A 114,606-nucleotide genomic window follows, 5' to 3' on the forward strand; every position below is an offset into this window, starting at 1 on the left:
ACAGCTCATGAAAATATAAAATAATTCTCATGGGATCATTATGTGATTCTTGTGCACTTTAAATTGTTTGTATCTGTCCAAGTCCACAGCTTGGGGGCTCTTGCTGTTTTATTAGCATTTGCGTTTTCCCAGCACACCATAGCTACAGGCTACATAACCCTCTTTTTGATTTTTGTGGACCTGAAGATAATAAGAGGGAACCTTATTCAGTTATTTTCTGGCAGTTCTCTGACACTTCTCTAGTATTTTTCAAAGCTAGCATAAATAAATAAATAAATAAAGCAAGAAAATTTGTATCGAGCCTTCATCGCTACACCACTACGCCAGCAGTAACAGGTACTGACCCTCCTGTCACCCTTGTTGAACCTTGCTGGTCAACGTTCCCCAGCAACAGTGATGACACTGTTAGAATTAGTGAAACAATGGTGCACCAGGGGTTGGCACTGGAGCAGAAAGCACTAGACGTATGGCCACTGTCATTGTATGTCTCAAGTCACAAAGACATACAAAGACTCAGGGCCGAAGGCATCACTACAACTCCATTTCAGCCGGCTGCAAGTAATTTTACATCAGAATCTGAAAAACGAAGGGTTTTGGCAGACAATCTGCACTCTCTGGTGACGCATTTCTACCATAACTGTGAAAGAAGTGTAAGAAGACATTGTGTTACAAGCCTTCCCCAGTGCTCTCACACCAGAAATGTTGCTGTTAGTAATTATTGCAGCTCTTGTCACACTGAGGCAGGCATTAGCCAAAGTAACTAGAAACTGTTTTTGTCCTGATGGAGCACTTCGGAGGAGGAAACAGGGAAGGTGTGCTCAAAGATAATTGCAACATCTAAGATGGACTGCAAAGTGCTGAAAGGGTTGAGAATTTGTGTCATTAATCATTAATCATTAGTGGGGGATTTGCACCACAAGCACAAGTTCTGGTTTTCTAAAATCCAAGTCTTGTACATTGTGGATATAAATCTCCTGTCATTAATACGAGCAGGAGTTTGCTCTGTTAGGGCAGTTGCCAGTCACCCTATTCAGCAATTCAATAAGACAAGTGCAATGAGTCAAAAGACCCAGCAAAACCACAGCATCAACCAGTCTTCTAGCATCCTGAGGGCAGCATCAGTGGTTTTAGTCAAAAAGTAAGATTGGTATTTATTTTTCTGCATGGATTTGTGCCACCGGTCACAAAACAGATTCGTAACTTTTTGGTGCCCTTCACTTACACAGCAACTAGTGGCAAGTGGTGTTAGTTCCCCAGCCTGTTCCCCTTAGGCACAGACTATGGCAGTTGAAGGTTGGACTCTATAATGCCGTTACCACCTTCGACTGACTAATAGAGAAAGTGATCAATATAGCCAGTGTTAAGTATAATTTGACGGCCTAGAAGTACACATGTCCAACTTCGATGAAGCAGCTTGGTATGTGACTGGCCCATGATGCAGACCATAGGGGAGCTACAGAGGGGCTTGTTTTCCACTTCTGTTACATTGTGAAAAACCTTGATGTGTAATTCTTTGACTTGGTTCTGCAGTGCTATTTTATTTGCTAGTTTTCATCTTCCCAGCAGCTTCTAACTAGAGACTGCTTTACTCTTTAGCAGGGAAAATTAGTCTACTCCTCTCAGGTTTTATTTTTTTATGTCACGCCTCAGTCACCAATCAGTCAACCATCCACCAATGATCATCCATGTTCCCTTACCTGATCAAAATCACCCGATTATTAGCTATTCCCTTTACTTGTTTTAAGTTTCGTTTACAAAATTAAGTCCCACAAGTGCCTCATTCCAATGCTTCGTATTCAAGCTTGTGAGTTGTCTGCCAAGCCTGTTATTCAAGTACCCTATTTTTTGCTTACTCTTCTTAATGATACTTTGAGTTTTTTTGGATTATCCTTATTAAAATCTGTTCCTTTTTTTGAACACTCACTCTGTGTCTATCAAAATGTCACAATTTATTTGGGTCTGCCAGCTCTACAGCTTTTTAAAATTGTACACGTTTTGATGGTTAGCATACTATATTTCTCTTATTAGCCATTATGTATTAGCCATCAATTTACTGATTTATTTACTGCACTTAAAAACAAAAACTTATTGCTTCATAAAAACACCAGCTAAATCTGTTGTGTCTTAGTTATTTATTACATGTTATGGGTTAATGAAACTCAATCAAGAAAAGCATTCTAATTTTGGTTAACACCAGTTGACTATAATTATAGATAATTAACTTGTATGTATAATATTATAATGTACCTATGAAATAAAAGCAAAGCACAAGTTTAAAACTAGGCAGGTTTTTGCTTCAACATTATTTTACCCTAAATACCCTAAAATTGCTCAGTAAAAGGTCTATTTCCTATTCACAGAAATGGACAAAAGCACACCAGAGATGAGGGATTGGTAACATTATCAACTATCACATCTATGAAGAATTTGCCTTCTCATTTATAAACCTACTGAAGTACATTTTATTGTATTGTTTCCCACTCAGGGGAAACGCCCAATGAGTCTGGTGTATTCAGTGGGTCTGGCTCACTCTCATTATTTCCACTCTGACAGAAACAAATCTACACTGTGGTTGTGTGTGTGTGTGTGTGTGTGTGTGTGTGTGTGTGTGTGAGAGAGAGAGAGAGAGAGAGAGAGAGAGAGAGAGAGCGAGAGAGAGAGCGAGAGAGAGAGATGCATAGATTGGAAATCTCATGAGAAGGCTACTGCAGATAAGTTCATTTCTGACATCACCTTTCTGGTACACGTCGTGTTTTTGTCTGAATATTCCCTTATTAGTTTTGTGAACATCTTAGTCATAGTCTTAGCAGCTGTCACAGAACTTTACTTATTTGTATTATGTCTCCTGGTGTTTTCTTTCGTGATATCAAAAGTGAAGAAGAATGTTTGAGCTAGCATATCAGCAATTTCTACTCCAAACACAGTTTACACTATGATCAAGTTCCTCATAAGTTCCTCCCTGTGAAAGCAAGTGTTATAAACACAAATATCAGTAAATCAAAACACAGCCATTTAAAATCATAAAGTAGTATGCTGTACCATTTTAGCATGCAGCTTAACTAACATATTTCGTACCAAGTCTCTGCCACTTTCGTCTTTCTATGGCTGCTGATGTCACTGTGTTGTGAACTGTGGCTTTAAATATATTGTATTATATTAAAAAAAAGTCATTGTGAATGTCTGTATTATAACTAAGTTCCTGCGTGTGTGTATGTCAGTGTATTTCAGCGAGTGCGTAGCCGACAAAAGCAATTTAACGTCTGTGGAGATACCTAACAAGGAAACTATGTGAGAAATGTGCAGTTGGTGCCCAGAATGAATGCTTTGTGATTTTTGGGTTGCTTGAAACAAACAAACAAACAAACAAACAAAAAACAATAAATAATAAAAAACAGGATGACTTAGTGCCCTGCCCCATTTTATAGAGATCGTCAGTTTGTAAACAGTATATGTTCATTTAATTATTTTGTCATGGTTAAACTCAGAACATCTGGGTCTTTTTTCATCAGAGTACTACTAGTTGCACTGCAACTCCACCAAATACAATCTTACAGGCTTGTGGGTTTTCAGATTTCAGTATGTATTTCATGTAAATCAGCAACCATAACATATTTGCAATGTTCTTAGTAGGCGTGGATTAATATGTAAACAATCAGTTACTGGTTACTGGTTACTGTATAATTCAAAATAAACAGTATCTGGTGATGTATAACGTTTATCATAATCTTATATCAGTTCATTGTTTAAATTATTATACCGTGTAGTGTATACCTTTATGAGTAGAACATGGGTCAAAGTCATAGTCAAAGTCAAAGTCAGCTTTATTGTCATTCAAACTATACAACAAGTAGTGCACAGCTGACCGAGATTGCGTTTCTCCAAACTCCGATGTGCAAATATACACTATACATAAAGGTAAGTGGACAAGACATTAGTCAGCATAGACAAGACACAGTATAAATACACAAGAAATATATAAAAAATATATAATAGTACATATATATATATATATATATATATATATATATATATATATATATATATATATATATATATATATATATATATATATATTGCACATAGGAATAAAATACTGCACATTGTATATAGAAACTATTGATTATTGCACAGTGTAACCGGTATTGTAAACTTAGCACTGGAAAATGTTGATAAGGTGCTCACAGAAAGAACATTAAAATTATTCCCTTATGTTTCTAGGTATAAAGTAAAATAAAATAAATGTGGTGTGTATTGTTAAAGAGAGTTGGGTAGTCTAATGGCCTGTGGGAAGAAGCTCTTGTTGAGTCTGGCAGTCTTGCACTGCATGCAGCGGTAACGTTTACCTGAGGGCAGAAGGCTGAACAGTCCATGGTCAGGATGGGTGCGATCCCTGACCATCTTGGAGGATCTACTGAGGCAGCGTGACAGGTATAGACCTTGTATGGATGGAAGTGAGGTTCTGATGATTTTCTCTGCTGTCCTCACCACTCTCTGGAGAGATTTCTGGTCTGAGACAGTGCAGCTGCCATACCAGACTGGGAGGCTGCTGGTCAGAACGCTCTCTATGGTGCTTCTATAGAACATCGTGAGGATAGGAGATGGAAGGTTTGCTCTCCTCATCCTTCGCAGGAAGTGAAGGCGCTGCTGTGCCTTTTTCATAAGGGAATATGTGTCAAAGTCAGGAGCAAATAATTTTTTTAACCTTCTTGAGGTGAGACCAATAGATTCTTTCACATATCCCTTCCGATTAAAGGGCAAATGTTCCAAAAATTTTTAAAATGGTATGCAGAATTAAACAATGCCACTCTAAGATAAACGTGGAGCGACCTCTGTTGGCAAAATTAAGAAATATAAATGACGGTGAAACGTTTTGTACTTCACAAATTTCGATAAAACGCGTGCCATTTCGGAGCTTTATTCCATATAGGCTGGGTTTGAACAACAATGGCACTACAGAAAATATTTGAGTGCAAAGCTTTCTTTTTCATATTATAAACATAATTAGACCTATTACATTGCTTGCAAGAGAGATATTGGTTGGCCTTACGCTGTTGCGGTGGTGCCGCACCTGCAAAAACCTACTCCAAAGAGGATGTGTAGGCCACGTGTTAGCGAGTGGGCTGGAAGTAATGAAAGACAGAAATAGTGCAGGAGACAAGACAAGTGATGTGCAAACCCGGTGGAGTAAAGACCGGCAAGGATATATAATCAGAACAGCTGAAGAATGGACACAGACAACCACGGTAAATTGAAATATTTTAAAAGCATAATTTCGGCAACAACCCCGTGCATTGTTCGAGAAGTGTGGATTAGTTTGAGACAGAAACGTAGCACTTCCTATCCTTTGTGACTGTATTAATTGAATGTAACCTATACCCTGTTTGTCATGCCGTACAGTATCGTTTAGTGTATTCTATATGTCGATACTATGTGAACATGACATTAACGGAGCTGATGAATTCTAACATGTCAATCAGTAGTCAAAGATAAATATGTTTTACAAGAACTATATCTTACTAACTTGTGTTAAATTATACTTCACAGACAACAAAACCTTAAAATAGTGACAGTAGTGCTACAGTAGTAGGCTATATTATAATGTGTTGAATCATTGGAATTTAAGAACAACAATATATTTATTTATTACGGGAATAATGATAAACTGTGTATGCTGCTATAAAAATTAGTGTGATATCATGTCATGTGATGTTAGTGCCATCCGAACCTGCCCCCATTCTATCCATCTTTTTGGATCAAAGTGTACCGATTACATTCTAAAATGCAGTTTATGTTCTGTCTATAAATTCATTAGCTACTTATGAGTAAAGTGTGTAATCTGTAACTGTATGGCCAGTTGAAATTTATTAGGAAGGCCTTCTCAGTTGTTGTTGTTGTTGTTGTTGTGTGTGTGACGGAGAGTACTATCTCTGTCTGTTTTCTCCTCAACATAAATGTAAACATAAATCATAAAAATAACCATAAGCAGTAGTGAAATTTTATTTGTAAATGTTATCTAGTGTGACCTATTTCTTGTGTGTTATGTGGTGCCTTCATAAAGTGTCAGACAAGCATAAATGGTGTAACAGGATTTCCTGTCTGAGGCCTTAACAGACGTGGCACCTCCCTCTCTCTCTCTCTCTCTCTCTCTCTCTCTCTTTGATTGTGTGTGTGGAAAAGATGGTTTTTATCTATGCCACCTGTGTCAGAGTGGATAAAAATATTTATTAGTTACATTAGTTTTAATAAAATTTACATGAACCAGATAGACAAGGAAAATCATTTTAATCAGCAAAAAGGAACTTGAAGTACTTGGCCTCCTTCCAATTCACATACCAGTAACTCCTCATCACCTTGCTGCTGCAGTAAGTGTAGTTATTTACCAAGTACCTGCCAAATTTGTATTACAGACCACAGCATAGTATTTTACATCTTTGTAACTCTGATTTGACAATGTATGTTCAAATTTCCACCATTCATGAGTTCTAGTTTTCATTTTTTTGTCTCAGATCAGTTGCTGGTAGTAACACACGCCAACACACTTATGGATGGCTTTGTTCCACAGAAAAACCTTCAACATAATTAAATAATTTTAAAAATGCACATTTTATACTGCAAAAAAAGTTAAAAAGTTAATAAAATACTTAGTGTTTATAAGTCTTAAAGCTGAACTTCAGCCAACATCTGATTGCTATGAATCAGCTGTTCAGCTAATAGAGTACAGTGAAAATTACAGTGTTTGACAGTTTAATGTTCTTTTGGGTAATATGAATGGATTTGAAGCTGCAATCCTGCAGTTATGGTGGAACAGTAGCCCTGATGCAGCTCTTATCATAGCTTAGAGAAGTTCTGCTGTTGTAACTAGTTTGGCCTGAGTGTTTATAAACATAACAAATTTTAGCTAGTGTTGGAATGTCTTTCATCTTTAAATAGTCATGTCCAAAATGACAACAAAGAAGCTTTAGGTACCCTGCTGTTGAGTGTTTGAGTGTTTATGCATATGCACACAAAGGTGACCTGAGATCGCTTACCACTGCCATGGCTGCAGCTGCAGACGTGGCAGTGTGTTGGCTTCAGGAAAGAACGAGGCTGTACAGGAAACCTCTGAGCCTGTCCTTGTTTCACCTCATTCAACTGATCAGCCACTCACTTCACTCCTCCCGCTCATGCTTGTGAATGGCAGTGTTATTTGCATGTGTTCTTTCCAAAAACTGAGTTTCAAAAAACATTTTTTCTTATATAGTTTATTGTTGCATTATTTTGTTTAGACAATAATATATGGGAATACTTGCACGTACTGCTGAAGTCTTTGTTACATTTACATTTATGGCATTTAGCAGACACTCTTATCCAGAGCAATTTACAAAAGTGCTTTGTCATCTTCTCATAGAATATGACATTGTTGACAGATATTTTGGTTTACCTCACTGTGGCTAGCAAGTCACACCAACCCCCTCAGCTAATTTTTGAACAAATCTGACCTGAGTAACTGACTAGGACTGTTCACATTCTAAGAAACATTTTTTCCAGAGTACATTTTTATTCCCACAAAATTACATATGAATCGTTTGTGAGGGTTTGGGTATTTTTCACAAATCCTGTTCTTACTCAGAAAGTACAGTAGGGGGTGACATACACTACAACACTGTAATTGAGTGGCCCTGTTGGTAAATGTATTGAAATGTTGTGAGCAATCATTGCAATTCATACTGTACTAATTGGGGTATCACATAAACATACTTGTAGTATATGGAAGGATGGATGAGGGATAAACAGAAAAACAGACAAAAGAGAAAATGGACAGACGAAATGATTGCCAGACTTATCAGATTTGACTGGTTGGCATGGAGACTGGGAATAGGTGTGAGGGTGTGTGGCTCTCACAAGTCCTCCTCATTCTCTGAGAGGCTCTCATAGTGCACACAGCTGGAATACTGTTCACACTATTTTACTGTGTTCACAATGACTCGGAGGTAGGAGGTGGAAGAGGCAAAAGAAACAGAGAAACCCATGTGCTATTCATTTCATGACATATTGGGTTTCCAGGACATTTGTAAGTGAGGGCTTTTCGCTGAAGAATCATTACTGGCAGGTTGCCAGAATGTTATCCTCATTTTATGAGGTGAATGAGCAATTGGGTTGCTGTCCCTCCTCTAAGTAACCTCATTTATTCACACAGCAGGGAGAGATGAGCGGTAAAAAACTGACTGGGACACTTCTGCCTCCAGTCTTCTAAGACAAATCTCTGGATTTCAGTATGTGTGTGCATTTAATAAGTCTTTAGGGAAAAGGGTGTGCATATTGTATTGTGGCTACTTATCTGTACGTCTAAAAAACCCTGATATAAGCTTTTTGGCCCACCCAAGATTACTAAAAAATCTTGGTGTACTAGTGTACTGAATATGTGAAACCTCAGGTCAAGTACCTTGGTGTGGTGTTTGATCCTGACCTTAAGTTTGACAGGCAAATCAATTCTCTCATCAAAAGTAGTTTCTACTAAATCTGATCAATTGCTGAAATTAAACCATTTTTTACTCCTCTGGATTTTATAAATTGGAGGTAATAAATGCACTTGTTGGCATCAGTAAGTCTTCATAGGCACATTTACTGCAAAATGCTGCTGCCAGATTGCTCATGAGTGCTAAGAAAAGAGGACATATCACTCCAATGGCTCCCTGTTCATTACCTGGTTCAGTACAAGGTTTTTTAATTTGTTTTTAAAGCCCTAAATGAATATAAACCTCATTATAGCTCAGAATTACTAATACTCCATAACTCTTCCAGGTTCCTGAGGTTTTTAGATCACTTGCTCTTGGCTGTTCCACATTCTCGACTAAAGCTTAAGGGTGACCAAACTTTCAGGTGCAGCACCAAGACTCTGTAACAGTATAACATTAGGTTGTCCCCTTCTGCCTCAGTTTTTAAAGCAATATTGAAAACTTATTTTTATCAGTTAGCTGTTTGAATTATATTGATTTTTGTGATTATTTGTGAATTGGTTTACATGTTGTGCGTTTATGTATTTGTTTATTTGATCATATGTGTACAGCACTTTGGTTTTAAATGTACTCTATAATTTATTACTTAACAACCAATTCCTAGAATAAATGAGAACAAACAAAGTCTCTGGGCATTAATGTCCTCTAAAAGATATTCATCTTTCACCTTATAGAGAAAAGAAAACAAAGTGGGATATAACATGGACAGAGGTTTGCTGACTCAGTGGTACTGCAATATCAATTCTCATTAAACTCCTGACACGGCATCTCTTTCTACTTTAACAATACTTTTCATTTTTCAGAAAGGACAATTATTAAAATATATTCTTAATTGATTTTTATGGTATATGCTATAATTACATAAAATATTAGGACATGCATAGGATTAACCTATGTTCGGCAAATATATCTGCAATATAGTGAGGTGATATGTGAGTTAGATTCATGGACTCATTTTTGACAACATTTTAATCAATTGTAAATTAAGCCTTTGAGGTTAAATTAGGCATAAGACTGTTGTATTGTCTTATATAGCAAATGTTGTATAGCCGTTTTATATCATTTTATTGAAGTTCATATGTGAAAGTTTCAAATGAACGTTGCTGGAGTATCAAAACACAATAACCTCAGAGCATTTGCCCATTGAGTAGTAAAATATTGTCCAGTATTTTCAGACCGCCAAACTGGGAACACAAATCTTTATGAAAAGCTGGTCCTGCTAGATAACATTTACATTCAAATTTAATTTACTTTTCCTGCATTTTTCTCTTTTTGTAGGTATAAATATAGTGTACCATTAGAAAAGTAAGAGAATATTCTTATAGGAGTGTTGGATAATATAACTTTATTTAATAGTCACTTGAGTAAAAGTAGGTACTTTTAAGGACAATGAGCCTTGGGTAATGTTAGATCTGTTAAATACAGTGACACTGTATGTACTCAAGTATCAAAAGTACAAGTAAATTGTATAAGTAATAAAAAGAAAGACGTAAGAACTTTTCCAGGCTGGGCTAGCTAAGATAGCTAAGCTAGCTAACCTGGCTACTAAAACACTGCAAATCAGCGTGGGTAGGTGTGGCTGTAGGGTTTTATAGTCAAAGCAATAGAAAGTGAGGGTCCGAGAACATGTATTTCAGTAGAAATATGAGATTTTCTTTTCAGAATGTAGTGAGAGTTCAAAGGATTGTGAACTAAAGTTAACAGAGTTAATTGTGAAGGAAAGTCAACAAAAACATAGAACAGAGCAGAAATATTCCAAAAATATTCTAGTAGTGCTATTTTTTTTGTTATTCTAGTAGTGCTATCTTTTTTTCAAGATTAAGAAGTATAGGTGTCAATTTGTCTCAAGCTGTCAATACATTTGTTTAAATTTGTGCTTAGGTAATTCTATACGATATTGAAACATTTATTAGAAACAGTTTGTATAGTTACACCTGGAGACTATAGCCTTGATCGTATTATCTGTCTAACTTAATAAGTGGTCAGGCCACTCAACCTAGCAGTGATATTGACAAGTTAAAAAACACCAGCATCACTGGTGTGTCTGAGGGCTGGGGTTAGACATCTACCACTACATTCATATGTTTAGCAGGCACTCTTATCCAGAGCGATTTATAATTTCAATCTAATATGTCAATATCACTGCTATGTTGAGAACTGTCTGCCACCCTAAATAGTACCTAATCATTCATTAACAGGGTAACACACTGTTGTATTGCCACCAGTTTCCTTGGCTAACTACAATTCCCAGCATTACGATGATGAAGAACATCCAGCCAATCACCAACCATACACATGTTCATCATACCTGGAGTATTAATATTACCTGCTACTCATTTGCACTCCCTATTTATACCTGACATTACCAGACACACTCTGCAAAGTATTGCCACTTGAACTGTCATTGCATACCGAGCGTTATTTCTGATAGTCTTACGGTATTTCTGTTCTTTGTCTTATTACTCTTCTGTTTATGCCTGCCTCTGGCTCTGTTACCTCTATGATTCTGGTTCTGACCCTTGCCTGTAGTTTGACAACCATGATGGATTATCCCTTACTGATTAAAACCACACCTCATTTTATATGTGAGCGTCTGGCTTTATCTGAGTCATTACAGAATACTTTGCCTCTGATGCAGACGGCAGATTCAGAGGCGTTGAAGAAGACAGTGTCCGCTCAAGGATGTTTACTTGGACAACACCCACAGCTACATGCTCAATGAATGGAATTGCCAAACAGCAGGCTGAACAACAGACTCAAATGGTGGAACTTGGGAGATACATGTGAGATCTCACCTCCCAACTACAAGCCTTGGCTTTATCTTCTCTGAGAGATCTTCTCTCAACTACTGTTGCACTTCCCATCGGTAATTATCCCATTTTTCATGTTAGTAAATCAGATGAGTATGACAGTTCCCAAGATAAATGTCGAGGTTCTCTGCTGCAATGTTCCTTGTATTGTAGTAGCTATCCTTCTTGTTCTCATCAAGCTGAAATAGCTTTTCTCACCTCTCGACTTACAGACAAAGCTCTTGATTGCGTTACTGCTCTATGGAACGACATAAAAACATCACCCTATGAGACCTTTTTTTTAAATGCAATTCAAAGCAGTCTTTGACCATCCACATGAGAGTAGAGCAAGTGGTGAGATGCTATCAAAACTCTGCCAAGGCAACTGCTTGGTTTGAGACTATGCCCTTGAGTTTTTCACTATTGGTGCCGGGATTGGATGGAACGAAGCTGCCCTGCTGGTCACGTTTTGTAATGGTCTCAACACAGAAGTACTACTTGAATTGGCTGGCAGAGATTATGATTTAAACCTTGACCAACTCATCACTCTGGCCAGTCGTCTAGATCACTTTCTCCAGGGGCAGAAACCACGAGGAACAAGCAGTATTCATCCCTCCTACTCAGCTACTAGGATCTGAGTGGAGACCTGGTAGGAGACACAAATGGAACCCAAGTAATGTGATTCACCTTACTGCTGAAGAAAGGAGATGACGCATACAGGAGGTCATGTCCTGAGACAATGTCGTGTCAGACCTAAAAGATGCTCCACATCCATTCCACATGCTAATGTAGTGAGGATTCCCACAAAAGGGTTGGTGTCTTAATCTTTTATGATCCTGGTTTTGGTTGGCTCTCAGTCCTCTCCTGTTAGGTTTACAGCCTTGATTGGCTCAGGAGCAGAGGGAAACTTCTTGCACACTCACATGATCAAGGAACTGGGCATTCCCATAGAGCCTCTACGACAAACCCTTCATCTGGCTGCCCTTGATGGTGCCCCAGTAGGGGCTGGATCCATCAAACATCGTGCTAACGCCATAAGACTATCTACCAGCACACTTCATTCAGAGCTCATGTCCTTCCTGGTGATCAAAGCCTCCTTGTTCCTGATTATTCTTGGCCTACCATGGTTGGAACAACATGACCCCGTCATATTATGGTCCCAAAAGGAAATCCTTCACTGGTCACCTCATTGCTTCAAGGACTGAATAAAACCTCCTGCCTTAAGTTTGTGTTCCACTACTATTGAAAGTCCAGCAGTAGTCCAGGTCTGTTCCATCCCCAATAAATATCAGGACCTCTCAAGACCTCTTTTTAGTTAAGTCAGGGTCACCCAACTGCCGCCTCATAGCCCTTATGATTGTGCCATAGAACTATTATAAGGAGCCACAGTACTTGACCTTCTCCATGGAGAATACTACCGTTTTAACTGTTGTAGACTGTTTCTCACAAGGGCTAAGTTTCATACCATTTTCTGATCTACCTACAGCCTTCCAAACACCAGAAGCACTATTGAATCACGTATTCTGTATCTTCGGTATACCTGAAGATCAATTGTCAAACAGAGGATGTCAGTTTACTTCCAAAGTTTGGTCAGCCTTTTTTGAAGCATATAGGAGTCGCTGTGAATTTGGCTGCTGGATACCACCCACAATCCAATGGCCAGTGTGAACATGCCAACTAAGAATTAAGCAAATTCCTAAGGTGTTTCTGTTTTAACAATCCATCTGGCTGGTCCAGGTTCCTGCCATAGGCATTGACGGCACAAAACTCATTAACCAATTCCACAACTGGTATCACACCATTTGAATGTGTTTTAGGTTATCAACTTCCCACGGCCCCATGGACTACAATTGTGAACAACATCCCTGTGGTGAATGAATGGATGAGGAACAGCGAGAAATTGTGAGAGGAGACTTGCAAATGCAACCGAACAAGTTTTAAAACACTACAAGGAGCTGGCCGATCGGCGCAGGAATGAGACTCTGGTATATCATTCCTGGGATCGAGTTTGGCTGTCTACAAGGAATTTTCACTCCCCAGGATCCTGCCACAAGATGAGCCCCAAATTTATTGGTCCATTCAAAATTCTCAAGCGTATAAACAATGTCACCGACCAGTTGGGTCTACCACCTCCATACTGGATATCTCGCTCTTTCCATGCATCTTTGCTCAAGGCTGTGGTTTCAGGTCCGTTGGATGAGGTTTGCCTTGTGACACCTTGCCTCCACCGAACGAGTATGATGGGGCCCCAGTGTATGCAGTATGACACATCCTGCACTGTTGAAGAAGAGGGTGATCTCTCCAATATCTGGTAGATTGGGAGAGGTTTGGCCATGAGAAGTAGAGCTGGGTTCCCCACAATGACATACTGAATTCCAGTCTGCTGTCTGATTTCCACACCTGTTTCCTGGACAAACCTGCTCCCCATCCTAGGGGTCGTCCACACCACACGTCGTCTAGGGGATCCTGTAATGGTGCAACGGTTTCTAGCTACAGAGGTGGTCATCCCAGACTCCTTGGGGGGGGTACCCATTTATACCTGACATTACCAGACACACACTGCGAAGTATTGAACTGTTAGTGCATACCGAGTCCTGTTCTTTATCCTATTACTCTCCTGTTTTTGCCTGCCCCATTTGGATTTGTCTTCTGCCTGATTATATTGTCTTTCTGGATTTCGAACTAGGACTGTGTATACCCTGTTTGTGATGCACTCTGTCTCTGTTACCTCTATGATTCTGGTTCATGCCTGTATTTTGTTTACCGTGTTGGATTATTCCTTACTGATTAAAACCACACCTAATTTTATCTGTGAGTGTCTGGCTTTTATCTGAATCGTTACAACTATACATGGATTGACAGACTGGCATGTTATGTATGATAACGGATGGGCTTCAGACTGTAAGTTAACATTTGTAAAATGTACCTATAAGAAAGGTATAGCAACCTAATAGGTACAGTTATAGAGTAAACATGGTATAGCAACCTAATAGGTACAGTTATAGAGTAAACATGGTATAGCAACCTAATAAGTACAGTTATAGAGTAAACATGGTATAGCATACGTAAACATGGTATAGCAACCTAATAGGTACAGTTATAGAGTAGAAGTTCTTAATAAGTGATTACTCAGAGTGTGTGTGTGTGTGTGTGATGGTGATTACTCAGTGTGTGTATAATGCCACACAGATGTTGATGCAAAGGGTGTGATAGATTAGTAAGACTGTAGGATGAAAGAGGAGGAAGGGAGTGAGCTAGAGTATGACTAGATTGCTGGGTAGGGATCTGGAAAGTTCTGGGTGGGCTTTCCTGCAGGATCTCCGATATCTGTCTCTTAACAGTTTCCTGACTGGAGACTACTAGTAATGCTGTTTTGAGTGCTTCTCTGAACCAATTATGCTTTCCACAAACAATATATAAATGAACACAGGTATAATGCAAACTTTGGAATGAGTTCCAGTATTAAATATGAGATATTATTTTAATTATTCTTAGACTAGAGTCTATTAGAGGATAGCTTTTATTAAATTTGAATAAATATGCAAAACAAACCTTGACAGTCCCTGGCATACACACACACACACACACACACACACACACACAGTTTATTTTTGTTCATTTTCAGATCATTCATTTATGTATATGTAAACACCTTTACGTAATAGGATATGTAGTATGTCTACGTATTATTAATAAAATCTATACAGTAAAATTAAACCTATGCTTTTTCTCTTGAGGCCTAAAAACCATACATGATACAATGTTTTGTGTACTTCTTGACATATAGATATTAAAAAGGAAATGTAGCATAAAGCCTAACTTGACCTAACCACACTAATCACAAATAGTAGTGATCTAATTATGTTTCATGATAAACTGTTATTGCACACATCATTGCTCATGACTAACTGTTTGTGTGTGTGTATATATATATATATATATATATATATATATATATATATATATATATAAATATAAAAATATAAAGCCTATCTATAGTCAAGCATGACTTAGTTTTGTTGTATACTGACTAACCTGGCCTCTGTGCTCATATGTGGGTGTAAGTGAGGAGGTGTGGTGAGAAGTGGTAATGAGCTCAATGCGTATTTGCATGACACTTATCTGCTCCAAGATTATTTCAAGGCAAGACTGCAGAATAACAATACAGCTTAGTACAAATGTAAACGTAGCGCTTGAAGAGCAAAAAGACGGACAAAGAGTGAGGCATTTGCTGAGGGGAAGCTCTGTGAAATGAATGAAGAGAGAAAGTGTCAGGAGCAGAAAGAAGGAGATGTAGTTATTGAGAGGGGAGAAAGGAGGCAGAAGGAAGGCGTGATGGTGAGTGTGAGAGAGGGCTGGCAGACACCACTGTGGAGGGGATCTGGGGGACACATCACTGCTTGGCTCCTCTGCTGCTCTCTGAGTGCTTTCGTTTGGACTCACTGACTCCAGCTGAATGGAAAACTGACAGTTAACAAAAACAACAAAAACTACTACCATCGGAATTGAATCTGCACAAGTTTCATTTTCTGCTGCGAGGACAAATAAGAGGAAACAAGGGGAGGCTCTTGCGTCTTTCTCGCTGGTTGTGTGTGAAGGCAGATTTTCCCGTCTCTCACTCCCATCCCCTGACGCGGTCAATGAAGTGGAATCGGGGTCTGTAGTGAGTCATAGGGCTCTAAGCGTGTAGCTCTGAGATGGGAACGGTGAGCGAACTTTGCTCTTCCAGCTTCCAGGCGTTCCTGTGTCCCACTGTGTGTACATCTGCACCAGCAGGTGGGTCCTTCCGCACTCAACATATGTGTGTGCGTGTGTGTGCGCACGCGTGTGTGTGTGTGTGTGTGTGTTTGTGTGTGTGTGTGTTTCACTGTGTCTGTGATATTCTAAAATATACTTTCATTTGATATTTCTGACTTTGTTTTTGATAAATAAACATTTGTTATAAAAACAAAATTGCACTTGGACCTTTATGAGAAAAGGAGATATTTGCTGCCCCTCTGGCTTCACAGTTGAATCATTCTTTCTGACAGAATGTTATATCAGCCTTGTGTTGTTGCCGTGGTGATGAACAGAGTCTATAGATTGTGGAAGTATTGTAGGTTTAAAAAAGGGAAAAATAGTGGTCATTAGCGTGTATGTGAAAATAATGTGTTACAGAGTAAAAAAAGGCACAGCTTTTATGGTCACTACTCTCCACTTAAATAAAAGGATTCATGTAGACAAAATATATATGCATATTGTGTTACCTGTTACTTGTTATTGTGCATTAGAAAGTCACAGTGAATTAAGTCTTAGTAGTAGCACCTAAGATAAATCTAACAGTGAGGATGAGGTTGACAGTAGGTGTCAGAGAAAGAGAAAAAAACATTTTTTTCAAATGATTTGTTTTTTAAAATTCAGCTCTTTAAGGAGGTTGTAAGTAACCTGCTGTTGCTGACATTCTGTACAAGTTCATTCATTAGCTGTGTCTACATTGTGATTTGATGTGCGTGGTATGAATGCATCCCATGCTGGTTTGGATCCTGTGCTATAATTCTGTGTCAGGGACACACCAGACTCAACCTTTAAGATGTTTTATTTATGTGCTCCAAATATCTGTGCCCTGCAGCTCACGCGTCCATCGTCGCTTCTGTCTGCCACCTGCATTATCTCTGCATTACATCCACAAGGTCGAGCAGGTGCCTAGGGTTTCTAGGGTTCCAACATTGTGTTATAGTTTTGATGGGAGTATAGTTTGTCTGTTCTACTGTCCACTGTTCTGAGATACATAAATATGTAGTTTCTAAGCTAGCATACTAAAAGCTTTCTTGAGAGAGTCATCTGTGTACAGGCCTTAATTAATTAATATTGTCTGTTTGGATTATTGTATCCATTTAAGTTGTCTAAATGTGCAGCAGAACAGGAAGCCTGCTGCATCCATGCCAATAAAAGTGAAACCTTTTTACATAAGTAATGTTACTTTTGAAGCTTTCCTTATAATAATCAATAAACGACAATGCAAAATGCAAATATAAGCAATATTGGACTGTTGGGCTTACTTCTAGGGATAAGTGCAGTGACTTATCTAAAGTCATATGACCTGTGTGGGGTTTTGAGTAAGCATATGTTTTCTGTTCTCGTTTTGTCATGAATTCTGCTTACTGTCTTATTCTGCTTAGTTTAAAGGGAAATGATACAGTAGAGCATTGTCAACATGCTCTGCTATAAGCTTTTTTTGTTGTAACTAGAATTTAAGGATAGGAACCTTTTTAAATTACAGGGTTTTATGTTGGATTCTGCTTACTGTTGCATTTTGCTTAAAAACAAGGAAGTGAAAAGCTAGAGGTTTTTTTTTGCTGAAGCTCAAACTGACCAAATCTTTTCATAAGTGTTCTCCTATTGATGCCATCTGGGACGGAGGCCACCATCCATGAAGGTTAGGTGAGCTTCACAGTACCCAGCTCTACTAGGAAGCTCCTCTGTGGCACTTTCACTGACAGGTGTAACCATGCAGGGGACAGGAAGTGTGCTCAGGTGTCCTGTCGAGGGAGCTTGAGAGATTCTGTTCTTCCTTCTTAGGAGAAAAGGTTACTTCTGGGTAGGCCATGTCTGACTACTGTGTGATTACATGAGATTAAAACTATTCATTGTGGTCATCAGTATAGGAAAAGTACATTAATTGCATATTTTGCAAAAGGCATGGTTACAGAAGTCCATAAAAAGTGAGAATAAAAGAAGGTGAAAGGGACATGACCCTAGAGACACAGGAGTAGATAAAAGGTACAACATGTGAAAGGTGAAAAGTGTAGGACGTAGAAGCCTCTACACTCACACAAACATGCATGCAAGCGGATTGTGATTCAGAGGCGGTGGGACTAGCTGTTGATAGAGCCGAAGACTGGTAATGGTAATGATGATGAGTCAATTAACAATCTCAATCAGCCTTTTTCTGTGCATGTGGCATTTAACATCCTCCTCCTCCTTCCTGACAAGTGTGTGTGTGTGTGTGTGTGGTGTGTGTGTGTGTGTGTGCGCGCAGCGCGCTGTGAATCCATTTGACTGGTTCCACTGGTACGACGTTTGTCCTTACCTAAAATACAGTTTTTTTTGGGAAAGATTTAATTGTTTACTTTTTGGCTATAGAAGTTAAGGTTAAGTTGGGGTAGAGTCATAATAGCTATTGTAATGCACAAGTCAATAGAAATACTCACAGTGTGGGGGGGAGACAGTGTAATGCCATGATATTGTGTCGACACGCTGATGCCAAAAAATGGATATTTAGAGAATAACAAGCAACATATGTGTCCAGTTGATGGTGTAGAGAACACTTCCTTTTGTATTCTGTAATAATTTTTCCACAAGATCATTTGTATATATTATTTAGTATTACTATCATACACTAAAATTATTTAGGTGGGATGAATTTGCTAAACTCTTTTACTAGGTACAATATACATTTATTTGTAACAATGTATAACTTTCTATAGGTGTATAACATTTTATTCCATCCATGTGCAATGTCAGCAAACACCAACTTGCATTTCCTAAAAGTCTATATACATGGCCAATAAAAGAAAAATTGTCATTCTGATTCACATTCTGATGGGACACTTAACACCTCCCTTTGACCTCATTTGAATAATCCCTAACACGCATGCACAAACACAATTAAAAATAATAAGACTTACACTATTATCTTGGCAATGACTAGTAGAGAACCTTGTCCTTTTAGTCTTATGCTAATTGAAAAATGATTTATTACATCTGTTCACATAATTACCACCTTGAAACTTAAGCAGCTTTTTTCCTGCTTTCTCGGCATGGAGGATGTTTGATGATGATCTTACCTTGCCTGTCTCTTACTCTGAAGCTGTATTTTTGTGCCTGATTTGCACATAGGGAGCATAAAGGTTGCCTGGTTATTCATAGATTTCAGCATTCATTGCCAGACTCTCCGTGTTGTTTTCCACAAACCACCCTCTACGTGTCAGTGGGTGCTGCTGTCCCCTTTCTGCATGCTAATTGCATGCCAGTGCAAAGCCATGTCTTCCACTCCACTACCACTCTCCATGCTCTTCCACCTCACAAACTGGAAGCATACACAACAATGTTCACCAGAAGAACCAGTAGGCATTATGGTATATAAGATGAATACTTCAAACAGTTTGATTGGTCTTCGTAGCCTCTTGAAGCATACTCATGCAAGGACACTGAAATTTGGGAGAACAAATTTGTAAAACAAATTCAAGCATTACTTTCTATTCTTCTTTCTGTTGGAAGACATAGCTTATTTCCCATAGTTATCATGCATTACCAGATACAAATGGCAAGTTGATATTTAAACATGTACCCATCAGCATAGTGTGGGCTTCTGGTGGCACATTCAGGCCATTTTAGCTTTCCACACAAAAGGTTAGCTTTTTCATGTTTGTACAGTACATATATTAGTTTAAGAGGACAGATGAGTTGTAGAGAGAGTAAATTGTCAAGCTGGAGGGATGAGTGTTTGAGAAGGTGGAGGTGTGATGTGACTGGAGTGACACTTTGTTTGCTGCAAGCTTCTGTAGCCTCTAGTCATCCATGCTGCCCACTGATGGATCTCCCATGAGGCCTCTGTAGAGGCCCACTGAGTCACACATCCATATGAGGCAGTTACTGTCTGTGACAAGAAACAGTAAAGACAGATTGCACCATCAAAAATAGCCTTATTCTTACATTCCCCTGTTTATCTCTTGCTTCTCTATGTTTCTCATGTTCCTGTGTACAGCTCTTGCTCTGCCACACTTTACCGCATACACTGTAATATCTGTGATCTTTGTGATCTTGTATTGGTGTTTTTTGTTAAACTTTTTTGGTACTTTCTTTTATCTTATATTCTTCATTGCTTGCTGTGTCATGTGTCAAACTTTGCGTTGCACTATTCCCTAGGGTTGGCACCTCCCTTTTGAAGACTGACTATCTAGTAGCAGCTGACACCATGTTCTATGTGCAGTTTCTGTGAGCCTTGCTGTGTAAGTAGGTATAAGTAGTGTACACCTGGATCAAATAAATGAGAGCTTGCCTGAAATTGAGGGCTACTATTGGGGCCACTTAATAGTGAATTGGTCTCATGTTGAGTGTTTACTGCCTTTGCACCACCAATGGACTGTAATATACACTGCAAGCTTGGACGGAACTGAGTTCCTCTGCTGCTTTGCTTTCCCTTGGCTCTCATCTCCATCTATTTCTTGTTTGTTCTGTGTGCTTGAATCAGCGATTAATACCAGCCTCTTCTCATACCTTTCCTCTCCTGCACGTAGTGCACACTGCTGTTGTTCATCTGTAGTGTTATTATAAAGAAAGGGCCAATCGTATCATTTTGTGCAGAATAGTTAGTGAAGGCCTGTGACTGCACCTGACAGCAGACAGAGCGATGAGGTCGTAAACACACCAGCAGCTGCAGGGATTCTGTTGCTTTGCTCCAAACATACCCTTTATTGGAGAAAGTTGTCAGTATCCCAGCCCTGCTCCATCTACTGATGCATTTGAAATGAGTGACAACGCTCATTTTCTTCATCCTGTTTTCTATGAAGCAACCCCTATCTGTGTGCAAACCACACAGACACACAGATGTTCTGTTACTTGCGGTAGATGTTTTTTTCAGCTCACTAAAGTTCAAGGAAATGCAGTGTGGGATGATTTGTTACCATAGTACCGCAGGATCTATGGTTCCCAGGAGCGATTTGCAATCCCTCCGTCTCATAAGAAGTCCGTCTTTTCCACAGCCAGCAGCATGTTGGTGTTGGGCAGATTATTTTGGTGTGTGGCAGACATTAAGCAGGATTCAAGGTTGTCCATATCAGGCACATTTATGAGTGAGCCTTAATAGCATATTCTCAGCTTCCAGTATGAGTGAACTATTATGTTTCACATTTACCTCCACATCTGAGACTAGGAGGACTGTATATTCGCAGTTCTACTTGTCCATGTAACTTAAACATGGTAACAGGACTTCACAAAATGTTTTTTTTCTCCATTACTGAAAGGCAAGATTTCAGATGAACCAATTTTTACACTTTTTGATGCAGAGCATATTATTTGCTTTACATTTATTTTAACCTCTACTTAAAAATGCAACAAATTGAAACAAAATTAAAAATGTCAGGGTGGTGAAAATGTCTTCAGAGAACCGTAGAGACTAATAATTAATGATAGCATTTGTACAGTTGTGCTGCCTCTTTGACATCAGATGTTTTTATGCTGAAATGAGCAATGAACAGAGTTTCACTGTTTGACTAGGCCACTCACTGAGTGATACTTTCCACTTCACACTTCCCAGCCACATCATTTTTATCTTGCATTTAGATACCTGAATGGATCTGAGCCTTGATCAAATATGCTACTCATTTGACAGCTGGAAGGCAGAGTTACTTCAAGGGTTGTTTATTTGTCTTCAGGGTACACTGAGTAACTGCGTAGTGAGTTTAAAGAAAGACTTTACTAATCAAGGCAGCATTACTTCAACAAGACAAGATGTGGTTACACTCGTGCATTCAACTGTGGTGAGTGATTTTTGATGTTGATAGATTATAGTATTCCAAGCAACATATGCAACAATGAAAGATATATTTTAACATTTTGGCCACTGACTACTTAACCAATATTAAACAAAATTTTATAGCACTTTGTTCTCTGTATGCAAAGAGTGCGAGAAGAGGTGCTGAATTACATTTGTTCTGGTTTTAATTTTATGTGGATTTTTATAAAACTGTCACACATTGAATGAAAATATTATTAATAGTAGTCTTCACTGTTTTTTTCTTTTAAATTCTCACTTTGTCAGCAGTGTGAACAGGAAGTGGATGTTTAAATGAAGGCCAAGTCCCTGCACTATAATCTATAATCAGTATGGAAGTGATATAGGCATGAAAGAGTGGTATGACTCCTGCATGCAATTAGAGAGCTGGCTAACACTGATATTTAAAGGTATTCAGAGAGTGCTGCTAGTGCTTTTGATGAAGGCACACATCTGTTTTGCTAGGGAGAACTAAAACAAAAAACTCAGTGTGTTGAGGTTTGGCATAGCCCATTACCCCAGACACAGAGTTTTATAAACACACACACACACACACACACACACACACACACCACACACACACACACGCACCCCCCCCCCCCCCAAAAAAAACCAAAAAAACCCAAACACACACGTGTTCCCCTTAGCAATGGAAAAGCTGTGAATTTGTGAATTCTGTGCAAGGCGTCTAGAGTCAATATCTTACAGAAAATAATTAATTACTTTTTGCTCCTTGTCTGATATGCAGATAAAATGATTTACTTTAAATTTACTGGTGTGGGTGTAGCTTATTTTCACCAAAAACACTCCTAATACGGTCATTCCTCATTGTACTATGCATTATTATATGTGACGATTGGTTTATCATTTTGCTCTGATTGTTTGGGGCATATTCTAAAATAAGTAACAAATAAACATTTCTAGATATGGGATAATGTTAAGTGTTGTAAGATGAGAAGATAATACATTTTACAAGGAAAATATTTTTTTAGTATTACATTTTTTTTCTTCGTATATTGCAGTGTCGTTATGCTGCAATATACCAGGTTACAAAGTCTTTGCTCCTGCCTTAGACATCTTAGTCTCCTTCAGGAGGTCACTCCGATGGGTATTAATTATGGACTGCTTGTCTTAATTATGGATAATCCATTAATAATGCCACAGCTCTGAAGTTTGAGGTTCTAATCACTCAGCAGCAGAAACTCTCAAACACTCTTAGATAAATGGAACAGCAGCTGAGAAGAGTCTCTCATAAAAGGTATGAAGTGGCACAAAATTGCTAGAAAAATAGGTCTTTGAAAATTGCATAGGGCAAGCTAAAGATGCTCCCTTGTGGTCACTTATCATGCTATTTTTGTATTTACAAGGTTGTATTCCATCCAGTTTGGCTGGATTAATGAAAATTGTTTTGGTGTTTTTCCCTGCTGATCTGACTCTAAATCAGTATTCTGGACCTGAGCGAACGACTGTGGCTTTAGATTTACTTAGGCATTTATATTTTCTTAGAGACAGGCTAACTTACTCTGCTCTGGGATTGGTTAATGTTATCTAAACACATATGTATAAACACACGACTCACAAATATGTACAAATTCTTTTTGAGGTACTCAAATTTTGATTTGTGCATTCTTGTTAGATTTAGTTTTCCTCAGCCAGTATTCCCTCCAGTTTTGTACTTTGTGTCTTTGGTGTATGAATGCCACTTTCAGTGTGTCATTCAAGCTTAATGTCATCATGGTGCTATAAATGGATAAATGGCAGAACATTCAAGTGTAGCTTGCTGAAGACTTTTAACCCAACTCCTATTATCATGACATAAGGGCACATTATTATAGAAGATTATGTTGCATTTGTGGCGTACAGAATGCAATTTTCATAACATTTATTTAGAAGTTTCTGATAGAGGTTCATTTCAGGTCTAGTGAGGACCATGGTAACAAAGCTGTTTGATGTAACATTTCTGCCGTTTATATATTTTTGCTTTGTAATATATGTGTGAAGCACTTAGCTTGCACAGCTGATGAAGGACCTCTGTCCAAAATGTCCTGGTTTTCTGGAAACTCTGTACTTTACTACAATTTACATCTCTGCAGTACCCTACAGTTACTCACCTGGAATATGAAAAAAAAAATACATTAAAAAAAAAAATAAAAAAAAAAAAAAAATATATATATATATATATATATATATATATATATATATATATATATATATATATATATATATATATATATATGGTGGTGTTTGTTTGGGGTGGATGTGTATGCACATGTAGTTGTTTTTTGGTCAACACAAACTATTCGTCTTAAATTGTAGTTTCAGGAAAAGAGAGCAATTATTGCCATGACAACAAAGTACCTCATATAATTGTTGAGGAAACCACAGTCTTTTTTTAATCAAAGTTGGATCCTGCATAAAGTGTATCCAGCATATCCAGCCTTTGTATAATTAACTCTTGGCTCTCTCAACTGAGCACTAGCTAGGGACTAGCTGCTGGGCATTGCTTAGAAAGAACATGATTTGTAATACCAAATTAATCCACTAGAGGTCAATGTAGATCCAATGTTCTTATTTCACTTGTTGAAAATACAGTGTTGTGTACTGTCTTTTAGTGTTTTTTTTCTTCTCTTTTTTAGCTTCTCTGAATACATATCAATATGTCACTAATTTGACTGACAGTACAAAAACCGGACATACACTTTGTTTACAAAATGCTCTAATTAACACAATTATACCACACAGAATAGCAATGGTTTTTATATATACATACTAGAAATGCAAATGATCTCATACTATTAAAATCAAGGCATTACACAAAGGAGTAGCACATCTAGTGAACCTTTCGGATGCTGCATATTTCTAGAAATCTAATTACCTTTTTGTGTAGCATTATTTTTCCTGCTGCTGTTTGTGGTGATACATTTGTTTCCTGAAAGCTCTGGAATGTTCTTTGACATTAAGCTCTGTAAGTAGCAGTTCTCATTCCACTAAGACTGTGATCTGCATTTTGTCACCAGTACCTCCTTTGCCCAGTACCTCCTTTGTTTCAGGTTTACTGGACATTTCTATTTCTAGGTCCAGCTAGGCCACAGTGTATATCTACTTCACTTTTAGAAGGTGTTCTACTGCATTACTGTGGTACTTTTTCTCAGACTTGTCCCAGATGTTTCTCATTGGTCTTAAGTAACAGAGAATTTGTTACAGGATAATCAGATGCTGGTCATGGATTAGATCTAATAACCTACTTAAGAGAAGAGAAAGAAAATGAGAATTTATATCTGTAGCTGAAGGGTAATCTTTTTATCCTCTATTATGTCCTTAAGGTGTGAGAGTTCCGTACAGCTTTCTGTATAACTTACTCTTGTGGAAAGGTTCTCCCATAAAGAGTTCTATCTTTTGTGGTTAATTCAAACTCAAACCAATCATTTTTGGTCACATAAGACTTTCTTTTAAGTGCAGAATTGTTTATTTCCAGCTGTTTTGTACTGTAATTACACCATAGTGCTCCTTGTTAATTATATGTATGACATTGTATTTTACTGATTTTACCATGTGATGGACTGTAACTCAGTAGAGATTTATATGACCTCGTCCCCACAGACCACTTAGCTAGCTTCTTTAGATGAGGTTTTGATTAATTTGTCTACATGCTTATGTTTGGTGACATAGGCAAGGACCATGCCCTACACAAATATGTATAGTCTGGTTAGTTAGTGAAGTTCATTTGTGAAAAAAAAGTAATTTGTGCCTTTTGCAGTTAAATCTAGACTGAAGTTCATGTTTTATCATATGCAGCAGTCTTTCTTCTATTGGAAAAAAAGTTAGTCAAAAACATTTTGCCCATGGTTATAGCCCAGTCAGCATGTCCATGTGGGCTCCACAAGGGTTTGAAATGGGCTGGCATTGGGGCCCATTTAGGGCAGCCAGTTGGGACCCACAAAAATCCATCAGTTCCATATGGACCCCAAATGTGTTAGCCCCTGTGGGCCGATAATGGGGTCAAGGTGGGCTTCAGTTGGGCCTGTATGAGCAATGATCCACTGGCCCCTTGTTATCCCTTTATGTGGGATAATGATGGAGCCAAGGTGGGCAACAATGGAGCCCTATTGGGCAGTAATCCCATATGGACCCATATGGGTCCCATATGAAGCCAATGGACAAATATTTATAGGTCCCATATGGGTTGTGCAGAGGGGGCTCAAATATCAGCACAGCACTATCCCACATGAGGCTCACATGTATATGACAACTTGCATCACACTTCTGGGGCACACTTAAAATGATGCTATTTGTGTTATGCCAAGTGGGCCACCAAGGTGGGTTTCAGGTGAGGTCTATTGAGAACAATTGGTCTCTTCCAGCTGCTGCATTTAGTACTTAAAACAGTTTCAGGGTTGTGTTTCTTACTTTGCAAAACTGTTGGATAAGAGCATAGCACTCAAGGACATATTATCATAAGTACACTATGATAATGTAGTACACTACAAATCATTTAGTAGTGTAAAAATCCAACCATGTACTGCAGTAATTACACCATGGCTATGGTTGTTCTAGCTAGGTTTGTTAGAAATTAAGATAACACCAAACATCAAATTTTTAGAAAATAATTATCTTTTACATAGATATAGCAAAAGGAGAGAAATTGGATGAAATGTTGCTTTCTTTCCTCAGCAATTGTCTCTGGCTGTTGTGAAAAAAATCCACAGCAATTTAGGAGGGTGGGGGCGGTAGTGGGGGAGTGGATGTATTACTCCACAAATCAGAGAATGGTTCATTAGCTTTGCCCACGTTTTAACATTCTGAACAAATGAACCAGTTCTTAAAATTGGTTCACGAGTTATACTGAAATGGCATGCGGACCAACCCTATTCCTTTATGTTTGTGTGCCAGAGAAAGTCCCACTTCTGCCATTCTTTTGCATGAGCTGTGGCACAAACTTATGTATTATAAATATATCACCTTTGTAGTAGCTTATTAAATAAGGCTATATGGGCTATATGTTTAAAAAGAAAATGCAAACATGGCCCAAATAGGGCCCATATGGATCTCACTGGGGCCTGCAACTATAATCCAATTGGTCCTGTAAATAACCCAAACGGGGTCCGAATGCGACCCATCAGAATGTTCACTCTATGCCCATGCCCAGATAAAATATTAAATTCCCACTCTAAGACCATGCCCAGATAAAGCTCACGTTGCCCAGTTAAAACCCATGTGGAGCCCATGTGGACATGTTGGCTGGGAAGCATTTTGATTTTTCCCGGTGCTTACATTAATATTTTACGTTTACATATTGGTGGGAGTAAGGGGCTGGCAGGGTTATATTGCGTACCCTACGTGCGGAGTACAAGCTTGCACCCAAAGGGGGAGTCTAATTGGAGTGAAGGAAGGGATTGGCTGCTAGAAATTAATGCGTGGTAACTCCCAGTTTGCAAAGCATGGCATGTTAGCACCCATGTATGTTTTACCGCAGCAACCGAAAGTTTTTAGAGTGGTATTTTGAAGCAAGTTTCTTCTTTCCACTTTGCTATTAGGGTGAGAGAATCTAGCTAGCTAAATTATAAACGTTTCTAGTTGTTAAGTAAACATAATCCAGCTAGTTTTACCAATACCCAAGCAAAGGTTATAAGTTTGCTCGGGTATACAGAGCACCCAAAGCGCTGTCAACGATGGTGCTGAACTCGGAAGATGGAGTCGGTGAGTAAATCGAGACTTTGTTGGCTAGCAAGCTAGTTAACGTTACTGGTCCCTTATAGCTAGCGCTTGTTTGTTCGCTACTTTAAAAAATTAATTCAGTTTTCAAATGCCACTTGTTTTTTAGCTACATTTTCTTGATGTCTAATGACTGTCGATTGCTCACGGAAGTGTAACAGGTCCATGCCTCTTTTTAAACGCGAATGAACAAAATATCCATGTTTAATAATGTTCGTGTTAAGCTATCGCTAACTAAGGATAGTTTTGTGCCAACGGAATGTGCACTGTTGATATCTGACAATCATTCGTCATGTAACTTTTTTATACTGTATAACATAGTAAAGGTGCAGATAAGGTTCTGCTAAAACTGGAATAAAAACCTATGGTACGTTGTGTGTATTTTCAAACTGAGTTTGCTAGGTTAGCTAGCGTTAGATAGCTAGCTGAGTATATTGAGCCCACTAGCCAACAGAGTAACCTTCGACTGTCCTCTGGCATATTCGCTATTGTGTTTTATTTTTTATAAGTTACGTGAACTCGTATGATACTATTGAGACAGAAGCAGGTAATCTAGTTTGAGAGACACGATCGCTTATTTTTGCTTTTCTTGCCATCTCGCTGAGATGGTTTGAATGACGTTTTATTAATAACTAAATTCGAATTGTTAATTTAAGTTAGTTGTGTTTTACCATCTGCTGGCCTTCTGGAATAGATGAAATATACATTAAAATGCTATTTAGTCCAGTGCTTGCTATAAATTGTGTGCTTATCATGCCTTATCTACTACTCACAACGCCAGCTTGTTTCTACATTTTGTTTTTGCTTTGCACTTTTACTTTTCCACTCCATTCACGCCATTCTGTTCAGGCCTGTGAGGGTGTTAACAGTACCAGTTTAATATCACAAAAACAGGACATTCTATTGTAAAATGGTCAACAGTTAAGATAGCACTGGTGTTGGATCTTTGTAATGTTTAATACATGAAAACAAACAAAATGTTTGAAAGGGTTTTTTCCTACCCATATATTATTTATTTATGGTTAACAGTAGTAGTGTTGGTGTTTTTATATTTTATGAAAGGATGTTAGAAAATAATGTCCAGACCAAAATGGGCTTCAGATCATATATTTTGTTGTGATCAAATTCAGTTTGGTTACGTATTCAGTTCAAATTCAATTAGTTCCTTAATCCATAACTGAGAAAATGTCCTGAAGCAGCATTCTGTAAATCTTATTCTAAAAGGGCCACAGCACTAAACAGCTTGTGTTCTAATTATTGCTCCCTTGGTAAGATGATTCATGTTTGAGGCTAGGGACACACTGACCTTACTGTTGGCCATCAGATGGTGTCAGTGCCCAACAATCACCTGGGCAGTGTGTTCTGCACCATTAGCTTGTAGTTGGTTCTTGTCAGCTCTCTGTTGGCTGCTTGTGCATGTTGAATCGGTGTCAGCGGTCATTCACAAGGGAGTGTTATGAGTGGCTGTTCAGTCTAATTTTGATTTAAAATGAGATGTTATAGACATAAACTGTTTTGTTTTTGTTTGTTTTTTGTCATATTGTGGTTTGATCTACCAAGGCAGTGTGCTTGGCTAACATCATAGTATGCTATACTGAAAGTAATTTTGTTGTGTTGACTATGTAGAGAACAGAGAGAACATTTGTCTTTACTGTGACATTACTATATGTGATTTTATGGAAGGAATTGGAGCTCCAGAAGAAGTGGGAGTCATTCAGAAGTCAGTACACTCATTATAAAAGCGAACACTTCGGGAAGCAGTGGTTTCCATTCCATTTATTTTCTTTTGTGCAGGTGCACATATGTGTGTTGTTCATCATCTAGTCTGGTGTGTTTGAGGATAAACACACAGGTAACAGAGCTGAGGGAAGATCATCAGTCGCTTATACTTGGCATTAGATTTTTGCTGTCACTTTGGTGTGTCCCTAGCCTGATAGAACAAAAAAAACACATACACTGCTCAAAAGAAATTAAGGGAACACTTAAATCACACATGGGATCTCAGTGAACAAAAGTTGAAAATCTTTACTGATATAAATTGTGTACTTCGTTGAGAACAAAATGACTAACAACTGTTAATGGAAACCAGAATTATCAACCCACTGAAGGTTGGATTTAATATCGCACCAAAGATCAAAAGTATTAAAATTGAAATCACAGACTGATCCAATTTGTGTGAATTTCATCATGGCAACTCATAATGTGACCCAGTAGTGTGTATGGCCTCCATGTACCTGTATGCACTCCTGACAACCTCTGGGCATTCCCCAGATGACACGGTGGATGGTGTCTTGGGGATCTCCTCCCAGACCTAGATCAGGGCATCGGTGAGCTCCTGGACAGTCTGTGGTGTTGGATGCACTGTTGTATAATGTCCCAGAGGTTCCCAGAGTTGGATTTAGTTCTGGGTAACATGAGGGCCAGTCAATGGCATCAGTGTCTGTGGCATCCAGGAATAGCCTTGAAACTCTGGCCACATGAAGCCAGGCATTGTCCTGCCCCAGGTGGAACTCGGGGTGCACTGCAGTAGTGTAAGGTCTGACAATGGCTCTGAGGATTTCATCCAAGTACCTAAGAGTAGTAAGGGTACCATTGGTTATCACTTGGAGGTTTGTGTGACTCTCCAAGGATATGCCTCCCCAAGCCTTCACTGACACCGCGAAGCCGGTAATGCTGGATGATGTTGCAGGCAGCGTAACTTTCACCATAGCACCTCGAGACTCTTTCACCTCTGTCACATGTGCTCAGTGTGAACCTACAATCATCTGTGAAGCGAACAGGTTGCCAGTGCGGCCCTGCCGATTCTAGTGTTCTCTGGCAAATCGCAGTTGAGCTGCAAGATGCTGGGCTGAGAGCACAGGTCCCACCCACTAGAGGACGTTGTGCCCTCATGCCACCCTCATGGATTTTGTTTCTGACAGTTTCTTCAGAAACATGCACACAAGTAGAATGGTGGATGTAATTGTATAGGACACTGGCAGTGCTCCTCCTGTTCCTCCTTACACAAAGGAGAAGAGATCAGTACTGCTGCTGGGATGATGCCTTTCTATGGCCATGTCCAGCACTCTTCATGTAATGGGCTATATCCTCGTATCACTTCCATGCTCTTGAGTCTGTGCCCATGTCCTGGTATGTCCTCCACGTTCTTGAGACTGTGCTGGGACATCCAGCAAACCCTCATGTGATGGCATGTATGGATGTGCCATTGTGGAGGAGCTGGACTACCTGCGCAACCTGAGTGGGCTGCAGGTACCGCCTCACTACCAATATTGACAAGGACACAACAAAACGCAGTACTGTAGAGAACAATCAGTCAGGAAGTATAAGGAGAGAGCAATTTTCTGTGGCTACCACCTGTAAAACCATTTCCTGTTTTTTTTTGGGGGGGGGGGGTCTTGTTGTTGCCTCTCCAGTGCACCTGCTGTCACTTTAATTTGTACCAAAGCAGGTGATAATAACAGTTCAAAGGCATTTTCTTCACTGAGGTGTAAAATGTCAAATGAACTTGTGAGTTGGAGCCTGTTGGTGGCAGAGTATACTGAAGAGTATTGGTTATAGTGACAGATGTTGAGTGACCAGTAAAATACTGCTCTCACACTTCACACTGATCTGGCTAGCCTTATTCACTGCCTTTGTGATCCTGCTGAGCATAGCCCAATTTCCTAGAGGACCTGTCTGTCTACCCAGTGTCTGCAGATACCAGCTGTTCGTTTGTTTAGTTACAGAAATGCTTTTCAGTTGTATGTTTGCATTAGAGTCAAGAGTTCATTTCCATGCATGGAGAGAAAGAAATGACAACACACAGTACACCTATCTGAACATGAACACATTTAAGAGGGACATGTTTAGTAACTCTCTACTTACTTGGAGAAAGATGGTACAAAGTGGATGTGAAACATGGTGAATAGCTATTGTGTAGTGACTTTTGTCCTACTTCTGTGTTTACCATCATACCTCTTTTTCCTTTTTCTCTTGTTCTCTTTTGTCTGCATCACTTACTCTGTTTTTAGTGTCCCCTCACTGAATAATTTCAGGGATAGTGCACAGAATAACCACAGGGTGGCGCTGAGCCTACTAATGCCTGTGGTTGTGCTGGAGGAGAGGGGGGAGGAGAGTGGTGGTAGGTTTGCACTGATTGGTGGGCATACGGAGGGGGGAGGCGGTTATAGGGAGAGCAACTGTACTGGCTTTAATGCCAGTAGTGCTAGTTTCCTGTGCTTGTCCTGGTCTCTCCTCTGGCCTGTCTCTGCTCTTTATTGGACTGGATAGCATTGGTTCTTCTAGCAGCATACTCAGTGAGTACACAGGTCACTGGGGATTACAAGAAGTGGTCCTACTGCTAGTAGTATGTATAAACTCATCCTGGTCCTTTGATCTGGGCAGGCAGACTGACTGATTCACAGCTCATGATAACAGAATGAAGTAAGTGCTCATTGTACTCACCCTTTACAGAAGGACTCTTGGATAGATTTTCAGCAAATAGGCCTAAATTTAACTGAAGATCTGCATTGGTTTTTGTTTGTTTATTTATTTATTTATTTACTTTAGCTTTGTCACTCGTATATATCCACACCCTTTGCACATACACACATACAATTAGCAAGAATTGTTACTTGAGTGACATTGGGGCAAACCCAGCACATTTTGTGTTTCGATAAGCTTTTGTGCATGCATGTCCATGATGACTCAGTTGCTCTGTTTGGCTATTGTTTGTTGGCCCTTCTCTTATCAGTGTGTGTGCAGGAATTCTGGCTTCTTTGAGCAAATGTTGCAAATGTTAGAGAATGCTTGCCTGGCTTCTTTTATTTGTTGTCTTTTGACTGAGATCTGGAAAGTTGTTAGCCAAGTATAAACTCTTTATTATCTGTCATTTTCTTAATTTGATAGGACTCATTCTAACCAGCTTGTTAAGTGTTGTTCTTTGACGTGCAGGACAATTCAGAATCACTGTAGCTTTTTGAAAAATTGTTTTAATTTCCCTAAAACTTCAGTTCTTTTAATACAGCATTGTACCATTGCTTTGACCTAATGTTTCACAGATAATTCAGTTTCACTGTGATGCAGGACAATTAACCTCAAATTGCGGAGAATCTTTAATATGTATAATGACATTCTTGCGTGTGTTTGGCATGCATGTTTCTGCTCAGTCATTAGGAAGAATATGTTGAGCTTGGGACCTGTTTTTTTAACTATCCTGAATGTAAAGTTTTTAATAATGTAACACACTCTTTATCTTTTCATAATGGTAAATTATGCAATGGTTAGGAACTTAACCATTTTCCATTTGGCCTGTTGAAAATGGTTTCCATTGTATGGTTAATTAGCACAATGACAGTTTTCCAAGACAAGGCACTGTGCACAATCTTCTTACCAATGAACCAGATTTTATTTGTGCATACCAAGTGGTCATTGGATGCTCAGTGTTCTCTGTGGTATGTAGTGATAGTGTGTGAATGTAGCTTGCCAAAACCATAGTGTTCAGATTGTCACATGGCTGTGCCCTGTGAGACTAACCACCAGGTGCACTGCTGTTAGTGTGTAAAGAGGCCATACTGCTGGGGACATTCAGTAGGAGATAGGAGTATCACATTTCTAGCCCATTATGATCTAGGCCTAGTAACAAAGATCATGTTTGATATTTAGAGTGAAACTCTTATAGTAGGCGTAATGCTAAACAGCAAAATGCTATGAGGTTTAATTTGTTGATGTGACGGTTGTTTATAAGGAATCAAGCTAATTAATTCTAATCTGATTTAAAATGAGAGTTCCATGATATAAGTCCATAAGAGCACATTGCACCAATTTGTTTAAAAAAATTTTTTTTTTTTTTAGTTATAGTGCATAAAATTTGTCAGTGCGTAATATCTGCATAATACTGGAAAAAATATTACATGCAGTACACTGTATACAGTACACTGTATTTTTAAAGTACCAGCTCTGAGGCAATAGTCCATTTGTGTATTGTAATATTGCTGCAGCATAACTTCATTGGTCCTTTGAAGACTACCAGGTGTTATGGAAGGCTTAGACTGTGTTCCTGCCTTTTTGGTTCTGTCTTAGTCAATCACCCTGAGCTTGCTCTGTGAGCCTGATTGTGCCCTGCTGATTTCCTTCTGCGCTTCTACAGAGGCAGGCCTGCCCAGAGGCTTGCTGGTGTATGGTATGCTTTTCAGTAAAGATTGGTAAGATTGATAAGTGTATATTTTTGAATAAACAAACTACATTTCCCTTTTGGTGCACTAGCATAAAAACGTACTGCAACCTCTCTTTTAAACATGTAGCTACATATTTTTCTAGGCTTCATAATGTATGAAACAGGCAGAGAAATGAAGTGCTTGTGATTTCTGTAGTTGGCATGGCATTTCTGCGCGCACCCCCCCCCCCCCCCCCACTATATTGTGATTGGCCTGATGCTACCATGCGGTTTCTCAACCCAGAACTCTTATAGAGAACTAATAATTCATTAATGTTATTGAGTGGATAAAGAATTTTACTTATTAAACTGAGATACTATTGTTTTATTTTTAATTAGGGCATGTTGAGAGAGTGCTTTATTGTGTGATATTTTTAGTCAGATTAAAGTAACCAATGGACCTTCTTGGGGCCTTTTATCATTTTATTGGCCTAAATGTGAAGGTGTGCAAGGTTGTGCATTACAGTTAGGAGTTGAGCATCTCAGAATTTAAGGATATGAGATACATCTGAGTCTCCAGGATGTAGCACTCGGGCATCCTGGAGCACAGGGCAGCTGCAGCGTTCTCCAGCAGACTCTCAATCAGACACACCTACTCTCAGAAGACAAAGGGCATGTGGCTTATGCTGTGTCTTACATATTTATCACCGCTGCTGCTGGATGATTCTGTGGGGGTTTTCCTTCAAGGTACAACTGTCTCTTCTTACTGATTTGGTTTGGTCTTGCCTATAGCCCAAGTTTAAAGTCACTAAGTGGGTAACACAAAATTAAACTCATGGAACTCAAATCTGATACTACCATGTCACCATAATTCATCATATTAGTGCTGATTCCAGCATATGTTGATATTCAAAGACTTGTGCAGAGAACGTAAAGCTTACTGATCTGTGCTAGTCTATGACTTGCAGTGCTGATGGGTTGCAGATGTCCAACGGGCAATGATTTAGTTTTAGAAAGGCAGAGGGATGACATGGAAGGGTAAGACCGGTGTTTCTTCACACTCAGACTAGGATCGCTATCCATCAGATGTCTTTTGGTTTAGCCATTAGGGTTTATTAAAACAAAAATTTGTGTGTCAATTTTGTAGCACAAAATAACGTAGGGGTAATGTGTAGAGTAGAGATGGAGTGATGCCAGTTTTTCCGTTACTGATCCGATACCGATATCTTGCATCTGAATATTGTCCAATATTATTTCCATTAAAAACCACAGTGGAGCTGTAGTTTAGTTGTTTGGGGGCATTTAAAAAAAAAATATTATTACTATATATGCTTTTTTACAAAGTTAAGGTCTACAGCGGTGTGTGCACAAACTAGCCCATCTGTTATCATGTGACTTGCTAAAACTACCCTGGCTGTTATCACATGCGCTGCGCTGCTGCAAAGCACTGCTGTGCTATTTTCAGTCTGGATTTGTGATCGTAACAGATCAGTTTCTTTAAAAATTTTCACCGATTTCCAACTCGAATCTGTGCTATCTCTATTGTCTCTTTTTTGTGCCACTTCTGTTTTCATTTCAGCTATAATTGTAATGGGAAAATGTGTGAATATGTGCAGATGCGGGACGGCCAGGACTATTGTATTATGTAGTACAGGCTCTTAATTTAAAAAAAAAAGTTTAATAATGAAAATCCTGATTTAATCTGAAAATGTATATGTTTGCAAGAAATGTGAAAAAAATTGATAACTGATAATTCATATGCAGTAGGCCTAATTAATCTCAAATGTGGCTTGTAGATGACAGGCTGTATCAGATCATTTAGAATTGTTTTGTTGTTGTCTATTGTAAAATGATGTAAAATTGTAACTTTTATGAACAACTGGATACTGTACTGACATTAGCTCTATTTCAGTGAGAAATAGCATTTTATTGTTATTTTTTATTTTACTGATTTACAGCTTATGATGAGGTTATGCAATACAAATCTTTGCAGATTGCACTGTGTTTTAAACTAATGTTAACCAGTTTTACATAGCAAGCTATTGAATATAATGCCATGACATGACAAACTGCCACATGTTCAATAGGATTTCGAAGCTGTTAAATACAACAGATTTGGTTTAGAATATTCTAATGACTAGCATTATTAGTGCTATAAGGAAACAGTAACAATGGCATATAACCATTAGCTTATTCTGTCAGATCAGATAAATTTCGCACTATGCTGCTGAGCTATGTGTTCTCGTGCACCCGCATTTGTTCACAGTCCACAAAAGGATATTTCTTTTAAGTGCTTGAGCTTGAAAGTTTTACTTCTGTGGAAAGCTCCTTTTTATTTTTTACATATTTCATGTTAAATGTATGCGTCCTCTTTAATAAAATGTCCCCAGATCTTGAATCCTTTCGAGCATTTAAAAGGTAAACAAAAAATCTACACATTAACACATTTAGGCTCAGTGTAGGAAGAATCCTCAGTGGAACCTCTTTTCTGTTTTTCTGTTTGGCTGCTGACTGCAGAGTTCTGCACTGTCAGCTGGTGTCTGGAGGCTGAACAGAAAAACTGATGATCGAGAGAATTTGCCTGATTAACATTTGTCATTGTCTGGCAGCTTTGTACTCATCCAGCAACAGGGCGTCTCAGGAAACCTAAAGCTCCGAGAACCCCTTATGTTATCATGTTGCTTTATTTGGTATATTTTAACATGGGTTCAGTTGAGAGAAGGCAAGCTTTGCTGTTTGTTGGAAACATGAGAATTTAAGCCCTCATTTAAGCCCACTTTTAAGATTTTGTATTGCATGAACATTGGTGCAGAAAATTGTTGTACATGATGGTGTGGTCAGAGCTGTTGTGCAGTGCTCTAAGGCTGTTTAGACTAAAGTATCCAAAATTATATTTGGTATTTGGTCTAAAAATGATGCCAGACCCTGGCAAACCCATAGGCTGCATTATGGCAAGCTCTAGCTTGTTCTATGTTAAGATGCCATTGCTATATAATGGATTGTTTCTTTTCAGTTTCTCATTGTTTACACAGTGTTTCCTGTTGGAGTACTATTGAAACTGTAGCTATGGTTTCCACTGAATTGGATATATCATTTTGGTGGCAGTAATAACAAATAGACCACATAGATATTACCAATACCCCTGAAATACCAGTACAAATGAAAACCATTCCAGGTTTTTTCTGGATTGGTCCTGTTAAGTTAATGTGTTTTGTGAATAAGAATTGTGCTGCATGTAGTTTTCTTTCTTCGTCTCAGGCATGACAGAAGGAAGTTGTTTTAGTTGGTTGGTATAGTTGTGAGATGTTGGTGTAGGGCTGTTTGGGAGGGGAGCTACTCATTCCTCTATATAACCTGCCTGTCAAGCATCTTGGTTCCCAGACAAAGGGCTGATAATGGGTGGTAAAAGAAGTGTGTTACTGTGGTCATTAGGGGGTCACTAAGTGAAAAACATTTCCTTGTATTTGTAGTAAAATTGTATTTGCTTACAGGGAGTACACAAGTGCCAGTTAGGAATTTCTAATGATGTCCAGACATTATGGACAGGACAATTCCTGACACCAGCAACATTTTATATTCAGTCTAAAAGGGGCTAACTAGTATTGTAGCCCACCAGTCTGGTTGTGTTATAGCTTTAAGCAGGCCAATAATTTTAGACTAAGGATTTCAATCAGAACAGCTAATGGCATGATTGAGAGAACTGCCTTAATGACATGAGCATTTTATTTATTTATTGTTTTGTGTTCTATCAAAGTTCTCAAACACCATGTTTTGTATCTGGTTTTATTATGAGAGGTACGTCTGGGACAAAATACTTATATGTATGCTTCTCAATCTGCTTTATTATTTTAAGAGAAAACTACAGAATTTGCTGGATCCAATTTGGTGCTGGGCCAGTATAACTGAATACAGGAGTGTTTGTTTGAAATTTAATAATTTTCAGTTAAGACAAAAGGCCAAAAGCTGTGGCTGGTCAGTTGTTCACAAAAGAAGTGATTGCTACAATCCTCAAAGATTTATGACCTAAATGTTTACTAAGAACTGAGGTAAGCGAGAGAGGTCATCATTATTTGTTGGCACTATTTTTATTTTAGGTTTGCGGCACATAGGCCATATGTGGTTTTCTTTCTCTGACTGCCCTTTGGCGGTGCACTTATCCTAAAAGAGACTGATACAGCTCAACATGTGCCTTTATGGATTTAGCGTAAAAGGCACAGGATGTGTGCGATGCCCTATATCAAAGCTCTCCATAGAATGGCTGACCGTTCTGCTTAGGCTGCGACAGAGAATGGCTAACTTGGATTTGGCCCACAAATAAGGTCTTGAAATATGCTGTTCAATATGGTTCTGTGTTGTTATTATTAGAAGATCCCCCTGTATTTCAGGACTGGTTTATATGCCATGTTTTTTTTTGTTTGTTTTTTTGAAGATTTGCAGATTTGCATTTATGCAGAACATTAAAAAAATCTCTCCTGTTGCTCCATATTGGTCTATGTTCTAACAAGCATTTTGCTGGTTCTCAGTTGCTTGAGAACAACGATGCAGAGTATATGCTGGATTGGCTGTCTTGTGCTGTGATTTGACTAACTAGACCATGCTCTTCTGTGTCCCCTAATGTGATCAAAAATGTGACTCATATTTCTACCTTTTTGAAGAAGGATGAGGATAATGATGATGAACAGTTGCCAGTAAAACACTGGTGAATAAACAGATGACACTTATTTCTATCAGAGATATTTTTATTTTACAGTTTGTTGCATAGTCAACAAAATGAAATAAAAATACTCAAGCTAAAACGTATGTGCAGCAGATTGAGAGGTGAAACACTAGGCAGGTGTATGTCCCAAACTGACCTATTTTTCTGTGTGTAGTGAACTGACTGGGCATTCAGTCATGTCTGTATGATCTTTTAAATATTTATTGAGAAAGTGTGTGCAAGACTGGGTCTTCTCTTTAATATCTGTCTCAAATGGATAATTATTTGTGTATGTGTGCACTGTGCATGTCTGCACACACATCTTGGCCTCATTTATGTCACAAACTTGGCAAAGATGCTCATTGGAACATTGTATCATTAAAATCAGCATACAGGTTTGTCTTTCCTTCAGATGCAGAATCTCTACCAAGTACCTGCACCTGGAGAATGTGCTTTGGCTTCTAATCTTTGTCACATGCTCATCATTCTTTCCCTTTGCTTCCCAGTACCAGATGACCTAACTCCAGAGGAGAAGCAGGAGCTGGAAAACATAAGACGGCGTAAGCAGGAGCTGCTTGAGGATATACAGGTGAGTATTCTCTACCCGTTTTACAGCAGCCTCTCCACAGGGAGGTGTTTTAAACACATAGTAAGACTGGATGGTTCAAAGGCTCATGGGGGTCTTACTATGTAACTTCATCATAAATACCAACTAGTTTGTAATGATAATGCCATCCTCTTGTGGGTCCAACTGCCCATGGTCTTAAACATTTGCACTTATTTTCTTTGTTAAAATCTTAGAGGCATATTTTAATTACCCCTTTAAAGTTTGCAGTGTCTAGGTTTGCACTTTTAATAAGCCATGAATCAAAAGGCTCGGATGGACAAAGGCAAGACTGTGGTATTTTCAGTTTTAGTGTAAAGGGATGATGGGCCACATGTATGGCTGAGTAAAAGACTATGATGTGCATTGCTGATGGGGGTCAATGGACTTTAAAACAGATGGTATTGCAACTTCAGTTACGCTGCTGTTTTATGCAGTTGGAATACTGATCTCTGGTTCTTCTAAGGCTTGAACTCTTTGGCCTCTTCGTTTCCTCAAATGACTTAATCAATTGAGTAAACCTTAATGGAATTTTGTTTGCATACCATGTGAATTGGTATCGGCACCGTGTGACCCCTCATTCATTTGTCATTCCCTGAGTGCCCTTTGCATTGCATGCTAGTAACAGCTTGAGGAAAAAATGATGTCTTTCCATCCGTACAGGTGACTACACCAGCATAGTTTTGGAGCTTTGCAGGAAATTTAATATAAACACAATATATGTCCTTAGTACAATGACAGACACACAGTTTGACTAGGGAATTTTTGTTTGACTGTTCATTGTGTTCCCCTCTCTTTTGATTTAATATCATCCTTTTTGATTGCACATTTTTCACATTTTTTTTCCCTATTCTGACCACAAGTGATCTCAGCATCATTGTTGTAAAAGTAATGTTGGGGAAACACCACAAAAACACATGAGGAATTCTGTTGGCATAACAGAGTTGATAAAAGCACTGCTTTATTAACTCGATCCCCTTGGAGCATCACATGAAGTCTCATGATGAACTACAGTGAGGGAGTCTATGTACTGAGTATTTGACATGCCTTAGTTTTATCCCATCCTGACTGTGTGTGTGTGTGTGTGTAAGGGGGGGTGTAAGTGGCAGTTGTTGAGTACAGCGCTGCCAACTTTGTTGAAGAACTGTTGGCTGGGATAATGTACAGGGTTTACAGTGCCTAGAACTTCACATGTTCCAAGCTGATGAGCCATGTGATGCTCTGGTGGGAAGTTGTTTCAGAGACTTTTTGTAGGTGAGGCAACCTGGTTCAGTCAGCATTCCAGTACCATGTAACTCATCATTCCCTGATCACCCTCAGCCCCAACACTTGTATGCACCAGCTGCCACAGTTTAAAAGGGGAGGAGAGGGCCACCCACATACTGCCCTAGAAGACAAAGGGCTAGTAAAACAGCTCTACTTGTTTGATAGGTCTCAGGGCTTGTTCTCCAAGTGTTTGCTGGTTGAACCAGAAATAGAGCATTGCCAACGACGGAAGTACTGAAAAAATAATAAGCAATTAGTAAGGGTGTAATAAATCCAATACAGTATTTAAAAAAAAAAACTAACAAAAAACATTTTATTATTTAAAAAAATATCAATATTTCTCTTTCTTTATGATTTTCATAGGCTTTACAAGGTTTTATATGAAGCATGCTATGTAGAATTAGCACCAACCTCAAAATGGGAAATATGTAAAATTAATTACCTTGAGTTAATAGCACTGATGTTTTGCCATCCTAATGTATTCTAACGCAGTAGTAAGTTACACTGGAAATCATTAGCCCTCTGTGTTAGAGTTTGTTTTTGGCCACTGAACCAGAAATGGTCAGATTTTGAATTGATCCAACTCACTTCATAAGCTGTGCTTGCAGTTAAGTTCCTTTACAAATCTAGTTACTGATGGTATCCAGCGCAGCTGTCATTTCCACTTGGGAATAACTGGAGCTGATTGATAATGTGGATCTGATGCTCCCTCTCTGGGCCGATGTTTCTTGTCCTAAGCTTAACACTGATCAGTCTAAGTGCTTCCTGTCCATTTATCTCTTCAGAGAGTCTTCAGTGTATATGAATGAGTGCAGGGCATAAAAAAATCTTTATATTTCTCTGTTTACCTTTCTGTTTGTCACTATATGGAATTTTGTAATTAGACTAAAATAAATAGTTCAAATACTATTTATTTATATATTTGTTTTTGTTCATTCGAAGAGGTCGAAATAACAAGGTTAATATATTGATAAGCTAAAGTTAGTTTCATTGTGATAAGGTTGAATGATCAGATGTCCAGTGTGCTTTGTGAACTTGGTTTCTTTCATGATATTGCAATGGTTATTGGTTGATTGTGTATGTGGGGACTGCTTTTTAGTGTTTGTATAATCCATAAAAACATGTCAGACATCAGCACATTCTCAGGTGGGACTGTGATCCAGACTTGATGGTTGATGCTCATGAAAAAGAGACTTGCGTAAATGTCAAGATGGTGAGCTCATGGCTGCCATTCAGAGACATTCACAACCTAGCAACTTTGTTAAGCAACCATTTTTATTCAGTCTGTAAATGCCTTCCTTTCCCTTAGTAATTGCCTTATGTCTTCCCTCAAGTGAAAAAGCAAACCAGAGCATTCACTTAGTTCCTAATTCATCTTTTTATGAGCCTGTGCTGTGACTGAAATTAATTATTCAAATGCTCCCTGTATGAGACAGGTCAGTGGAAGAGGCACGTGTACTCTTATAAAATTATTCTTTCATGCTGCCACTAATTGTTTCTTTAATAAACTTTATTGTAGGCTTGAAATTATTTTCTATTAGATGATTGACTTAAGATACCCATAGTCACATCTCTAACTGTATAAATGCATGTGGTTCTTTCTGTTCAAACAAGGAGGTTATCAGGTTTGTGTTTTATTTCAGGCTCTTGCTGCCTTTGAACAGGCCTGGCATTTACAGTTTGTGTGCTGAGTTTGAAGCAAGGTTTCTGGGTCACGCACTGTAGGAGGAGAGGTGCTTGGCCATAATAGGGTTGGGTCTGGTGTTAAAAGGATTCTTGCTTTCACCTCAGTATGTGTTAAAGTATGGGCCATTGGGAGGGTAATTATGCATCGGTATGTATCCTGTATAGATTTGTAATATGAGTAGTATTGATCCAGGCATGGGCTGCTAGATGATTGTAGCTTGCTTATGCAGGCAGTATGGATATTAGACAGAGTCTGCAAACCAGCCCCCACACAATCACCTAGTTGGTGTATACCCAGGTACTGCTACAGCTCCACTACAAAGGAGGATGGAGCTAATGGGTTGGTCCTAAGTGCAATGGATTACATGCACAGTAATTCACTTATCCACTCACACACACATCCATATAATAGTCCACACCGCAGAAAGCCAATTACAGTCCCATATGCTACCCATGGCACACATGAATGAGCCACTGTCAGCCAATTCTTTACTTATTTTGTCACTTGATCTTCTAGGGCTTTTTTGTGTGTGTGATGACCTGCCCAGTGAGTGTGTTACACCTGACACTGCACCAGCAAGCACCCCATGTTAGTTACTGAATCACCAGCTAGTCAAAGAGCTCAAAGAATTCCTCATAACCTCGCCTTTAAAATTACAGCCCCCCCCCCCCCCCTTCTTTTTGTTTCATTCGTACTAAGCCTACTTTCTCACCCTTTTTAACTTGAGGATTATATGCAAGGGCTAGACCGGGGCTGATATAGTGAAATGTCTTATTAATGCCTGCATAGTCATTGTTGTAATGTTAATATTCATTTTGAGTCATAGAAGTCTCAAGCATTCCTTGTCACATTAAGAAGAATGTTGGGGAGCTTAGCAAGACCAGCCTTAACATTAATATTCCTTGTTTTAGTTCACTCATCCTCTGTCCCTCTCCCTCTGTCCTGTCCCCCCCAGCAACTCAAGAATGAGATAGCAGAAGTGACGAATGAGATTGAAAACCTGGGTTCCACTGAAGAAAGGTTGGTGGTGGTTGTGGTTGTTGTTCTTGTTAGAAATAGTAGTATTGCTATTACTGTTGTACATGTTTTGGTGGAGTGTGTTCTACACTCTTCCTACCTATTTTTGATTCTGGCTATAAAGGTTTTGATGCTGGATCTGATATTTCATAAGCTTTATAGGCTCCCTTAAATAAAACATTTCAAATATACATTACGTTTACATTATGGCAAAACTCACTGTTCAGTAATGCAAGCTCTTAATGTAATTTGTAAGCATTGGAAAATCAGATTGTATCAAATCAGAAGTCATAAATTGGTCTCTTGTTGGTCAAACTGTATCAGATGTTTATACAGTTTATATAGAATTGGTTCCTGCCTAAAAGGCTTGGGTACAAAACCCTGCCCTTTGTCAGCCTTCCAGAGCAGTTTACTGTTTCAGTGATGCATTCAGATCATGGTAGATATAATGTAAACATAGTGCTTTAATGATGTGCTGTTTGACATTGTAGTACAACATGAAACACTTCATACATACCTTTCACATCAGCTCATACATTAAAAATGAAATGTGATCTCATAGCATGCAGGGGAATTGGAAGGTCAAATCTGTATTATCATAAACCAGAATCTGAGTAAGAATTATCATACTGACATTATCATCGTCAATATGCAAGCTATAATTACAAAACTAGAAGTTAGTAGGATTATGCTACACAATCTGTTGGTTGGAAGCATAAGATTTTGTTTAAAGATTTACATGTAAAAGCAGCAGCGTTTCTACTTTTGCAACATCCCAGATACTCCCCACTGCTAAAAGTAATACATCCAACCAGCAATACCACTGGGCCCCAGTGGTTATTAATGCTCATATTAGGAAAATAAGACAGACATAGGAAGGCAGTAGGTGATTGAGGTGATTGAGGAGGTTCATCATATCATCATATGGCTCTTGCTCTTTGCTCGCTTCATGCATTGCTAAAGAAGAAAGAAATGTTTCTGATTCAGCCCTGACACCTTCATACTCACAGGAAAAACATGCAGAGGAATAAGCAGGTTGCCATGGGCCGAAAGAAATTCAATATGGATCCCAAAAAGGTAGTGTGTGTGTGTGTGTGTTTAATTGTGTCTCAGAATTTGTGCCTCTTTCATCTGCCTTTGTGTTTGACATGGAGGACATTTTATGGTCTACTTATGCTTAGACGATGCCTTTCCCCAATATATAGTTCACCTGGTTTACTTTTAAAATTTTGGTATCATTAAATACCTGTCACTTCACAGGTCACTCATTTGACCTGAGTAATATACCAAATAATATATCCAATATTACTCTTATACAGAAGTTAGACATACAGGTAAACTCAGAAGAAAAATATAGGTAGTATTTTATGATAGCCTTATGAAGTTAGTTAGAGCTAAGCCATGTGCTGTAGTTCTGGTAATGACACAGATGCTGGCAGTCCATCTGTGATCTGACTGTGGTGTCTCTTCTCAGGGGATACAGTTCCTCATTGAGAATGACCTACTGAAAAACACGTGTGAAGATATTGCTCAATTCCTTTACAAGGGTGAGGGCCTCAACAAGACGGCAATTGGAGATTATCTTGGTGAAAGGTGAGTGATTAGCTGATGTAACGGTTGGTAAACTGGTAGTGTAAAGTGTCACATTTGAATGCTTTTAGTGCTCCCCAGGTGTTACCATTACCATCTGGCGGTTACTTTAAAAGGAAACTGGACCACCATCCCTGTGTGGATTACCTCTCCCTTCCTTGGAACTTATATAGGTTGAGTCAGTGTTTTACCAGATGATTTGTCATTTTTCATTATGCACATATTGCTTGACATCAGAGAGACCTCACAAGTGACCTTTGATAAATGGAGAAATTATGAATGAGTCATAATTTTTCTATTTATGAAAGTTAAACAGCTAATATTTAAAAGTTAATATTCGCTTTGACGATAATATGCTGTGCTGAACACAAAGTAGCTATGCTGTCAGATGGTTCATAAGCCATGAACCATTTTATCCTAGAATGGACTGTTTAGCATTTAACACAAGTAGAGGTTAATGGTAGCTCAGAGCAATGGTAGCTCAGTGGTTGAGGTACTCAACTTGTTGCCAGTTCAACCCCTACCACTGGTATGTTGCCACTGTTGGGCCCCTGAGCAAGGCCCTTAACCCTCAATTGCTGAAGTTGTACTTAGTCATAATTGTAAGTCGCTTTGGATAAAAGTGTCAGCTAAACGCTGTAAACTTAGAGATGGCAAAGAAGAATACATTGTTTGAGAGGAACCAGGCACAAGCTAATTCTGTTTTCACTGGTTCATGGTGAGATTGTGCTGCTGTTCCTGGAGTCTAAGCTCAAGGGAACATTACATCAGCTGTCATTAGTTTGCCCTCAACAAAAGCATTTCTGTTTGTCACAAGCCTTGATCTATGTCAATCGGAATGGCCATTTCCTCTGTTTTTAGTGCTGTAGTTTTCTTTACAGCTCCAGTACACATTTCTTCATGGATGCAAATGGATTATCAGCACCAGGTGACCAGAACTAAGAACATTGGAGCTGGTGTCCAGTTTTGTTATTTTCCAGTTATATCTGGGTTTGTCAACAAGTTCAGTTTGATTTTAAAAAAATTTTTTTTCTGTTGTGAACGTATTAAAACAGAAAAGAGAGATATTTACTTGTTTTCAACAAAAACACCAACAAATAGGCTGGAGACTGTGTCTGCCCTCGTTCTCATCATCAATCCATCCCTATCCCATCACACACACTTAGGAAATATGATGGTGAGGCATGCACATAGTCTTCGAGCGTAAGTGAGAGGGAGGGAAGGAAGGAAGGAAGGAAGGAGTTTGGGGAGTTGGAGTGTCAAATGGCTATTCTGTCAAAGTAGGCTAATCCATTTACAGCTCACTGAAATCAACTGACACGTCCCATTTTCTTTCTGGGTGCGTTGGGCCAGTGTTGGTAACCATGGACACCATTTCCAAAACAGATTGCTTCTCTGAATTCTGAATTCAGTTATGGATAACTCATCTTATGGATAATCGAAAAATTGATTATTCTTAGTTAATGCCTGTGAGAATTATGCATGTTAAATTAAAGCCACAGTTGTGGATTTGTGAAGCCTGTATAATCGTTGATCTTTTAAGATGGCAACATTTTAAAAATCCTTTACTTGCCTAGATCAATTATACTCTTAATCCTTTTGACTTAGTATTAGGGTCACCACCTGCCTTGCAGTCTCACAAAATGAACAACAATAATGTAATTTAATGTAGTACAAATGGTTGATGAGCATATTTTGGTGTTGTAATTTGTTATTCGGTCATCATACTATACCAGTGATCATTTATTCTTTATCCTCTTGGTTCCAGAGATGAGCTCAATATAGAGGTCCTTCATGCCTTCGTGGAACTTCATGAATTCACAGATCTGAACTTGGTCCAGGCTCTCAGGTAAAAATCTATGAAACAGTTCTTAGGCGATACTGCTAATAATTACAAAAACAGCAACAATAACAATAAAATTGTATTGAACACCTTACAGAGAAGTAGCAGGTAATATAAAAAATAACACAAATTAGAGAGAGATTTTTAGACTGAGTTTGAAAGAAGAAATGGTAGATCAGTCAGATAGCACCTGTACTCTGAAACTCTCTCTCGGTGTATGACGCTTAATAACTTGACCTCACGTAAAAGAAAGTGATCTGAAGAACTACTGGCAGTTCTGTGCTACAGGACATTGTAGACCTGTAAGGGTGCTAGAGCCCAACTATCTAAGTTATGGCTCATGTTTAATGCAAACATTTACTTTCCAAGCATTAGGAGACATTAATAAACTCAGTATATGTGTCGCTGACAGAGGACAGTGAGGATAGCGAGGGTGAAAAAAAAGCTGCTTTTGTGTGTGAATCGATTAGAGGGCAGCAAGCACACCTGGTCATAAATTCAGGTCTTACAAGCAGTGAGCATGTGCTCTGACAACTGGACCAAAGAGCCCTCTCTCTGGCCCAGCAGCCAGAGTACCCATTTAGTCTCCTTCACTGCCGTCTTCTTCAGGGGGTGATGGTCTCCATCACAGGGATATTTAGTTTTAACTGCTCTTAAAAACCTCTGGACATGTACTATTTGTTTGAATCAAACAGAGCATGTCTCACCCTATAGTGAAATGATAATGATAAATAAGAAAGATGTTGGAACTAGAGTGGTAGTTCTTTTTTTAAAGTAACATTTAATATTTTAATGATTTCATAATATATTAATATCATAGTGATATAATGATTAAGTATATTTGCCTTATTGCACCATAAAGACAGTTCTTGTGGAGTTTCCGGTTACCAGGCGAAGCTCAGAAGATAGATCGCATGATGGAGGCTTTTGCCCAGCGTTACTGTCAGTGCAACCCTGGAGTCTTTCAGTCCACAGGTGAGGGTGCATTTGTTTGCTGGAAGTTGGTTTATATCATTCTACAGTTCCGATTCACATTTCTTACTGGTGCATTTTCTTTTGTAAGCCCCAAACCTCCCCCTGCGTTCTCTCACCACCCACTCACATAGTTACTCATACATGAGCTTGCCCTCTTGCTCAGCCCTCATCAGCACTGTTCTCTGCCAGGCTAATGTGCTTTCTTGTCTGTGAATGCCACCGATTGTGGTCTTTCCTGGGAATGGAAAGCACTTGTAGAATTGCATGATTACAGTGCTCTCCTATTACCAGGCTATTTGGCTTATCATGATCAACATTTATATTTTGAAAGATTGTTAGACAGTGAGTGGATATAATCTTAACATCCATCATGTGAATTCTTTATGACCATGTGCTAAACTGTTAAAATTATTACATAAATGCAAAAAACCCCTCCATAAATGCGGAGTCTTATTCCATTTGAAGGCTGATGGCACTAGTTTAAATTGTCTTTCGATGTTCTCTGTAGATACTTGCTATGTTCTTTCGTTTGCCATCATCATGCTGAATACGAGCCTGCACAACCCTAACGTGAAGGACAAGCCAACAGCGGAGCGCTTCATCGCCATGAACAGAGGCATCAACGATGGTGGGGACCTACCAGAGGATTTACTTAGGGTCAGTTCCTCGTTACAGTACTGCTGCATCTTATCACACATTTAAATGTGTATTATACAGTAGTCCGTTCCGACCAATGTGACTAGCTGAAAAGCATTTTATATGTGGTGTTATATCTGATAACAGCATGGTTACTTCACTATTAGTTATGCTCCTAACCACTGGTTGCTAAGTAACAACTGTTGCTTTTCTCCAAACTACTGCTAACTTCTTTTTTTTACAGAAGAAATTGATATTGACATGAACTCTCATTTTTTTACATACTAAAACCATTCCATAAAAGCAATAGAACACTTAATTATGAATAATCTAAGATTAAATCATAGCCATGATGTTATTTGCTATAACTCCCTCTTCTGTTCTATTGCCTTAATCAGATAGAAATCTGAGAAATAATTTAAAAAAAAATAGTTTAACCTATACATGTACGGCAAATACCATGGTGCCTGTTCAGTGGGTTTTTGCACAGGTCAATTTTTCACATCTTTATCTGCCTATCCGCCACTCACCCACACCTACAGAACTTGTACGAGAGTATCAAGAATGAACCCTTTAAGATACCTGAGGATGATGGCAATGACCTGACCCACACATTCTTTAACCCAGACCGGGAGGGATGGCTGCTGAAATTAGGTGAGCGTCTAGGCTTACTCTGAGGCTGAGGGTAAGCAGAGGGGGTGCTGTCTGGTCCAGAGCAGGGTCCCACCACCCAAAAGGTTTTAGAACAGTTGGCTATAGGAGCTTTGTGACTTCCACTGGTGGTGAGTGATATTCTGTGTTGCTTGTATATAAATTGGTTTGTGAGAATTTAAAACCCCCCCAGAGTTTTTCAGTTCAGTAAAAGTTGCAAATACAACTGGTACAACTAAACAGTTCAACTGCAGCAGAGAAAACCTCCCCATATTATTCTACAGTGGCAACATTTGGCTATGAATGCTTATTTCAGCAATGATCTCCAGATTACACAGCCTATAAAAATTTAGTAAAGCATGAACTTAATTGGAATTTAAAAAATTGATATCAGTGTGCACATATCAACTCATGTTGTGTCAGCTCAGAGCACTGCTTGGTGAGTCAAAGAAACCAATCAAATAGCATGTAGAGGAGGTCAATATTATAAGATTAGGCTGCCATCTGGTGGGAATTCATAATGGTGAAAATTTATACAACATGATTTTTTTTTTATGATTTTCATATATATTTTCACTTTTTTTCTTCCATTTTTATTTATTTTTGTTCTCCATGTTCTTTCTTCAGGAGGTATGTAAACTGATTCTTCTTTTAGCCAAAAAGCTATGCTTCTGGGTGCTTTTGTGGTGCCTTGCTCTCATTATTAACTCCTTTGTTGAATTGGGTTTTTTTGGCCATTTGAATTTAACAAGTATTTCATTTTATTCAAATGAAATTTATTTTGCTTATGGTCTCATTTCATTTGTTCCATAAGGCTGATGTGGCATTTCCTGTGCATTTCTGCAGTGCTTGCAATGTGTGAGCTTCATCATTGATGTGCTCCCTCTGTCCCATATAACTGAACTAATATTGGTTTAAAGGGGAAAAAAAAAAACCTAGGGAATTTTGCTTCTAAGGTGACACACAGTGCAAAAATGACCTCCTATAAAGTTCCACAAGGCAGAACATGGCAACATTGCTTTAAAAAAAAAAAGAATGTGCACAGTGTTATCCAACACTAGTGCTGTTATTTCCAGCATGGTAAGATCTGTTCTGATCTAGAACAGAAATAGTTTCTGGACTTGTTTGAATGTTGAGTAGTATTCTACTGCTGATCTTTACATATTTTTTTTCCCCCCAGTAATCAATTGAGTATATAGTTTGTAGAAAGCTGGATATGCTCAAACTGACTCCAGGTCTGATTCTCAGAAATGATCTTTGATCATGCCTCTTTCTCAGATGGTGGAACAATGGTAACTAAAGTTAATATTAAATAAACAAGCTAATGGGTAAATAATGACTTAATTCCAAAGTTAATCTGTGAAAATGTGATGATAGTCATTCATATTCCACACAGCCTGTATAACCTGGAGTAGGGGTTATACTGTTTAAACTGTTTAGCTGCATAAGACCATTGTGAACCTGGAACCAGATGTAGTCATATGTGCTATGGAGGTCTATGGGGGATAATTTATTTACTGTATCTTTAGAAGCATGCATTTCCACAAAACACAATTTGCATAATGTCAAAGTAAAACATGCACAAATTGGTTTTCCTAAAACCAAAAATTGTGGAATTTTACTTTAGGTTTTAGAGGGTGAAGTTTACTTCATCACTTTTGAGGGCTAATTCACAAAGTGGGGTCTTTTTTAGTTTTCCAATTCATTTTTAAAATATTAGGAAAAATTAGGAAAGACTGCTTAGACTAAAACCAGTTTGTGTAGAATTTTATGCAGTAGTTGTCAGTGCCATGGATCTGTTTGAAAAGGTGGGAAAGAGTCTGACTCATGTTAGTCTACCAACCCAGCACAAATATTTACTCCCACAAAACAACTTATTTGTTTGCGTAGGGTTTGTAGGGTTCCTACCCCCACCCAAATCGAAAACTTGATGGCCCCACCCATATAAAATGAGAATTCACATTTTACTGCCCCCCCCCACCACCCCCATCTCATACTTTTCAATTATCTTTGCATTCATACTGAGGTATTCAGTGCTTTTTTAAAAAAAATTCTTGTTGGGATCCTAAGCAAACCATTTTAAATGCCCTAATGTGATTTAACCATACATACATCTGTCTGCTGCAGTACCCCAAACCTCATCATTCTGCATTTTTCTGCTGCTGCTGCTCTTATCTGCTTCTCAAATGTTAACCCAGTTCTGACTCACCTTACTATTAGGTGATCACATTAATTCACTGACCTGTTAACCCATTTTGTACAGGAGGACGAGTAAAAACATGGAAAAGAAGATGGTTCATCTTAACAGATAATTGTCTTTATTACTTTGAATACACCACAGTAAGTAACCCAGCATTTTGTGGTCAATTAGATTGTTTGCAGTTGTTTTCTTTTTAGGCTTATTATTAATTTGTGTTTTTAAGGATAAAGAACCAAGAGGGATCATTCCCCTGGAAAATCTCAGCATTAGGGAAGTGGAGGATTCAAAGAAACCAGTATGCTTTTGTTGTCCTGTTATCTCTGTATATGTACTACTTTTGCACTGCATACCTATCTACACATTTGGACAGGTTGCTATTTTCTATTAGTCTAGTTAATGACTCTCTTTACAGAACTGCTTTGAGCTCTTTATCCCAGACAGTAAGGATCAAGTGATCAAGGCCTGTAAGACTGAAGCGGATGGGAGGGTGGTGGAAGGTAATCATACATTTTACAGAATCTCAGCCCCAACCACTGAGGAAAAGGAGGAGTGGATCAACAGTATCAAGTGAGTGGTCTTCTGGTCTTAACACTCAAAGTTCAAAGACTATATTTATAATACATTATTAGCCTTTATGGCTAATAATATATTTATTATTTGGGGGGGGGGGGGATTTGATTGTAACCTAAATTAAAATGAGATATTAAATATACTATACTTTTCACTTTCTTGAGAGTTTTCACATGGGGGGGGGGGGGGGGGGGGAGAGAAAGTAACTTGTGTTCTAAATATATTTACTAAAAAGTAAACAGTTTTAGAAGTCATACACATACATTTGAGATGTGGTCCAAGATTTCGTGTCTGTCTATAATGACTGGACAGGGTTCTGTTGTAAATAATTTATTTTCTACCATCTCTTTCCAGAGCTGCCATCAGCAGGGACCCCTTCTATGAAATGCTTGCAGCCAGAAAGAAGAAGGTGTCCTCTATAAAGAGGCAGTAGGAGCACTCATCTCTGAGACTTTGCTCCATGTTTAACAAAGAACATGTGTGGACCTGAAAATAGGCCTATGGTTTGGGAAGTGAACAAATTAACCCCCAAAACCCATGAGCCTGCACTGGACCTGTTTTGCTCAGGAATTTCCTGGTGTTTTGAGGAGAAGGTTACCAACACTGGGAGTCTGTGTGAGCCATAAGTCTGTTAGTTTCTTTTCATGAATGCTTCATCAGGGTTGCTTCTATGGTTCTGAAGTGATCATTACATAAGTGGGCATGTAAAGCCTAGATCAGTATGTGATGTGATGGAGCTGGAGAGACAATGGAGTGGTCTTTAAACAATAGAGGCCTTCAAACAGTGTTACAAAATGGCAGAACGTTACACAATATATGTTTTCTGTGTACTTGATTATTTTAGTCAGTCGTTCCAAGGCTGTTCTTCTTGCTTGGGACTTTGAATACATCCCAGATTATACCCTGATCAGCAGGTCTGACAATGTGGCATATGAATCAAACATTTCTAACCTAGATACCATCAAAACCTTTCCTCTGAGTTTATTTTTTCTTTAATACATATGTAGATGAAGAAAATGTACTTATTTTTCCACAACTTCTAATAAACCACTGCAGTTCTGTATCTTATATAACCGCATTTAAATAATTGACTTGCCTCCAGTAATTTTTTGCTTTTCTAATATCTGCTGTGATGCTGCTCTAAAGCTGCCTCCTCTTTTAAAAAAAAAATTTAAAAGGGAGATCACATTTGTATTTTTGCATATCTGCCTGAGTTTGTTTGCCTGACGTACAAATCGTACCTTTTTAAAATCAGTTTGTTTCTTGCTGTTCCCAACGTTTTAATGATGAATTAGAATAGTACTATGATGCTTACAGTACTCATTTACAGTAGGCTTTGAAGGAACAAAGGCTGTTTCATGCATTTCACTTTAGCACTATTTCTCTTGGCTGCTTTTTGCTTTAGCTTGTCATAATTCAGTAACTAGACCTTGTTCACTGTGGAAATCCACTGTGGAATGGTTGTTTTTATCTGGGATCTATTCATGGATGAAACGTTAAATTTCAAAAAGCAAACTGCTGATTCAAAACAGTTATTTTCCAAAATGTGTATCAGGCCATCATATTTTTAAAAGAAATGTTTGGTTTAAATGTTTATTCATTGATTTTTGTTGTTGCAGAGTACAAATTCAGTGTGTAAGCCTCAGACTAACATATGCTTGTTCAGTTCAAGTGCACTGATAATTGAGAAACGTTACATCCCAGATAATTTATCAATGCTGTATATACTTAAAATAATTTATATTTTTGTCAGAATGTATGTTTGTATAAAAATGAGTTTGAGAGGAACTTTCCCTTGTTATTTGATTGTCAATGTTATCTTGTGCTAAAATAAAATTGGTACACAGATGGCACCAAGTTTACTGCACAAAAGCTGAGTAAATAGTTTTTAGGTTGTCTAGATTGGTTTTATATCTTAAATAGACCAGTGGTTTGGTATTGGCTGGGATTTTATCAAGTATTTTAAAAAGTTAAAACTACACACGTTCCCTGCTCTGCGCTTCTATGACTGGGTTTTTAGAGTAGGTACTCAAATCAGCATGACTAGTACATGTTAAAATTTCAAAGAAAGTAAGCATGTTGATCTTCATTCTATCAATTGCATTCCAGTAGTTATCAGTGTAGTAGCCTGTAAACCACAGATGTCGCGTGTCATTCCAATGGTAGAAATTTCAGGTCTAAAGGATTTATCTAAAGATGAACAGGAATATTACTACCTAAGATGGCTAAAGCTATTGCGTATTCAAATTACATCAATAAATTAGGTGAACACTTAATATCCCTTTCTGGTATATCATCCATTTTTCAATGATTAGTCTATTAAGGGGTGAAAACCACTTTGTCTAGTTTAATTGAATAGTCTGGTTTGAATACAGATTGACTTGTAGAGCAAGATATTAACAGAAGGGAAGGGTCGTGTGTGTGTGTGTGTGTGTCAATGAAAATCAGATAACCGCATTATATCACCTACAAGACAGTTCCAGCTAACAGATTTGTGACAGCTAATTGACAACCGCAAACCGAAGCCTAACTGAAAACAGCAGGAGAAGTAGTCTAAGGACGTCAAGTCAGTGTGCAGTACCGTGAGCTTCTCTGTGAGCAAACGTAACTGTTATTCAACCGTATCATCGTGTCCAAATTTAGAATATACTGAGATAAAGGGGCACTTGGACCTGGGAGAGGTGATGCTACGTACAACATCTCTGAAATCACAATTTGAATCGGAAAGATTTAAAGTTTGGGCAACCTCTGACAATTACGATCGCTCTGTACTGCTTTGCTAAAATCTCAATAATTTTTTGTCTCGCTATGCGCGAGACAGGATCTCCGTATCAGAGAATGTTGCCGAAGACTATGTAACTTAAACATAAAAGTAAACAAAATACAAAATCTGGATGTCTGTTATAATTGTCCAAAATAAAATCACACTGACATGCTAATGAAAATACCATTAAGATAACAGAGGAACCCTGATGACAAACGCTAATGTAACATTACTTAAAAAGCAACCAAAAACGATTTTTGCATTAACCAATACAGCATTTAGGGCAGGTGTGGTTATATTTAATTTCTGCAAATCTCCTGGGGGGTTTAGTGCCCTATTCATATATGTGTACTGACGTCCCCGCTATTAAGATTAGTATATACTATTTACTTCATAGTATTTGTGTGTAGTACATATTCGGGACGCACCTTATCAAAGAGGACGGAATTATTTCCTTACATAGATATAAGACCGGGACAGCGACAACTAAGCGACAAGTTCAGTGGTCTACTGCAATAAGCGAACGTTATTTTAAAACTAGGTAGCTACCTAGCATAACTGACCAGCTAGTAAACCCCAGATGACGATATGGAGGTCGAGGACGAAAGAATCTAATTTTTGCAAAATATTACTTCAAAGTCGTTACAGCTGAAACAAGATACCTGGCAAAAAAAATTGCCGCCGAGGTGAATCGTACCATCATCGGGAACGTTTTTGAAAAACCAGAACTTTGCTGCCTGCCAACTTGTTGCTGGCTTCGGCTTTCCCCAGACACTTAAAAACAATTGTTTACTTTGTTAAAAAGGAAACTGAAATAATAAACAAGGATAATATTCGAATGGAGACGTTACAATTAACCCGTGAATGTAGTGATCGGTGTAATTGAGGTTGGTTTAGCAGAAGAGAAGTTAATTAGAATCTATTGAAATTACTGCAGCTAGCTCACGTTAACTACGCTTTTCCTTTACAGGTGATTTAACGTTCGCGCAAAAATAAAGACAACACGAAAATTTGGCCCAGTGTAGCAGTAGATCGTGTGCATAAGTTGAAGAATGAAGTTTTTGTAATGGGAGGTCAGACTGAAGGAAGGACATTCCTTCCATAACCTAAACATTCAAATGCCATTGGAGACACATACCGGTTAGATTTACTTTAACTCAATCTAGCTATATCTATTTGTTGTGAACTAACATAGACTGGTGTGTAATGGCCAGTTTATGGTATCTAATACCTTCCATTGACAGTACTATAAAACTGGTTTCATCAGTTTATTTGGCTTAACTGAACGTTCACATTTTCATCATTTCAGAATGTCTCACCACTGACAGCAGCTTGATGCATGCCTTTGAGACAATGATAATTGACTGGACCCATCAAGTATCAGAGGTTCTAAATAAAGCCTCAGCTCAGCCAATATTAGATGGATTCAATCCATTACCTAAAGAAGAATTAGATTTCTGCAATAACAGACTCATAAATTTAGAATGCATACACCAGCAGGTATGTATCAAACGTATCTTAGTATACACCATAGTTGTCTTTAGATTGTTTGTGCTCAGAAAAACCTGTGACAAGTGTAAAATGGTTATGGACAACTACTTTAGGTAAATGTGATATATAAGCTCTGCTCTTTTTTTGTGATTTTAAAATATCTATAATATTGTCTTCACATAACTTACATGCTCAATAATACTTATAAATCTACTGTTCAGGATGGGAAAACAAAATTGGGAATTCCCCTCATATCTTGTGTTCACAAGATTGCAAATGTTGCAAAAAATGTATCCAAACAACTCAGGTGCAGATAAATTTGTGTATAGCAGTTGTGCTGTTCACAAAATAAGGTTACAACATATTTCAAAATTGATAAAGGTTTCAACATTAAGTACATGTTAAACCTTTGCTTTCTAGGAGGTTTACAAAGTGGCTACCTTAGTCTTTTGAATTTATGAGGAAGTTCTTGAGCTCATCAAGATGTTTGCTGAATGCAAATATGCAATAGATAGCTGGTAAGGTAAGTCTGCAATATTGTTGCCTTTTAACTAATTATTGCATGTATCACCTGCTTTATTTAATTTGCTTTTACAATGTTTCATGTTTGAGATATGTACTTTGACACAAATGTTGATAACCAAAACCAAAAAAGGTCATGGAGCTTTCAAAGCACAATAAGATTTAGAATTCTTTCTAATGTTGCAGATCTTCAATACAGACTTCGGAGAACTTCAGAACCAAATTCTACACCATGAGAGAAGGCTTGGGACTATCCATTGCCAGGCTTTTGATGATTGTACATCTCCTAGATATACAATCAACTGTCAACTGCCCACAGAGTTCTATTTCTGCCAAAACCCCTAACTTTTCAGCAATTTCTACATTTTTCTTTTGTTCATTAAATATAATAATTGAGAGTACTAAGTAGTAGGGGAGTTAATATTAACTAATGACCTCTTGCATGTTTTTATGTTGTTCCTTTTATGTCAACAGCTCTTTGATATGTTTGGCTTCATTATGGATCAGTGGTTAAGGTAGTCACAGATGATGTGCACAAATATGAAATTTTAAGAAAATATGTTGTCAGTTTGGACCTTGCTGTGTCCTGGCACAATCAGGTATGGATGAAAAGCAATGCATATTCGGGTGATCTTATGCTTTGAGTGCTGCTTTTCAGGTTTGAGCTACAGTACTGCCTGTGGAGTTTCCACTAATTGAGAAAGAACTGAAAAGCATAAATGAGCAGTTAGCATATGCTGAAGCTCCCTATACTGGAATAGCAAAGGTTGATTGCTCATATTAGTGTATCGAATGATAAGAATGGCATTAAATTGATAATCAATTTATACTGGAACCACAGTATATATTTGAAAGTTGTAACATCTACCATGATTATTCTGTACATTGTGATTGGATCTCAGTTATGTATAACATGTATATTCACATTTACAGCATTTGGAAGATGCCCATGTTTAGAGTGGCAATCAACTAAGATACTTTTTCTACTGTTCAGAGTTGGGACCCGGGTTCAGGTTTTGGTGATAGCATTGCAGTGCATAAAAGAACGACTGGTTGAGCTCCTCTTTTCCTTTTCTTTTGACATAAGATTTAAGATTTAAGAACTTAGAGCATCTGGACTGATTAAAATGTAGACCTGAAAACTGGGTGTCTTTTAATTAAGGCGTCTCTTCATTATAACTAACAAGGTGATGTTATAAGGTGACGATCTTATAAAGAACCTTTCTGTTTGTTGAACAATAGCACATTATTGTGATTATGACTATTAAAAAACTTACTAAACTAATGATGAATGGAATTAAATTTGTATGTTTACAAACAGTGATTTCTGAAAGCTATTGTGTTGTTACTTTTAGGTGTGTGAGAGTACATAAAGAAGAGGAGAGACACAATGCATTACTTCCATAGCAGGATTCAAATGGCAAAATCTAAATGTTTGGCAGTGTAAATCTAATGTAAGGAAGTGTAATGTCTGTCACATTTTATTAGTCCAAAATTTATGAGAATTTTGTCTTTTATTTTGCAATATTTTTATAGGGATGGACAGTAAGTCCTATGTTTGAGAGGAAAGACAATAAAAAATAATCACTTCTTGATTTTGACAGAAGGCCTGCTGTAGAGAAAAAGTACAAAAGTATTAAGAAATCTGGAGAAAAGCTTCATGCCTTGACAATAGTACTAATCCATCCAATTTTAAAGCATGAAAACATGTTAATTGTGTTGACCTGTATAATTAATTTATTTTTTCCCTTATGTCTAGGAAAATAAAAGATGATTTAGAGCAGAGGAAAGCTCTGACTCTTGGGTGGACTATGTTGACTACATTGATGATAAAGTTCTGGGTGGATTCTTTAAGTTTGTCCATGTATCTCTCAGTGCCCATGTTACAAATATGCATGCAGTGCTAAGAGTGGTCTAGAATTACTTATATATTCCTATAATCCATCATATAATCACAGACTTTAAGCAGACTTTGTTGAACTAAGTTTATATTTCTCTGTAAACAGATAAACCTTCCCTTATTTGAAGTGTTTCTGAAGAACTAGAGGATGGAAGTACTGCCTTCTATCCATCTCTTGGGATTTCAGATAGGTTCTATGATCTTGTTGAAAACCTTATTAATGATGTCTTAAAAACTACCACACTTATCCCATGTATATCAATGACAAAAAAATCTAGTTACAAGGTAAACGTGTATGTCATTGCACATATGCTTCTCCTATTCATTCATTCATTCATTCATTCATTCATTCATTCATTCATTCACTGAACTAGAAGAATGTTACACATGTTATTGTTGCTATTAATTTTACTTGGAACTTGAAGAGATCTTTTAGTAAAAAACAAGTAAACTTGTTTTTATAGTTTTTTTTCTGGTATGAAAGTATGATGCTATGAAAATGTCCAATCATCATATATGTGAGTAAAATTATCATTGTCTTTGGTACTATAATTGTATAGTTAAAATATACTGAATATTGTATATTGAACAAACACAAAATCTCTAAAATCATTCCACAACATATTTCTCTATCAATTTGTCCATCTATTTTATTTATTTAAGTATTTTTATAATAAAAAAAACCTAACCAAAAATACAAAGATTACAGCTGAGACAACACTGTGAAACAACATGGGTGAACTAGCATTACTTTTAACCATGTCTTTACAACTAGCAAGTTGCTAAACAAACATTGCATCTTGTGCCTGCATGGTGTTGTAGCATGCTTTGCAGAGAGACTGTAGAAATAGGCTATTTACTTCTACAGCAACTATTATAAGAGTAAGCATATGTGGTTATTATAATTAAAATTTGGAACAGTATTATTAACACAGTTATACACTGCAGTATATATTAAATTATGATACTGTATGAACAAATTGATAGGTTAAAAAAATGAACAAAAGTACATTACATAGCTACAAAATGTATTAGCAACCGTCTCAAAGCCTGAATAATGTTACTTTTTTGCAAATAATTTGGTATTAGTCAACTTTATTATTTCATGTAAGCACAACACTCAGGCAGAAAGGTATGTGCTGAGGTCATGATTGTATGGAAAGTTAGAAGTGATTTGAGTATAAGGTAGACTTAGTATGAATCTGATTTGTATATTTGCAGTTTTAAATACAGACTAAATCTGCTGTTTTATGATTTTGTTATGTAGAAATGGTATTTCTTAGCAAAATGATGTAATATGAGGCCACTGTAGGATGATTTCAGCATGCAGTGTGCATGAAGCTAATTGGTGGCCATAAACTTCTACTACTGGTTAGCTGTTAGCCTTATAGCTCCAGTGCAAAACTAAATTTATCCAAGCACCACTGTTTTGAACTAATATAAATTTGCCCTTGATGAGGTAAATGTCTCCCTTTCCAGTGCTTATCAGAAATAGCAAAAACAGGGAGTACATGCCAGATACTGTAAATATGTCCAATCTGCAGGATGTAAGATGTGAACCACAGCTTTTGGAGCAAAGCACACACCTTAAGTTAGCTCTTCTCAATATTAGATTCCTCACAAACAAATCTCATTTAATTAATGATTTTATTATAGCTCATGGACTTGATTTTATGCTTTTAACTGAAACATGGTTAAATGAATGTAGTGCCACAACTGTATTAATCGAGTCAGAACCACCAAATGTTATGTCTCTTGCACTAGCTGGAAAGGTACAGCTTCTCTACTTAATGCTCTACTTCCAATGCAAGTAGATATCATTTGGTTACTTTACATCCTTTCAGTATCTGTGTGCAGTTCTGAAAGCGATGCCAAGAATATTACTAGTAACAGTAACAGCCACCAAAGTTTAATGCAGATTTTATTGATGAATTTGCAGACTTTTATTTCCACTGACTTTCAACATTTTGTAATTGTTGGTGATTTTAACATACACACTGACAATCCCAAGGACAATTATGCCAAGGATCTCTGTGCCTTATTGGATTTTTTGGTCTCTCTCAGCATGTGGCTAGCAGCATTCACCATCATGGTCACACCCTGGATTTGGTGATTTCAAATGGTCTTAACATATCAGGCTGTTAAGGATGCAGCTTTATCAAATAATTACTGTGTGATCTTTGATATTTGGGCCTCACTAGAACTTAAGTCCCAGTGCATCACTTTTATAATTGACAGCACAGGTGCAAAAATGTGCCGGGCACCATTGGGTAATTTGTTGGGTAACTTCAACTCAAAGAAAGTTAGTGTTATGGATATGATTCATCCAGTTAAAGCTAAAGCTATGCTAGCAGAAAGCACTATTGAGAAATGCTACCATACCCCCGCCCCGGCATTATCAACAATAGCATTAACAATAGCAAAATACTCTTCACGGTGGTTGACAAATGAAGAACTTTGACAACATACTAATTCAGGGTCTGTTTATCAACTGAACGATGTAATGGGTTTGCACCCTTTTTTAGCACTACAATTCTCAATGTCAGACAAGCCAGTAGTCTTTATCCCCCGAGGAGTCCGCAATTTGTCCATAACCACGCAAAGTTGTCATGAAAATGTCCCAGTTTGTTGCTATTTTAAACAATCTGCTTGCAACCTTGATGCTTTACTGACTAGTTTCTTAAATAATGTTTTTACTTAATAGTAGCCAACTTACTTCAGATAGTTAACACTTCACTGTTATCGGGCATTTTTCCTAACTCACTAAAACCGCAGTAGTGAAGCCTCTATTAAAAAAGAAAAATATGGAAGCAGCTCTTAAATAATTACAGACCCATTTAAAATCTACCGTTCATTGGGAAAATCACTGACAAAATAATTTTCAGCCAACTTATTGTACCCTCAAATAGATACCTCGACAAATTTCATACTAACATTATTATTATTTGCATTTATATAACACTTTTCTCAAACTCAAGGACAATTTTACAAATATCACTTTTTTTCATTATTACACTCACACAATTGATGAGAAGCGGCAGCCAATTTTGCACACAGCGTACTCTTGATCAGAAGCCACAGCCCCCTGGGGGCCTGCAGGCAAAGAGGCGGAGGTTACGACCAGGACAGAGCACCAACCAGCACTGGACATACACACATGACAATTTAGAGTATCCAATCAACCTAACCTTTATAGGGACTCAAATCCAACACCCTAACGATAAGAGGCAAACATGCTAACCACCAGACTGACAGCATCAGTTTTACTACTGCTCATCAGTGCAGCTTTTTATACCATAAACAACATATATAACATTCTCATAGACTTGAGAAGTGCATTGGATTCACAGGAACTGTCCTAAAATGAACTACTACTAACACACCTTTATGTCAACAGTAAAAGCGTTCATAATCGGGGAATAGTGAGCAAGTCAAACCGGGGTGGAGACTCGGCGGTCTCTTTTCCCAATTCAAAGCTCACACAAAGGTCCACCCTGGTAGATCTGAAAACGATGTTTGCAAATCCCTCAGCAAACTTCGTAATTCCCCAGGGTAAGGAAAAAATATATATAGTTCCAGGTATGTTTCCATTGAGCGAAAATGGAGGGAGAAGACACGAAAGGTGTCCCAAGTGAAATCCCACGACCTTATACTTTCGTGTGTCCAAAAAAGTTCTCTCTTTCGTTCTTGGGATTCCCTATTTCTCAGTCAATCCATTCACGATCGTCCTCCCCATTGAGCGATCAGTCCCAACTACAGTGATCTACTCAGAAAGGGGATGAGCCCTGAACTCTTGTACCACGCCCCCTCTTCATAGATTATCAACTCAACAAAAACATGAAAAAAAAAGGAAAAAGGTTGATGCACATGTAAATATTATTTTTATGTGTGATACAAGTTTGCATACATGGCAGTGCAGATTGTTTTGACCAAAATACGTATGTTTCAATATTACAGCTAATTACAGATGCATTCCTCCTTCTCTTTAGCCTGAAATCAAGGACTCCCTAAGTCAGTTAATGGCCTATGTCCACATAACGGTGAATGACATGTCAAGGTTATACCTCCTATTAAATTGACACTATAATTACACCACTTCAAAAACCTTTCTGAAATAAATTAGGCTTTATCAAAATCTGCTTAGTGTGAAAAGGACAGAACTTCTCTCAAAAATTGATAGACTTGAGAATGGACTGACCAAACTGGAGAATACCTCAGCTGAGGTTAGAAATAATTAAATTACTTAAACTGTAGAATTACTTAGATCAAGAAGTTTGTGATTGTCTTGAGTATTGACAAAAAACCTCTTTCTAAATGTATGACAGGCAGATGATCCAAAAACTAAACTGGCAGTTCAAGAAGCAGAACTCAAACAGACAAATGAAGATGCTGAACTGCCAGGATGAAGCTAATACTACTAAAAAGACTCCCTTGCCAACAGGTAAAATGCTTATATTACTTAATTTACATCAGAATTTGAAAATGTGAATTGTAAATTAATGCTAGTGAATTTTGCTCAAACGTTTAATTGCTGACTAAGACTTTTTAGCATTTGAGAAAATTTGCTAGTCAGAATTAGTTGCTCATCATGCTTATCATGCTTATTTCAGCTTTTGTGTCATACGTTGGATATTTCACAAATAAGTACTACACAGAACTCATGGACAGATACTGGCTGCCTTACCTCAAGGAATTTAAGGTAATAATGTTTGTAATTTGCAAGAAGCATTTGGAACTTATATTGTCCAACTTTACAGTATATCAAACTGCTAGTATATTTTACTCCTACATATCTATTTCAGGTCCTCATTCCTATTACAGAGGGTGTCATCTGACACTTCTTACTGATGTTGATATAGCAGCATGAAGCAAACAGGGCCTCCTTAGTGACCACATGTCTGATGAGAATACCACCATCCTCTGCAACATCCTCTGTGTTGGCCCTTGATAGTGGATGCTCAGCTTCAGGGGATCAAATGGATCAAGAACATATATGGAGACAACCTCAAAATCATTCTTCTGGGACATTTGTTCTCTAGATACCTTGACAGTATAGAAAATGCTGTATTCAGTGGATATGTATTACTGGTTGAAAACATTAGTGAGACTTAAGAACCTGTGTTGAACCCTCTGGTTGGAAGGAGCACCATTAAGAAGTAAATATTGTGACTGAAACGTGGTGCACTCAAGGCCTTTTTTAAACAAGTGAAACTGACAGTTTTAAAATTGGCCTAAATCCACAGATACATTCGTATTGGTGATTAGGAGGTAGAATGTCATCCTAATTTTTGACTCATTCTTCAAAGTATTTCAGTTCTCATTACAAACCAGAGATGCAGGCACAGTGCACAATGGTCAGTTTTCTGGTGACATGCTGGAGGATCAACTATTAGCTGCTGTAGTGGCCAGAGAGAGAAACAGTTCTCTCTCTAATTTCTTTTCTTTCCAGACATTGGTTTTATTTTTGCCAGTATTGAGCTGCCTTAAAGTGCTCACGGGGTGGTGGGGGAGTCAGGCATAGTTACCGAGAATGAGTAAGAGTAGTGAGTCGGATAAAAAAATTAGTAAGAAGCATTTAGAAGGATATTGTGTTATAGTGAAAGTGAATGTGAAATATGTTTTGCTATACAGCTCAGTAATACTTTCATACCCAGAACTTTTGCATAAATTCAGTCTAGTATTACAAGGCATTAATACTTCTACCAACATTTCTAGCTTTTCTGTTATTATGAACCAAGAAATGGTGCAGCTCAGTGTTTGCATCTTTTAATGCACTATTTGTAGTATGTAATACTGTATGTTTCCACAAGGTTTTTGATAGCTGTAGCTTTATGTTATATTTTATTATTATAATTAGCTAATTAAATGATGTCAACTAGCAAAAAGGGAAAACGTCCTCTTACATTTTACTGACCCTCAGGCAGAACTGGCCAAACACCTTTAAGATTGTACTAAAGCAGCTAGAGGACTCTCTGCTGGCCTGTCTCTCAGCGTCTCTCAGGTAGCTTCCTTGGTGACACAGCATTAGTGGTGAAACTGGAAACCATCAAGCCCACTGCAATTGAGATTGAGGGAAAGGTCAGAGCAACTGTCAAGAGGCAATCAAATCCACATAAGTAACATACGAAGGATTCGACCCTTTCTCTCACAGGAAGCTACCCAGGTGCTTGTGCAGTCTCTTGTGATCTCAAAGGTAGACTACTGCAACTCGCTACTTGCTGGTCTTCCTCTAAGAGCCATCAAACCTCTGCAACTTCTCCAGAATGCAGCAGCACGACTGGTCTTCAATCTTCTGAAGTTCTCATATTTTACTCCGCTGCTGCATTCCCTTCATTGGCTTCCAGTAGCTGCACGCATCAGATTTAAAACCTTGATGCTTGCCTACAAAGCCAAAAATGGACCAGCCCCTTCATACATGAGGTCAATGGTCAAAGCTCAATCTGTACCTTGAGTACATCGAACCTCAGTTACGGCTCAGCTTGAAACACCATGTTTCAGGTGTCATGGAAGACAAGTCTCTAGACTATTTTCTGTCCTGGCTCCGAGATGGTGGAATGAACTCCCACTTGCTGTCCGGACAGCAGAGTCCTTTGCGGTCTTCAAACGCAGAGCCATTCTATTCTTGGAATATTTAAATGACAACTGACCCTGCTCCTATATTGACTGACTAAATTAATACTTATTGTAGGGTATTGTTTACTACACTGATGTTGTTTAACAAACTTTATTAACAAACATTTATTGTTTATTACACTTATCATTGTTTAAGATAGACCTTATGTATTTTGTACTTCTAGACATCAGCAGTGATCCCTGTATTTCTACAGTATTTTGGACTCTAACCTGCTGTACTGGCTAGGATGTATTCTATACGTAAATGACAAAGCACTTTTGTAAGTCACACTGGATAAGAGTGTCTGCTAAATGCTGTAAATGTAATGGTTTCGAGGTAGCTATTTTGCACACGAGTCAGCAAAGGATGTAAAACAGAGTGAGCAACCTTATTAATGAGATCATCTATTCTGTTTTCATGTACACCAACCGCTGCTTGTTTGAGAGTTATAAGATGACATTCCAAGTATGTAGATATCTTTCTAAGGACTATGTTAGTGTCTCTATTAACTTAGAATCTCATCTCACAGTCAGATAACAGTCATCTTGGAATACATTTCTAATTTGCTCTTTATCATTCTGTAGATACTAGTCATGAAGAAAGAGTTCAACCCTGTAAAGCTGGATTTCCTTCTGAGATTCCCCTTTAAAGCAGGCCTTGTATCACCCATTGATGTCCTTTCCAACCAAAAATGTGGTGGCATAAAGGTTTAGATAACACTGATTTAATGACCTCAACATAGTTTAATTATGCAAACCATCACCACCACTCAGAATAGAGATTAAATGAAAAACTGATTTGACATGTACCTTGTAGTCTTTGGCTGGAATGGATGAGTTTAAGAACCTGGACAGAGACGTAGAAGGCTCTGCCAAGTGCTGGAAGAAGTTTATGGAGTCTGAGGCTCCAGAGAAGGATAAATTTCCTCAAGAGTGGGAAAACAAGACTGGCTTACAGAAACTGAGGCATGAGACCTGACCATATGTGCTATGCTATCAGGTGGGAGAATGACCTTTTTGATGTGATCTGTTTGTTTGTATGAAATATCCATCAAGAATATAATTTTTGAGTTGCTATAGATTGTACAATATAGGCATTATCATATATGTGAATGTCATATAATGAAGAATCTCTATTTCCAAATAAAGTGTTTTAAATAATGACATTGACATAAATAAAGATTATGTACGAATGTATCATCACTAACTATAATGAATCATGCAGAAACTTTGTTGAGGAAAAGCTAGGGACCAAGTATGTGGAAGGCCGCAATGTGGAGTTTGCATGTCCTTTGAAGCCCAGATGTTCTTCATCGTCTCTCCTGGAGTTGATCCCTTAAAGGATGTAGAGGCAGTAGGTCTGTAGAAGCTGTAGAGACAGAGTCAGCACTAATATTCTGCTGACTTCATAAGTAAATGTCTGTTAGCTTGTAATGGATCTTTGTAACTTGAATTTGGATGAATGAGCATTGTGAGCCCTTTAAGTTGTTGGATCAGTTATGTATAACCTTAGAAATAGCCTATATATTCTGTTAGTAAGAAGAGTAGACTAGCTACATGCATTTTGATATAACAAAAGGCTGCATCAATTTAAAAAATATTTTTTTTTTAAAGTAAACCGAACTTTGTTTTAAATGAGCATGCTGCATTTGTCTATTTTCCCTTCTAAAAAAAATCTAATAAAACAACTTGTCTTCTTGCAGATTAGAAGATGGGCTTTACATTTGATAATGGAAAATACACAATGTGTCTTTGTCAGGGTCAAGAGGTTGTGGCTGGGGCAAAACGTTGAGACTGAACAGTAGTCAAGGGACACTGGGTCTTTCTGCAGGTACTTACCAGCAGAGGGCAGTGCAGTCACTTTTTAGAAACTTCAAATCATGTAACTAATTCCTCTTTGTAGAATTAAAAATTGTTCATTGTGCATTTTCTTTTCAGAACATCCGTCTGGTGGAAAAGTGGCTGGGGACTCTGGATAAGAGGGTAGAAAAATACAGTACTGGCAGCCATGATGGTTACCATGTGTTTATGAGTGAACACTACCAAAGTTGCTGCCTCTAAGTATACTTAGCAGTAATAAAAGTGTTGTTCTTCACAATAACTGATTAAGAAGTTAAGTTACAAAAAGATGTGACAACATCTTAAACTGAGCCAATTTAGTATAAGCATATTCACATTCATGATGTCAGACACATTGCTTTTCAGTTTTTAAAAATGTTTTTAAGGACACCTTGGAGATGTGCTCAAAGGAGTCTTGAGTTCAAAGTCATTTTCTTTGCTCCGTGTTATTTCCATGCTGTTGTGGCAGAGAGACGCGAGTTTGTAGCCGAAGGCTGGAACAGGTTTGACCATCTTTATCAATGTGCTCTACAACTAATTAGAAGCCAATGCAAAGGTTAAAAAAAAAGAAAGAAAAAAAGTGACGATTTTCCATTTTTAATGTACTCTAGCATACCATCCTGTTTCCTTTACATTAGGTTCCCTGGGATGATCGCGGCTTCTTAGTTGGTGAGATCATGTACGATGGATAACTGATGACTGGGATTGAAAGCTATGCAGGACCTATCTACAAGAGTATTTATAGCCAAAGATGCCAGAGGGGGAACTGCAGCTCTCTCCTGGTTTTCCCATACCACCCAACTTAGACTACAAGGTCAGTTTTATTTGCTGTAAATAACATCTGATGCTACAAAGTCCATTTATAAAAGTGTGGGTGGGGGGTCAAAAATAACGTACAAGACACAGACATGTATAAGTTACGGCCCTAGTAATTTCTATCAGCAGTCTAGTTGTAGAATTGTGATAATGTAATAATTAAAACTTTCCATATAGGTAAAAATATTAATATTAATATAAAGAAAAGGAATGATGCTGACCGTTTAAAAATTGAACACAATTTTGCAGTCAATTTTGCAGAATGTGAGAGAATGAATATACTAACCAAGGTGTTCTCAACTCAATGTAGGTCTTAAGGTTTTGTTTTTGTTTGTTTTTTTTTACATTTATTTGGGACATGGAGCATCACTGGCAAGAGATGACAAACATAAAATTCTGGGTCATGCCAAGTTGAAACATTGTTTGTGGTCGTCATGGAGACTTCACCATCACTACAGCCATGGAAGAGCTACAGAATGCCCTTTTCTTCCAGAGTCCCGGACAAAGCTCGCTTATCCCGCTCTTCAGGGGCTGGGAGGTTGGTATGCTGACCTCCTTCTGAGGGTCAAGGTATGAGAAATACTTATTCTTATTGCCACATACAATTGCAAGAACTAGGTCTTTAATTAGTCCTATTATGCCAAACGCACTCCAAAGTTCCCATGAGAATTTATAGTCAAGTTTGCCTGTTAAACTGACTCTACACTTTCTCTCTCTATAGGAACGGGAGACATGGATAGCTGACGTTGCCATGCCTGCTACAGTTTGGCTGGCTTTCTTTTTCAATCCAGATTTCCTCACTGCCATCTTGCAGTGTATGGCCAGGAAAAACTGATGGCCTTTAGATAAGACGTGTCTGGCCATAGATGTGACTAAAAAGAATAAGGAAGACATGACCAGTACACTCAGAAAGGGTGCTTTTGTCCATGGACTTATGGAAACTGAGATGTTCATTTTTCTAATATGTTGTGATATCATTTGTTAAGATCTCACCACTATTGTAGAAAGGTGAAATAACCCACTTGAAATGACAACCAAACTTTTATTTTTTTAAAACATTACCTACTGAACTAAAACACATTTTTACAATGAAAATTAATACATACTCTCAGACTGCATGAAAGAATGAAATCTATTTTTTAAAGCTTGTATTGTTAGACCAATTGACCCACAGTCAAAGCTTTTCCAGTAGGGCATCAAAGTGTTTACTCAAGACAGCTTGAAAAAACTTCCATAACTTGCATATTGGTCTCCTTCAAACATACTAAACACTTACTGACTTTATAAATGAGATTTTAAAAAATCCACTGCTTCCACTAGTTTAACAACCTGTGGACAAATGTTCTATTCATACAGTCTTTCAAAAATACAAATAAAAAACTACTATTACCAATAAATATTCAAATAAACTGAAATGTAAACTGATTTTTATAGACTTTGATAAGTGTAATGTCCCCATGAACATGCTATAGCTTATCATCCATCAAATTCCTTTGTGAGGGTGAGGGATATTTTGACATTCTGTACTTAGTCTATGGTATAGTTAATTAGAATGGCTGACACATGAAGCCTCATACACTCCAAGTACAACAGATTAACTAGCACTCCAGGTGTGGAAGTCAGCATGTCACTGAATAAAAAAAAACATTTGTGATCATTTGTGTTTGTCTACATCAATGTTCAGGTTTAGTTAAGTGAACATCTTAAAAGATCAGAAAGGCAAACAGAAAGAACTACAAAAGAAACTATTTTTTTACTTACTACTTCAAGCAGTATCAATCAGCAACTATTTAAATGCACCTCCAAATTGACAAACGCTCAACCAGTGCATAGCAAATTGTTGAGAAATCAGTTACTGTTTAGAGCAGGATTTTAAAACCTTTTCTTACTAATCTCACAGGACTACTCCAATAGGGTTTAAATATGATCACAATAAAAAGTAACCATGTTTGCTTTAACCATAGTCCACTTCCCCAGAATCTTCCCAGTTCTCAGACTATGCCAAACCTTTTAGTTTTAATAGAAAGTTCCAATTTGCTGTGACCCATCTGTTACCTTTGTACTTTCGTTAACCAAAGACACACCAAATAAAAAAGACAATACTTCACATATAACACAGAAGAGTTGAGGTTACTATTAGTGACAGTTACAAGAGTGGCATTGTTGTATAAAGAAGCGATGGCCAAATTCAGCGTTTAAATAATTATCAAGCATGTTTTGGAATAAGGTTTATCTATAAAATAATTAATTTTTTTGGTGACAGGGGCTTGCAGTCTGGTGTGATTGCTGATGTTCATCTAAAGGAGATGATGCCTGCCATGTCTGTTATCTTCATCAGAGCCATTCCAGTGGACTGCCAGGAGACCAAGAACGTGTATGACCAAGACACGCATGTGTTTGGAACTTTAACCTAAAACCCGAACAAGTGGGTGCTAGCAGCTGTATGCCGACTTCTCAGTGTCTAGACAATGAACTCTGATTACATCAGTGTGCCTTTATTTTTACAGTTTACAATGACTAAATGTTGTGCTTGACATTTAACATGCTAAAATCTTAAATTAACAATTTTGCTCATATTTGAGACTGAAATTTAACTTAAAATATTACTTTTCTCCACATCCTTTTTTTGGCAACACTTTCATAAAAACAAAAAATATTAACTTCTACCAAAAGCATGATGCTTCATTATGGTCATTGACAGCAGGCACATTCACAAGGGGGCAGTCTAATAGCACTATTAAAAACAACTAACAAAAAAAATTATAAAAAGGTATTTCAGCACTTTAAGAATCAGAGACCATTTGTTTTTTTGTTGTTGTGGGGTCATCAATCAGCATATTTTTGAAAGGTTAGTACTTAAAAGTAAGCTTTAACTCTCATTCTTTGCTGTACTAATAAATATATAGTTTTTTGTGTTCTGTTTATTAAATAGAATATTACAACATGCCTTTTCACATAACCAGCAATGTGTTAGACTTTAGAGGGTTACAAACCCAGTGCTATTGTTGACTTAAAGAACTTTATCCATTGGACCACATATGTTCTAAATTGTGACTAAATAACCTATCTTTTTGTAATCTTCAAATGGGAGACAGTGCTAGTTCCTCTGAATCTCAATATTTAGCATTACAGACAGATTATGTCTGATTAAGTTGTTAGCAAGTGAGGCCTTAAGGTGGTCAATGACAATGCAGTTCAGTAGCTGAAGCATGATAGCACTGGAATAATGTATGACTGAGGCTGTGGTGCTGTGGTCTGGCCATGCTAGTTTGACACTCAACAATGTGATGGCCTTTGGGCTAGAAGAACCACTGCAGTGACAATGCACATTCTTAAAAACCCACTGTCCGCCAGCTTTGGGTTTGTTACAAGTATATTCATAGACATTTGGCATGTGCCCAGTAAAAAGAACTTCACAGAGAAGTCTAGAAACTGGAACATACTGATTGCTCCATTTGTGAACTTCATCCACAGAGATGGAGACTTTGGTCTCATTTGTTCTCCATCAGTTAGGTGTTGATGTTGACATCTGGCATAAATAACTATATACATTTATTTTACATGGATCCAAAGAACCTGGTCATTGAATACAATGTGGCATTCAGGTTTGAAATTCTTACAATAGCAAGGAATGTTGTTTCCTGCTCTGCATCTGGTTTAACTCATTAGTAAACTACCACACACTCATTGAATTAAATCAATGAAACTGTGGAGGGCAACCCTTCTAGAGAACTCCTGTATTTGATGAACCAACTTGGTTTGAACTGTAAGAAGTTCAGCAATTCAGGCAATGTGCATTCTCAGAAGAAGTTTTTAATGAGAGGAGTGATCAGCTTCACCCATAACTTAACATAGCGGTCAGGCTGCTTAAAGGTGGAGTGTGAAACCTCTGTGGACCTCTGGTACAACATCTCTTGCTCCTGGAGATGAGAGAGAGAGTAAACAAATGTAACAGATGTGAGTGTAATCACTTAAATATAAAAATGTATTACTTATTATTATTATTTATATGAATATTCAACATTAAACAAGTATGAAAAAGACTCAAAAGACTCAGTAACTTAAGCACCTGAGTGTTATTAGCATGAATTATCATGTGACTGTTACTGGCAGTCAAAAACACTTGACTGTTACTGGCAGTTGTGAGCAGTAATTAAAAGCATTATGCCTCAATGACTGATTGGAAATGGCAGAAATATTTAAAGATTATCAAGAGGGGGGGAAAAAAAGCATAGTTCATTGACAACTTACTGTGTTTCCAATCTTTGTCAAACTATTTGGTTTAAGAAAATTACTGTATAAATCAAATGTATTATTATTACTGCTGCTATTACTGGAAAGCAGTACAGTGAATGGAAACATCTACCTTCTACTTATTGGAGCTGAAGAAACATCTATGCTTAATTGTTCACATTTGTATACAAGCATCAGTGTTGATAATGTTGACTTCTGGACTGGTCTTTTGCCTACATTAGCCAATGTTTAGAATGTTGGTTAGAGGCGGAGTTTGGAGTGTTGACTCATCAGTGAACATTACTTGACTGACCTTGCAGTAAACTTACATAACCTCCATTTGATAAGAAGTGACAGGAAATTCAAGTCATCCATAGAGTTAAAAAGCCTCTGAACCCATTTATGGTTACTCAGGCTTTATTACCACTTGTATATGTTTCCCAGAAACATCATGTGGCCTTGGTCTAAGGATACTAAATGGTAAACTGCAGTGAGTATAATGGGCTTATTAACCAGCCTCAGCAAAAAATAAATAAGGGAAAGGTTGGGAGCACACTGTGTACCATCAATAAATGATTATACAAGACCCAATATGTATAAATATTTGCAATTAGTGAATTATTGTTCAAATTTAGGGTTCCATATTTCCATTATGAGAGACAATCTAACCTGGTGTAGTTGGGCCTGGAGCTGCTCATTCTCTGTTACTAGGGCAATCTGTGCCTCCAAATCCCTGTGTACTGAGCGATAGCCAAAATTGGGGGAGCCAATAAGAGTGAGACAAGGGCCGTCTTTCCCTTTAAGGTAGTACCACAAACCTGTGAGAAATGGAAGTGAGGTTTAATAGGCTAGTAAGAAATTAGAAGAGAAAAGAGGAAGAATTTGGAAGAACAGTCACATTAATCATTCTCATTGCACACAAACATGCATGAACATTGTTCCAATGAAGTCAACTAGTGAAAAACAGCATTTCAAAGAAATATTCAGATATGCTCTGCCCAGTCAGACAAGGTTACATGTGGTTTCTTGGAGAAAGCACAAGTGTTTCTAAGGTCTAGAGTCTGTGTGAGCATTACCCGGCTTAAACAGCATAATTTCAATTTGGCTACATTTCACTGCTGGCACAGGATTTGTGAACTTAAAACCACGTGGCCTCCATTCAGCTCTTACAGGAAACTCTGAATATGAAATATGATACCTCAGCATTTCAGAACAAACAGACCTTTCCATGTCTTCATTTCAAACGACAGAAGATTCACCAACAATATGCAGGGTGGTTTTTTTTTCCCCCAATTTATATCACAAATGATAAAACAAGAACAAAACTATGATGCAAAGACTTCAAACAAGGAAAACCTTGTCTTAGTTACACAAAGCCATCACAATGAGAACTATTTTGCCCTAAGGTAGCATTCTTTCTAGCTGAAGCTGAATATAAGGTTGCACAGCTGACGGGAAGAAACTTATTCCTCAGGATTTCCTTGTATGTACAAAACTATCAATTATGTATCTCAAAATGCCTTCAAGGTAATTGGAGTTCATCCAACCGTACTAGTTAGAGTTTTCATATCCATATTCTCTCTCTTCTCTCATCCTCACTTAGGTCAAGATGCTTATTGTCTTTTGCCCGGGGTGAATAGGACCAATGCAGGCCAAGGGCCAGCGTCAGAATGCCAGCTAATGGTCATTGATTCCTTTTCCTGCTCAAGAAAGGGGACCTCTGCACCCTGTCTATTCCCACTTCTGCTTCTCTGTTTACTAGAAATGACGGCATTGACAAGGCTTTATCTAATAAGCAGGACTTCTCAACAGGACCATGAAATTGAATTCCACTGATGCTGCCCATATTTACTGAACTCTGGCTCACTTTCTCTCACTCCTTGCTCTATTCTAGTCTCTGCTCTCTCACTCCTGCTTCTCTCTATCTCAGCTCCAGGTCAGAGAGATCTGTACAAAAATGTGTATTTGAGGCCATTTTGTCCATTGAGAATATTAAAAATATTCACGTCTTGAAACTGCATATGAAAATCATAATCATTTAGTTTAAGAAAAATAGCCTGGCAGTCACAGCTATGGAAAACATCAGGAACAGGAGGAGGAACAGGTTAATACTGATCCTTTTGGCTCCATTGTTGCTTTCAATTTGTCCTAATGGATGTCTCAGAAAAGTAAGGCTGAAACGCCTCAAAATTAAGGAAAAGCCAAAGAATCTGGTCTGTGCATTCCTTTGGTTTACAGAGAAAACACCAGAGCCTCAGTAGGCTGAAGCCGAGCGGGAAAGGATCAGAGGAGATCCCGGCAGCCCAGAGATGCTGGGAAACCTACCCCGTGCATTAAAAATGAGTTTTCCAGGTATCCTGAAGCGTCCATCGCAGGGTTTAATGGAAACCTAACCCCATGGTGCCTCTAATAATACAGTGTATTTAAAGGTGAAGGTGTAAACACAGGGCAGAGAGTCAAATACCACTCACCCTTGGCATGGAATGTCCAGTCGGGGCGATGGTACTCATGGAGTTGGACACGACCCTGTTGACCCAGCTTACACACCTGGTGGAAAGCAGCAGCAGTACTACATTTTACTACAAAAACAGGTTAAATAAAAGCTATTTATATGTACTGAACATGGCCCTAAAAACTTTATAGGGAGAAAAGATAAACCAATATCAGCAAATAATTAAAATAATCTTGCTTACTTTGCTATAGAATTGATGGGCAAGGTGGACATAAGCTTCGGGAATAGCGCCTGCCACTCCTTTAGCCCCAAAGAACCCGTTGACCTCTGGGGAAGCCATGAGGATGCAGTAGTCTGATGCCGCTCCCAGCACCAGCCTCATGTAAGCTTGTGTCAGGTTGAAGTAGCCAGATGTCAAGTAGACTGTAGCATCTTTGCCTGCTTCCATGAGCAGACGCTGCGTTACCTCCTCATCCAGCTGGATGCCCAAAGGCTTCATCTGCACAAGTGGGAAGAGCCAGGTGTCGCTATGCTCTTCTCCACCTTCAAATTCTGAGTCCGAGTCTCTCAAGTGCCCCAACTCCAGTAGCTGCTGCCGAGCCCTGGCCACACTTATCACACCCATAATTCGCTGATGTGCTGAGGATGAGAAGTCCACCCGATTACCTGGGAATCAGAGTAAGATGTGAAACTTTTGGATACATTGCTTCCAGTGTGAATAATCTTAGCATTAACATCAAGTGAAGAAGTATTGCAATAGCAAACAACTTTCAGCACTTTTAGTATTTTTTTTTTAAATTCAGCAGACTTGAAGCAAAATACAGTCCATTTCATGGCTGATGTAGATACATGTATTGAACACTGCCAATACTACATTTTCAGTTGAGGCTGTTGCTCATATCTAAGGATCTTGCAAATGCATAATCTTGCAAACCTCAGAGACATGGGTCAATAACTGCTGACCATCTGGAAAGCGCTCTGTCAAAGCCTGGCGCCTCTGCTAGACATAATGTGCCACAGTGAGTCATAGAAAGAGATGCAATCTGTAAATAATGAATTAGATTCTGTACAAAAGCGCTGTGTTTTCGTTACATACGGGCAAAACCTCCTGATCTGGGGCCAGTTTGGTTGTGCACTCCACAAGAAGGATGTGATGAGAATGATGTGGGAGAGGCTGATCGGAAGTCTGTTTGCTGTCTAAAGAAGGGAAGAAAACCCACAAATATGTGTGGAGCAAAACAAGCTGTGCTTTGATGGCAAAGACAGGGGCTTTCCCCACAGGCTGCAGACCAGCAACCCCAGGCCCTCGAAGCCTCTGAGGACCAAACACATCCAGTTAAGAGGGCCGTGGAGTTCAGCCGCTCTTACCGACAGGCAGGAGGATCCAATTACTGGATCTACACAGGCAATGAACTGCAGACTCAGCGGACGGACTTCTCAATGAAGCATCGCTCCAGTTTAGTGGGAGGAGAACTTGCAGGCTCTGCCTTCATCATGCCTCTGCATAATTATTTTTTCTTTTTACACTTAAAAGGCATGGGGGCTTGAGCGTGAACAAAGTCAGTAATGCAAGTCCACATACATGTTTTGACAGCATTTCATCCTACTTATGCCTATCCTTCATTTATAGATTCCACACTCTGCCCATCAGCCTCTCTCTCCCTGACATTACCACAGTCTCGACAGACTCCAATGAGGCCTATATTCCACCTTCCCGTCTTTCTCCCCTTTCCACTCTCCCTCCCTCTACAGATCATTTACCATCAGCAAAGTGACATCATCACTCTATTTCTGGGTTCTGTGACAAACTGTAGTCCCCTTCTGGAGTGGTTACATCATGGGCTGGTACTGGCTTTACAGTGCTGGGCGCTTGGGTTACGCGTAATCACTCACACCACTGTCCGTGATCCCCTCTGAGCCCACGAAGCAGTTGGAGTGTAAGACACACCACTTCTGGCACTGCTAAAACCAACATCTCTGAAGCCTGCGGCTATGGTCACAAACCTACAGCTATGGGGAAATGTGAAAAAGTGCAACATGGAAACAGCCGCTCAAGAATGACAAAAGGCAAGAGTTAGTGTGGGAGGACACAAGGGAGTGCCATGATGCATCAGTGAAGACAATCCAGAACTCAGTTGTGTAGCAGATGTTCTGATGAGTTGTCAGTCTTCTTAACACTTCCTCAATCACATGAAGGAATTCATGATCTAGATGGCATACTTGTTTACATACCTTCATCATTCTGTAACTGTTCAGTCAACACTATTACTTGCCTTTGTAGGGGTGCACCATTTCCTCCATCACATGGACAGTGTCATCATGCTCCAGCTGCAGTGAGATGTCACTCACAGCATGCACCAGCTCAGCAAAGAAATTGGCTACCTCTGCGCAGTCCTCCACCAACACATAACGGTCCTGCCGGTTAGTGAAGTACGATTCACTCAAATTGGCCCTGCAAGAGGACACAATACAAATGACCACTTCATGCTGACTCTATCCACTCACTGTTGTTTATCACTGTTTATCTCTGCACCCTACCTGAGGTTGTGTTAACTTTATCATGACTGGGTTGTATGGCAAATCAATAATACACTGACATGCTAAAAGTCATGCGAATGCAGTATGTAAATAGATTATGAAGTGGCATTGATGCCCACACCTGTATAAGTTGTGAGGTGTTATCTTGTGAGTGAGGCTGAAAACAGGCCAGAGTGCTCATGGCAAGATGACATGAATCATCAGAGTTCGAATGAGGTATGATAGTGGGTGCCAGACAGATGGGACATTCCATTTACAAAGTTATGTGGGCATTTAACATTCCTCGAGCCACAGTGTCAAGTGTACAAGGAATATGTCATAGAAGACATCACCTACAGGGGACAGAACAATGGCCACCCACGGGTGCTTGTGATCGTGACCACTGGTATCTGGCTAGAATTGTTCTTGTGAACAGACGAATGACTCTGGTAGAAACCACATCCACATTCAATGGAGGTGACATATACTGCAGGTCAGTGCAGCGTTCTTTAGCTTCCATGGGATATCAGAGCAGAAGACCCACCAGAGTGCCTCTGTTAAGAGAAGCCTCTGCACTATCGAGAGCATCCTCACAGGGAACATCACAGTCTGGTTTGGGAAGAGCACCAAGCAGGACAGACAAGCACTCCAAAGGGTAATGCATTCAGCAGAGCGCATCACTCATACGGAACTTCCTGACCTGCAGACCATCTATCACAAGCGGTGCCAGACCAAGGCCAGGAGGATTGTGAAGGACCCCACCCATCCCAACAATAGGCTCTTCTCTCTGTTCAGGTCAGGGAAGCGCTTTCGCTCCCTGAAGACCAAGACAGAGAGACTGAAGAGGAGCTTCTTCCCACAGGCCATTCAGGCCCTGAATCAGGGAAACTGATAAACTGTGGGGACCACCACCACGATGTAACTGTAAATATGTCAATTGTAAGCTGGAACTGTACATTGTGTACATACATATATACATATCCATATATACATTGTACATTGTGTATATCCATATTATACATATATTATACATACATTGTTAATATATTTTTGTATATATATATATATATATATATATATATATATATATATATATATATATATATATATATATAGTTCCATATGCACCCCTGTTTTTTCCTCATTTTGGACAGAGCACTCTCAAACCATTTAACTGCGAGTTATACTGTGTATGACTATGTATGTGCTAAATAAACCAAACTTGAAACTTGAACTTAACACCACTACATTGGACACAGCACCTTACCTGGGCTTGTGAGGTTGCTAACTGTACTCTAGAGGACTCGCAACATGTGACATGATCCAATGAGTCATGGTACCAGTTGTTTCAGGGCTGTTGGTAGGGTTAGTATGTTGTGCAGACCCCATGAAGCCACGGACCCCAGTTGTCAACAAGGCACTATGCAGGTTAATGGTGGTTCTATACAGGTGTAGGATGTGTTCTCATAGCATGGTTTGGGTCCGACGGTCTGCCTAAACGCATCATTTACCAGTGCCTGCTACTTTTCACTGCTTGGTGACCATTCGCAGCCCTTCATGGACTTCAAGTACCTCCACAATGATGGGATATTACAGCAGGAAAATGCACTGTGCCACTGGGCCCAGCTTGTCAAGAATCGGTTTGAGGAGCATTCTGGAGAGTTCCGACAAACGGGGTGGCCTGCATGTTTGTCTGACATGAGCCTAATTGAGCATGTATGGCATGTGTTGGAGAGGTCTATTCACACATGTGATCCTGTACCTACAAATACCACAGAGTTGTGGATGGCTATTCAGATGGCATGGCTCAACATCCCTTCTGATGACTTCTGTCCACTTGTGGAATCAATGCCATGTTGAGTTGTTGCAATTTGCTGGGTTAGAGGGCATCCTACACGATACTAGCTTCTGTCCCATGACTTTTAACATGTCAGTGTATAATAAGAAACCTAAAGCAATAACTGAACTATGAAGCATACTTGAGGCAAAATATGCAATATTTGAAGAGTGGATGGTGCATTCAGCAGCATACAGAAACAAACATATTTAAGTGTAGTAAACTGAAATGTGCATGCATCTACTACAAGGCCTGTACTGTAGGTATCTGCAGTTGATGAGAAGTGGGTGTGTGCCTTTGTCTGACTGTCCATACCCACTGATAATGAGACTGTTGTCAAACAGGTAAGCTTTGATATGCTGCACGCCAATGGTCTCATTAAACCTGTCAGGAACAAAGAGGCGCAACAGGCCCCGCAGGTCTGGAGTGTGGTATAGAGCAACTCTCATTTGCTCCGGGTAACGTTGCAGCAAAGGCAACAGCATTGTACGTGAATTATTCTTTCCTGGAAAAGAGAAAGCAAATTCGCACATAATTCACCACCTTGACAGGGATATTTATGGCTTACATATTTATATATATATTGCATTAAAAGGGGATAACGTGACCCCTTAAGAGTTTGTTCTTCCTAGTACAAGAAAAGACCCTTTACAGTGGAATGTGCATGCAGTATGATGGAAGCATACTGCAAAATAAGCAAAGCAGATTATGTTATGAATTACACGCATGGGCCACAATCATTCCACAGAAAGGAAGTAGGGAACTTGGTGGGGATTTCTTATGCGCTTCTATTTCCTTCTCACCATTTCTCAGGAATACAGTCATAGTGCTCATGTTATAACATGCTAACAAGTGTACTGTGTACTTCAAACTGAAGTGGAGAGCAACATTTGGTCATAGAGAGCAGGAGAAATAACGTGAAGGACGACACTAGCCTCTGGATCCTCTGGTGTAGTCCAGCAGCACAGACACCTTTAAATCAGCAGCAGCCTCTTCCTGCGAGTGCTTGAGTGCCTCTTCTATACAGTCAACCTTCATGCAAAGTAAACAAAACAAAACAAAATAAAACAACAGAAAACTTGACCAGCTACTCTTGGCATGTTTATTAAGTTAACAAGCTACTGTCTGCATGTCAGCCTAATTTTTTTTTAATGTATCAGCAGTGGCTACCCTCATATATGTAACTCATATATGAAGTAGACCTTCACTGAAACTTGTAGTACATGAGGAAAACATACAAGATCTTGCTCTAGTGGTCCTGTGCCAAGATACAAGGAGGCCATCACCACTCGATGCTTGGCTGTCTTGATGCGTACCTGCATAAACACATAATGTAGCATATCTTTACCATGTTATTAAAATAAAACTTATTGTACAACTTAGTATTTTCTACAGTACACTGCTTGTCAGCTTGGAGGGGTTTTCAATTTTGTAGGAGACAAGATTTCCCAACTGAAAAATTATGGGACCTACGAGCACCGTGCATTATACAAATTACCTTACAAACTTTCATTAAAGATAATGCAAATAAAATGGGTTAGGCTGTTGAGAAGCTAGTTTATGCAGTGGCTATTAATTTTTTAAGTTTGCATGTTACCATGCTAGTGCCCAGCTGCCTACTAATGTTTCCTACACTGAAGTCCCATTCAAGGTTTTATAAGCCTTTCAAATACTGGGAATAGTGAAGTTAACCGCTTCACAAGGACTAACACTACAAGGGTTGTTATCAATGAAACATCCTATTAAACACATGCCTAGTGCATACAAAATTACTCTTTGGCAGTAACAAGCAAGAAATCAAGAACAGGCTTTATAATGACATCTGTGGTTACAAAGCCAACACTACATGAAGATTGCTTAAATGGCAATAAGATCAAATGATGTTAGCAGGTACGGAATATTATACTGTGATGAAAAGATATAAAATATCAGTGACCAGAAAGCCATGCAATCAGTAAAAATATCAGGCGTACTAACAAAACACAAAACTTTCATGGCTTGGAAATGAAACAGACACTAGTATCAGTTCACAAACTAGTCAGACAAAGTATGCAGTCGCTCAAAATGCCTTAATATCATATCATTTGTCAACAGATTAAATTAACAGAACAAATAAAAAAAACCTAGCAGCTATTAATTGTGGTAGTTATACTACGTAATACTCATTCAAATCCCAATTCATATCTGACAATCAAATAAAAACTAGGTTTCATAATACAGGAAAGATCATATTTCACTTTTTGCACACTATTTATATATTAACAATAGTGGTCAGACTATGATCAAATAAAATTCAGAACACTGTTTAATTCCTTAAATCACCTTCTGGCATGTACATTTACAGATAGTCAGTACATTTCCAGAAAATCTACAAACTGGACTGGATGTGATTTGGCTAATTCTGATAAATGGTTCTATAACTTGTTGCACACCTTTCTAGACCAGAAAATCAGCCTTTTTAAATATTGTACATTCAAACCTGTCTAGGCAAAACACACTCTGTTGGCAAATCAAGTATTGTAACCTTTCTGAGAAAAAGATGTGATAATAGCTTGACATTTGCTTTCCTTTTCTTTTTTTAGGTACATAAAGTCACAAAGCATATTCTCTGGCTGAATGGTAGGCCTTCACGTAATAATTAGTTTTAAAACAAAAAAAAGGCATAGGCCTACTAGTTATGGATCTAGCTTTCACACCCAGAAATATGCAGAGGCCAACACGCACACCTTCATAGCTTGATAGAACTCATCCGGGGAGCGGAGCACACGGATGCGACCCCCGGGCACCTTGAAGGCTGGAACATGGTCAGCAATCCAGTAGAAGCGGGAATGAAGCCCTTCTGCTCTAGTGGAGCCTGGCAGCCTGGAGCAGGCCAGTGGTGCAGGAGCTGCCCCGGCCAGAAGAGGGGGCAGGAGTAGCAGGGTGGACCTATGGGGCACCGCAAGAAGAAAACAAAAGACTAGGAGTTAGCAGAAGTCAGTCACAGGATCTCATACAGGAAGAGAAGCTTCCAACACAAGTTTAATCTATATACTATCTTTTTTTGCCATGAATCGAGCAGACTAAAGCTTTGCACAGAAATCTGTGAGGACGATAAATTTACATTGAAGTTAAATTCTGGCATTTCAAAAAATATTGCTGAGACAATGATGTCATTTCTGGTTAATTTCTTCTGTCACAATTACATCCCTATTTCATTTACATCACAATTTTTTTCCCCTATTTCAGTTCCTCCTGATGGCAGCAACGTTTGATAATTGTTTTTATGTATTTATTTGTCATCTTTTTGATGTATACATCATATAAATAATCAATAAATAATTGAAAGGATTGATCAGTTCCAGAACTGTGATAAAGCAGTCTGAGATGGAGGCCATATTACAAAGTAACTTGGTGAGATGGCACTTCTCCATGCTCAAACTCCAATGTACTTTCTGGAAATTCTATTGACTTAAAATAACAAAAACAAAGCACCTTTACTCAACCTTTTCACATATTCTCTTCCAGTAAAGTGAAATCACACTGTGAGATGCAGGTCTTAAGGCTTCAAGATCTTGCCAAAGGATAAATGTACTGTGAACACAGATGGGTCTTCTTAATACAATACTGATTATCCAACAGAAGCAATCCCACAACACATTGCCAGATCCTGCTGGGTCGGTGACAGCGGTTATAAAGAATGTCAGCATGTTGGTAAAATGGCAGTCCTAGACAACAGAAACCTCAGACACTCTAAATGTAATTTAATGCAGAACTGCTTCATTACAAAACATCTGGTAAAATACTAAGAGCTTGTATCAGATCCTTCTAAGTAAATGCTGATTTTGAGAGTAGACTCTTGGTGTTTACTGGGCAGAATATTACATATTTTGAAGCTACTACTATATTTGATTTTCTTCCAACACTTGATTATTTCAATATGCTCAACAACACAGTAGCAATGGTCCTTAAACAGAATAGCAAGTTCATTGCCAGAGGCTGCTGTATTCAGATGACAGGAGGGCAAGAACATTGCCTGTGAGAGACGGCATGAACACCACCTTTAAAGCCCTATACAGATTCACTGCTAAACACCAAGGTTATCTTAAGTTCTACATACCCCAATTCCAGACAATGTTTTTCTTAGCTGAATTGACTCTCACCACACAAGTACAATTCCTTCTACAAACAGAAATTGGGAGGCATCTATTAGACCAGCATGCAAGGAATCAATCACCCAGCACAGATGGGAGATACCCCAAAAGCAAATAAATAAAATGCAACAGAACACATGAGTGAATGGTTCTGTCTATACTTTCAGTTGATATTTTAATATTTACTCTCTGAAATCTGATCATTGGTGTTGGGCAGTATCTACGTAACTGGCATATGACAATGTCTACAGGAAAACATTGTTAAGGACGAGAACATGGCTGGAAGAAGGGTGTAGTGAGGCATTTTTAGATACTTTTTTCAATAATTATTAAATTAATGACATTAATTACTATTAGTTAATTGGGTCCTTGCAATTAAAAACCATATATGTGACATTTTTAATCACTTAAATGTTCAATGACATTGTTTAAAAACAGTTGATTACACAGAAAAAGGGAAATAGCTGATAGTTCATTTCACTGGAAGGACTCAAGACTCATTAAAATACATATTCATCAGCTCTATGGCTCAAATTAATCTCCAGGTATGTGATAAATATAGTTTTCTAGATTATAGCAGAGACAATGGAATTATAGCAGGCAGGGTATAATCCCTGATGTCATGGTGGTACGTCAAAACACTGGCTCAACATCAAGAAGTCTCTCAGTCCCTGATGATGACATTGTCTATCAGCCCAAATTTACTGGTCAGTGTAACTGGTTCACAATCAGAACAAAGCAGCATGCATTTTCCATTTCAATATAGTCACTGCAAATGCATGCATGCCACATGCTGTGCCACAGGTAATTATGACAAATTATTAGATAATTCCAATGAATGACATGCCTTCTGACAGCAGATTCAGATTGCATTCTGCTACCATATTCCATCACAATGTAAACACCACTACCAATTAGTTTATACATGCACATACCTGTTTTTTATGCATTATAACTCAAAATGCCCAGATGATGTCCAGACATTTGTCAATATCAGTATATTTGTCAATATAGTTCAGTGAAGTAGTGCAAAAAGTCTAGACAGGCCAATCAAGATATTGTTAACTGATATTACACTTATACCCTCCCCACTTTTTTAACCAGCCTGTGTACTCAATTGCTACAGGCATGCTTCAGCAACCCAGTTAACATGGTAAACAAGCAAACAAAACTAAATATATGCTTACGAGACATGTTTTTTGTTTTTTTTTACCATTCTGAAATTTGTTTTTTAAACTGCTTAATAGATTGTCAGCTTTAATTGAAACGTATTTTCACCCATATGTGATAAATGACTGTGGCACTCATTCCAATCTTAACCATAGGTATTGCTTATTCTCTAGACTCTATAAATGGTTCGTGTCTGACAACTCTGAGATAAAAGAATTGCAGATGGAAGTGAACATAAGCAGTACAACCAAGAGAACATATAATAAAGACATGCCAACTGCTTGACATCGCACAATGAGGTTGAAACCTGTGATGACTCTTGCAGAAAGATTACTTTACGATGACAACAGATTCCTTTCAGTTATCTAGAAAATCCCTCAAGATACAGACCCAGAGACAGAGGGAGAAAAACCATATATCAGAAGACCACACTTCCATAATGTCAGTCACCCAAGATACAAGTCACTAATATGTGTCAAGAACAGAATGCAGCAGTTTGCTTAATTCAATCAATTTATACAATATATAACTAACAAAATTATCTGGAAAATAAGAGTGGCCCACAAAAAAAGGAACTGCCATGATTCAAACCTTTACACTTTACATATAAAACACAGCAAAGAGAGAACTATGATAGCAACTAGGTTTGCTGTTTGTATTACTACTGGTTTCACTTCACTTATCTTCACCAGTGATATGGCTGCTGTGGGGAACAGCAGGTTCTCTTCTCAATAAGAATCATGGCTGATCAAATATAACCCAATGTATTAGACTAATGCAGGCAGGACAGTGACACCAAACAGACCACTGCAAAAAAGTCCAATCTAAACTTAACCAAGCATGCACTTCACATGCTGAAGACTGAAGACTAAAAGGTTAAGCACAAACTAAAGATGGCTGCAGTCCCAAAAGAGCATCATTCAGAAGCAACCCTGTGAAGAATAAAAACAAATCTTCCTGCCCGCAATTGAGCTCCCTGTACACATTGTATTGGGTGTATGATATTTAACAGTGCTATGCAGGTACATGGTGTTGACTTTTGCTCTGTGGGACTACATCAGGATCATGTTACACTCTACTCTTGAAGAAAAAACCATTTCAAGCAGTTGGTTATGTTGCAACAAATTATGAGTGATTATGAATTAAGATGAATGAATATTCCAACAAAGGGAATGGTTATAAGAGGAAAATCCATGATAGGGCAAGTCCAACAGACAAATGTTAGTCTTTCTTATCTTAACAGACTCTCATGAGTCTATTAAACAAAAAACCAAGCATACAAACAGATAAAGCCTAAACACAGCGTAATTTTATTTTGGGCTGTTAAACTAAATGATAATACTCATGTAGCTACAGTTTGAATTGATAAGTTTTCTAAAACATCCTATTAGCGAGCCATAGTAGCATACAATTGTTAGTGCAGTATTTCACATAAAATCGATCAGTAATTAGAATAAAAAACTGAAATAAATGTTGTAAGTTCACGTCAATAAAATGTGCTAAAACCAATTTGGTGTTGAGGTGGTTAACCACACTAGACAGAACAATGCAGCACGTTAGCTACTAAGCTAGCTAGCGGTAGCCACAATATACGACAACGACCTAGCAAAATATCACGTTTCCTTGCGAAGCTGTCGGTTAATTTACTTCTGTTTCCCAATTTGAATAGGCGTAGTCTGAATTTACCCTCTGATCTTGTCATGTTTCCTAAATAGTCTGTCCGAAAGTTTAGAGAATACTCCAAAGACAGCAGGAGTATAAACAAAGTTCACAAGTCTCCTCCAAGTCATGGGCGCCGCCATTTTTTCCTAAGCCTTTTTGAACACTCGAAACTTTATGTTTATGACATTAGGTACATGAGACGAGCGTCAGAAGCCCATCAGTGTGGCTACACTTTACATATTATTTAATTGTCCTGGACATTAGAGTAGAAATTACATACACACTGTCATATTTCCATGTGAGAATAAAATAGGATTTTATATCCTTGGCGAATGCGTTCTACAATTATGCATTTGCTAAGTAAGCATATTTTAGGCTATTTTGATCTTTAAAGATAATATGCTTCATGACATCACAGTATGTTTATCAGCTGTACACATCATTATAACTGGTTATTTATGGATTTTAAACGTATGAACCACCCGGTCTCTTACTTCCGTCTTTACCCTATAGATGGCGTACAGGGCAGTACACCAAGTGAGCATGCATACATTCTAGGCATGGTGACCGTGAGCATTTTAGTTAATTTCAAGAAAGCTGGTTACGACACAAATTATTATTATTATTATTATTATTATTATTATTATTATTATTATTATTATTATTATTATTATTATTATTATTGTTATTATTATTATTGTAATGGTAATTATATGTAATGGTAGCTATTGCATGTAAAGAACATGATTACTGGTGGCTGGCTGCGTGTTAACGCGTCGACTAATTTTAGGCATTGCAAAAATTGTCTTTTAAAAGCGTTTTATTTGCGGTCATCCGAGGGTATGTAGGCAGCTAGCTAATTCTGCAAGGGCTCTTCAACTTTTTTTACCTTGTAGCCTGACGGGGAAGGGGGAAGGGAGGACTCCGAATACCAGGAATCGTCCCGTAGAAAAAGGTCACGCTGATTATTTATTGGCAGTCCGCCAAGAGAGTGAGAGAAAGCGTGTGTGTGTGTGTGTGTGTGTGCGTGCGTGTGTGTGTGTGTGTGTGCGTGTGTGTGTGTGTGCGTGTGTGTGTGTGTGTGTGCGTGTGTGCGTGTGTGTGTGCGTGTGTGCGTGTGTGCGTGTGCGTGTGTGTGTGTGCGTGTGTGTGTGTGCGTGCGTGTGTGTGTGTGTGTGCGTGTGTGCGTGTGTGTGTGTGCGTGTGTGTGTGCACGCGCGCGCGCGCGCGTATGTACGTGTGTGGTTGCTTACTGGAAAAACGGAGGGGTGGAGCCTTTTAGAAATATCAGGCTCACTCGATGAAGAGAACAGTACTTCCACTACCCCTCATCGGGGGGAGACGTGAGAGGGTGCTCAAAGTGAATACAAATTGTCTGACACGAAACCTTTTACAAGACCATCACTTTACAAACGCATTTTACAGCGTAGACTATATAAAAGGATCACACAAGAAGCTATATAGTTCTGTGTTTAAACGCAAGTTCAAGATTCGGTCGGATAAGACTTTCAAGGTAATTATAACCGTTTCGTTTATTATGTCCATTTAGAAATTATGCTGTATGCAAACCATATAAAAGCTCTGTACACCTAATCCGTGATGCATATGGCAGTCCATTGCAATGCATTTTGTGACGAACCGCGCGTGATTTGTATTGGCGTGTTAGATTTACTCATCTCTTAGGCGCCGGCAGTGAGATGTTACCAGCTGATTTTGAGTTACGGAAAAGCGCATCGATGATCAGCGATTGCCTTCCTAAAATCTGCCTTTGGGTGAAGAGTTCACTAGAGTAATATCCTGATTCTCCTGAATATGCTGAAAAAAAATAGCATTTTTCATTTATAGAAGGAAAGATGTTCGGTTGCCTTTCCATGCTTTTGTGTCAGGGTGTATTTATAATGCAACACGAGAAAGAGGCCTTTGGATATGAATGATGAATCGGGTCATTCACAATAAACAATAAATGAAGAACTTCATTCACATATCTTACTTTTCAAAAGCCCATGTGCGATCGAAGTGTTGCCTGGATTAGGTGTTCATAGCAGAGCAGCAACTAAAAGTTTCTCTTGCACACCAGTTACCGTGTGTGTGTGTGTGTGTGTGTGTGTGTGTGTGTGTGTGTGTGTGTGTGTGTGTGTGTGTGTGTGTGTGTGTGTGTGTGTGTGTGTGTGTGTATTAGACACTGCAAGTTACACTGTGGAATATACATCTACACATACACAGTGTTCCCTGTTCATGAATATGTCCCATTTAAATTTTAATCTGAATTGAACAGATAACATCAGAGCTGGCACCAAGAAGTACTCAAACATCTGTCATGCATCTACTGCTGTCTGCTGTGCAAATACTGATACATTTTCCTCTCTTTTGCTTTTTCATTTAGCTGTTTTCCATACCCATTGAAATATTATTGCTTCTGGATGTTGAGGAGGCGACGAAGCTCTGGTCTTTGTTTTGCTGCTCCCTGGTGCATGTGCACCCTGGCTGGGACGGCCCCTCGGCCCTGGACCCCAAGCACCAGCGGAGGCTGGGCGGGACAGGGCGCAAGCAGAGCGCCATGGTAACGCACAGCAGGCTTGATAGCGTCATGAGCAGCAGCCCCTTTCAAAGCGGAGTGTGCCGGCCCCACCACCGCTTCAAAACGTTCAGCTCCAGGGCCCAGTATCAGATGGTGCTGGCGGCTGTGCGGAAACTGCAGGAAAGCGGTTTCTACTGGGGTGCCTTGAGCGGGAAGGAGGCCAGTTCCCTGCTGAATGCAGAGCCTCCTGGCACCTTCCTGGTGCGTGACAGCTCGGATCACCAACACTTCTTCACCCTCAGTGTGAAAACAGCCACGGGCACCAAGAATCTGCGCATCCAGTGTGACACCTGCTCCTTCTTCCTGCAGACGGACCCCCGGAGCTCACAAGCAGTGCCCGTACCACGCTTTGATTGTGTCCTGAAACTCGTACACCATTACATGCCCTCTGCTGAAGGCGCAGGGGCTGCATCTGTGGCACAAGCTGCAGTGGACAGTGTCAGGGGCAGCAGTGCAGTGGATGGGAGTACATACTTTATCTACTCTGGAGGAGAGAAAATCCCACTGGAGCTGCTACGGCCTCTGGCCTCCAGCATGTCTACACTGCAGCACCTCTGCCGCAAGACTCTCAATGGCCACATAGACGTGTCCACTAAACGGGACCAGCTGCCTCAAACGCTCCAAGAGTTTCTACATGAGTATGATGCGCCCATCTAATAATCACCACATAGTTCTGGAGCACAGAGGCAGAACCAGGTTTGTCTTCAGATGTACTGAACTGCTTGAGCAGTCGTGGAATTGACCAGCAAAACCCCATATGAAGCTGGAGTGCAGGGCAGTATTGTGAACTCTGGAATTTATTAAGGGTCTGAGTGAACTGCTCTGAAACATTTTCAGCATCTATCAGTATTGCTGGCCAGCTGTGGCCTACTGTGCCTTTGACCGCTATAGTGTGAACTTTGGCAGACGGCTGCTGTGTGATGGACAGCACAAAGTATGTACTCGCATGCAACGGGACAAACTGTTGAACTGACAGCAGAGCAGCCATGGACAGGAGTAAGCAGAGGTGACAGTTATATCTTTTTGCCTCCAACTTTTAGTTTCCAGGTTCATTTGGAAAACATGGACCTTGTTGAAGATTAACACAAGTGATAGATAGTCAGTACAAGGGTTAAGCGTGCTGCTATGGGATTCTGCAGCATTTTGCTATAGGAAAAAAAGCTCAGTCACTCTGTTTCATCCCCAGATGACATTTTGACTATGCTGAAAGGAGAGTTCTGGCCACATGTGTTTAAAGGAGTGCTCAGAGCTGGTTGTTTGCAGTAACATATACATTTCCACTGAGGCTTGCCAAGTGTAACTGCCTCATAAGTAGGCATGCAGTGGCCAAGGGGGCAGTTACTCACTACTGGCACTGCTGTGTCAACAATGGCCACCGTGCCCGGTCACAACACAAGACTGACGCTTGAAAAAATAAAAAGAATTTGATACGGAAGGATCAAAGCAGACAGGAGAGACCTGTTACTACAGGCGGTTTCAGCCCCCGGCTCGCTCTGAAGGAAAACTCAGTGGACTGTTGTAACTATGCCCTCGACAGCCAAGGCTTTGGTTTTGCTGGGAAATGGCAGATGATTATAGATCAACATGCTGGTGATGAAATTACAATACAGTGCAAACTTCCAAGAGTTGACAGTTAATGTGCTGTGAAACAAAGCCAAGCACAGTATGCAACACCCTTATTTGCTGATCCTGGAGTTTGACATGGAGGATTATGTTCCTCTAAAAACAGAGGAACATGTTTGTTCTGTATGTGCTAATGAGAAATATGTCATGCCTCATATTGCCCATTCAATAACAGTAACATAGTGTTTCTTTCAACAGGACATGCTGTCTACAGTTAAATGAATGTATTGTGAGTCAATGGAAGGGCTTATGGTTCCACTTGTACTTCTTGCTTTTTTGTATTTTGACAAATTGAGAAGCTGTTTACATGTGTCACCACAAGAGGACAACATGTTTTGTACTCTGTCTTTTATAAAGATGTGGCATCTTAAGGTCTAGTCTAATGACCCAGAGTGCAAGCTTGAAAATCTGAAAACAAAGGCATTACAACAGAAAATGCAGCAAGGAACTTTGCACATATTTATATTTATAAAATATTTCAATAATTTATATTAAAGAGTAATATTTTTACAAAATAGATCTTACTGTGTACTTTAAGTTCTTGAGGAAATGCATGCAAATTTTTTATTCATCAGTCTATTACAGATGATAGTATATATGGTTTAACTAATCCTTTTTTCACTTAAGCATTCTGTGTAAAAAATACATTTCCCCTCTGCTACACACACATACACGCTGATGGAAATACCACACCACAACTCTCTCTCTCTTTCTCTCTCTCTGTCATAAACAAAGGCCTGAAGTTCACCTTTTTCAACTCTTTCATGTTTTGTTTGCGTGCTCACAGGATGTCACCTTGTGCATTCTCTTCAGCTCAAAACCCAACTCTGTGCCTCCTCTCACCTCAATGTTAATAACTTCCTTTATAGGTTTGTCCCACATCATATCAAACTCTTTAAAGAAATGTGTAATCAAATCATGAAATCAGAATGAAGCAGTTCTGAAAACATTAAATATGTCAAAAATATTTAACTATTGTTACAGATGACCTCCTTCCATCTGTCAAGTGGTAATTTACCACTGCATTTAGATGACATAGAGATGTTTATACTCTGTTCTCAGGTTCAGATTCCAAGATATACAGATCTTGGCACTTAACAATGTCTCACTGATTACCAACTCACAGACTGATTATATTGCACTGTAAGTAAAAGCTGTTATCAGATTTCCTTTCACACTGTAAAATTAGCAGTTAAAAAAACACAATTTAAAAGCAGAATGAAATGCAATTTATAGTCCTGAATGAATTCCAAAGTCAAGCTAGATGCATTAAATGGTAAGATAATCTATTTGAGCAACGTAGCAAATCAGGTTAGCAAAAGAATAGTTTTGCTTGACTATAAAGGGGTTATTTCCTTTCACAAAACTGAACAACAGTTAGCAATTGCTGTTGTTACAACACTATCATAGACAAGTGCTTCTGAGAGGATTAAATCAATAGAGTAATTAATTGCATTGTTTGTTTGTATAGTCTCAGTTTACCCACACAATCATCAAAGCATTACTTGCTCTGTGTACGCATCAGTAACATAGAGACAGTAAGAAGGTTTGCATTGGCACTAATTTGATTATTAAATTGGAGAAAAACAGTGCTTGATACACCAGTGCAAATTTACTTGGTTCAACCATTTTAGAGAATTACTGTCAGAAATATTACAAAGGATTTTAGAAGATTACTGTCATAAATATTATAAAATACATTCATAATGTTCCATGATATTAAGGTCCCTTCCAAGCAGGTAAGTAGTAATACCAGTTAAATAGGGTCTCTTCACACTTCATTTGTAAATAACTTTTACCATTGAGTATTGTACAATAGGGCAATATAGTCAATCTTTTTGACTATATAGTCAATCTTTTAAGAACTATCTAAAAAAAGACGAGTCTATTTGATGTCCTCTTCTTTTGGACGTTACAATAATAATTTTAATAACGTTATAACATTAATTGAATATAGGCCGAAACTGGTAAATGCAGAATATACACATTTGTAGTGGACAGTGGTCATCAAAGTAATCAAAGGCTAACAATAGGTATGTGTGTGTGTGTGGGTGTATGTGTTTGTTTGTGTGTGTGTGTGTGTGTGTGTGTGTGTGTGTGTGTGTGTTTGTGTGTATGTGTGACGGAGTAGCATTTAAGTCTTTTTATTTATCTAAAACCATCTTTTGATAAATCCTGTAATTCATTAATCCTCTATCTGAAATATTTGAATATCCTATATCATCATGACCCTCATTTTACAAAACTATTGTAACACCATATAGTTCATTTAAAGGGTAACACATGTATGTTCTGAACACACAATGCTCTCTGAAGGTTTGAAGAACACACAGTGCTCTCTTAGTCTTGATGGCTAACGCTAACACCTGATACTGAACTTGAATCTATTAGTGTGTTATTCTGTTCATTATTGTCACTACTGCCAGTGCTTTAAATTTGAACATAAACTGCAAGGTTGGTGAAAAGCAAAGCTAGTGAAGCAGTCTAGAGCCAAATTGTGCTCCTGACTGCGGAACAATCCCAGTGCTAATCATCAGTTACTAGGCTGGTTCAGGGTTTTGGATCACAGCTAATGAAGGACATCTTTCCGAAATGTCCTGATGCTCTGGAGAACCCCTCCCTCTCTCTCTTGCAGTAAAGTAAATATAGTTTCCAGAGAAACAGAGGCCCTTTATCAGCTGTGCAAATGAGGTGCTTCTGAATTAGTACAACAATTTACAACAATTTACAACAATTTTGAATATCTCTACATGTTGTACTACAGTACATTGCAGCTACTCACCTAGAATCTTCTTCAGATTTATATACACAATTATTAGGCAAAAGCATATTTTCCAACACCAAGTCATATAAACTTGAATGCTTATTGGACTTAAGTGTATCAGGTGATGTGTATTTGTATAATGAGGGAGAGTGTGGCCTAAGGAGATCAACACCCTATACCACAGAGTGCATCATTATTAGGCAGCTTCTTTTCCTCAGGCAAAATGTACTAAAAAAGAGATTTAACTAACTCCGAAAAGTCAAAAATTGTAAAAAGTCTTTCAGAGGGATGCAGCACTTTTTAATTTTTAAGATAAGATATTGGGGTGTGATCACAGAAACATTAAATGTTTTGTTGCAAATAGTGAACAGGGTCACAAGAAACGTGTAGAGAAAAAAAAAGGAGCAAGTTAACTGTCTATTTGAGAAGAATCAAACGTGAAGTGACCAGGTACCCATTATCCTCCAGTGCTGTCATATTCCAGAACTGCAACCTACCTGGAGTGCCCAGAAGTACAAGGCGTTCAGTACTCATAGACATGGCCAAGGTAAGGGAGGCTGAAAACCAACCACCACTGAATAAGACACATAAGGTGAAACGTTAAGACTGGGCCAAGAAATATCTAAAGACAGATTTTTCAAAGGTTTTATGCACTGATGAGATGAGAGTGACTCTTGATGGACCAGATGGATCAGCTCGTGGCTGGATCAGTAACGGGCACAGAGTCCCACTTCAACTCAGACACCAACAAGGTGGAGGTGGGGTACTGCTATGGGCTGGTATTAAGATGAGCTAATTGGAACTTTTCAGGTTGAAGATGGACTCAAATCAACTCCCAAACCTACTGCCAGTCTTTAGAAGACACTTTCTTGAAGCAGTGGTACAGGAAAAAGTCTGCATGTTTCAAGAAGACCATGATTTTCATGCAGGACGATGCTCCATCATATGCATCGAAGTACTCTAAAGGCCTTAAAGATGAAAGAATAATGACATGGCCCCCTTCCTCACCTGACCTAAACCCTATTGAGAACATGTGGGCCCTTCTTAAATGGGAGAATTACGGTGAAGGAAAACAGTACAGCTCTCTGAAGAGTGTCTGGGAAGCTGTGGTTGCTGCTGCGCAAAAAGTTGATTGTCAACAGATTAAGAAACTGACAGACTCCAAGAATGGAAGGCTTATGACTGTTATTGAAAAGAAGGGTGTTATATCGGTCAGATTTTTTTGAAATGTCAGAAATGTTTATTTGTAAATTTTGAGTTGTTTGTTTATTATTCTCACTTTAACAGATGAAAATAAACAAGTGAGGTGGGGAAAATGTCTGTTTTTCATTTAGTTGCATAATAATTCTGCACAGTAATAGCTGCCCAATAATTACACAAACATAGATATTCTCCTTTTACATTCTGTCACGGACTGCTCCGCTTGCCACTGGTCACGTGGTTCGACCCCGCTCCCCCCGCGTGCAGTGGGAATTTACTGTAATTTTGTTTTAGCCCCGCCCATGGTGTCTGCGCACACCTGCAGAGTGTATAGTGTGTATTGTCTGCGTGTATTTAAACAGACGTTGGTGTTTCCTGTGTTGTCAGTCGTTCAACCTGAACGTACGTGTATCGTTACTCGTTGGTGTTTGTATTTCATGTACTACGTTTACACCGTTTATGTGAGTGCCTTTGTCTTCTGTGTTTGACAATAAACGTCTATTACCGTCGAGGAAGTCTGAACGTCCTGCTCCTTGCCCTGCGGCACTCTGGCCGTTACGCTTTCTTAAATATTCAGGTTTGAGGTTTATTTACATTTTGGATTGTCCGAGAGCACTGTAGTTTTTCAATAATAAAATTAATCTTCAAATACAACTTGCCTATGCTGCAGACTAGATATTAACCAGGCATCTCACAATAATCTCATAATAATGATTTATGCAGTTTGCCAAGCTCACTGAATTATTCTGGTATTTTCACAGAAGGTTAACCTTGGCAAAAGCTTTTCAATTAGGTATGCCATGTTCATAGTTAGCTGGCTAAGGTAGCATGTACATAGATATTGATTTTTTTTTACTACAGGCCGGCCCCTGTAGTGAAAATCATAAATTTCTTTGGTAAGATTTCCTGTCATTTTGCTAATAGGCATACATTACACATTCGAAATATCACCAGGGGCACATAGGAATGTACACAGCAGTGGGTCTCTGCAGACACACACACACACATATATATATATATGTATGTGTGTGTGTATGTATATATATATATATATATATATATATATATATATATATATATATATATATATATATATATATATATATATATATATATATATATATATATTTTATATATATTATAGTCTACATTCAGATGTAGGCCCAAGGGAAATCAGAGGCTGATTCAGTCTCTGTACTTGCCTGCTCAGAGTGGAAAAAAAGAAAAATGAATTCTTCTGTTCTTTTTTTCTTTTCTTTTTTGCTCATGCCTGAGAATTATGGGCAAATTCCATGCTCATTAGTGCCAGCCATCCAAACAGAAGCTGTGATATGTATGTTAGTGTGTGTGCAGGGCCCAGGCAGAGGGAAGAGAGGTAGATTCTGTTGGTTTATATTAGGGGAAATATTTTTATGTTAAATAAAATGTGGCAGACACACACACATGCACCCACACATGCACAAATGTACTGATTGCATTGTACATTGCCACTACTTCCTGGTGTATTCTTTTCAGTTAATTTAAGAAATATTCACTTTTTAAACATTCATTTTGAACCTTCCTCCTTTCCATTCAGCTCCGGCAGTGTCCATAAACAAAAGCTACAAAGCTGTGAGCATGGCTCAAGCAGTCAACGCCTGATAAACACAAAGCCCCGGAGGCCACTAAGTTCCCGACAACTCCTCTATCCTCCCTCTCAAATACAGTATTGTTTTTGCATATGCAAAGTATTATATGTTCCTTCCTCTAGACTAGATACACTCTGCAGAAAGACAAAAAAAATGTATAACAAAACTGACAGGCTGAAAGTTGACATTTTCTGCTATCAGCAAGAGCTATAATCAGGGCTTTCCTGTAGATTAGCTCACAGATGTCCATTCTCTACCATTCCTGTAAACCATTCTGATGGTCTTACTGGAAACATTACCATACACTACAGTTTGGCACTCTCCTGAGTTTGCATTATGAAGACTTGGATGTTTATTCAGGACTATTAATTTCCTGAAGACAATTTAATTGCACTGAAACTCTTTATTCAGACATCAGTTTCCATGATTATCAGAGTGTTATCAAATTATAAGTTCTAGGTTGGGATAATCACACACATATGACAGTTGGGTTAGCATTATGGTTAAAACTATACAGACAAGTGTGAGTGTGTGTGTGAAATAAACACACAATTACTGTCACTGTGAATTATTCTGTCATGCATAACCATTTTGCTTTGAAGGTACAGCACATCCTGTGATTTTAGAATGCAAAGTGTGACCACATCAGTTGTTCTCTTTTAAAACTGAAGCAGAGAGACTTTACATGCATGTTCAACATGCAGGAACCAAAAGGTAGTAACATGAATAAAGGCTTTATAGAAGGTGGAAGAATGCCTCTAATATTTATACTACTGTTAATACTATACATACTCAAGTATTCATTCTATTAATGTTTATAAACCTGTCAAACTGACATCATGCTCACACTAAAGCAATTTGAAAGTGAATGTCTTCACTAACTAACTTTTCTTTTTTTCTATGCAATGAAATGTATGTAAATACAAATGACTGCTAAAATCCCAACTATAAATACACTCTAATATTTAGATTTGTGCTTGATATCCTTAAAGGGTTATCATCTAGTCAGATAACTGGTTATGGAGGCAATTACTTTATTACTGATTTATTGATTTAGTTTTTTTAATTTATTTTGCTAAAATTGTCCCGTGATATTTCTGAATAAGTGATCTTCTGTTGTGTATTCACCTGAGTGTGTGTTATGTGTGTGTGTGCGTGTGTGCGCGCGCACGTGTATGCGTAAAAAACTGAGAGATTGGGAGTAACAGGAGTGCAGAGGGCTTGTGTACACTGGGAAGTAGTCCAGTTCTCTCGTGTATCAGCCCCATATTGTGGTTGACCTAACAGGAAAGGAATGTGAGGCTGTTTTTTATACATCCTGTATGAATGCAGAGGCCCAGAGAAGACTACGTTTTGAGTGTGTGTGTGAGTCTGTGTGTGTGTATGTGTGTGTATGTGTATGTTTGTGTATGTGAGAGAGTGGAATGTGGAACGCGCATGGAAATGAATGCTTTACTTGTGTTGCATATTCACATTAATGCATATCGATGTCAACTGTGTCACCAAAGAGAAAGAATTCATTGTGTACTGTATCACTTCACATTCCTTTCAGACAGTCATCAGACTCAAATGCATTTACTGTAAGTGGTTGCTCCTGCTTAAAAAAACTAGACAAATAAAATGTGCTAAGTACATATTCTTCAGACTAATTATACTACAGCCTCTACCCCTCCACATCCATATGTGGTCCTCGCCTGGCTGGTGTGACATTCTGCAAAGCAGTTCTGATTTGCCATCATTTCCACTGGTTCATGACATCAGCATCAGAAAACTGCTGTGAAAGCATTCCTGAACACAGTCATACAAACTGGAGAAGACGTATATACGTAAATACACTCAGATGCCTACACACATTACATGTGAATGTTACACATACGTTCTATAGCCTGGAAATGTGATTTAACTGTTAAACACTCTACTTCATGAGGACTAGTGGGATAAACCAGTAAGAGTTATTGGGTTGGATCTATGTTGTCTAGAGTATGAAGTTTTTCCACTGAGAGAGTGGATGGCTGGGCCTTTTTTCAGGGGTTATTGCACTGTGGGAGGTCACAGTGTGCAGGCTGAGATGAAAGATTGCTGGTGGGAGAGATTTACAATAGGCACTCTGTGGTCAAACAGTTAATGGCTTATGGCAGTACATAGCTGTGTGTCTTCGCACGTGAGACAGAAAAAGAGTTATGGAGAATAATGTGCACGGCTAAGATGAATTCCACGTAATGTCAAGGTAATTATACATAGCAAAGGGCCGAGTGCCTCCAAGCTCCCTTGCCTTCATAAACACTGAGGCCTCACTAACCCTCTGCTTATGCGATTCTTTTATCTTACTTCTATCTGTCTCTGCCTGTACTCCTTTGTCCAACTCGAACACACACACCCACACACACCCACACACACACATAGAAGAAACATGCATGCACACACACAGATATACCCACATACACACACTCCAGCCCCTCCCCAACTAACACACATGGTTCCCATTCCCTACATACCTCCTGTGCCATCAGAGCCTGGTTTCCAGGAAAGAGTCTCTTTAATTGAGTTGACTCTTTACTGCTCACATGTGTGCATGCGTGCGTGTGTGTGTGTGTGTGTGTGTGTGTGTGTTTGTGTATGCGTGTAAGAAAGAGAGACAGAATAAAAGAGAATTTTTGTTTGCATGAGTGAGTGAGAGAGAAAGGGGGCAGTGCATATGTTTGAGAATGTGTGTGTGTGAGAGAGAGTTAGAGAGCGCAGGCAGGAAGGGGCGGGGTAGAGCGGAGCTCGAACTCACGCTCCTTTACTGTAAGACCTCATTTCCCCCCTCCTTACTGTGCCCTTTCTCCATGCTTTCTTTTCTCTGTTTTGAACAATGTCCTGACAACTGACATTTTTTCTCTTCACTGCTTGAAAGTTTTAATAATATTTGGTATATTGGTATCATAGCAGTGTCCATAAATATAATTAAGTATATCAGAATATTCCAAGGATATGAGCATTACTCATTATGTTTTGTGGTGCAAAATGAATAACGTGTGCTGTGCAGTATTGTTGCAAAGACACCAACAGGAAATAAGCACCTAAATACAGTAACCAAGTCGATCCAGAAAGTAAATAACACTGTGGGAACACAATTAAATGAAGCAAAACTCAACATTGTCTGAAAAAGTCACAAACCTTCTTGCATTCTGCACTGACATACACCTGCAAAGTCAAAGTGTGTTTTGTGTATTTGCACAAAGATTGACAAAGGGTCGTCGAATATGCAAAAACAACTATGCTTTGTAATGAATGTAATGTATATTAGTTACTTTTTAACAGCACCAACTGTAAAAAGTAAATCTATTTCTTTCTGTATTCACCAATTTAAATTATGTAGTTGGCTGTGGTGTACTAAATTTGCCACAAATATTATTAACATTAAAATATTTGCCACAAATTTATGAAGACAACTTAAAAAGATAAACAATGGGAAGATGTGAAAAGACCTGAGTCACTCTCAGTATATTTTGATGTTCACTATAACATGAAAGCACAACAAAAAGCTATGATGCCAATGTGGCAGAGACAAAGAGTAACGTGCTAGAAAAAAGAAAGATGAGTAGAGGAATGCAGACTATACTAGACTTAAGAGGACTGAAACCAGAGAAGTGTCTTTCTGTCTGCTTAGTTTAAAAGAATAAAAGGTGACACCAGAACATTTGATTAACGCACCTCACAGATAAATATCAACCCACTCACCATACACACCTGTAACACCACCAAAGCAATTTATACACTGGTTATACTAAGAATTGTGCATATGTCTGTATTGCATACACACTATTGCCTACACACTTGCCCTAAAATGAGTGCTTTGCAGAGAGGAGGTTAGAGGGCATGTGTGGGTGGAAGTGAGTTCGAAGAATTCTCACAAAGTAGCATGTGATGCAGAGATACAGCAGACATGCCTGAGGGTGTGAGAGGCAAATGAGCAGATAGTGTGAGAACTGAAAATAAAGAAGGCATGAGAAAAAAATAATCTAATGTACCAGTATAGATTATCTGGTAGATGCTCCTGCTGGTAGCTTTGTTTGACTTCTGTTTCACCTTTGGTTCTGTGGTGGTAGAGAGTCAGCTTACTGGAACATGAAGAACATGGGCAGCATACATCTTTTCTGTTCAAGCTGATATCTGACACGATTTTTCTCCTATCCCATTACCAAAGGTATTCATATAACAGTGACCACAACCCACATTTACAGCTTTAAAGAAAAACTTGGTTTAGGCCACATTTGAACCCTCATATTTCCTGAAAATGGAGAAGCCACAGCAGAATGTGTTGTTTCCTAGATATATGTGATGGCTAACTAGAGCTTGCTTCCTTACAGGAATGCTTCTATGTTGATCTAGGGTTATTTTGAAATATGAAATGAAAGTTGAAATCGGAATAACTGTTAAAATAGGCAGGTTGTGCGATCAGTGGATTCATTGTGCCTGTTTCATAAACATTAGCATGAATCTTTGAGCTTGTAAAAATTATGATTCATAATAAAATAACAATTATAATGTACAATATGTGGCCAAAGGTTTGTGAACACCCCTTCTAATAATTGAGCTCAGTTGTTGCAGACACATCTATTGCTAGCAGGTGTATAAAATCAACCATATAGCCATAGATTCTTCATAGACAAACATTGTCAGTATAATGGGTCAGACTGAAGAGCTCAGTAACTGTGTCACTGATGCTACAGCTGCTACAAGTAACAAGTGCGTGAAATGCCTGGCCTGCTAGATCTGTGGCCCTGTTAAATGGCTGAAGCATTTACAAGCAACAACAGCTCAGTCGCAAAATAGCAGAACATGCAAACTCAAAGAGGGGCTGCAGCACGTGCTGAGGCATGCAGCGTGCACAAATCCCCAATTCTCTGTTGCATCACTCACTGCTGAGTTCCACACTACCCCTGCAAACAACATCAGCAAAAGAACTGTGTGTTGGGAGCTTAATGAAATGGGTCTCCACAGTCAAGCAGCTGCAAAAAGCCTAGGCTCACTGCATGCAATGCCTAGTGTCAGTTGGGGTTGTGTTTAGCACGCCACCACTGTGGTCCGGAGCAGTGAAAAAGTAAATGATGAAGCACAATTCACTACGCAGTCTGATGGATGAATCTGGGTTTGTATTCCAGTTGTCAGCCAATAGAAGGCTACCTAGTGTACTGCACAGGGCTAGCAGTGAAGTTTGGTGTAGGAGAAATAGGAGAAATGGCGTAGGATGTTTTTCAGGGTTTGGACTAGGCTGCTTAGTTCCAGTGAAGGGTGATACTAATTCTCCTGTATATGAAGACATTTTAGACAATTACATGCTTCCGATGTTGTGGCAACAGTTTGGGGAAAGCCCTTTCCTGTTCCAACATGACTGCCCCTGCGTCGGAACTCCAATGGCCTGCACAGAGCTCTGACCTCAAAGCCACTCAACATCTTTTGGGATGAATTGGCATGTCAATTGTCTTCTCGTCCAGCATCAGTGCCTGACCTCATGAATTTTCTTTTGACTGAATGGGCACAGATTCCCTCATACACATGCCAAAGTCTTGTGGCAAGCCTTCCCAGAAGAGTGGTGGCTGTTATGACCACAAAGAGGTGGGTTGTGGGGGAACAGGTGGGTGGCAAGTTCATGATAAAGCACATGATTTTGGAATAGAATGTCTGATATGTTCAGGTGTCCACATACTTTTGACCATATAGTGTACCAAAGGCATGACGTATCAAAGATAGTACATGCACATTTTCTCATGACACATTATTCAGCATAGTCTGATAGCTTCCATTTATAAGAAACAAGTAACATTAGAAATATTTAGATACACCAGAAATAGTAAAAAGTAAAGTGTATATACACATTATATACACTTACATATACACACATTCTCAAACATAGTAAAGTAGTATAATGCATTTGGTCAGACTCAAAACATTTCAAGAAATTTACTGTTGGGGTGTTTTTATCTAGCAAGCAGCATAGATCTGTGTGTTTGAAATCAAGCATGCCATCAGAGCTGAGTGACATACCATACAAATCTGACCTAGTATTGGATTTAGGCCTGGACTGTGTGGGTTATGCAGAGTCTATTTACAGGCAGTGCTTTCTTCTGTCAAATCAAATCAATACTTTTGTTTCTGTTGTTAGAGTACTCTTCAAGAAATCATCCCCTCAACCCCCTCTCCCTCAGCAACCACTGATACACAATGGTTACTATACACATACACATTTTGAATGTGCATGTCTGAAACATAAAGGTTAGCTACAGCCATGCTTCTAAGGACTTTGCCACTGTTATACAGATGATGAATAACATTTAGCAAGTTCAAAGTTGGAGATTCTTAACCAGTTGTCAGCATTTTATCTGCATATTTCTCTGCCTTTCTCTGTCATTGTCTCACTACAGGACATACATTGTGAGTAATTTGCTCCTTTTCACTAATTAACTGACCTGCAAGTTTGTTATTTGATTGTTGTGGGAATTTAGTTGAGTTGAATGGCTATAGAAATATTATGTTTGGATGTATTTGGGCCATGTTTGAATATTTTTAGCTATTCATCCTCCCCCCTGGATCAAAGCTTCATCCTGGTATTTCCTTGGGATCTCCCAAAACATAATAATTTATATTTTAATAATTTAAATATTGTTATAAGGGTTTGCGGTTTTAACAGGTGAGGAAATGCAATTAAAATATGTTACTATCATATAAAAACAGCTAGGCTGTAATAGCATTCTTCATTCTGCTGCCAACAATGGTCATAACCATTCTGCTGCCAGAAAGCTTTCTTGTAAAATAAAATAAAATTTTACGACCCAAATTTAAAAAGTGGAAGAATGTTAGACCAATCTAAAGCTAGAAAGAATGTTAGACCAGATGAAAATGTGGAAATGTGGAGTGTTTTTCACAAAACTATCACTTAGAAATGCAGAAATGTTTTCTCAATCTCTGCCCAACCCCCCCCCCCCCCCCCCCCCCGCCGCATCCTCCAAAAAGAATGTGGCGTGGCTGCTGACAGCAACTGACGCAAACGGAATACCTATAAGACAATGTGTCTTCCTTCCTAAAGCACACCAGAATAAAGCTGCAGCACAAATATAGAAGGGCATTCAGACGGCTACTAAACTCTCCAAAACAGATGGATAAGTACAATGCACTATATGGTAAGTACGGCTATCTGTGACAAATGGGAAGCAAAAGGAAACTGAATGAAAGGGAAGGTGTTGACAAAAACTGTAGGATATGCTGAGATAGCTGTTGATATGCATGAAAAGTGTAGGCTGGCAGGGCAGGAAAGAGAATCAGCTTGTGAAGGATATAGGAGTCTCCCTTGGTTCAGATGTGTCAAAGCCCTTACCTCAAGACATCCATGGGAGACTGTGATTCAAGCTCTCTTCCACAACGTTATCCCGACCCCACCCCAGCCCACACCATCACCGACTGCACAGGCTTCTCTTTTACACATGATGTGCTATTATTATGAACAGTAACTAGAAACCTACGGACAATACTGCACATACTGACAGTACAGACAAAGAAAAGACAAGGTTATTCAATTGATTTAGCATCCAACAATAGAGAAGCTTGTTTACACCGCACTAGTAATGTGCATTACAGGACAAGCTTGTCCTTAGGTGACATTGTCATGGTGAAAAACCATCATGCATGGCTTCTCCACTGGTTCAAAGAAATTTTCACCAATTTTTCACTTGCCTTAAATATTTTGTTTGTATGTTAAAAATGTGAATGAAGCTCAGCAAATACTTCCTTGTGCCTATCCTATTTGGTAGGAATCATCTCTGATTTATTTGATTGCTTTTCATTACTTTGTCCAAACCTCACTATTTGTGGAAAATAGGACAAAAACAAAATCCCCGCCAACTTTCCTGGAAACACCTAACAGATGGGCAGGATCCCAGATCCCACACTGAGTGTGTGACGTAATGAGGACATCTCAGTGCCCCATGCCTGGGGAGGTAGGGTGTGTTAGTTCTGAGATAAGAGAAGCTCATTGTTGGAAAAATGGGACAAACCCTCTTTACTTGGCTTGGATCCGTAAACAGAGTATGGTTTCCTGGCTTTACTGAGTGGTGATTGTAGCCTTGGTGGTAATGTGTCATTTTAGGATAGGCAGAGTAGGCAATCCTGCTACTTGCCTTCTCTGCATGAGTGTGTGTGAGTGTGCGTGTTAGATTCACTGGCTGTGTTTAGCATAAGCTCTATAAGATTGTTCCTGCCCTACAAAGACCCATTATTACTCTGTAAACTAGACTAATCACATTTTCTTGGATAATATGAATTATATACTTACAATTACCATTTCAAAAGAAAGGTAGACCCTACTGGTGACCCTTAGCTTCATGTACTACTTGGCCTCATACCAACACATTTTGCAAACCTCTTCCAGTACTGCCGGTAATAACAAAAAGAAAACAGAATATTTTTAATCAGTTTATGCTCTATTATATAAGATAATGTTTTGTTTTACTGCTGAGCTGACTTAAATCTACTCTACTTACCTTATATCCTATGCTTTTCTATGCCTATGCTATCCATACAAGTGCAGCTACAGAATATTTCCAGTGGAGGAAAAATGCTATTAATTAATGTAAACTCATAATATTAATTAGTAACACTGGTAGTGGTACTAATTATTGTCAGTGGACAGACACACACACACACGCATGCACAGACACACACACACAGAAATGCATGCATATATAAAACAGATTAATCAAGAAACCATCTTGAAATCCAATTTTATTACAATTTTCCACTAGATTTTTTTTGTAAATAGTAAATCTCATATATGGAGCACAATTCATGTTTTAAACATGCTTTGCAATTTTGCACAGTCCACCTAATCAGTTAAGTAACACCTAGCAGTACATAAAAAGAGCAACACCGGAAAACAATGGGATTACAGAAGACTAAGAAGCTAAAGTATAAAAATCCCAGTCAAGACACTCGTGAAAGTGAAGCTGTTGTGGGTCTGTAGTATATCTGTGAGTAAGACAGGACTCCACTGTATGAAACATGTGTAGTAAAAAGTGAGAAGTAGGAGGGAGATGATTCGTGAAGCAGGTGAGCCAAGACCTCAGGGATCAAAATCTGTCCTGATTCCTGAGCTTTGGTGCCAGATATATTGGCTGTCTATGTACTGATATACAGCCAGATATACTGGCTGTCTAGTTTGTGTATTTGTAACTGATAACAGATCTCATAAAGATAACTGCAAAAAGGGCAAATAAAGACAGATGTGAAAGCTTGATTTGTCTTATGCTTAAGGCCTTGTTATTACATTTTTTTGTTAATACCTGTTTGTTATTAAATTTTTTTCTTTTTCAATTTTACTAAACTAAATCCATTTTATATTTCTATGTGTATTCATTTAGGAACATTTTTCATGAGAAACAGAATAAATTACTACTACTACTACCATGAGGCTGCAATAGAGCAACTTCAAAAAGAGATATTTTCTTTAAATTAGTCACAATGACTAACACAATATCAATTGTTCACTGTATGCAAAATTCTATTTATGCACTTATGTAACTTAAAACGCTGAAAATATGTGATAGAAACAAATGAGAGCTGAATTAAAATTTTAGTGAGCAAAAGTGTAATTATGATGTAAAACAATACATGCATATATTATCTTTTATCAACTAACACTCTGCTCCACTGGAAACCTCTAATGACACCCATTCCTTTGAGCCTACTGTGTACATTCTAGATTATGCTGGAGCAGTACACCGAGCTCTAGCATGTTAATAATGTGTTTTGAACCTGTCACATGTTTTAGATGGCAGCCACAATTCAGGGGACACATGAGGAGTTGTGTTGTTTGTTGAGTTGGGTTTGTTTGTGGTTTGTTGTGGAAAAACTGCAGCAGTTAGTCCCCAAACTGCCATATTCCATATGTCTCTGTAGCAGCAAGACAGGAAAAAAGTTTCTTATTGTGGGAATGTATAGTGTGGAAAGGAAGTATGTCTCCAAGACAAAATGGTGTAAGACAACAATGCAAGGTGCACCAAGAATCTAAAAACATGCTTACAAAAACCTCTATGACACCGTGGCATGGTTTTCACTAAAAATATGGGAAACAATCAAACATTTTAACATCTCATAATGGGCCATAGAAAATCTTCACTGGGAAAACCATAGACTTGACAAAGAAAAATGTTCAAAGAAAAAGACTGTATTCACTAATAATTTAATTTTTTTCTTCATTTTAAAAGTTTTATTCCTGTGGATAATTAGTGGACTGGTATTAGAAAGTGGGGTAAAACAAAACTTGAAAGTACTTATTCAAATGAAGACACTGAATGAGATGTCACACACAAAAATTGCATACCCCAATTAAAGAAGCATGATGTATATTGTGATTTTTCTCACTTTAGAGATGAAATATGGCCACACCTAAGGCTGGGGCTGGGGGAATGGACTGTGTTGAGGAATGATTATAAACACACATGTGATCCAGCAGTTGAACATCACCCTAAACTGCAGAGTCAGACTCATTTCACAGCAGATCATATCTAACCCCACAGAACAGCTATACGCTAACCACTACACTAGGAAACTCAGCCACTGAGAATCAAAGATGTAATATAAAGCCTCTTGATTTAATGAGAATTTGATTAGTTACCTGACAGACACTATGTACACACACTGATCTAATTATGCAGGATGGAGAGATAAGACAAATTTCCACCAACCTAGAGAGAGATTAATTATTCTGTTAATCAAATAGAAAATGCTAAACACAAATCAAACATAAACAAATTGTCAAGAATCAGAAAAACCCTCAAAGAGTGATCATATTCTTCAAGTAAGCTTTCATCAAAGATTCTGAGGTGGTTTTGGATTGAGGTTCAGGCCTGACTGGACTTTTAGCAAACTTTGGGAGAAAAAAGCTTTGGGAGAAAAAAGCTTTGAGAGAGAACACAGAAAGGTCTGAGTCACCTTCAGGAACAGATGTGTTCTCACACGCTACACTCAGCCTTTATGTGCCCCACCATGCGTCATTACTAACCTCCCTCCACATCACCACTACCACCATGGAATTTCAGACCAGTTAATAATTAGGGAAGAGAGTGTTTGTTGTCTGTGTGTAGACAAATTGGTTTAATAACAAGACATACCTGTAAAGCAAAATCCAAAATAACTCTTACACTTGCACTAGGTTAAGGATTTAAGATAAAAGGTGGGAAGTAGCAGCAAATGCATTATCACAAATACAAATATTTGAATATTTACAATGTTGAAAAGACAATATTTTCCAATATTTTCGACTGACTGAAATGATTAAAGCTGAGGTGAGCATGTTAATACATGCATTTAAAAAAGTGAGAACATTCATACTTTACAACTAATGCAATTAAAACAATGTAAACCTCTATAACCTCTTAACCTCATTCCATTATACATAAAACAAAACTATATATTTAAAATTAGTTACACTTAAACTATACACTGTTATTCAAAACACTGACATTTTGTGTGATTTTTTTTTATTGGATATAAAAGTTTCTTTTTATTAGAGGACATAGTCCATCTGAAGGCGAGCTCATGTTATATATAAAGCAAATATACAGTATACATTAGCTAATGCACAGTTCATCTGTGAAAACAACACTTACTGGTCCCACAGGCCTCTCCAGCACCCGTGTGGTTGGACGTTGCCCACAGTTGTGGTACCAGTTTCACTAAGTATTATACATTGCTGGTTGTTGTATTACTGGCTTCTTCATTGTAGATCTCCAGCTCTGCATTTCACTGTTGAAACTGAGTGAGGGGTCATAGCTCACCACAGGATTGGGCCACTGTTGGCGGGAATAGGGATGCATGTTTATTCGGAGGGCAAAGGGCCTGTTTTCCAGATGCTGAATGAAACTAAGCAGAAATCACAATTTCAAAAGGACAGTATTAAAAAAAACACCCATCTAAGTTCATTCGCAAATATTAAAACGTAACAATATGTCAAGTTAGGTGGTGAAAGAGGGATACCTGGGCACTACATGGCTAACTAAACCTCACTATAAGAACAAAGAGACAGCATGCCCTGTGGACAGTGAACAAGATAGCTAAAAAATTTAATTATACTTACCTAGCAACACAAAGCTTTGGAGTGAAAAACTGATTCACCGTGTTTATTTTCATGAAGCATAATATGTCACTCCCTTTTAATAGTATTCACTTTGTGAATGGAAGTATTATGTGTTTGGACGTGTGAGTATGTGTAATGGTGGTGGTGGTAGATTTAGGAGGTGCAATTTCTACATGTGCCAGGAGATGTTCTAACCAGTCATTGCCCAATTCAGTCATTCAAGGAATTGCTTGCAGACACTGAGATGACTCATACTCCCTGTCAGGAACCCTTCCCCCTCCCACCACAAATTGCCTTGAGCAAGACATGGCCTGTAGAGCTTGATTACCAACTTTAGGTTGTCTGACTGGCAGTGGGTTATCACCATATACCTCACTGATTGGTTGATCACACTTCAGAGTGACGTCACTGGAACAATACAGGCCACGATGTGTCGCAGTCCTCATGCATAATGCGAATACTTCCCACAGTGTTCACTGATGCAACTCTATTATTACAATACTGACCAATCAGGTTTTTAGAAAAGCAGAATAAGCATCATCTTCATTACAGGTCTTGTTTAAATCTGCTTCTTAAAGTGGTGAACTGCATTTCACTCTTGGATGGTAATCCAAGCCTTCATACAGCTTATTCTCTGCAATGTGATGGTGCCACATTAGGAAACTATTGTCTTTTCACTGTACTTAGCATAGTAATAAACAGAACATATCTGAACATAACAATGTCCTTGCAGAAAAATGTTAACAAATGCAAAAGTTTTCTTTTCTTACTCTTCGATGAAGAGCTCTGGAATTTGGGTTAAAGCTCTCTTGTGAGCAGCTGCCACGGATACACGTGCTCACCGTGACGCATTCTTGATACTTGTTGTTTATGAAACTGTCTCTTGGGCCTAAACAGAGGGGTTTTGAGTTTAAATTAAATACAAATAAAAGTTGTCCCCATAGCAACATTACTTCTTTTGCACTGACTGTGGTACTGGTAGATCTGCTGAGAATGAGGAGCGGTCAGAGGAAAAGCCTCCAGCCTGGCTCATGCCAAAGAACCATCCGAGAAGCATGACTCATGCTTTCCCTGCAGTGTAAAACTATGGTGAATTCCTCCCTCAGGCAAAGGTTTCAGCTAAGCGTTGTTAGCATGTTTCTCTGTTCTCTGTAGCCATAACTTGATCCCTTTGATTCTATACTTGTACAACAGATAGGTCAACACTGTTGCTAATGCCTCTGCAGTGCCTTGGTTTTGAAAAGTTTGAAAACTTTTTATGTCTCAAATAAACAGTGTTTGATTCAACATCGTTCCAACATCAGAGTGTTATACAATATTTGCAACCAGAAAATTGCTTACATCTATTAGTCTTTAGGATTAACTCTGGAATATACAGTGTTTCACTTGACAGAGAATATTAGCATTTTACTGATTAGGTAAAAAATCAACAGTTTTACAAAAATACCTACTGGTCTTCCTCGTACTTAGAACCAATGACAAAATATGTTTGCTAAAAAACAGCCTGTCAAGTCACAGTCTTTAACAACCAAGACCCTAAGGCTGGATTTCACATTAAAATTTCTGAAGTGCCTTAAATAGCAAAGTATATGAATAAGAGTTATGGACTTTGGAGGAGGAAAATGGCTGGTGGATTAGCAGTTTAATTTATATGCATGTGTATCTAACAACTGAAAGAACAAATATTGTAGTCAGCTGTGGAAAGACCATTACTCAGTTGCGCTTGTTGTAACAAAGAACCTTCTGAAGTTCCAGGAACTGTAGCTATGTAATTCTACGAAAGCCATTGTAGATAAAGTGAGAGGTATTCCAGGAACCAGTGGTAGTTTCGTTCACATTCCTCCACACAGCATCAGCATCTGCCAGACTGACCCTGCTTTTCAGTTTAGCAGAAAATAACAATAATTCAACAAGTCCAAGAAAATTTCGTATACCATGTTTAATTACCTTTTAAAGACAGAGCATGGTGAATGCATTAGATATGACTAGTGTTTGTGGAGTGCATTGTGAGATGGGGAACTAAATTGCATTAAACTGGAACATTGCTGGAACATACTAAACATGCTGCATTAAACATACTGCATTGACAAAATTTACTAAAAAAGGGAATAACAACTTAGAACTGACAATTTAGAGTTAAGAAATTTCTTGACAAACCAAATGAAAAGGTTTTTTTTTACTGGAAATCTTGCACAAAACTTTCCCATATTACATAAGTCATGCTGAAATGCCAGTGAATCGCACTGCTACTGCCATGCCATTGCCATACTCTGACTCTGGTGTTATTATCACTTACACAATCATCCTTTGGATTTTTTTTCTAATGAAAATATATAAAATAGAAATTAATTCATTAATTCATTAAACTTTGACTATTCAGAGCAAGAAGCAAAAATGCTATTCAATAGAGACAGCACACTTAAAACATTCAAAAGCAATTATTCATTCTAAAAACATACATTTCAGTCATACTTTTGTAAGGAGGAGTAAAATATACAACATTTCTAATTATATATAACAATAATTCTGTAGGGGTTTTAGTTTAATTAAGATACTCTGCTTGTCAACAATCAAGAATGGATAGGTGCAGCTGAAGGTTTAATGCATGTATAATCTTATTTATTTATCCTGAATTTGACTCCAAAATATGATAACGACTGGTCGAAGTTTGGGCATTTAACTTTACTAGAGATAACTCAGTATAGGTTATGAAAAATATACATAACCAATTTTATAAAGTTCCTTATTACTAAACAGTAGCCTGGTTTGTCAGAACCTTACTGTATTGCTAATATTACTTCGAGGTTTTCCCTGATAAACATGGGCAGAGGAAATACAATATGACTAAGGGAATTGGTGTTAGCACACACAAACCCATATCCGACACCTAAATTATTAAACAATAGAAAAACAACTACTCTAAAGCAAAGCAACAAACTATTATGTAACCAATGCATCAAGCTGGACATGACGGTGCAGGGTGCCTGGTGATAGAAATGCCCCCAGCACAGATGTCTTACCTTCTCTTATACCCCCCAGCATATAAACATAACAGCAGCTATCAACACCAGATTAACCAATCACAACAGTATTGGCGGTACATATAACTTATTATACTTTTATGCTTTTATGTTCCATCTTTGGTGGGAAGACTATGTTCAGGAGTTATGTGATATACTATGCAACCCTTATTGAATGAACCTGTATGACCCTACTGAAGACATTCTTCCACTAAACAATGCTACAAAACAAGATCAAACATGCCAGGAAAATACACTTATATAACCAAAATACAAATGGTCAATTTAATGCCCTTTTGCGGGAACTCCTTAAGGCACACATTCCCAGCTGTGCCTGTTTCCTCCAGAGACAAAAGGGCCACAATCTGTTACCACCCATAGATTTTACACAGGAACATCACATCCTGCTGCCCCTACGCTTCTAATGGTAATATGTTTAAGAGATGTTAAGTAAATCATCAGTAAATAAACCAGCACTTTGAGAACAGCGTTTTCCAAAGAAAAATTGGTGGGATTTTAGACACTCTACAGTACACAATATAAGCAATAGATTCAGAAATAAGGTTTAATCTCAGTGTGTAAAGGCCAAGGCTGAAAACCACTTCTAAGTGTGATCTAAGATCTCTCAGACATCACTGTCTTAAAAACTGACATACATCTGAAATGGATATTATGGCATGGGCTTGGCAATACATCAGTAGGATTTTGTTAGTCACCCTCATTCACCAGTGCATCCATAGTTGCATCCATAAATAAAGCTTTATTATACAAAGAAGAAACCATACACTAACATTATATAGATGCAGCACTGATTTATGGCCTCATCTGAGATGGACAGTAGCACAGTGTGTTCTGTGGTTCAATCAGTTATCATTCCAAATAGTTTTGTTGGGGGAAAAACAGCCATTGTGTTCTCTGGGCCAAAGAAGACATGCACCATGAAGGCTGTCAAAAGCCAAAAGCCAATATCTGTCCTAATATTAATGCAGAGATATATGCACAAATTTTGGAACAACATATGCCGCCATCCAAAATCTTTTCCAGGGACATAGCTGCATTTTTCAGGAGGACAACACCAAACCAGATTCAGTATGCATTATAAGAGCATGGCTGCATAAACAGTGCAGGTGTTAGACTGGCCTGCCTGCAGCCCTGACCCACCTCCAACTGAGATCGTGTGGCACATTATTAAGAGCAAAATATGGCAACAAAGTCCTTGTCCAAATTCACAGCTGTAGATGTGCATAATGGGGAACATTTCTTGTGCTAAACTTAGTGAACTGATGCCTTCAGTGCCCAAACACTTAATAGGTGTTATTCAAAGAAAAGATGAAGTTACAGTTAACCACTAAATTAGTATTGTTAGAAACATTACATTTACAAAGTAATACATCACACATTAGCATAAATTCACAAAGTAACACAACATGTTGTAGTGTTTCTAGTACAGGATGAATAAAATAAACAAGTCAGTTCTTTTTGTTTTTCCATACTGTTCCATACTGTTTTATGTAAAAATCTGTCTGGATCTGTAGTCCCACAGGATCTTGGCCTTGATGTTCTCCACCGTTCTCTGCAGTTCCTCTCATGGCTGTCACTTTCTATTATGCCTTGCAAATTTTCTTGCATATGATCCTGCCATTTTGTTTTGTCTCTCTACCTATACTGAATATTGATTATGTGGAATTATCAATAGAGAGTAGAGTAGAGAGAGAGAGAGAGAGAGAGAGAGAGAGAGAGAGAGAGAGACGGAGAGAAGCATGATTCATATATTAGCGTTTTCCCCCCAGTACAAATAGTCTACAGTCAGAATGTTGACTGCAGAATGTTGGTTTAAAAATTCTATCCATCCCCAAAACCACAACCAGTAACCAAACAATACTTATCCCACAGTGTGCTAATACAATGTTTTAGCCTTATGTTTGGTTTTACAGCAATCTTCTTTACATTACACACAGTAGTGCAAATATCTCTCATTGCTTTCTGTAAACATTGTATTAAAGCCATAATTTAAACAATGTTTATGAAAACACATTACAGACAAATGAGGAACTGTGGTCACCTTGAATATGTGTTTTAATTCTTATGAAAGTAATTTTGAGTAAGGAGGAGTAGGACTTGTGTAAGGTGAACTATTTAGTTTGTTACATAACAGCAGTATCCTTTAAATCTGTTGATGTTTTGGCCTCTGCCTTTAGGTCTATTTGTTTATTTGATATGCCAGTGTCACAACACCATCTGTGGGGAACTGTAGATCTCTCTGGTTTGGAGCAAACATCCTATATTTTTGACTCAAACACAAGCTTTCCTGCTTGTGGTACATAAAAAGGAAACTTCTACTTTACTATGAGGATTCAGTGGTTGATCATTGTGCTATAGGTGCTCCAGATTTGCAAGGTTGCAGTATAATGTCTGCAGGGGTAATAAAAGTACCTCTGTGAGCAAAACCGCTGTTCCTCAAAGCTCCCATCCCCCCAAAACAATACCTTCTGTATTATTCGTATATGGTTTGTTTCAGCCACTTCTTCATTTAATCTTACATCCCCTTTTAACTCAACATAGGTCCTATTACCTAACACACTCTTTCCCAGAAACTGTGTGCCCATGGCTTTTAGGATACCATTTTATCTTCGCTGCTGTGCGTTATTTAGTATGACATTTATGGAAAGTTTGCAAAACTCAGTGTAAATGAACTATGGTACCATATTGTAAGTGAGCACTGAATGTCACATTGCTGTGCAGGAACCAATAGCACAGCTACAAGTGTTGAGTTTGAAAACAAAGCAACCCCCCCACTTGCTTAATGCTTTATGGTGCTCCACTTCAGGGAAACCATGTGACTTTCCACACAGCACTGGGGGAGCAAGGCAGAAGGGGAAGAAGAAAAAGGGGGCAGGGGATCAATGAGGTCCAGTGAGGATGTATTACATAGTGAAGGTTGAAAGACTGAGAGAAGGAGTGAACACTGAAATGGAGAGTAGATGGGAGCAGGCTGAGGAGAGGAAGCTGGAGCGTCACTGGGCAAGTGCTAATGGAGGTGAAGGGAAGGACCGTGTGAGAGTGCTGAGATAAGGTGGAGGAGCACAGCTCAGAGAAGTCTGCACACTTCACAGCAATGTGCACTTCACTTACACAATGATGGTAAATTCTTAGAAATAGAGTTTTGGGAAAAAATATGTGTAAAAATTTATTTTCCAAAAATATGAGTACTGTAACTATTATTAATATAGCTTACAGTCTAATGTCTGTTTTTAGCATTCTCTTTCTCTCTTTTTCTGTGTGTGTGTGTGTGTGTGTTAGCACAAGTAGGAAAAATGTGTAAGAGACAGAAATAAAGTGAGTGTGCATTTAGAAAACAAAAAGCCCCGATCATTTGAGTGGACAACAAAATCATACAGATTAGTGATCAATGGGATAAATGACTAGGTGTGTAGGTCTTCTATACGCTAATATTATTAGAATTGAATAAATGTATCACAGAATCTAAATTCACTCTGTATGAGTAAGATTATGATTTTATGATATTGAATGACTTTCCCCATCCATTTCACATTTCTGCTGAGTTTGGTGCATCTAATTATGCATCTTATATATTACAAACATATGTAGTATAGGAAAGGTGTCGATGCATATTCAACTTTTGTATGCTGTCATGGCTTAAGCTTCAGCACTTGGTTGTTGCTTGTGGTGTTAGAAAAGGGTGGAGGGTAAAATTTGTTTTTGTACTGTTGCTGTAAACACTCCACAAAAACAGAATCATTAGACTCTCGCCTCAGCTATAGCATAATTCTCGAAGAATGCCCTAACTCATCTGCTCTACGTTTAGTCCACAAGCAGGAAACGATGCGCTCAGCACTGCAGGACATTCTGTCCATTTGGGATTTCGCGATGCTGCTCAGATATATTACCAAAGAAAAACATAAACTGTATGAGAAACAGATTTCAGTTGACGGGAACGGAATTCAGTGCCTAAAGCATTGCACATAAACATCTGACCTGTTTTAGAACTTGGGATTTTGTGGAAATTATTTGTATCCATGACCAAACGTATTTATTTATTGATTGCACAGTTTACACATTATTATGAGAATATACATTTCTGTGCAAAACAAAGTAGGATTTGGCACTTGTACTTTGAATTTGACTTCACCATTTAAAACAATTAAGGATTGGTGGTGGGTCTTTTGCAGGTCAATAGTCCTCTTGTGGCATAAGGATTTCCCCAGGACAATAGAATCAGAGAGTGGAAACGCCTACAAATACTAGAAAACAAAGGCATGCTAAATAACAGAACACCTATCTAGAGTGATGAAAACATTACCATATGGCTATGGT

The 114,606-nt window shown here is 38.5% G+C and overlaps 3 protein-coding genes and 1 pseudogene across 7 annotated transcripts; 3 read left to right on the forward strand and 1 right to left on the reverse strand.

Annotated features, from left to right (window-relative positions):
• The first annotated feature begins 5,153 nt into the window (after positions 1 to 5,153).
• cyth1b (cytohesin 1b) lies at positions 5,154 to 53,255 on the forward strand. 5 transcript variants are annotated; one of them, XM_027010417.2, is made up of 13 exons: positions 5,154 to 5,243; positions 38,866 to 38,948; positions 42,872 to 42,936; positions 43,944 to 44,010; positions 44,408 to 44,526; positions 46,292 to 46,372; positions 47,229 to 47,341; positions 47,850 to 47,998; positions 48,520 to 48,632; positions 50,890 to 50,968; positions 51,052 to 51,123; positions 51,241 to 51,395; positions 51,753 to 53,255. In XM_027010417.2, the coding sequence occupies exons 1-13, from the start codon at positions 5,225 to 5,227 to the stop codon at positions 51,829 to 51,831; spliced, it is 1,194 nt and encodes a 397-aa protein (XP_026866218.1). In that variant the 5' UTR covers positions 5,154 to 5,224; the 3' UTR covers positions 51,832 to 53,255. The 5 variants fall into 5 exon arrangements, with proteins under 5 accessions (XP_026866218.1, XP_026866219.2, XP_026866216.2 ...); XM_027010415.2 differs by lacking the exon at positions 5,154 to 5,243 and adding an exon at positions 15,688 to 16,060; XM_027010416.2 differs by lacking the exon at positions 5,154 to 5,243 and adding an exon at positions 27,231 to 27,515.
• A 9,417-nt stretch (positions 53,256 to 62,672) lies between these two features.
• Positions 62,673 to 67,618, forward strand: LOC113577661 (annotated as a pseudogene).
• Positions 67,619 to 68,364: 746 nt separating this feature from the next.
• On the reverse strand, positions 68,365 to 85,486 carry LOC113577660 (CDP-diacylglycerol--glycerol-3-phosphate 3-phosphatidyltransferase, mitochondrial). Its single transcript, XM_027010445.2, has 10 exons — positions 85,371 to 85,486; positions 81,108 to 81,309; positions 79,620 to 79,697; positions 79,317 to 79,413; positions 78,697 to 78,886; positions 76,301 to 76,479; positions 74,269 to 74,693; positions 74,047 to 74,122; positions 72,245 to 72,393; positions 68,365 to 71,262 (listed from the first exon to the last, which is right to left on the reverse strand). Exons 1-10 carry the CDS (start codon positions 85,484 to 85,486, stop codon positions 71,143 to 71,145), a joined length of 1,632 nt encoding a protein of 543 aa, XP_026866246.2. The 3' UTR covers positions 68,365 to 71,142.
• A 1,179-nt stretch (positions 85,487 to 86,665) lies between these two features.
• socs3b (suppressor of cytokine signaling 3b) lies at positions 86,666 to 90,066 on the forward strand. Its single transcript, XM_027010463.2, has 2 exons — positions 86,666 to 86,859; positions 87,730 to 90,066. Exon 2 carries the CDS (start codon positions 87,904 to 87,906, stop codon positions 88,579 to 88,581), a length of 678 nt encoding a protein of 225 aa, XP_026866264.2. The 5' UTR covers positions 86,666 to 86,859; positions 87,730 to 87,903; the 3' UTR covers positions 88,582 to 90,066.
• Positions 90,067 to 114,606: the final 24,540 nt, after the last annotated feature.

Source organism: Electrophorus electricus, chromosome 14 (assembly GCF_013358815.1).
Source record: "Electrophorus electricus isolate fEleEle1 chromosome 14, fEleEle1.pri, whole genome shotgun sequence".
NCBI lineage: Eukaryota > Metazoa > Chordata > Actinopteri > Gymnotiformes > Gymnotidae > Electrophorus > Electrophorus electricus.

Coding starts and splice junctions, on each gene's coding strand:
- socs3b (XM_027010463.2), top strand. CDS start 87,904: ATGGTAACGCACAGCAGGCTTGATAGCGTCATGAGCAGCAGCCCCTTT.
- cyth1b (XM_027010415.2), top strand. CDS start 15,982: ATGGGAACGGTGAGCGAACTTTGCTCTTCCAGCTTCCAGGCGTTCCTG. Junction 38,949..42,871: donor AGCTGCTTGAGGATATACAG/GTGAGTATTCTC, acceptor TGTCCCCCCCAG/CAACTCAAGAATGAGATAGC. Junction 46,373..47,228: donor AACTTGGTCCAGGCTCTCAG/GTAAAAATCTAT, acceptor TGCACCATAAAG/ACAGTTCTTGTGGAGTTTCC.
- LOC113577660 (XM_027010445.2), bottom strand. CDS start 85,486: ATGGCGGCGCCCATGACTTGGAGGAGACTTGTGAACTTTGTTTATACT. Junction 78,887..79,316: donor CTACACCAGAGGATCCAGAG/GCTAGTGTCGTC, acceptor TCTCTTTTCCAG/GAAAGAATAATTCACGTACA. Junction 74,694..76,300: donor AATGGTGCACCCCTACAAAG/GCAAGTAATAGT, acceptor TCTGATTCCCAG/GTAATCGGGTGGACTTCTCA.